The sequence below is a fragment of the Tinamus guttatus genome, unplaced genomic scaffold (assembly GCF_059628265.1).
Source record: "Tinamus guttatus ecotype Peru unplaced genomic scaffold, ASM5962826v1 Tinamus_guttatus_pri_ptg000488l, whole genome shotgun sequence".
Lineage (NCBI taxonomy): Eukaryota > Metazoa > Chordata > Aves > Tinamiformes > Tinamidae > Tinamus > Tinamus guttatus.
The window spans coordinates 303,595-447,773 of NW_028289022.1; the positions used below are offsets into that span (position 1 = coordinate 303,595).

At 42.4% G+C, this 144,179-nt stretch overlaps 1 protein-coding gene across 1 annotated transcript; it reads left to right on the forward strand.

Moving 5' to 3' along the window:
- Positions 1-250: 250 nt before the first annotated feature.
- Positions 251-105,441, forward strand: ZSWIM6 (zinc finger SWIM-type containing 6). Its single transcript, XM_088533160.1, has 14 exons — positions 251-781; positions 56,804-57,160; positions 65,264-65,412; positions 65,899-66,049; positions 79,614-79,793; positions 81,343-81,519; positions 81,803-81,949; positions 84,831-84,977; positions 86,846-87,106; positions 90,264-90,399; positions 95,102-95,259; positions 95,778-95,941; positions 100,287-100,368; positions 102,826-105,441. The coding sequence occupies exons 1-14, from the start codon at positions 295-297 to the stop codon at positions 103,686-103,688; spliced, it is 3,459 nt and encodes a 1,152-aa protein (XP_088389286.1). The 5' UTR covers positions 251-294; the 3' UTR covers positions 103,689-105,441.
- The last annotated feature ends 38,738 nt before the right edge of the window (positions 105,442-144,179 follow it).

The following is a 144,179-nucleotide window of genomic DNA, read 5'->3' on the forward strand; positions in this document are numbered from 1 at the left end:
TCCAGTCCCTACATGGCCAATGGGGGGAGGGCGGAGACACCGCCCCCTTTTCCCACCACGCGCGTGACGTCATGGGGGAAATAGACACCCCCCCCCGCGTTGGCCGCTCTATTTATGTTTGTGGGGCGATTTGCATAGAGCCCCCGCCCCGTCCCGTGGGCGAGGCGCGGGGGCCCCGCCTCCATGCCCATATTAGGGCGCAGGGGGGCGTGCCGCCGCCGGGCTCTCGCCCGCTTCCTGGTGCCGTTTATAGGGTACGGGCACTTCCGCCAGGCGCGTAGAAGCGGCGCGATCATGGCGGAGCGCGGTCATCTCCCTCCCGCCGCCAAGCGCCTCTGCTGCAGAGCCGGCTACGGCGCCGCGTGCAGGCCGGGACAGCGCGCGGGCGGCGCCGGGCCCGGCGGCGGCGCGCTCGGCGCCGGACCCTCCTCGGCCGCCGCTGCCGCGGCCGCCCTGGCGCTGCTGCCGCTCGGCAAGACGCAGAGCCCCGAGTCGCTGCTGGACATCGCGGCGCGGCGCGTGGCGGAGAAGTGGCCCTTCCAGCGCGTGGAGGAGCGTTTCGAGCGCATCCCCGAGCCCGTGCAGCGCCGCATCGTCTACTGGTCCTTCCCGCGCAGCGAGCGCGAGATCTGCATGTATTCCTCGTTCAACACGGGCGCCGAGGAGACCCCCGTCGCCGCCGCGCCCGACGCGGCCGCGGCCGCCGACGAGCCCCGCCTGCCCTTCCGCAGGGGCATCGCGCTGCTCGACGGCGGCTGCGTCGATAACGTCCTGCAAGTGGGTGAGTCACCGCGCTCCGCTCCGCGCCGCGGCCCGAGCGGCTTCCCCCGCCGGCTCCACCCCCGCCCTGCCCGCTGCGGCGCCGCCGGCCCCGCGCACGTAGCGCGGCTGCCCCGGGTCACCGCGGCCGTCCCCCGCCTTCCCCCCCGCGCCGCGGTGCGGGTCATCCCCGCGCCGGGCGGCCACAATGGAGCGGCGGCGCCGCCGCCTCCCCGCGGGACCGCGGCCGCGGGTGGAAATGAATCAGCAGAAGGCGGCGCGGGGGGAAGGGGCGGGCAGCGGCGCTCGGGGCAGCGGCGGCTCCGCCGCGAACAAAGGCGGCAGCGGCGGGACCGGGCGCGGCGCGGGGACGCCCGTGACAGCGCCGGCGGGGAGCGGGGGGGGGTCACGGGCACGGACTGGCCGCCGCTCCCCGCTTCGCCGCCGGGCGAACAAAGCTGCCGCCGCCGCTCCGCACCGAGGCGGGCGCCCCCCTCGCCCCCGGGGCACGGGGTTGGGCGCGCGCGGCGCCCCCGCTCCCCCCGCCGCTTCCCGGGGAGTCGCTGAGACCCCGCGGCGGGGCCCGGGGGTGTCGGTGCGCGGCGCTTTGTGCGCGGGGAGGGGGCGCGCTGCCCCGCGGAGCGCGCGGGGGGGGCGGGCACTTTGTTCCCGTTTCCATGTTTATTTGCGTCCTTTCCAGTTTTGCGGCGCTCCCCATCCCCCCGCGCCGAAAGGGGAAGCGAGACAAAAGAGCCTCTTTATTCGTCCCCAGCGCCGGCGGAGCGACGCGCCCGTGACAAAGGGCGGGCGCGGGGCCCGGCCCGCGGAGCGGCCCGAGCGGCGGCGCCGCCGCGCGCAGCGGCCCCGGCGCCCGCAGCCCGCCCGGCACGGCACGGCCCGGCCCGGCCCGGCCGCGCTTTTATTCATCAGCTCAAGTTTGCTGCGAGTTTCCTCGCTCGGAAGGTGCGCGCAGAGCTGCGGCTCCCGCGCCCCGGCTGAGCCGCTTTGGCCGCACTGCGGGCTTCCTTGTCTTTTTTATTATCATTTTATTTGATTCCTCCCCCTTGCTCGCCCTTGATCCTGTTTGCAAGCGATGAGGAATGACAGGAGCGCACACAGGGAGGGTTTCTTGGCTGATTGCGTCTGAGGCAGGAATTCGCTGTGAAAATACAGCCGAGGGGCGATAAATAAAAGATGCTGCCTCCTCCGGGAGGAAGGGACCCAGCTTGGGCTCTGCTCTGCCAGCCCCTGGCACAGGGATAGGCCTCCCTGAGCACTTTGGAGATGGAAAGTAACTTTTCGTATGGCCTCAGAGGCGAGGACGCTGAGTAATGTTGGCAGGGGTCAATGTGAAGAAAGAAAATAGGCACGAATGTGCCTCGAGTGCTGCCTGCTGCTCCCAGAGCCCTTGAACACCTTCCAAACAAGTGCTATACGTGCTGCCGAAAATGTCCAAGAGCCTCTTCTGCAAAGCTGTGCAGAAAGAATGGGACCTGGTGATTCCCAGCGTGTCTGTGTCCCTGATGGAGGCTCCTGGCTTGGCCGGAGGGAGCAGCAGGACGAGCGCTCCGGGTAGGCTGGCTTCCCGGGGGCAGCTCGGGCCGTCCCTGGGGTACGGCCCGGCCTAGCTGCGTGCGGGGGGCTGCGAGGGCTGTCACCAGCCAGGTGGACACCCCTGGGGAAGGGGAAGGTGCGAGTGTGAGAGCAGACTCAGCTGCAGTGCCCTGGGCTGGGTGGGGAGCGGAACTGGTGCTGTATAATGTGGCTCATTGTGGAGCATTGAGAGGAACCGAGCGCTGAGTTCCTATAAGTGCATGTTTAGCAACCATGTAAATGTGAACTTATGTTCTTTGCAGTATGAGTAATGGAAACTCTTGTCAATGTTTACTGTTGTGCTATGGAAAAGTGCAGTTATTGGACCAAGTACACTTTATTACATATCAATCCTAACAGTCCTACTTGTTACATTGAGTATTGCGGTAAGTAGGGAATGCAGGATTTGATGTCTGAGGGGGATGCATAAATTTCATTTTTGGAGCTAGTTAATGGGGCCATTTGCTTCTGGAATTTACGTTTTGCAATCTAGCTGTATAAAACTTCAGTTGGATTTATCATAGCAACTCTTTTCAAGCAGCAGAATTCTTAAAACCTGGATTTTCTGCTCTTTTTCTAGAACTCTTCATCTCAGGTTGTTTTATGCTCCCTTTAACTTTGGTCTCCCATCTGAAATTAACAGGAAATCCTAAGTAAAAGCAAGGTAGCGTATTAGTCATACATGTAAGTTTTAATAATGAGGCAGAGAAGCTGTCCGCTAGTGCATTTTGAAGTTAAATGATATTGCGCCAGCATAATTAGCGTCGCTTTATTTTGAAAGATTTTTCTCAAAAGAAGTTGGTTTAAAAACTCTATTTGCATTAGACTTATTGATGACCTTTTTCGCTTCTTTTTTCAGTGGTATGTTTGAACCAAAGGATTCTTTTTTTCCTTAACCTATTTAAAAAAGATTCAGAATTCAGGCTTCTAAAACAACCCTTTTCAACTATATAGAACAAAGCTGTTCTCCTCTACTTGTTTTCCACCTATTTCAAACTCAATATTTTTGGTGAGAATTGCCGTCTAAAACAGAAGCGCATTGAGCAAATACAGCAATGTGGGAGGAAAACTAGGGATCTCCCACGCTCGGTTCGGCTGCGTTTCCGCGGGCGCCTGGAGCGCGTGGCCCGTTCCGGCCGACGCGGGCTGTGTTTGGCCTCCGCGGTTATTCCCGTGTCAGGGTACAGCGCGCTGCTGGCGGTACCGCGAGCGCGCGGGAAGACGCGCCATCCTCCACGGCGCAGCTGACCTGGCTGGGGTCTGAATGCACCTATTCTGGGAGGAAATCACCGTGTGTGCTGGCACGGGCCTGGCTGGGGAGACGGTGCTGACCGTTCTTGACATGGTTTGTCTGATACGTCACATAAGTCCTCGTAGGGTCTCCTCTCTGGTGGGAGGTCGGCTCCTCTCTGCCGCATAGACCTCACTCGTGCCGGACGGCCTGGAAGGCGTCAGAGCCCTTCACGGGGCAGCACGGGGCTTCACCGTCCCGGCAGTCGTGTCCCTCGGGTAGGGATGGCAAGGCAGGGAATGGAGAGCAGGACTTGCTTGGGAAGGAAAACAGTGTGAAGAATTAATTACACGAGTGCTTACCACAGCTCTAGATTTTAATGTTAATATTGGGAGATAGGGAAAAACCCCACCTTGCCTCTGGAAGAGGATTCAGCTGAGCAGATTTGTCAGCGTGGAACTGTGGGGTTCATCTTCCTCAGCCTATAGGTGGGATGTGATTGGGGGATGTAACTAAAAAGAAAAATTTCTCAGGTGTTAAGTAATTGTTTGAACTCTCTGGATATTTCCTTAGTTGATTCTTAAATGAAGTTAAAACACTTGTGATTTTTTTGTTTCAATTTTCTTTTAATGAGAAGTATTTATCTTCCTATTCAGGTCTTTTTATCATCTAGTGTTATAACTAATTATTCCTTCTTTTTTTTTTTTCCTTCAAATATGAGCTAAAACTTGATAACATCTTTCAGAACCAGGAGAAGCCCCCCTTTACTTATTATTTTTTACCAGGAACTGGAATCTTTAGAGGACTATGCTGGTTACCGTTCTCTGTCTTTCTGGTTGAACGCAGTCTGTGTCTGTTGTGATCAGCAACTTTCAGATCCTTTCCAAAGATGATGATTCAAGTAATTTTTTTTTGTTGTTCTTTATAGCCATCTTTGCTCACCTGAAATTGTAGAGCAAGCAAGGCAAATGGAATTTGTTTCATAAATGTAATGCTTGATTGTTCTTGTGCCAACGGTATTGCATGAAACACCTTTCCGTTGATAAAATGACACTGTGTATTTTAGTGGAGGTGGCTTGAACACCCGTGTGCTATGAATGGAAATGCTCCTTTTGGCAGACATCATGTTCTCCACTAAAGCATGCACCTGACTGTTGATGAAACCTATACATTATGCAGATACAGTAAAAGAGTTTTTTAATATAAGTAGTGCTAAATGGCATGACTCAACCAAGACTGCCATTCCGGGAGCTGTTTTGCGTTAACTTGTTGGTCTCCCGTGGTTCTGAACGTCAGTGGAAGGGGTGGTGGCTTTTCCAAGGGGAGAGGTTGTGTTGACCTTCTTGTCCTCCTCAAATAGGCTGAGCTGGTGGTGTGTGCTGACTTGCCGAAGAAACAACCAGGGTTTCTTCAGCAGTTGGCCTGATGTTGGGGTTTGGTTAGGAATGTATGACTAAAACAAGTAATCCAGAATTTGTTAATACAATATTGTGGTAGGGGAGTAAACAAATGATGTCTGACTTCTTGCTGGGCTTTTTTTTGAATAGCTTCCAGGATGATTACAGTCTTGCAAAAATGTCTGCAGTGATTCCAGTTTCAGTTCACTTTAAGTAATATTTCCCAATATATCTGAGTTCCAGAACAGAAATCAGTGAACTCATTTTAAAATAAATCTCTTCCTGAAGGAGAGGCATCTGAGTGCATTCCAGTTTCCTTGTTAGATTTGGAATGCAATGCATTAATTAGGGGACACACAAGCTATTTTCAGTGTGTATGCATGTGTGCTCTAATGTACTATCCTTGACCTTGAATAATTTCTTTGGAAACCTAAAAAGTTTTCTTTCAAGATCAGGCTACTTAACTTGGAAAACTAATAAATCAGTTCATGCTTTTAAAAATCTTTCCCAAAGTATCAAATCTGAATTTCAAGAGAAAGTATTTTAGAAACATTCCAAAAGGTGAAAATTGAACTTTCTACTTTCTTTGTGACTGTTAGTGTGGACTGAGTCTTTAAAAGATTAGTGTTGTTTCTTCTCTGAAGTAACTCTAGAACGGAAGTAGTAATGATCTGCAAATCATTTTCCATTAAAATATTTAAAACACAAGCACCTTTTATAGAAACATTTATATTGACCTAAAAAAGTCATTATTTGTTTTACATCCATTTTTGGGTTTCTTATTTCATTTCCTCCCTAATTTCAAGGCTTTCTTCACTTCAGAGTAAACAATTTTCACTTCCAAATCTTGCTTTCTTTTTAGGAAAGTGATTGCATCTCTGCATAGGGTCAGATGTTTTGGTATGAACAGGAGCCAGTTGTCATGTCAGCAGCTGAGGCTTTTTTCCTCCCTTCTCTCCTTCCTTCCTTTTCCCACCCCCTGTCTGACTTTCAGAGATGCACAATTAATTAAAGGCAAATCCCTACGTCAGGATAGGCTGAAAGCTCTTTGAAAGTCAGCACCGGATAAATTGGTTCCTTTAAAAATCCCTGCTTATTCCTGGATACTGTGATTTCTCATAGTGCTTGCTATTTTTCTTATAAACCTGTTAAAATGAATCTTTCTATAGGATTAAGTGACAGCTCCTAACATAAAATTAATCTGTTTATTATGGGAGGAAGTGTATGTTTACTGGTGAAAGGTGTAGTGTGCTGGATTGCACACACATCACTATGGATTCAATTCTAGTGCAACCTCCCATCTAGGCACTAGTTACGTCAAAAAAATACCCAGAGTTTTTAGTAACAAAATACTGCTGGTCATTCAGGAATGCAGTTGACACCCTTTAACTTTTCCTCTTTAGCAGATTTTCTCCTGGGACTAGGTGGGAGAATTCAATGCAGTTTAAAAACAAAAATAAAAGCTATTTAACCTGACAAAAGCTATCCTAATTTTTGAATATGCTGCCAGTGACAGGAACTAATTTGAAATTTTGAAGAGCTTTCATCTGTAACAAGGGCACAGATTTAATGTGAATTCTGATTGCCTGGAATGCAGTCAGCCTGAGAGCATGTGAATACTTGAGCACTGTCCAACGGCTACACTTGTTGTTCTGGGAGATCCGTCTCCTCGAACTTCCAGTTTTTCCTCTTGCTTTGCTATCCAAACGGCCTCTGTAAAACGCCGCTCTGTGCTGGCTGTGTAGGTAGCTCTTGCCATGGCTCCATACCCCGCGGTGACCTGCATGCCCGGAGCTGTGGGCCGTGGGCGCCGAGCGCCGCTTTGCCCCCTGCCCTCCGCCGTGACTCCCGCCATGGCCCCTGAGGCGGCGCCGCGCGGCCTTCGCCGCGGTGGCCGCACGCGCCGAGTCTGTCCTGGCGTTCGCCCCTCCATTGAGGGCCAGGATGTTGTCTAAGTCACTGTCTGGAAATAGCTTTTTCCTGAGTTAATGCTGCAGATGTGTAAGCAGAGCAGGGGAGTGGAGCCTGCTAATAGGAACTGAGGAGCAGAGGATTCCTGTGTGGTTAAGTCAGAAGTGATAAAAGGCCTCTGGTAGGAACTTAGTGCTTCTGCTAAAGGCCTCTCTGATTCGGCACAATTGGGCAGACTGGAGTGTCTCTTGTTGTAGACTTTTTACCTACATTTGATTAAACTCTTCTGAAAACTGAAAAAAAATCCAAGGTGTGGAGGAAAAGTCGAGTCCATCCAAAATAACCAATGTGCTCTATCACCTACTTTAGAAAGGCAAGCTTTTTTCTTTTTTCATTCTAACCCTGTATTCCTTGTTGCAGGCGAGTGCATATGACAATTTTTGAAATATCTGGAAGACTTTTGCTTTGCAAATGCATGGGCAATGGCTGCGAAGGCCTGACGTTAATTGGAAGAATGCTGTAAGACCTGTCAGTGAGCTTAAATGCACACTAGTAGAGCTAGCTGATCAGATAAATCGGAAGCTCATTTACTGAATTAATGTGCTAAAAATTCAGGTGACTTACCTTTTGTCCTGCTTTATTTAACAATCTGCCTGTTTACATAAGTCATCTTTCATTATTAATTGGTGTCAGACTTCTAATACGTTATGTCTGAAAAATATGTGGGGGGAAAACACATAATAGGAAAAAACTCGCAGAAGTAGGCGTTAATATATCTTTATTGTGACTTTCTCTTTTTTGGGCCAAAAGTTAATTACATCCAAGCAATCATTTTAAAGACTGAGAAAATCAAATGTTGTGGAGCTGTATGACTTCTAAGAAACGAGACACTTTGTTGTATGTGTGCCAAGCTGAACTGCTAACTGGTTACTGACAGCCGGTGGTAATGCAAATACTGTGCAGGAACTGGGCAGGAGTGGTGCAGCTGACTACAATGTTTAATTTATACTGACTCATGATAGAAAGAACACTTGACCATTGAGGCACTTAAAATTGGATAAACAGTTATAGAGTGTGAGATGAATTTACAATTTTTAATATACTAGATAGATCAAGTTCACATGTGGTGCAATTATGTTCTTTTAATATTAAACATGTGTTAAAAGCAAGACTTTTGATAAAGGTTTTTACTGGCTTTGGCTCTTCTGGATTTCTTTACTTTTGCTTAAGCTTACTTTCCCTGTTTCATGCTAGTGGCTCGTCTTTCTGCATGCTGAGCATAGAGACAGGACTAACTCTTTTCAGCTCACCTTCTGGTTTACCCTTGTCAGGAGCAGCTGGTGAGTCTTTTTGACTTTTAATTTTTAGCTTCAATATTTTGACCTGTCTAAAGTTCATGGAGCATCAATCCACATTTGGTGATTAGTGATGAGCTTGAGAGTGCGTCTGTGGAGGGTGTAAGTGCGTGCAAGTAGTGTCACCAAGCTTTCACGTGCTTGTAGCTGATCATCTTTGTCAGCTTGGATTTGGGCATAATATAATAGTGGATAGAATGCTTGCGTTGAGAATAAATTAGTGAAATGTTCACTGATACTATTCCTGGTATCTTCTGGAAAGCAGGAGTTTTAGTGAGGTTGCATGGAGCATCTCGCAGGAAGCTCTGAATGACTTGCACTGCAGTAGCCTCTGTGAAGTGCTGCTTTTCCCCCTTATTTTTGTGGAATACATTGTATTGCTTTGGGTGCCTGGGAAGTCGTCTTGGAAAACCTCTCACTTGAGTCCTTGCCAAGTTGGCCTCGGTGACCACACCAAGTGTGACACATGATGCTTCACATTATTTCTGCTGCCCACCAGCTTTACCAGTCGAAGAACAGGGCAGAATTGACAGTCAGAATGGATTGTTTAATACCCTGACTAAGGAAGGAATCCTGCAATGCTTTTATTATGAGAGACTATGGTATGACCCGTGACAACTGGGACAACTGGCTATACTGCTGCTTCTGTGAATGCAAACTGAGACTCAGTTCCTCCATTGATTTAGGTTGTAACCCAAAACCTTGCAGGCTGACTACAATTAGTGTCTTGGGGATAAAATATCAAGTCCACTATATTCTGTATCTGTGTCCAGATTTAGTGTAGCTGCATTACACAGAAGCTTGATGCTTCAGTTTTGCTTCCTGTAGTGCAGAGGAATGAGGACAATACAAAATGTGTAACTGTGTTTTTAAGCTCTTCATTCTTGCAAGATACGTGAGAGTCATCATGCAGTTCTAGTTGAATCCAAATGCAGGAATGAACAGAGATGGCTTCACATGATGATGGTGCTACTTGGAAATGAGGGACAGGGACTAGAAATGGCACTAGATGCAGCAGATGCCTTGGTAGTCCGGTGCGATAAGGAAGCTGGCAATAAATTGATTAGTGCTAGTTAGAAATTTTAGAAGCTATATAGTGCTTAGCTTTACTGACATTTATTTCAGTGATCAAACTTTACATTATTGGTCATGTACCCTGACAATAACTCACAGGCATTAATTTCTAGTGATCTAGATGGTAAGTGTAAGTGATTGTTTGGCAGGAATGAGGAAGCATTTTGGAGTAAAGAAGAGTTTGGCACATCTTTTTGAAGAGAAGAAAGATAGTAAAATGCTGGGCTGACCTTTATGGATGGAGGGCTAGGAGAAGTGGGGAAGTAATGATGTCTGTAGGAAGGGAGAGCTCAAGGAGAGCTCCCTAGATCCTGGAAGAGGTGTATTTAGTGAGGATACTGTCCAAAGCCTGCTCTATCTGATCTCCTGGCAGTGGGTATTGGCAAAGGCTTGGAAGCTGATGAATTCTTTCCTACAAAATGAAACGGAGCCTTGAAAATGGACAGCAAACAGGCAAGCTTGACTGTCATGTAGCATTTGAAGCCATAAAAGGTGCTTAGGGTTATGAATTGGGTTTTCTGTATGTTTTCTTCTTCCATTTGATTTATGAAACTGAAATTGGGATGTAAGGTGTCTGGCACTGAGGAAATATTCTTTCTTAGGAAGTGCCAACTTTCTGTTCTGTCTGCAGGGCACTTGTCAGGCATTGCTTCCAGTTTAGCACAAGTGGAAACTGCTTCTCTTGGGTCACAGAGGCTCTGTAGTTACAACAGTAACACAGAGCCATTGGCTTAGTTTTGTGTAACCGCTTGAAACAGATTTATTCATAGAGTTATGTGTATATTGATAGGATCCCATATAGAATAAAACTAGATTTGTTTTAGTAAAAAGTAGAGTTAAACTGTTGTAGTTTCAGTTAAGCAATAAGTGGCTTAGGCTTAAGGCATTCTTGACAGTTCTTTTCATTTTAGGATTATATGTATTCCACAAGTTTGAAAGAAAAGGCTTATGTTTGCACAGGAGAAGGAGGGACGGGAAAGGGTGCTGATGTAGCCAGAAAACTGAGCACTGTCAATACAGAGCAACCCTGCAAGGAGCAAGATGGCAGTAAGATCCAAGTTGCTACTTCCTGATTACTCACACATGTGAAACGATAGCTAGTGAAATGTTAGCCTGGATAAATGGAGGGAGATGTGAATCATGGGCGAGCGCTTTAGTGAATCCCTGGCTTTAATGAGGTCTGACTTCCTCTCCCTTCTTGAATAACAAACGGAAGTTAAGAGGTAGGGACAACTGTTGAGAAACATCTATTGAAAGGAGGAAGCAGAGGAGGGTGACTGTGCAGTGAGACATTAAGCTGTGATTTTTAGGAAGTACAGAGAGAACCACAAAAGCCAGTAAAAGTCAAAAGTTCAGAACTCTTCTCATCAGTCTATAGAAGCGCTAAAAGGCAGAAGCATCCAAATCCTGAAACGTCACATCCAGAAGGATGGTTGCTGGAGACCTCAGTGAGGGTAGCCGCAGTGGGTGCCCTTGCATCAGGACCAGGTGATGATCAGTGGTGGAAACTCATCCCCGACAGAGCTCTGTGTCCTTGGCTACTGGGCAGTGAGATGGCAGAGTGTTGGGAGGAAGCTGGTGTGACATGAGCCCCTCTGACGGGAGGTACCTGGAGGATGGTGGGGGTGAGTGATGGGTCAAGGCCATGGCAGCAGTGCAAAAAGGCTGTGCTAACAACATATGTAGTTTAGTGGTGGGAAGTCCCTGTGTAAGTGCAGTGTTGGGGGTATCTGCAGTGTGGCCTGGAGGTGATGTGCCCTGAGCTGGACTTCTGCGACTTAATCTTCAGCGGGTGGCTTGGGTAGCACAAGTCAGCAGGAGGCTGCTGAGCACAGGCTGGAGGCATCTGGTGCTGTCCCCTGCAGAGCTCGCTGCCGCCCGCGCCGCTGGCAGCGCCTGAGCAGCCCCCTTCACAGGCAGGAGCGCTGCCCGGCTTGGGGTCAGCCTGCTTTCCTAGGGAACCATGTGCATTTTGAGCAAGTGGCTGTCGTGGAGCTTGTCAGAGGCGGCTCTCCGTGCACGTGGCGGCGGTGGCCGCGCGTGCGGCAGAGCGGTGGTCGCGGCCGGCTCATCCCGGCGCGCGCTCGGGCAGGCCTGCGGAGGCACCTCGCGGGAAGGGGCGTCTGCCGGCGCCGAGGGAGCGTGGGAGCTGCTGGGAGCCTGCGGAGATGGACTGATCAAGGGCTGAGACCGGCGGTCTAAGCATTCTGTAAATACAGGTTTAAAATATAAGCCTGATGTCTCTGTTCTGAGTCGGGTAACCGTAGGTTTCTTTACAAAGATTATAAATGACAAAGGCCATAAACCTTTACTCTGAGGCAAGCTGCAAGTGTATTTCCAGTTACAGTTTAGCAATGTTACCGCTCCTCCCCTCCCTGTTCCGGGGTTTGGGCACGTTCCTCCTTGCGGAGGCTGCTGCCGCAGGGAGCGTGCCGGAGCCGCGCTGCCGCCGCCGGAGCCGCACTGCCGCTGCTGCCGCCAGAGCCGCGCCGCCGCCGCTTCCTCGCACTCCGCGCTCGCTGCTCTCCGGGAGCCGCCTCTAGCCAACGTGCTCCCTGCTGTCACTAGGTGAACCCTTCTGAGGACGGGCTCCGAAACAGGCCCATCAAAATAAACGTGTCCCATTGTGAAATACTCCAGTCATGAATATGGTAAATGAAATAACTGACTCATGTACTGTGCTCTGACTCACGACTCTGTGCCTCATTGTGTAACCTTGGAACAGAGAAGGCATTGCTGTGTTTATAAGTGTGTATTCTGAAAAGGTTTCATGATTCTCATTTTCCGGCCTCACTCATCGTGTGCACTTCATTCTAAGGTTTCATGTTTTCTGTAGCTGTCTTCGAGGCAGGCCCCTACCAAAGGGACACTGCCCTTATCCAGCTCTCATGGTGTTGCCAAGGTTCACATAGCTCCATGGAGAGCCAGGGAGAACTGGCTGGTTGAGGGCTCAGATTTCACTAGGTGAGTTTTACCTTGTAGATTGGCCATGTAAATGCTACTGTTCATTCAAGAGAGAGGAAATGGGAAGAGGGGGTGGTGCAGGAAAGTGTGAGAGGATCATGAAGCCCTGGCTGCTGCCTGGGAAGGAGATGGCTGTCATGCTTGGGAATTTGCTCCTGGCAAAAGGTGACCTGATTGTTCCAGAGACTGGAATGGATGTGATGTGTGTTGGGCTTGTAGCAGTTGGGGGTAAGGGAGATCCGTCTTCCACACCTATTCATTCATAGTATTTTTTCCCTGTTAAACTTTGACTTGAAAGGTGAACGTGTGAGTGTGTCTTTCTGTAGTCTTCCCTGCTTTTTTCCTTTCTTACCACAGTGGGTTAAAAAGCCAGACAAATGTTTACCTGAAGAGTACAAGAAAAGGGAAAGACAATAGTGATGTACTCACTTAGTTGCTTATTTCTGCATCTGCTTTTGCAACAGCTGCTGCCTTTTCCCCCTTTCCCTGCCTCCAAGTTCAAATGTTGCTTATGCTGGTGAGACGGAACTGCATTTCAGCATACCTGTGTGTGAGAGACTTTCAAAGCAATTTTGTCCCCCTATTATTCCCTAGTTGTTAAAGGGTGACCAGGTTGCGTGTTTCTTATTTTTCATTCATAGCTGTTGACTTAAGTTGCTAAAATAAGTGTTAGAAGCTTTTTGTTCTGTTAGCCCTGCCCAACCCACATGGCTCAGAGGGAGCTGGATTCCCCTCTTGGCTCCTTAGGGCGCCTCTGCAGCCTCACCGAAGCCTGTAGGCTTATTCCAGGTAGGGATGCCAGTAATGGTAGGAAATGGTAGTGTGACTTAAATCTCAGGCTGAGCTTGTAGGGCTGGTATTGGGGGCAATGCTACTGCTTCTAAACTGAGATGTTTTGATATGGACCTCACTGAGAATCTAAAATAGATTATTTTGGGGGAGGAGTCACTTTCCTTGTGACTTCCCATGTGAACTAGCAGTTAAGCAGGATGTTGCTGCTTCTGTGCTAGGATGGAGAGCTGTTCCTAGAAGGGAGTCCCGTTACATGAAGACATGACCTGTCTTCAGGACTGAAGCAGATGTGTGATATATTCCAGATGGATGTGACCCAGGACAGAGCAACCCTATGGCTGATGGGGGGCAGGAAGGGCACTGAAAGCCCTATTGGAATGGCCTCCCTTCCCTGTGAAGGGAAGAGGTGAGGTGGGGCTGTGCGTGTCTGCTTGGTTGGGATGGGATGGGATGCTGGGGCTTTCCTAACTGCCTGGGCTGGGGGAGATGAAAGGTGATGCCTGGCTCTTCCTGTTCCAGTGGGAACAGACTGATCCAGGTTACTTGCTTCCTAGAGCCTTCCTATAGCTCTGCCTAGGGGATGGGGGGGTCTGCCTGTGGTCGTAAGGCTGCCTAGGTGAGAACCTGGCCCTTAAACTGTGCTCTCCTTGGAGTACTCTGCCCTTCCTAGTTGCCTGCTGCGGGAAAGCAGCCTATGTGACCTCCAGTCCTGACTGAAGTGTCTAGTTTCCTTCCTAGCCTCTGCAGATGGTGTTTATTGTCATTAATGTATGTGTTTATCTAAGCATGTAAACCAAATATATTCTCATTGGGGAATGTGGAGTTTATTCAGTCTTATCTTTCCTGCTCCATCACTGCACTGCTGACTTGCATGCTGAATTAGATGGTGATTCTCTAGCAAATCATTTCAGGCTGATCACAGGTGTTTAATGTCTCACTTGTGAGACCACCATGATTTCTGCAGGCCAGGTTCCCTAAAGGGATGTTAGCTTGAACCTTCCTCCACTTAGAGCTGTGTATACTGAGTCCATGTCCCAATTAGGATGGTTTCACAACTGTCTTCCTTCGAACTCATCCTCTTCTACCCCCACTTCCTCTTTGCTGTTTTGAAGACAAATACAATGGGGGGAAACTCTGTTTAAAAGAGTGAACTGAACTATGTGTGAGTGTCATTGCTCGCATAAAGCTAGCAGAGGAGAAGGAGCAATTCTATGTAATACAAGAAGTTCTTCAAGGCAATCAGATGAAACAAAAATGTTCCATTTTGAAGCTTGGTTAAGATGTAACCAATGTCAGAAGTGCTCTCCCAGGAGGGGTAGATGGCTTGCAGGGTTTGGATGGGGGAGGAGGGGAAGAATGATGTTTGTGGGATTCATTTCTCTTGGTGAAACTCTTAAATTTTCCATTTTCTATGGGTGAATTTGAACTTCTACTATATTTACCCAAATAAAAGATCGTGATAGAAGTTAGGATGGTTTAAGGAAAGTATTGTGTTTTGTACATAACTAGGAATATTTCATTCTTCATTTTGAGTACTTTTTTCCTCAGTGAAAAAACATTATGTTGTTGGAAAAACATTTAAATGGGTTAAAAACCTGGAACTCTGTGTTCTATAAATGAACAAGCCTCCACAAATCTCCAAAGCTTAAAAATCAGTGGGTTTGACTCTCGGTGGAACGGATGTTGCTCACAATAGATGTTCTCATCAATGCTTTGGACTGAGTGAAAAATGTCACTCACCAAAAAAAACCCAAACCTGAAAATGTAGTTCTTTGTGCACAAATTTACTCAGACGTTTAGAATTTCACACAGCTGGATCAGTGAGTGTGACTTGCTTGTGCCCTGCTTCCCGAAGCCTTCCCGCGTCACCACCCGTGTGCCAGCTGGAGGTGGGAACGCTGCTGTGGCGCAGGCTCGGAAGCTGCTCCATGTCAGCTGCTCACTGCAGTTTCCTTCCCTCAGAACTTTGTCTCACACCTTCCTGGAAGCCAGTGGACCCCTTGCCACCAAGGAGTGAAGTGCCCTGGATTAGACTCCAGTCTGAGCTGGGAGACCGTCCACAGGGCAGTTTCCCCAGAGCAGTGAACCTGTGACCAGCTGTGCCCCTGCCTAGTTTTTGTTCCTGCAGTCAAGGGGAAGTTGTGCAAACTTGTTTGGCCTAGTAGACAAGTTTAAGACAAGTCTAACATCTCTCTGATTTTAAAATATGAAGATAGGAGAAAGGTTGTATTGGCTTTGGTGACAGATACTGCCGACTTTTTCCTTGTAGTTCTATCCACTTTGATGCTGTGTGAGTTCAGACCACACGGTTGCCGTCATTCATGCTGTGCAGGTGGCAGGTCTGGTTCATCCAGCAGCTTCTTTAAAGATGGATACATTTAAAGATAGTTGTGCACAGACTAGGGTCTGGGGCTCATGAAATTGCCTTCACCACAGATTTTCTGTTAAACACATCCCAGAAGATTGTAAAAGTGTGTAAAATCATTTGAAAGGCTTCCATAGTGTTGAATTTGTTATGGATTCAGGATTCCTGAATCCTGTTTCTTTTTAGCTCAGTACTTAAAATTGACTAGCCTGGAACACTGAGATGCTCTTTAAGAGGTAGGGTCTTCCCCAGAATTCCCCAGGTGATAAAGCAAATAAGGATGTGTTTTGTGTAAACTCATGGATACCTTAGCTGTTGGGATACTTCAGAACATTTTTCACTCAAATGAAGTGTATGAAACTTGCATTTAGATAGGAATGACTAGTCTTGATTTAAGACAGTTGCAAATGATTAGTAAATCAAGACACTAAAAGCAATGTGCCAATTCTGGAAATTATAGTTTTCTCAGAAGAAAGAAGATCTATTTTAACTGATGACTTATGGTGAGTATACAGGTCCACGCTGTACTTACCACGAGCCTTGGATACTCAAGCGTCATGAGCTTCATGGTGCTTTCCTTCTGTCTTTTCCTTCTCTCTTTTCCTTCACCATATAGAAATGACAAGAGGAAGAAGCAAAGCTGAACAACCCCATGCTGTTTTTATCATGATGACGCTGCTAAGCACAGATGGTTCAGATCTAGACCTCCTGATTTTGTAAGCAGAATGTGACATTGACCTCATTAGATGCAATAAAGTTGTGAATGTTTTGAGGTCCTTTAACTCTTAATTAATAAAACTTGAAATACATTCCTGATGATTGCGAGCTTTATATGTTGTGCTCTGATTATTCTGAATACAGCTCGGCACATCTTGACAAGCCCTGCTGCAAGCTGATGCATGCAGACAGAATGAACGGAACTCAAATGACAAATCTGAGTTCTCTCAATTGGCAGTTGAAATAGCTGGACTTCCCTCAGCCTGGTCATTTAGGAAAGAATGTTTCCTCAGAAAATGGAATAAAGTATGCGTGTGCTGTGTCTTGGTCATCATTTGAAGCTTGATGTTATGCCTAAAAAAATCTCAAAGCAGAAACTGTAGCATAATTGACAGGTTATTTTAGAGTGAAAAATATACCAAGCAAAAGGAATCTGTGGCTTTTTAACTGTTCACTGAAAGTTGTGTAATTTTTGAGTTTGCATGTAAAAGCAGGAAGGGCTTTTTCAGCTGTCACAGAATTCAGAGTGTATGTACATCTGCCCTATGTTTAGATTTGTATCAGCCCACCTAGCATTTTACATAAAACAGGAATGCAATTCTAGGAAAGGCTTCATTAACCCTATGGGCTGACGACAATTCTGATGCTTCCCTTGCTAAGGTTTTTGCATTTCATGTTAGCACTTAGCAGGGGAATATCCTATTTTTGGCACTCTGAGGTTATTTAAGTTTATCATGCTGTTTGCACAGAGTAATTTTGAGGGCTTTCACAAACAGATGCGGGAATGAAGGAGGGGAAAAGGATCTTTGCGAATATATTGAAATGCTCAGGTGTTTGGGAGACTTTTCTTTGGTTATACGTACGGTAACTGCCTGCCAGCTTTCATTTTTCAGGCAGCACTAATAGGTTTTCCATGCCCCCACAGCTGTTTATTGTGTGAACAGCTGAGAAAAGCTCTGAGGGCCTTCAGGGGTAAGGTGAGCTGGCCTCTGGGCCCAGCAAAGACCTTTGGGGAAGGGGGGAAGGCTTCTTCCCCTCAAGAAGCACAAGTGTAAGGGCAGCTGGCAGCGTGAGTGCAAATCAAACATAGCTGGAAACTTAAGCTCCCCAAATAGCGTGTTACTGCAATGCAGGGATTTATTTTTACATTATTGTCTGAACAATGTTAATATTTAGCAAATAAAGTTGGTGCTGCTTTTTGGATTGAAAAAAAACATGCTATAATGAACAAAATGATTCCTTTGAAATAAAGGCAAGGAACTGGTGGCACAAATGGTGTGATTTGTCATGTGGTGGGGAATGGGGCAGGGAGGGGGGTCACAAGGGTGAAACTAGATTAAATAAATAAACCCTGTAGGTCTCAGAGCTGTTGAGTTTTCCTGAATTTGGCATTGCGTGGGAGTGTTTTGGAAATACTCATTCAAAAAAAGCAACCCCTGATGTTTGTAAACCACTATCTTGATGTGCTTGCTTTTGTAATGCTCCTTCCCGCAGCCACAGTACCTCTTACTTTGCATATGTATCATTACTTAGATAACCTTGGAGGAATGCTGCTCGGCTCCCCCTATTTTTTCTACATATCTAAATCATTCCTACTAACCCTTGATCTGCTGCGTGACTGGTTTAACTCTTAAGCTGTTTGTTTACTCTGTCATTTAACCATGCAGCGTGGCAGCCCTGCTTGGAGCAGTTGCTCCAGAAGTGCATGTGCCGCTTTGAAGCGGCGTGTGACGGGGCTGGGGGAGGCCGTGCGGGGAGGAATCCCATCCAGTTCTCCAGGCAGGGGCAGAGCTGGAGCGCAGGGCCCTGCGGAGCGGCGCAGCTGCGCAGGCTCCGTGACGTACGGACAGCAAGTGCACGAACGCAGCCGGGCAGCCTTGTATAATCCAGCTTGCTCATTTCCTCAGCACAAATTGCTTTGTCGTGATAATAAAAAGAAATTACAACCTTCATGATTATCGAGCAGATATTTTTGTATTACTGTTTGTAAATTATGTCACTAACTCTACCACCTTAAAACCAAAAGTGCAGGCTACTTGTGCAATTTAAAGAGTATTTCTAACATGACCTGCTTTTAAAATGTGAACTATTGAAGACCTGGAAAAGAACTGTCAACCTAGCTGAACTGTGATCTGAAAGTAAAATTTGAGTTTAATATTTTGTTGGGAACTTAGCAGATACTGAATATGGAATGTGAAAATAATTAACCAATTAGAATCAGTCATTTTAGTATTACTTGTTGAAGTGGATTTAATCTTATTCTGTCCCATATCACTCAATCTCCCCAAAAATGGCACAGGCCTAAATTCCATGTTTTGCAGGCAGTAGGCATTGAGCCTGCTTACAGCAGACTTGAGTGCTCAAGCTGCTTTTACAGGGGATAAGATGCAGTGTGTTCATCGAACAATAGAAAACAATTTAAAATTGGTTACAGCCACCTTTTTCCCCCAGCTCTTTTGCTGCTTTTAGATTACTCTGCTTTGCAATTATTCAACTATATTGTCCATGAAGAGCAAGAGATTGTCACATTTTAGGATTCTTTTCTTAAAGGGCATAGTGCATATTTGAAAAGCTGTTGAGTTAGAACAGTTCACTGACTTATTATGTATAGGACTATCAAAACACAGCATGCTCCACGGAAAAGATACAGCGAATTATACCATTCAAAATGCCCTTCTGTATGGGAGATAGAGTTGAACTGTCTCTGATAGAACAAGATCACAGATGGCAATCGTTCTGTACCCAGGCCAAGACCTCACCAGGCCAAGGTTTCTGTTGCTGAGGCAACACACTCTTCCTATCTTGCTCATGGCAAACTCTGTTACCTACTGAAGGCACTGTCTAGATTGCAGAGAGCAGCATTACTTGAGCTCAGAAAGTCATCGTCTCCTCAGGGATCCCTTTAGTTGGATGGTGGTATCACCAGTCTTCCTCCTCTGGAGTTCTCCTCTAATTTTTCAGTACCGTGTTCATCTGTATCAAATGGAAGGTAAAGTCTGTTGTCAACGACTCTCATCACAGTATTTTCTTACGTCATCCACAAGATTTTGTAGTTTGTATTACTTGAGTAGAACAAATGATTGTTGACAGGAAAGAACTGATCCCTTGTGCATTGTATGTCTGAAGTTTTACCTTCTTCAGGGGCTACTTTCAGTTCTTGAAATGAAACATCCTGTGAAGAAATGCAAAGTTTAAGGTTAGTTAAAATAGAACTAAAATAGAACTTTCATTGTCAGTTTATAATGTGATTGCCTTTATAGAGATGGGGCTGTGCAGTATCAAGAGGATGTATGTGTTTGTGCTGTGTGTAATAGCTAGAAATGGTAGAAACATGGGTTTAAGGCAGCTTTGGCTACATCTGCAGCTAAAGAACATGGACTCTGGCAGTGTTGATGGGCCTTAAATTGAATTTACAGGATTTGCATGTGCTCTGAGGCCTACAATGCCAATATGAGACTTACTGAAATTTGATAAGTTATTGAAGAACTTGAAACTACTTTTCACTGAAAATGGAAACCCTTGTAGTCCTATGCTAAGAGTGTTTTATGCCTAGCTGTGTGGACAAGTGTGTAATTCAACAGTAGTTATGTAGCTAATCACTTGGTTCATGTTTGTATTTGTTGGCACTAAAACCTCTTTAAAAAAAAACAGGCCCTTGCTGGTTTCTTTCATGAAATAACTGCTCCATGAAGAATGAGCTTTAACAAGAGATTTTTTAAACAAAAACAACTCTACCCCTTCTTCTTTTGAACCTTTCAGATCTTTCAGCAGGCATTAACCACATTTGATGGCGTCTTTGCTGGCAGCTGAATTTAAGCTTTAGAAATTTTTTGGATAGTTATCAATATAGTTCAGGCCTATTGTCTCCTTAAAAGAGAAAAAAAAAAAAAGTGAGTAGTTGAGGGTTGAAACTCTTGAGTCGAGTTTTTGGCAGAGTTAATCCTGGGAGAGTTCTGGGAGAATCCTGGGCTAGCAGTTTTGTTTCTGAGATTTTGAACTCTCCATGAAGATTGAAGAGTATTGGCAGGCATACATGGCAAACTGATCAGGCAATCCATGCAAACTACTTAGGAATCAAGTATTTTATCAGATTCCTTCCTGAGATTTCCTATTAGTTTAAAGCCAGTGCCTGAAAATGCCTTTTTTTTTTTTTTCCTAAAAAGCTATTTAGGGTTTCTCCCTAAGTAGATTCCTTGGGTCTGCGCCTGTGGTAACTTAGGGTCCTGGATCTCTGTAACGCACCCAGTGATCTGGCACAGTTGAGTTCAGAGCAACCTGACTGCTGGGACTGACAAATTGTCCTGCCCTCAGTAAGAGCATCTGTTAAACTGACCAAATCCCAAGGTAGCTTTGAGAAATATTCTTGGTATCTCAACTACATTTGGTTAGCAGAGAGCCTTATAAAACATCCTACATTCCTTTATTCCTCTGACATACTTAGATTTTGCCTGAAAAGGAGGATAACTGTTAGGCAGGAAGAAAAATCATGTTTTTAAACTGGGATGCAGATACCATGGAGATTGCTGTAAATAGTGATCATGTTTTGAAGTTTAATTTTTTTTTTCCTGCTCTATTCTGGAGCACGAGTCCCACTCACTGTAGATCTTGGTGGGGTACAGCCTAGTGGAAGTCATTTGCTTTCTTCAGTCTGGAAGTTCAGAGGCTCTGGCTGCAAACAGAATACAAATTATCTCCTTATCTGACCCCGCAAAATATATTGAGCAGAGCAATATCTGAGTAAGGAGGAGTTAAAGATCATCTCTTGGAGAAGTTTTTGTTTGATGACATCTTCTCTTTTGCATGCTATAGTTAACTACTACATTTTAGGTGGTCTAAAAGCTCTCATTTTTTAAAGTCTAAACGTGACTTTTCTGTGTACAGTAAAGCTTATAGAAGAAGCGTTTCTATACAAGTGAATGGATAACAATATATGACTGCTAAACTAGATGTACCTATACTTGAGATACCATCTTGAGATGGATAGTATAGGAAGGAGTTCTTTCTTTAATGTAATAAGAAAAGATTAGCACATTTTGCAATGTGTTTTATTTTCCAAAACTTACATGTAGAGTCTGTTATTGTTTTTGTTGTCATTGTAAAAAACACCTTTAAATTACTCATGGTCACTTTATTTTTGGATTGCAATTGAGAAGTACATGTAGCTGTGGTTTAAGGAGAAGGGTGACATATGAATGGATGACTGGCGTGTTGATTGTGTGTGTGTGTGTATATATATATGTGTGTATATATATATGTATGTATTTATAGCCTTGCAGTTGAAGTTTTAGCCTTTGTTTATGCTCAGTGAAGTTGTTTTTTCCCCACTTATGAATTTATTTCTTGTCATGTGGTTGAAACAACAATAATATCATATGTTCAGTCTTTTGTCTTGTGACCTTTAGTGTAATCAGTAGTTCAGATTTGATGTAATGAACAACTGTATCATCCTTGTTCACATTGACATGCTTCTTGAGTACCGTGCAGCTTACCCCTGCAAAGGCTGAGCAAGTTAACCTTGCACGTGACTGCATTAACATCAAAGTATTTGCCACGTAACCACAGTTTCTTAGATGCCAGGATTACCTATCAATTTTCAGCTGAGCATTGTTCAAACCGCCCCCCAAAATTTTGCCAGTGTGTCTTTGACTTGACACTGGTTTTGTTTGTGTGCTGGCCTTCTGTCTCAGCAGAACTGTGGTAATGTTTTCTTTGCAAAGTCTCATGTTTCGGAATTGCCATCCTTTGGAGCAGTTTAAGCAAAATTTCTGAAACCTCCTTTTTCCCTGTGAAGATGAGCTCATGTTTTTGAACACTTGGTGGAAAACAAACATTTTCAACCATTTCCTCTAGCTGTGTAAGGCTGGTGTAGCTACGGCCTGATTGTCAATGCTTGTTTCTTGTCAGGTGTGTTGCTATGGGTCGACCTAAGCTGACCTGGGAGCTTTTATACTTGTTTCTTACATACACTTGAGGAAAAGTTCATGGTAGAGATAATTTGGCTAATTCCAAGCATTTTACTTAGGATTCATTGCAGGAGCATTACTGTTGCTGTTAAGTGGATGTTTGAAAAAATTTAAGTGGTAGACAGATCTTTAAGTTCTGTCTTGAGTGGAAGACAGAAGAATTTATAATTTAGGGTCACTTCATATATGCTGTAACGGATTGGTGAATATATAACACCTAGTAAAACCTCAGGTGTTTAAGGTCTTGCCAGGTACAGGGAACTCTCCCAAATAGAGCTAGAGGATTCATAATTATTACAGGAATGGCAGGTGACCTACTAGATGCTCTCTCATTTGTATTCTCTCTGAGCCATGAACACATGGCCTTGGCTAAACCTGTTTTTTTTGCCAGTCACCAAAAAGGTTATAGGAATGTTTAGTTTGAGTGCAAGGGCGCTGTATAAATTAGTCTTCTAGAAACATGAGTGAATTTGGGAGAATTCCAACACAGTAGCTGCCCGTAGGGGCTGAATGGCACGATGATGGCTGTATCCACGTAACTCACGGAAGGAGGCGGATGGCTACTTTAAGTCGAAAAAAAAAGCAAGGATATTTGGGGTTAAGCAGCTTGGTTTTGCAAGGCTGTTGGCGCAAACACGTGAATAGTTTTTGTTGTTCTGACAAGGAAACCAGCAGTTAATAAAATTTGTCTTTGGCTCTTTCTGTTGGTCCTGTTTGTGTCCTCTGCACCGCAGAGCTCCCCATCTCCCTCGCTGGAGAGTAGCACGTCCGAGACAGTGGTGTTGGCTGTGGGGTCCTTGGCAGAATTTTGACACGTTCTTTTCACTTTTCTGGCCTGTTCGGCCACGGCAGCAGTGACTGGAGATCTCCCATCGGCAGAGGATGCAGGCGGCGGGTGGTGGCTCTGGCACGTCGTGCTTTGAATCCATGCTTTTGGCAGAAATTGGAGCAGCAGGTTGGGCTAACCTGTCCTGCCTAGAATGTTTGTAACACAAAACAGAGCTTCAAGAAGTTCAGTGACTTTTAAATTAAGGAGTTATCACTTGGCTCTGTCATGAGGCCATCAATATGTTTGTGAGGGAACTAGGATGAGCTGTATTTCCTTTCCGGTTCTCTCAGTCCAGGGCCAGTGAGGCAACAGCAGAAAAATAACCTGCAAATGCCTTAGCAGAGCCTACCTGGGACTCTGCAGAGCAAGGACTTGTTTAAGACTGTTCCATCGATTCACATCTCCTTTTTCATCAGCCCATTTCAGTCTGCAGCAAGGGAAGCAGTGCTCTTCTCGCCGGCACCATCTCAGAGGAGAAGATAATGTAACTTTATGTTTCGGGTAGAGAAATGTTTTCTCCCTCCGAAGCAGATGTTGCTGAAACAAAGTCTGTGGCAGCAGTTAACTAAACATTCTCCTCTGTGAAGCATTAATGTCTTCACCTTCTGGAGTGACTTCCAAGCTCCTCGGTCTATCAAAAGGCAGCGCTTCCTCAGAGCTTGAGACATGGGGGATTTCTCAGCAGGGGTTTTGTGCCCTAGGCACTGTAATTTATGCCCCCTGCACTGTGACCAAGTGGGGCATCAGGTTTTCAGAGAAAATCTCAGGTAATCACCAACAGTCAGCTGCCTAATTGGGAGGCTTGCAACGCTGTGTTTTGAGAAGATAATTTTTAAAAGTTGTATTCCTCGAAATAACATCATTGAAATAAAACGGTTTGAATTGAAGGGTTTTATTGATGATTTGGCCCTTGAGAAATAGCATAGTATAGGGGGAACATGGAAAAAAAAAACGCATTTAACTGTTTGTGCTTGATATTGGTAGCTGTTTATATTCAATCTTCAGGGGACTTGAAGAGGACCCTTCTGAAGAAACAGATGGCCCTTGGGGACCATTTTTTCCTAAAGAACTTTGTAGGAGAGGACGCAAAAGCCTGGGGCTCCCTAACTAGCTGTTAATATCGCCCTTGTAGGCGGTGTTGTTGCTATGTTCCTTAAACATCCTGCAAAGCAGTGGCTTTGGCATTTTACTGCTCTCTCAACTTTTTTTTTTCTGTAACAGTAGCTTTTCTTGGATGATAAATGTGATATTACCCTTTTTTTTTTTGGCATTTCTTGGGGTAGCTTTGAGTCATTAATGCCTCTTAATTTTGCCCGTTAGCAGTGGCACTGCAATGTTTTAATGCACTTGGTAATCCTGTTTGTTCATTTAATTTTATATTTTGCCTCAGCAATATCACAATTCTAACAACTGGCTTTTTTGGTGAAGGACAGGATATTTTTTTTTCTGATCCATTAAGAAGTCAATAATAAGGGTGACTGCTCAGAAGAATCCACGTTGAGCAGATAACTGGCTAGCAGGTTACGAACTTGCATTTAACTTCCTCCTTTGCCTGCCCTTTTCTTTCGCCCTATGTGTTCCTCTAGCTGCTCCAGTGCTGGAGCACGCTGGCAGGCCGCCCTTTCTTGCTTTGCTTTCGCACCCTGTGCTGACACTCTTTCAAACCACAGACTTGCAGTTCTACCTTTGCTGCTGTTGAAACCATCTGATGGTGAGTGTTAATGTTGTAGGCAGGAAATACAACACAGGACCTAATTTGAACTAGAGCAGCTCTCTCCAAAGGTTGGAAAATACCGGGGTAAACTCCAGGATGTTATATAAGCAGGATTAACACTTGTTAAAAGTTTGCAGGATTGTTCTGAAGGAGAGAAACAAGCAATATATTCCCTGAACGAAGTCGTAATGAAACACAGAAGTTGGAACGTGGAAGTCTTTAAGTTGCAGGGGGGCGGGTATGTCTGCTCCGAGTGCTTGGGAAAGTTTCAGACTGTTTTGGGAGTGTTTATGCTATGGTGGTTTATTAGCTGAAGTAACGCTCAGAGGAGAAGTGTTCGGGAACTGATGTTTTCATGTGAGACCAGCAACTTCACCAACAAATATGTGGCTTGTGGGTTTTCGAGAATTTGACACTTCTCCAAAGTACAGTAGGGTGAGAAGTTACTGCTCTGAGGTGCACATGCACAGTCCCTTGGTAGGAAGCTCTTTCATTTTTGGTTCAGCCAGTTTTGTTTTGGAATGCATGTGTTAAGCTGGTGAAAACGTATTAAAATAATTCCTAAGATAGGTTAAAGATTTGCAAGTATGTTTTACCATGTGCCAGTTGGGGAACTTGATGTATATTTCAGCAGGATTTAGGCCCTAGTTCCACACACATTTCCTGCAGCGTCAGTGTGAGCTCAAGTTGCCCTAGAAGTGTGTGTGTGGCCTTGTGGTGATGTGGATCAGGGAACTTGTCCCGTGACAGATCAGTTCTTATGGCTTTTTCTTTTTTTTTTTTCTCTCCTGGCTGGGTCCCTTCTTTGATTTAAGTCAGAACATAAAACTGTAGGGGTGACCATCCTGTGTAACCTAAAACTAAAGTGAGGAAGAAAAATCCCTGACAACAGAACCTCCATTTCCACAAAGTGGTTCTTCCGAGGGTTTGACTTATCCAATGTAGCTGTTTGTGTAGAACAGCCCATATGATTTGGCCTTGGTGGGCTGGCTTCTCCCTATATCTCTCTCTGTTGATTGGAAAAAGGGAATATATGTGGCCCTGCTTTCTGAGATGTGTCCAGGTTGGCTGAGCAAATCAAAGGAGTGTTTTTCTGACTGTCAATGTGGGACTGTTTGCTCTGCATCATTCGCCCCTTCGTAGGTCTTTGCTGTAGAGCTCTTGAAACATCCTGGCCCACAGCACTCTGTTTTTAGCCTTAAGGAAGCAGTCAATCTGCCGCGCTGCATCCTGATGAAAACTGTTTGGAAACGCGCAGGATCTCTGCTCGTAACTATCCCTTGCAGTGCAGGGAAGGAAGGGGCAAATAAGGTCACTGAAACTTCCTTTTTCTGTCCTGCTGTGAGTGAAATATGGGAGTGCAGAGATGAGCATCGACCAAGAACTGGATGTTTAGAGAGTGCAGCCCGCGCATGAGAAATCCATGCCTCAGTCTGCAAAAATAAAATCTCAGAGGTCAGTTTGTTCCTAAATAGAGCCTGTGATGAGTTGCCAGCTTTTAAAAGGTGCAGTTTAGCATTGAAAAGATCTTTAAATATAATTGCAAGACTAGTAATTTATATGCAACTGCAATAAAAATAAAGATGCTTATTGGTTATAAGAACGACCTTAGCTTTTCTCTTGAAATGGAAATTTTAGCTATATGATCTTCTTGCTGAACTGTCCTTTTGTTTCTCTTCACTTCCTTGTTCGCTAAGTTTTCCTCCCTGGATTTTCTGGTTTGAACTGTTCATGTTGAGAAGCTATTTTATGTCATATTCATCCACCTTACAAAGTGTGGATACTTTGTTCAGAGTTCATGAGGCTGTCTTTAGTTGATTTGATAGGGGAGCTGACACTACATGACTGAAGGATGGGTTTCTTCAGGGTGTGTTTAGGCAGTTTCCACAGAGCTTTCCCATTGCCTCTGCCCATTCGCTCTGTCTGCTCCTGCACACTGTGTATTATTTTATCCTGTCGGTTTTGCTAGATCCTGTACAAACTCCTGTTACTGGCCAGTCTTAAAATGCACAAAAGTGTAGCCAAAAAAAAAAAGAGGAATAGTGTATGAAAACAAACATGTGCATGTGTGGTTTCACAGCCTAAATAGGTACATAATTACACAGTATTGCATAATTGTCGACTACAGTGTTTAGAAATCATGATCGATTTCCTCTGAAATCAAAAGGCTTAAAAAAACTGAAGAACCCCAGGAGATATTTTTGAAGTTCCATGGTTATTTGCCTTTTGTAATGCTTTATGGGTTTGCAGTTTTCAAATTGTTCTTTGCTGCTAAAAAGAGAAGTTTAAAAACAATCCAAAGGCCAACAAAAGGGACACAAATAAAACTTAAATGAGAGAAGCCCAAAGGCAAACAGAAAACCGTAAGCAATTTAACACTGGGATTATTTTAAGAAAACTGTCAGGCAACAGTGAGAATTGCCTGTGCTGGTATTGAGATGAATTTTTTCAAATGGGAAGCCAGTAATGAAGCATAAATTTGGTAGCACTAAATGCTGCTAGAATTGGAGTGGTCTGTAGCCCATCAGTCATTTTCCATCAGTCATCCCCAGGAAAATCCAGAAACAACACTTACTGTCCTTGGTTTCTGTGCTGATGATCGTTTTTTTCCCCCTCATTTTCTCTGTAGTCAAAAAACTATAGAGGTAATTGTGATGGTGATACAGCAAAACCATCAAAATAACGTTATTTTTCATTAGTTAGTGCCTTTATTAGTCTTCAGGAAGTATTATAAATAAGGCATAAAGCTAAGTGCAAAATTAAATATACCTTTCTACTTCTACATCTGTAAATAATTCTTAATTCAAGTTTTTTAATGCTCTGAGTATCTAGAAATGAGATGTGCTAAATATCTCTCAACTAGTGTTGTATCCAAAAAAAGTGATTTAGGAGCAAAACTGGAACAAAAAGAGGAGGGAAGATGATGCAAGGGGAGTTATTTTTAATAGTTCATGCAAGTGTTGCAAAAGAAAAACTAAAATTAGGAAAATGGAAACTCAGTAACTGAAATCTCTTTAACACCACTGTCAGGTACTCGGTGGAACACTTTAGTTAGTTTGTGGAGCTGACATCATTAGGGTATTTCAGGAAGATTTTATAAATCTGTGAATCCTGTTTTGTAATGATAGAATAGATCCGATAAAACAACAGATCCTTTCCCACCCAATTATCTAGTAAATACAAGATAAATACAGAGCTGGCTTGTTTAAAGCAAAGACCAAATTTGTAAATGTCAAGGAAACTAAAAGTTATGGCCCTCACAGCAAATATTAAATCATTCCCTAGTGCATTTGAGTTTTTGGTGTTGCTATATATACTGATAAAATCTTGCTTTAAAATATGTATGTTATGGCAGTTATGGTAGCTATGGGGAACTTTTATTCAAATAAGTGCCCTGGTGCTTGCAAAACATTGAACTGATTCATTCCATGCATTTAGATACTGGTGTCAGTTAGGCACTCAGATAAAAATGCTTTTGCTTGTAGTAGTTAAGTGTTCAATTTGTCCAGTTTTCCAACAAATGTAATCTATGAAAGATTTAGAAAACTTTAGATGAAAGAAGCGGTAGAAATGCTTGGTATTTGTTATGTTTGGAATCCTTTGTACTATCAGTTGAAGTAATACGTGGCATATGTTTTGCAGTCTTCAAACGTTGTAAGCCTTCAGCGCTGGCGAGTATTGACAGCTACAGCTTCTGTGCTCCCCCAGGTGGGGGCTGCAGGAGGCTGGGAAGGGAATTTCTCTCAGTCCATGTTGCAGATTGCGCGTGCAGCGTGGAGAGGTGCGGGGAACTGGCGGCCTTTTTCTGCTTCGTGCTGGCTGCTCAAACGACGGGTACGAGGCGGGAGCGCTGTTATGGGGAAGCTGAACTGGTCTTCTATAACGTCTCTTTCAAATTGCACTGTGGCTTGGAAATTATGATTTCAGAGGAGAATGCTTTCATTGCGCTTTGACTATCCCTGAGCACTGTCCAGTTCTGAGGAGTGCTGGATTTTTTTTTTAAGTGGGAAATTTATATTTTTCCGATTAAAGCATGAACACCCATTTTAAAACCGGGAGTCTGTAATGTTAGGAGGCTTTGCCAACACTGTGTTTGCACCTGTTCAGGAAACACATAGATGTTTTTTCCTTTGGGCTTGCATAAGCCGTCATGGTTGCAACAAGGTGTCTTGGGTTGCGAATGAGCATTGCCAACAACTTGTTTTCTAGCTGAGTTAAAACTGCAGCGCCAAGTTTGCTCTGGTGGAGCTCAGAGATGATCCGATTCAGGTTGCGGCACTCAGCTGGTGGTAGCAATCAGAAAGGAGGGACTGGATATGAATACCTCCTAGGGTGACCATTAATGACGAGCAATGTGTCGTGCCTGGTGTTAACCTTGGCGCAGCGGGTGTGTGTTGCTGCAGCGTGGGTGTCCGGGGGCTCCTGAGCGGTGGTGGTTCCAGCACCGGAGCGCAGCCATCGGGGCTGCTCCGGGGGCTGGCGGCAGTGTGACCAGGAATGTGCTGCATGACGCCGTCCTAGCAGCTTGTGAATAGGAAATGTGTGGTCTCGACTGCATGAATGAAATGTGGAAATCAAGGTTATGTGACCTTCAGGAAGCTTCCATTGGCTTTTCAGATTGGCAGAGATTATTGGACGTTATCTGCGTAGTGTGGGTCTGTAGCGGACGGTCACCGCGGCTGCTCTTAGCCTCACACTCACCCCTAGCTTCAGATCTGCTTGTCATCAAAGTGGCATCATTTTCATGATTCAGGAGGGTAAGCATCATATAGTGTGTGCATATATATACATATATATGCGTACATATATATATAAATGATTAAAATCCGAGCTGCAGAAGATGCAGTGTTTGCACCTGGCCGGGTGTCTCTGTCAGGGCACGGCCGTCCCGGGCCGGATCAAACTGAGCTTGGCTGTGTCTGGCCCTGCTGCATCTGCACGTGCCCCGTGGCGCTCCGGATTAGTTCCCCTTTTTCCTTTTCAGGCATTTACTTCTGAGGAGTAAACGTGCAGCTCGCCCCCCCTGCCCTGGGTACTGCAGCCTCTCCATTTGTTTTTGCTGTTCCTCTGGAAGCAGCCGGACGCGCGCGGCAGGAGCTGGCGGCGTGAAAGCGGCGCCTTGTAAGCGCCATTCAGAGGTGAACAGGGGTGACGAAAGGGTTAAAGGTGGAACTGGCGAGGCATTATGCAAGCTGTTAAGTAAAAAGGAAGTGCATTACAAAATGCTGAGCTCAGTAGCCTGGCTTCCAGCCAAGCCTGTGCTTTCTTCACTACAGCTGAGGGCTTTCTAAGCTTCCCACCAGTGGGTTTGTCTGCACTGTTCAGGAATGCTGCCTCCGTCGCCAGCTGACGTCAGCGCGGGCGGTTCAGCCGAGGGCCAGGCGGGATGACAGCGCCGGAGGGGCCGCCACGGCCGCCGCCGTGGGTGGCTGTGGGTGGCTGTGGGGCCGCGCGCCCAGCGCCCCGCTCCCCGCAGAGCTCTCGCCCCCGCCTCAGCCCTGCGCCCTCGCGGCTGGGAGCCGTTAGGAACGTCCGCCCCCGCCGCCTGGCCTGCACTTCCATCTTCCCCCCGCCGCCTGGCCTGCACTTCCATCTTCCCCCCGCCGCCCGGCCTGCGCTTCCATCTTCCCTCCTCAGGGCTCAGCGTGTGGCGTGGGGAGGTGAGGGGGTGGCTGCTGCCTGCCTCCCGCCCCGGCGAGGGAGTCCCGCTCGCAGGAGCCTGGGGAAGGGCTGGGGAGGGCCCAGCCCGGCGGCTGAGCTGCCTGTGCTGCCCTGCCGAGACGGAGCTCCTCTCTCGCCGCCTCCGCGGCTCGTTGCGTCCAGCAAGGCTTTGGAAGCAGGAGGTGGCAGCGTGTGCGGGGGCTGCGTGCCCCGCGCGGGGAAGTGACGTGTCCGGTGCGGACACAGCCCGGAGCGGCGCCACCACGGGCCCTGCTGTGAGCTGAGCGGAAACTGCCCTGGGCCGGCGTCCCTCGCACGGAAAGGTGCAAAGTTCCCTGCTCATACTGAACGAAAACAGCTGTTTTTTGGATTTGGATTATGTTCTCTTCAGCTCTGTAGTGCAGATTCATAGCTTTGGATATTAGGAAAAGAAGAATATAAACTACGTTTGTATCAGAATGGATCCTGAGATATTAGTAGAGTTTTAGGTTGGAGAAGGGGAGACAGAAGAAACCAAGGAAAGACGTGTGTTTTCTGCTCTTCCGCCTCCCATCCCATGAATGACAATGCAGATGTGGGCGGCATCGGTGTGGTTTACCTGTCCATAGTAATAAAGAAGACAAATGAGAGAGCAGTCAGCAGAACGGAGAGAACAAATTTTGAAACTAATAAAAGGAAGAACTTGTTTGTGCAAGGCAGGACTAGTCCATGAAATTCATTGTCAGATGGTATTGGGGCCAAGTTTTAAGCAGAGCCAAAAAAGACCAGATATACTAGTATGGAAAACACCTTTTAAAATCTGTGTTTCAGACAGAGCCTAGTCAGTGGCGGGGCTTTAAGAGTCAGAAGAGATGTATTTTTTCTATACCACTGCGATGCGGTATGAGTGTGGGTGAGTCACGCTGCTCCTGTGTGTGTGTTCCTTTCCCCTCCGTCCTTTTCCTGTCTGGTCTCTTGGAGAGTATTATTAAATTTTGTGACTGCTACTGGGCGATGCATACCACAGCGGTGCCTCAGGGTTTCTCTGGGGCATCCAGGCCAGGCAGTAGTGATCTGGTAACTTGACTACGTTGAAGCCTCTGGGCTTGCCGCATGAATCAGGCTGACTTTGTACCTCTCACTCCAGTGAGTGCAATCTGGGATTTCCTCTTCAATTGGGAGATGACTAAGGCCAGTTAAATGCAGTGCCGGACATACAGAACAGAACTTGGGAGCTTTCAAGCAACCTAAACGTTGCTGTAAAATTGTGTAGAAATTGGATTTGAAGTTAGATGTTTCTGCAAAGAGCCATGTAAAGCTTAACATCTCATAACTATTGCTGAAATTCACTTTCAGTAGTTTAATGTGTGAAAATGGATTAAATTTCATTGTTTTGGATTTTACTAAAATGTCTACCCAAGTGTAGACAACACCCAAGTGTTTCTTTCCATTCGTTCTGTTTGTTTGTTAAATCTGTGAATTTAAGTGGCAGAAGTGATCTTTACTGTGTAGCTGGCTTTCATTGATGTTAGGGTATATAGTGTTCCTCATAGTTGTTATTTCACTTCTCTATTTTGTAGCCTGGTTTGAAAGGTGCAGCAGCCCTTGCACTTGTGCCTTGAAGTCCCACATTATGGGGACTCATAATGAAAGAAATCCAGAAGCAATGCAGGAGAGAAATATTCTTCCCCTGTAAACTGAAGGGAAATGCATCCAGAAATGTCTCCACTAAGAAATCCTATGTATGTGGCGAATTATTTATGGGGATTTTGGAGGGCCCAGGAGAAGTGCAGATGAGTGCTACAGTGCGGGTATTGAGTGATATTCTGTTTTCCCTTTGTGCGCTGCCGGCTCGTGGTCCTGTCTCGATGGGTCCTGCCTGTCCTGGTGCAGAGGTAGCGATTCAGCTGCATGTCAGTGTCAGTAGGTAGGAAGAGCCCACCTGAACGCTTCTGAAAAACTGGAACAAAACAGCAGCAACCCCTTGTAATTTCAGATACTGTTTCCCCGTTAGCAGGCTGAGGGTAACAGTCAAAAAGATGAGAGCTCTCGTAAAGGCCGTGTGGGTGCTATCTACCTGCAGTGTGTGATCTGCCTTTCCCTCACTGCGTATTAAGTATGGTGTTGTTTTTTTACCCTGTATTGGCTACTTGGATCGAGGGGTGCTGGTGCTAAAATTGCTCCCTTGCCTGAGTGGTAATAACCAGAGAAGTTTGGAGCAAATCGTGTCATCGTCTTGGTTGCTTTCTAGAGTTAGTAACTAAAAGGCAACCTCATGTGCAGCTCTACAGAAACTACTCCAGCAGGGCTGGCTGAACCCCATGGCCCCGCATCTTCCCTTCCCTTCTCCCGCTAGGTTTGGGGGCTGCCTGTCTGGAGAGCTGCCTGGAGCCAGAGCGCTCCCTCACAGCTGCCACATAATTTAGGAAGAATAAATTAGGCGGCTATTTGATTAGGTAAGGAAAGAATGCTCAACAGAACGAATTTCCTGAGCATTATGCACAGCTAAAAGTGCAGCAGAAGGTGTTTCTAGTCATTCTGAGCAGAACTGTTTTTGCAGAAAGCGAATTTGGAGATTTACCCAGTGCCACACTCCCCTCTCCTTCCAAATGCGCCATGGCAAGTGAAGGGCTCTGTTCTGCAGCTGTTACTTAATTTCCATGGGATGTGGGGATGGAGGTGCCCCTCTGGCTACAAAAAAACCCGTGCAGAGTCTTTCTGTGGCCCTCCCTCTGGCTTGCTGAATGAGGAGGAAGAAAATCTTTCTTGCTGATCATCACTTGCCTTGCTGGGTTTTGGACATGGTGGTGGCCGTGACAACAAACAAACCAACCTTCCTGTCCTATCCCATTTACTGCACATCACTTCCTTTTCCATCTCTCCTTCCCCAGACACTTGGCAGCTTCTGCTCCACGTCTGTCTGCCCCGCATCCCATGCTGTTAGTGCACCAGGATATGAGACACGGCCGTGTAGCAGGAGGTCCCGTGGGGCGGCCGGGTCTCGGGAGCGCAGCGGGGTGGAGGAGCGAATACGCTGCCCTGCAGAACCCCGCGCCAGATGCAGGGGGTAGCTCAAGAGGATGTTATGGGCAATGCAGACTTGACCATCGTAATAGTTATTTAAACTCTCCCTTAATGCTTTTGATAATAAAATAACTGTATCCCCAGGGGACTGTAGCTAAATAAGTGAGTGGAGCCTTTCTTAGAAACTGCCAAGACATCTTTTAGTCCCTGAGAAAGTATTTTATTAACTTTGAACTCAGTTGTGACCTTCTGATTTGACCTTTTTGATGCCAACCTTATTCCATTTTTCACTTTTAAAAAAACACTCTATTTCACAGACTGTAGAATATAAATGGCACAGTTCATTGTGCTGACTCCATCTCTCGTTTGCCTCCCAAAGGAAAAACACTGGCTGGCTGGCATGCTCTGTCTGTGTTTATGTTTTTTCCTGTCTTAGTAGGAGGCCCAGAATTAGGAAAAACTGGATCTTGCTCAGTCACAATTTGCTGAAGAGATTTTTGAACAGTCTTTGCTGTTAACTGCTTCTCATGGTTCAAGTGTGCATGAATAATTTCTGTAAAACATGGTGTACCCTAGCTCCATCCTTGAAATGTATTACAGACCGCTTTTGTATTGGCTGACAAATTCTCGTGTCACAGTGTGGTACTTATGTCACCGAGGTGCTGGAGCAGCCCTCACAGCCCAGCGTCATGTGTATTCCCCAGTGCTCTGGGATCCTCCATGTCCACAGCAGCAGACCGAAAGAACACCGCCTTATTTGTGGCCAAACTCATGTATTTTTTTGTTTGTTTGTTTTTGCTCTGAAATGTTACTTCAGATTACGCTCTTTAAAGTCAAAAGTTGCTGCACAACTGCTTTTATATGGGCAGCTTACTGTAGTGCTAGCTAAAATGAAAAAAAAGGGGGGGGTACACATAACATTTCCATTTGTTGCTCCTTCCTGGCTGGAATTACTTTGCTGCTTGCAGGATGGATAATGTAAAAGTATTGTATCTGGCTTTTCATGATGATAACTGCACACAACAAAAGAAAGGAAGGATAATTCTGCAGTGTTCGGAAGTAACGTCCATGGGTAACTCTGTACTAATACTTTTTCCTTTCCGTGCATTGAAGTTTCAACGAAAAACACAAATAACAATTGCAGGAAAGTGACAAAGCAGCATTTTATAAGCAGATTTATGCCACATTTATACATATTTTTTTACTCACTGCTTTTTCCCCCCGATTTGGCATAAAGCAGTGAGATAATTTTCCTATATCAACAGGTGGAAACATGAAGAAGATTTTGACTTCACTTGCCTTGTGTTAGAATCTGTTGTCTGACATTTTCCGCTGTCTTCAAAATAACAGCTGTTTTTGTACCAGCAATTTACAATTGTATTTACTACGAACTAGCGCCTAGCAACATCTAGGCAATGTTTTTGTCGCTGCAGATTACTCTGTCACAGGGCTTAGACTCGCTATTTGATTTTTAGGTGAACAGTGTCTGCTTAAAATGTGGTGCAGTGCCCGAGCTGGAGCGCCTTGCCCTGGCTAGAGCCGAGCCATGAGCGCTGTGTGGAAATGTTTATGCTTGTGAAGGGGCATAGAGGTTGTTTTTGGGAAAAAGATTCAGACAATTATTTATTTATTTATTTATTTATTTGACCATGCATGTGACAGTCACATGCCACAAGAAACTCTTCCACCAGCAGGACCTGTGCATGGAAGGGAGCTCAGATTGTACCTGTTGGGAATAATTTATGAGGTCATCAACATGATTACTTTTGAAAATTATTTGAGAATGTTTTATAAAACTTATGAGGCTTTCACTGAGAGGCATTTTTTCATTGAGGTGATGTGATGCTAGTTGTGAAGCGTAGCTGAAAACCTCAGGTGATTTTAGATATGGGGAGCGCAGGGTCTAATGTTTGGAGCACTTGCTCCCAAATATTTATGATTATCTAGATTAAAAGCGCATAGGCTTGTTTGCTTCTTAAAAAAATAGCACTTATAAATAATTGTGTTTGTGTTATGAGTAGAGACTTAGTTTATTAAAAGCAGGGCCAGCAAGAGCAGAGCTGTGTGAAAGACTGCAAGTCAGTGCAAGGGAGCTGCGGTTCTCAGGGGGGATTTCACGTCCGAGCTTTTGGAGCTTGGGCAGGGAGGGAGGAAGCTGAGCATGATATGCCAAAAAGTACTTCTGTGGTAATTAAACACTGTTTTTTGACATCATTTCAACTACCTGCTTAATTTGTGAGGTTTAATTAAGATATAGTCAGCTTGTGCTGACATGGATGTAAAACCAATGCCTAGTTTGCCTGAAGAAAGGCTCTCTTTCCTTTTGGGGTCTGACCGAATCTTTTTTTTCTTTTTCTTTCTTTCCTTTTTTTTTTCTTTCTTTCTATTTTTTTAAGCATTAGCAATTCAGAGAGCAGAAGCAAATAGCCGTTTTTAAAATTCATGTCCTCAAATGTTAATTTGATGCTTTGAGGCATAAATGACCTTTCTAACCAGCCCAAACTTGTCAAACAAAGGAACGATAGAAACAAGCTGCTTTGTTCTAATACAACAGGCTGCTTTTCAGGGAGAATTTCAAAACAATTCTGCCTCCCTCTTCTCAACAACATTAAATTAAACTTTGGCCTGTGCCGCATTTGAATTTAGATGCGTGTGCATCTTTGGAGGGATGGTGATGGAATCTAGACAACCTGTGCAGATGGAGCCATAGACTTGGGCTTCTGCAGCCCAGGGCAAATGCTTAATGTTTCCAGCCAGGGCTGCCCGCAGAAACAGAGGGCAGAATTAAAAGGGGTTTTCTTCTTATCTCAAACCTTGGTGGAGGAGGAAAGGATATATATGCTATACAATCTGGGAAAACGCTCTGTGCATCAGTGCCAACTCTGTGTCATTGTAAGATCTGCCAGATAAAAGAAACATGTAACAGGTTGGGGTGGAAGACACAAGCCTAAATTAAAAACGAATATATGCTTTTTTCCTATCTCTTTCCAAAAAGAAGGCTATTCGAGTAACAAATTCATTTTAATTTCTTTCCTGCCAGCTTTGCTTGTAAAAATCTGAAAATAAGCTCTTGAACGTGTGATGTGTTTTTGAAGCATGCAATGCAGTAAACTTCGCTGGAAGATAAGAGTATATTCCAGAGGCAAGGAGTAGTAACCTGGCACTGTACCTTTTGTATCTTGTAATTTTTTTTGACTTGGTGAGCGTTCAGCCATTGATCCACATCCAAAAAAAGAAATATCTAATTTCTAAATTTGTTAAAATATTTTTTTAAATGAAGGTCTTCCAATCGTTGACATTTTGTCACCCATTTCATCTGATCAGAACTTTTCATGGCATGTTCTGCTGTATAATGTATTACTTTGTTTACCAAAAGTGCAGACATTCCAAAAGCTTCTTAACTGGTTGGGAGAAGGCAGCATTTATCATTCTCAAATACCCAACTAAGCAGTATCTTAAAAATCCCCAAATCACCTTGTTACTGTTCATTAGTGTTTGATTAGCTGAATTTTTAATATTATACTTTATTTTATTTTAAAGATGCGATATGGGGTACATTATGGAAATACTTGCAGCCAGCTGATGTGGTCTCCTCCACTTTTCTCTTTTTCTAAAAGATGATTCACATGGTAAAACCTCCAGTGCTTATTTTTCTGATAATTGAGACTTTGTCTATTCATTAAGATATTTTATACTGATAGACCTTTTGATTTCCAAATTTATTGCATGATTTTCTTACATAATTGTGTTTTTTTTTAGTTGTTTATAAATCAGATGTGTTTTGTTTTAAATCTTTCTTTTCATTTGATCACTGTTTTATTTGATCAAAACTCTTATTATTTCCTAGCAAAGATAAACTGTCCTTAAATGTTAGAAAAAGCCCTCCTGTCCACTCAGACTTGAACTTGGCCAAATGCTCTACCGGTGTCAGTCCTGGTGGACTAGGACATGTGATTGGCTCTAAGGACAGGAGAAACAAGAGTAAAAACTAATTACTGCTTCCATGAATGCTGCACTCTCTCTGAAACATCAACATGTGAACAAACTGTAGCATACAAAATTCTGCTTTCTGCATGAGAACAAAGAGACTCTTCTTGTCTCCTACAGTGTCTGCAAAATCTGTCTGCAGAGCTGTTCTGGTCTGCAAGGTGCCTTATCAGTCTGGAGCCTCTGTTCAGATCCAGGAACTAGCTGTGACTGCTGCAAGGAATCCATATGCACGTACCGAACTTGTACCAAGTTGCTGGTGTAAAACTTGGGCCAACAGCACATAGCTCAACATACTCACATAAGTATGAACTACACTTGTTAATTATCCCATAGCTTATTAAGTTTGCAGTTGATTCTGGTAGTTGATCCAAATTGCTGTCAGACTGTATTTCATTACACACAAACACATGTGCTTTTGCCTTAAATTGGTACAACTAGTTTCAAACCTAGTTGTGCATATTTTAAGCAACTGTTAGGTTATTTTATATTTGGTTATTGGACTACTGAAATGAATAGGGATCTGGATGGAGCTTTAGATGAAGTTTAAACACCACAAAACTTTTTTAAAAATAGTCAGTTGTAATTACATTAGCATTGGCCTTTATCCAGTCAAGGATGTCTGCCCTCCGAGGCTGTGAACCTTTTTTTTTTAATCATCACAATTCTTCTGTATGCTGGATATCTGCAGCATATCCAAGGAATAAGCTGCGGAAAATGCTTCTTCACCTGTTTGGCCTTGAGAGTGTTTTGTGCTGCCATGACAACTTGGTCACAAAGTGCCTTGGGCTTGTGGTTTCCAGCCCTGATTAATACAATGAGCTGTAATTAGGAATAGGAAAAACCCCCACAGGCTTTTTTCCAATTTAAATATTCCCACTGCTCCCAAGACTTCCCCAGTTTTCATTGTGCATTGTTTCAGATTAGTCATAATTGAAATATTTATTTTGTTTTGTGTGGCCTAGACGTTGGGAAGAATCCCTGGAAATTATCAGGGCTTTCAGCCTCAGAATAGCTCTGTACTGAGGTCTCTGGGAGAGATTTGTACAATTTGAAGCACTAGTACTACAACAGTTCTACCTTCATAGCACCAGTACTCATCCAGCAGGGAATTACGTGTAATACAAGCAAAACAGCTTGTTTAACTCTTGACAAATTCTCCAGTTGCAGTTACTTTGTTCTTGTGTCAGTATAGATGGGAAGTAAGTTGGTGAAGAACATTAAAAAGAACATTAAGGTACCAAAATGGGAAAGAAAACATAACATACAAAACTGTAAAGCTGCCTTTCATTTTTCTAGGTACAATGGTGACTGATTTGACAAAACATTTTTAGAGTGTGTTTTTTTTTTTAATGTGACTTGTAACTTAACCAAATGGTATCACTTAAAATTTTTGACTACAGCTGCTGCAGAAATGTGTGCACAGCTACTGTTTTGGTAAACAAAGCCTAGTTACCAGATGGCAGTAATATTTAAAAAGTTGAGCGATATGATTTGGGAAGCATCCAACTGGAATATGCTGTGCTTTGCCTAGGTACCTTAGATTTAGTACACACTGGAAGACTTTAAATGCGTTATCACTGCAGTGGCTTGAAAGAACAAATAGACTATTATGTAGAATACAAATAATGCTTATTAAGCTTGCAGTTGATTCTTTCTGATAGATGATCCAAATTGCTGTCAGACTGTATTTACTTACACATAAACAGATGTGCTCCTGCTCTAAATCAGGGTAACTCTTCCAAACCGAGTTATGCATATTTTAAACAACTGTTAAATACTGCGTTTCACATAATTTCTGGCTTCATGAAAACTTTATTTTTATAATAGGCTCTCTCCTCACCCTGACTCTATCCTATCCTATCCTTCCTCAAAGGGTGAATCCTGACGTGTCTGCTTGGCTGCTGTCGGGTAGCAAACCTGTGGCTGAGGAGGGTAGTTGTTCTGCAGACAATGGCTGTCCAGAGTGGGCTGTCCAGAGTGCGCTGTTCATTTTTGGCCCTTTTTAGTGTGTCAGGTAGTTGTTTCTCATGTACATTGCAACAATCAGCTTAGTTTTGATGTGGAAAGTCTGTGAAGCGGCTGAAGCAAACGAGTTGCCATCTCAGCTGTCTGTTCCTCCTGCCAAGGTCTTCCTTGGCCTGGATGCTGCTTGCATCTCAGGCTGTTTTTGTTGTGAGGTCTCCTCTCCTTTCTCCTCCACTTCACCCACCTCCTGCAGCAGTTCTGCAACCAGGCCCTGGCAGTACTCGTTTTCCCCAGAAAGCATTTAGATGGAACTTGTGTTTCTTGAGGCGGCTGCAGCAGGAGGCACTCGTTGGTGGCGGCCATCTCGTGGCACCTGTGCGGGCGGTGGTGGCGGCCCACGCGGTGAGCGCCTCCCTCATGGTTGGAGGTCAGCGCTTCGTGGCGCGGCCCCATCTGCCGCGGCTCCATCCCGCAGCTCCAACCAGTAATACGGGGAGAAACGCGGCTCCCCCAACACACACATCATCACCGACCGCTTCTGCGGGTTAGGAGCTTGCTCTGCAGCAAGCGCCTCAGTGCTAGGCAGCTGCCGGCTGCTGGAAGTGGTTGGGCAGTGGATCAGTGGCGTGTGACTCTCCAAGGGCTGCGCTCACAGCAAGGCCTTCGGGGTCCTGGGAGGGGGGAACTTCATTAGGGCGTTGGAGACACAGGTACTTAGGAAGATTGCCCTCAGTTTCTTCCTGTCCATTGCCCTTAAAGAGCACCAAGAAGGGAGGTCTTCCAGATAGGAAGAAAGGAGTTTTCTTTTTGGAAACTACCAGGCTCTGAATCCAAGCGAATCTTGTCATCATTTTATTGAACCTTTTTTTTCCCCCTTTTGTTTAGCAGTATAATTAAGAAAAAAAAAAAGTGTAGTTTCTGTGTGTTTTACTTCTGAATGCAGAATTAACTCTTCAAAGAATAAATACAAGTGGTAGTTGTTTTGATCTGGTCAGAATCTAGAAACTGTTTAAGGTAATTGCTCCTTCTCCTACCACCATGCCCTTGCAGCAATGCTGCCAGTACTACCAGTGTCCTCAGAAAAACTTTGCATGTTTGGCTATAAAAACTAACTCCTATAAAAATCTCCTGTCCAAATGTTGTAAATGGTTAAGTTTTCAGGGGACAAATAGGCTAAAAACAAGATCCTTGAAACTCAGTTAAAATATAAATAATTCTTGTGGCTTTTTTGAGAAAATATCAGGGTTACTTCTCTTATTATCTGGGAAAACTTTTCCCTTTTTTTTTGGTCTCTTTTTGCGTTTTTCAGAAAGATGTATTATCATGCTTTAATGAACAGTCTCTTCAGTCATGTTTTGTTCTTCATAGTCTAGAAGGTTTGGGATTTGCATTGCCCTCTCATGCAAAAAGCAAACATCACCTTTCAAAACAAAATGTTTGAACTGTGACATCCCTGCCCTTAAAAAGAAAATAAATGCCTTTTTTTCTGGAGCTGGTTTTATCTCTGGCAGGAATATGTTACAGATCTACTAAATTTGCAAGACCTGAATGTAGCAGTCCCATTTTCTACTTCATGAATTTTATACAGATGATGAATAATAACAAAAAAGTTAACCTTTTTTAGAAGAGACTTAATTCAGCTGTATGATTTGGATATTGGGGCGGTTTCTCTGTGCAGGGACTGACAGTGGTTGTTCTTGCTAAATCTGCCCGTGATGGAAGGAAGAATCGGATTCTGCTCCGATCCCGGCCTGGTTTGTATGGGCAGCGGCTCCAGCTGATCCTCCTCTGCGTTGCAGATTTCAGTAGCTGTGTCTGTCCTTCCTCATGATCGGGTCACCATTGCTCCAGTGTTTTGTCTAGGCAAGTCCGTGTTCTCATCATTGGGAGAGGTATTTGCTGTTTGACCAGCTCACTGCTTTAAAAAGAAAGACCTTGTATAGCCGAGTAACAGCACAAAAGAGGATTAAGATATCCTTGTTGTTCCTTAACAGAATGCCTTAACCAGACCCAAGGTGGAAGAGTAACTGATAATTTTCTTGTTGTTCTTGCTGCACACGCATAGTGCCTGTGTGTGTGCGTGGGGTGGTGGTAGGTGTTTCCTTTTAGGAGTCCTCCCTGGTACAGTCTTCTCAGTGCCTGCAGTCCGTGCTGCGTGACAGGCACCAGCTCATTTCAGCCTGTTGCTTTCTCCAGGCTGTCAGTGCAGCTTCTGCTTTACCTCAGCCTCAGTGCAGCCTTCGGGTCGCATGTCGGAGCAGCCTACACACGTGCTTTGGAAAGGGAAAGGCCCCATCCACTGGAATCTCTTGGTCTTCAGGAATGAGGCCTGTGTACTGCATATATATAAAAAAGGGAGGGATAGGATAGTCTTGGGCATCCTTTCATATCACAACAAAGGGCTGTTTGACTGTCACGTGCTAATATCCCATAAGAGGAGCCTGGGTCTGTCTGTCCAACAAGTGGTGGCTCTGTTTCGGGTCTCTCCTATCTATTTGCAGTTTGGGACAAGAGGAATGCAGCAGTTGGAATTTTATTTGTAGTATCTTCAAGTAGCCTGTGGGGTACTTCCCTGTTGCCATAGTTCCCAAGTCTTTACATCAAAATTATCTGAAAACTAACTGGAGAGCAAACATCTGAATGCACAGTCTGGAACTTTTAGCTTAGATAAAGCTTTTTTTTTTTTTTTTTTTTTTTTTTTTAAGCGAAGTGTAGTTGGAATCTCCTGCCTTACATCACATTGTCCAACAGAAAGCAGATTAGCAGATTATCGCTTGCTCCAAAGCAGGTTTAAATGAGAGCATCACTTTAGTAATGCAGAGTAGATTGATTGCACTGACTTGGGCTGCTTTGGAGGCATGTGATTAAGGGCCAAATCTGCAGTGGGAACCATGCATACCAAATGCTCCAACCATGCTCCAACCAAATGGCCAATCATTTTGTCATCGGTATTAAACATTTTAATAATTTGATTTTCCTGCCTTAAAAAAGTAGTTGACTTTCCAGTGTAAAAATGATTAGTGACACTGCCTTAAAAGGAGGACATTTGCTTTAGGGACATATCGAGGTCTTCCCTGAAAGATACAAAACATTTTATGTGCAGTGGTTCAAGACTAGTTTCCCGAAAACATGTTTCTCTGGTTGAAAACTCCCCTTTCCTTCTAGTTGTTTACTTTTGTGAATAAAATGATAAATAAAAGAATGTAATAGACTTTAATGTATTGAGTTTAATAGAGAAAATCTGTTGCAAAGATTCCTGCTGTGAGTATTGATATTTGCAGTGACAAGAATGGAGCGGGTTTGCCACCAGTTGTTGAGCTATGATTCCCTTCCTGCTTCCCTGCATCCCACAGCAAAACACTGGGGAGTGAGACCTAGGATATAAATGGAATTACATCAGTAGTTGCTGGCCAGAAACTTGTCACATTTGGTTATCTCACCTGGATATCTCACATTTTTTTGGGATTCAATAGTCCACAAGCCACAAGCACATTTGGGAATCCGTTACAAAGAACACTAGGGAGAAGGCCTAATAAAATGTACAGTGTTTTTCAAAGGGAATAATGCTACCTAAGAGTACATAATATCTGAACAAACAGGCAATGAACAGCACATAATTCTGCACATTATGGAGCAGGATTAAATATACATATTAGTAAGGCAGCAGATGCTGTAGTTCGGAAATTGCTGTGTAAAGTGGCAGTCTTTCGCGGCAGGGTGCTGCTCTATGTGAGGCTCCTTCACATGTAATGAATAGCTAATTTCGGCTCTATAGTCCATGAGAGACCAAAGGGGAGCGGGGAGGGCGAGAGCATTCCGGCAACCAGACCCAGCAGGATGTGGCGAGATGCGCTTTTGATGGAGCAACATTTCAGAGCTCTTGGGGGTAAATTCATAAAGAGGGCTGCTCATCTGTTACTTTGTATTCAAACCGAGGAGTTATTACTGCAAACAGACAAGCAGGCATGTGAAGTGCACGCTTACTGTGAGTCAAAGGTGATGGGTTTCTGTGCCCGTCCTGACTTGATGGATCCCTTGCTTTTGTTCTGTTTTTTCTTTTTTAAGGAACCAAAAAGTGAAATAAAAGCAAACAAAGAGCATCCACAAGAACTGGCACTGAAACGGTGAGCAATGTTTTCTCTCAGCCCTCTTTCAGAGCCTCTGAGGGTGTTTGTTGATCCAATTAAATTATGTCACAGATTGGAAGACCCAGCTAGCAACCAGATCTGACACCCATGCATCTTATGGGCATTCTCTTGCTCAAGTTAAGAAACAGGGCTTCCTTGCTGAGTAAGCACAGGTCAACAAGCGTTGGGTGCTCCAGGCTTATTCTTGTTGCTCTCTAAGAGTTTTGAAAGCAGCTGGTCTAATGTTCAAATATTTGTGTAGGAAAGTGACCTCATTTTACTTTAAAACAGCATTTTTGCTGGTTAGGAGTAAGGTAGCTCAATGAATCTGAACTTCTAAGAGTTGCTTGGAGAGGAAAAGAAGGGTGACAGAGGGTGACAGACATCAGATGGACATCTGTCACAGCTCTGATCCAGAGACTTAAACAGCAGAGGAAAGGCAGTTTTTTAAGGAAATGGCTAATCATGTTTGCAGATCCTGATATCTGCCTCACTCCTTATCAGAAGACGAAGCTTCCTGTTTGGTTAAGTAAACAGGAAGAAACGGATGTAGGGAATAGTAATCCTTGCTGCATAGTCTAACTACCTTGCTATAGTGAATGGTCTATTTAAACCTACTATCAAAAGATTAAAAAAAAAAAAAAAAACTAATCATAGAGTAACCAACCTTTTGGAAGCATACTGCTGATTAAGCAGTCCCTTTCCTTTCCAGCTGACTGAAGAAGATAGGAGATTGAGTTAGGGACAGGGAGTTGTTTTGATGTGGAAAGTGGCCAACTGTGGTAGAGTCCCCAGCTGCTTCCTTGCTCTGCCCAAGTGAGACAGCAGTGGAGACATGGGAAGAATATTAGTAGGGATGTTGTAGGGTGTAAGACTGATGGTGCCTTTTCTAGATATTTCAAATTTCTTTTAAATAATTTAAAATATGAAGTGAATCAATAAGCAGTCTTCGGTTTCACGGACCTCACTTTGAAATGCTTCCTCCTGTTTTGATGACAGCTGGGATACTGGCATTGTAAAAAGTTAAACGCCCAGTTCTCAGTTTACTGACCCTCCGCCTCAGGCTAGATATAGAATTGAACTCTGTTCTGTCTCTGCCTTTCTCACTGCAATATAGAGAATTAATTGAAATTCTAGCAAATTTCTCAATCTGAGTATCTTGAACAACGCTTGAAAACTAATTAATAGGCAATCTTTTCTCAATCTTGCAAGCACACTATGAGAAAATGTTGGGCAAGTGATAGTGCAATGTAATAATGTAAGATACTAATGTAATATCCAGTATGACAATTCCAGTACCTTAAGGAGTTCTGTCTTTATTTAATCTGACCTAGAAAACAAATTTTAACCAACAGTAACAATATCACAATGGTGACCATAGTGGAATGGTTCCCATTTAGCTTTCCTCCAAAAGGAGGGGTGTCCTTTTTCCCTTTCCCTGTATTTCAAAGGTCATATAAACATCTGCATAGGTGTTTTTCCTTTAAGAACTTCTGTCTGTTCTTCTTCCCCTCCGTTTCTTACTAAGGCAGGCTATGATGAGAGATAAGAGAATATACAAGAGAACCTACTCCTATAGCAACAGATGGACCTGTAGACCCAAGACCTGGATCATTTTGATACAGGACTAGAACTAGGTATTTGAACAAGATGTATGTGTAGTGTGAGATAAGTAAAAGAGACGAACAGTGTTGACTCACAGAATTAGTCAGCTTAGTCTTGTGGGTTGGGTTTCATGTTCATCAAGCCTAACCCTTGGCTGTTTTAGTACATAACCAAAACTAACAAAATGAAGTCTTAACCACATTCCCACAAGTACAACACGTAACAACTTACCACAAAGGCTAATAGTTGTAAAATAGGTAGGTTATCAAAAGCCAAAACCCAAAAAATAAACGCAAGGAAATACAAGACTCTAAAAGTGAGAGAAAATCTTTCTGGTATGAAGATGAATTATTCCGCACTGCATAGACGAAGCCCTCTGGCCAGCATCCTGCCAGCCCTGGGTTTGCGCTCTGTCTCCTTGCCGGGGTGTCTCCCTGCAGCGGATGAAGCGGAATATGGGACTAGACGATCTCCAGGAGTCCCTTCAACCTCAATCGCTTTATGATTCTGTGAAATAAGTGATGATGTTTTTGCAACTGTCTCTGTATCCTTGTCAAGGGATATCTGTGAGGTGTTTCTTGGCTTTTCAGTGGGAGATGTGCATAAAAATGTTATCAGGAGTGCTTTTTGTGGGGTCTGCTAATTCATATGCTGTAAAACCTGGTCTGCAGACATAACCACAGCGTGCTGCACTCCAGTAAGTGGAAAAAGGATAAAAATATAAATGAAAAAATAGATCAAGTTTAGTTGCAGAGCATGTGCACTTGATAGTAAAGTTCTGTTTTTTTCCTATTCCCCCTCCTAACTTCCCAAACTAATTCACTATCTTTCTGTTTGTTGTTGTCTGAGAAATTTTGATTTTTTTGATGAGGCACTGCTTTAAAAAAGTATTTTAAAAAGAACACCCATAATGCATTTTATTTTTCAGCACTAATAGAGACTTGGAGAGCATGTTAAGATGCTAAAATATTGTCTAGAATCTGATTAACTGTGAGAGTAACGATGGTTTGTTAAACTTTGGGGAGCTGCAGGGTAGAAGTAAATGTTCCAAGGAATTCCCTGGCTCTGGCGCCTGAGAGCAGTGTGCTTTGCTCATTCAATGGCAATTAATGTGTGAGGGTAGAGGAAGGCACGGGCTCCTAAATCACCTCTGTCAGAAAGTGAGTATTAACCTTACTGGTGCTGTGTGAGGAGCAGGTCTTGCGCTCCGAAGGCGCTGCTGGGGTTCGGAGGACCCACGTCGTCGCTCCCCCACGCGAGGGCTGCCTGTGCGTGGGGCATCCACAAGGCAGAGAAACCAGGAAATTAGGGCTGGGTAAGCATACGTGATGTGCAGTTGAAGTAACTGGTACTTTTCTGTTGTAAATACAAAAAGGTTTGTAAGCAAATGAGGCTCTGCATTTTCAGCCCCTTTGGAAAAAGCATCTTCTCCTGAGAAAACTATTCCCATGTCTGCGTTCATGTCTGAATGGAGGAGTAAGCCTGTGGCAGGTCATACCAGCCTGTTTGGAAGATGGGGTGCACTAGCCACACTTCTAACTTTATTCCATGGAAAAATAATCGGAATGCTGTGCTGTGACTTAGTTTCTAGCCTAGCAACACTATGGAAAAGCTGTGAGTAGCAAGAACCTGTTTCCTACAATGTGCCCGCTTGTTGCCATTGTGCAGGTTCAGGCTGTGTGCCAGTGTCATCAAGGACATTCTGAGTTATGATACAGGTGACCTTTGCATGCACCCTTTTTTTCTCCTTCCTTCCTTTCTTTCTTTCTTTCTTTCTCTTTCTTTCTTTATTTTTACTTTTATTTTCATTCCAGTAGTGCTCCAAGATTCCAACGAGGATTTGGGGCCGCACCGCGCCTGGCAGTGTGCAGCTGGAGCAGGAGCGATGCTTTCCCCTAAAGCCAGCGCGAGGGTGACTCATCTGCCATGCTGCTGGTTTTATAGACTTTCGGCCTGGAACTCTTTCAACACGATGGTTTCGGTGGCCTTTTCTGTACTGCTTTGTCAGGAAATACTACGTCGTACTTCATTATTTTTGCTGGAATCCCTTGTAATGCTCTGGTGACCGCAGGAAGTTACTGAAAACATTTGTGCTATGAAATCTGCAGCCCAGACTGAGCCTCTCCTAAAGTCCTACATGATGACTGTGCTTTTTCGCTTAAAACCCTCTTTTCCTCTTTTTTTATCCGTTTTGATTATAAATAAACAGGAATTAATCCAGTTGCAGTAATATGCTATACACAAATGCTTGTTTAAATAAAATAATTTTGTAAATATGCAAGTTAGAATGAGAATGTAGCCCTAAGGAAAGGTCCCAGACTTTCTGGCAATCTGAATGCTATGTTTCATTTGTTATAAATGCACCGTTGATTCCTCTTTTTTTTTTTTTTTTCTTTTCCTTTTTTGACCCCTCCTTGTTTTTAAACAAAAGGGAATGATTTACTCCACTACTAGCAAAGGGAATGGGAGTGGCAGTTTCTTCTTTTAGGCCAAATGTAACATTTCCTGATGGAACCTCAGTATAGCAGGTTCAGGATCGAATTGGCTTGTACTTTTCCAGGGTTTTAACTGGGGCTCGTTGAGTGCAGTCTTACATTGCTCTCCCAGTTAAATGGTTTCTGTTGTTGGAATGGCCTAAAGACCGTTTACTGCAGGATGCCTGTGCTCCAAATATCCTCTACTAGATTTTGCTAAACCTTAAGTATCCTTGTGGAAATCCAGACACACTTTTTGCAGGAAGTAGTCATTTTCTAATCATTTTTAAAATCTCTTCTGAGGTTTGTATCAGTGATTACTGTGTGCTTCCTTTTTGGAGTTTGATCTACATGGCACTAAATATAGGGGGAATTTGATCAAGTCTTATCAGGAGGATGAAAAGGCATTTTTTTTCCTGATTAAGCAGTGCTGTGTGTCAAGCAGGGTGTAATTTTTAAAGCGTTTTCATTCTTGGCCTTGCTTGCAGTCATGCCTTCTCGTGAAACTGCATGCTCTTCTGTAGTACACATTAATTCAATTCATTTTGTCTTTGAAAAATCATATAGAAAGTTGCTCTCCAGTTTGGATTTTGAGCTTTAAGGAATAGCTGCTAAATGATGGTTTTCATTTTAAGACTTACTGCTGTTAATCATTCTCATTTTGTAAAAATCAAGGAGTGTTGTGTTCTTACAGCAGCCTTATACAAATTATATGAAAGATGAACTCTACATTCTGATGGTAAAGTTTTGTTGATACAGCCTGTATGCCATAAGCAAAATAAATGTGACAGCAAACACGAATAAAATAAGTGCTGATATGGGGAGAGATAAAGAGTGGGAAAGCATGTGAAAAGTGAGTGTTTGAGCCAAGCCAAGGTGAATAGAGCAGAGATGAGGTTGGACTGGTAGAGGGAGTTTGCGAAGCAAATTCAGTTAAACCTGGCATCTTCCCCTCTCCACTCCCTTCAAAACAAACAGATCTTGTTGGAGGTTTTCTTCAGTCACAGATGAATTAATTTCTTTTATTTCCTTTTGGTGGAGGAGAAATGGTTCTTAGATGAGGGTAAACTGTAAAGTGTAGGCACATAATATGGAAAATTTCTCCTCTTAGCAGTAAGAATGTAAATAGCGACTCTTAAAAATGATGATCATATTATATCTGTTTGACAGGCAAGGCATCTTCTGAGTTTCTTAAAACAGTTGATGGTCTCTAAATATTTACTTTAATGAATGTAAGGGCAGCCTATTTCTTGTTCTAGTGCTTTAAGGCTATTTTATTGAAAGGTGAGTTTGTCTGAGTTTGTTTGGCCTTGTTGCTCCTCATTTGCAGTCAGTTTCCCATTTGCAATATTTATATTTTTGCTGTAGCAACCAAGCATAATTTCTCTCTGCAAATTGTCATGATGTGAAAACTAAGTGGCAGTAAAAGCTAAAATGACGTCACCTTGGGAGATACCCTGGGTTTGTGGGATGAATCTCTGCTTCCTGCAGGAGGGATGGCAGCTTCTGCCCACTGTAGTAGAGCAAAGTCCTCCTCAAAAGCTAGCAGCAAATGTCTTCACTGTGATCCTCTGAAAGCTGGTGGTGTTCAGCCCTTGTTCCTGGGACACTACACTGTTCCCAAAGTGTATTCCCGGGATGGAGATCCTTGCAGACTGTTTGCACATGCTGCTGTCTCAATCTGTTCCCTTTGCAAAACAGCCGGGCCTGCTAAGTTCGCCGGCTTGATGCTAGTTTGCTTTGTTTCCCCAAACTGCATGGGTTTATGGTGAAGAGGAGAGAAGGTTTGCTTAGCAAAATTTGACTGAGGATTGCTACACTGTCTTAGCCTTTTGTTTCCAGCTTTTGTTATGATCAAATTTAAACTTGAGCCTGCTGCTTTGCCTGTGTTTATATTGCATTACAACTCACCCATAAACATTTACGTGCATATTAGCTGGTAAAACTAGCTGGCCTGGTTAGTGAAAAGCTCAATTATTTTAGAGCAGCTCTACCACTAGCAGCTTTCGAGCACTAATTATCCTTCTTTTTTTTTTTCCCTTGCTCTTCCTTCTGAATTTACTTTTAGTTTCTCTTCGGTGCTGGTAGCAGTTTTGATGGCTCCCAGTGCACGCGTCTGCTATTGCAGCGCCGTTCCAGGCGGCTTCCCCCAGCTCAGATATAGCCCATTACGTCCCCCTCCAAGGTTTGAGGCTGACCATATTCCATGCATCGTAAATCACAACTTACATTAATTTGCACACATTCTATGAAGCTTGTGATTTCCTGGGCATCCTTAATTTCTAATAGCTGTCCCATGTTCTCTGGGGGAGTGGTATTTTATTAGAAAAATTGTAGAATGTGTTGATAAATCTCCTGTCTGCTCATGTCTTGCAGCAAATTGTACCTTTCTGTATCAGCCTGAGAGCTGTACCAAACTGTATCAGCTTCAGAGTTTCCAGGGTCACACCTGAGAGTTTGGGGTTTGCTTTCTTTTACTCTCATACTGAGAAAGGATGTTAAACTCTTAGCGGAGAGAAGCATTTTTTGTTTTCATCTGATATCCCTTTTAAAAAAGGCTTGGTTTATGTACGTGGTGTGGTGGCCTGCAGCCACTGCTGGCTACCTGCCTTTATCCGAAAGACATCTGTCAGCATTCATGCTTCTGGGGAGCATCCTGCACCATTCTGAACTTCTAACTGAAGAGACATTTACTGCTTCTGCTCTGCTTGTGGTCCGTGGGCCTTCAGTATCGTTTGTCATGGGGCTGTAGACCACAGCTAGAGCATCGCTGAGCTGGAGCTCTGATACTGCGATCAAGAAGTGTTCCAGATGGGCTCGGGATTTGGCAATAATCACGCAGAACAAGGTGACTGCATCGAGCATTTATTCAGGTGAAAGCACATATCCAGCAAAGTATGGATAACTACTCACGAGGTGATGCCTGTTGGCAGGATACTGGACCTGAACATCCTCTGGAGCTGGCAAATCAGAGCGAGAGAGTTGCTGATGGGCTCCCGCGGAGACACTGCAGGCCACAGAGTTTGGAGTTTCTCCTCCCCCTGCTCTCCTGCACTGTCCTCTCTATGCCCGGTGCATCCTGGCACGTAGGGTCAGTCCGACCCAGGAGGCAGCCCGAGGGTGGACAAACTGCCCTCAGCTGCGCAACTCTCCACCCTGGGTGCACAGGCGCTCACACCACTTGGAGGTCCCAGCCCTCAATTCGAGGGTCCTGCCTTCCTCCTCTTCTTCCTCCCTCTCAGCTGTTTGACCTCCAAAGCTAGTTTGGAGGACGTCTCCAGTTAAGCTGGCTACAAGCCCGGTCAAGCAGCCACCTTCAACAGGTTTTTGGAGGAGGCTGCCTGTGAACCAGGCTGAGCAGCTGCATCCCTGCTCCTTATCGCTCAGCCTAGGCCGGCAAACATCTTCTTTCTCAAGGTCTGGCCTCTGCTTCCCACGGGACATTTTTATGACTACAGATCATAGAAATTTCCATCTCCAATACAAGAAACCACTTCTTTTTTAATTATTATTTTTATTTGCCTATACCAAGACATAGCTGCTTCACTCTGCTGGCTCAGCTGGTGCTTACAACCACTGGAACAGCTGGATTATATCCGTATTGAATGGCTGGAGTGCGGAGTCTTCTCAGGTTTTTGCAGAGATGTGATCTGAGGATGAGCGCCGTGCAGACAGGAATGTCGTTCTTTAGTATATTTCTTGCTTCGTATGGGTAGGTTGGAAGTTGTGTAGCTGGAGGGATAGGACCAAACTTTCCTCTTCCCTTGGGAACACGGCAGGTAGATGCATCCCGTACGCAGGCAGGCAGGGGCCCTGCTCGCACAGCGTTGGTCACAGGCCGCACCAGAGCGGTGGTGGTGCCATACGGAGGCGTCGCTGGCTCTGCTCCGCGCCCGGTGAAGGCCTTTGGCACACGAGAACAGCTCAGCAGCTCCTGGGCTGCTGAAGAAAGCCCTGGTCCCAGCGCCGATGTCAATCCCGGCACGGCCGGAGCGAGGGGAGCCGCGCGGCCTGGCGCCTGCGCTCCGGGCACTCCACGTGCTCGGCCGCCTGGCCGACGCGGAGCTGCTTGCTCGAGGTGGCCACGCTCTCCACGCGGAGCTGTGCTGCCTCCTCCGTGCACGCACTGCCTGCAGAAAACATCTGATGTGCTGCCCACCTTAATTACTCTTTTTTTCCACTCCTTCTTACCTTTTGTGCCAGCATGTTTAGGGTACTACAGGTAGGTGTGTTCCATTTTAAATCACTATTTTCTCTGGTTTATAAATAGGCTCTTAGCATTAGCTCCAGGCTGAGTGGTGGCATGCAAAGTTTTGACTTAAAAATAACATCCAAGTGTATTGTTGATCTGTTGTTGATCTGTTCTTAGATCGGTGGTTGCATTTTTTTTCCCAAGACAAGCAAAAGTCTTAACCATGTTTACCTCATTTAAATTTTCGTTTTTTAAGAAGTGGTTTTCCTTTCAGACAGCGAAGTAGCATCCTAAATTCAATCCTGTCTGAACTTTGGAACACTCTAAGTTATGAAAAAATAGCTAATGGGCACAGTTGGGAACTACTTTCCATAAGGGTTTCTTGTTGTTGTTGTTGTTTGGTAGGCAAGATGAAGCAAAGTGGATTTTTTTTTTTAATTTAAAGAGTGATTATACGTTTGCCAAGTAATATTGTAGTCTGAATAAATTTTAGCTGGCAGGCCTGTAAGGGAATTTGAATGACTGTTAAGATAGAGGGTATGATGCTGCTGTTAACATACGTAGGAGGAGGTTGTCCTTCTCGAGCTCCTTCACTGGAAACTCTCCGGTGCTCACACCAAGTTCCTCAAGATTTTTTTGCATTTCACTTTCTTATTAGGAAGGAAAGATCTTCTGTAAGTAAACCTCATCTATTAATCTGTTCCATTCTCTGTGAATATTGACAACCTGGTTTATCTGCATAGGAGTATAAACATGGATCTTGTCAACTACTTGAAAAAAATTAAGGGTTAGTGGGTGAGTAATTAAGGAAATCTGATTTCCAGCCTCAGTTGGTTGCGCATTTCCTAATTTTATGCTCATCTATGCCTAGTGGCTGAGGCAGTTTGTGTTCTCACAGGGCATGTGACAGGAAGTTTTCCAAAGTTCTTTTTAAATTTTACAATATTTCTGTAAGACAATTCATTCAGACATTTTACATTTTTCATAAGATGATATATGGTTGATTTTCAATTACAACTTTTAAGCTGGAGATGCAAAGCTTAGAGCTTGTTTGGTGTTTTTTTTCTTTTTTTTTAATCGCCAGAAATCTCAACAAAGTTTTGTTGTTGTTTATAATTTTAATATATGCAGTCCATGTTTGGATTTTTTTGTATGAATTATGCTAAAGAAGTACGCTTGTGTTCATAAGAAAAGGCTGCTGTTTTTTAATGTTATTGTACTTTGATGTCATGTTATCGGTGTTTTTGAATAGAGGCTAAAAAGTTTAGCAAAATCTCAGCATAAACTTCAAAGTATCGTATTTCAGCATTTTTCATAGCCTGCCATTCTGAGTTTTGTGTGTGTGTGTTGGTAAGCATGTCTTAAAATACTTCTTTGAACTTGAGTTGTTGAATTACTGGAACTTTTTTTTTGAGTTTCCGTGACTTGGTTAACTGAAAACGAACCTGTGATGCTTCTCCACATATCACCATCATCTCCTTCCTTAATTCTTATAATATGAAGTTTCTTTTATTTCTGTTTTATTCTGAAGTACTTCTTTTCTGTGACAAAACTCAAAAGTACATCTGAAGAATATGTGACTGTTCCAGTAAGACATACACTGTAGTAATATGAATGTACATTTATTAAACTGTTTTACAGCCCCAGAATGCTCTAAGGTAACACATGGGATGCTGTCAGACGGGCTGTGACAAAAATGACTTTGTAAAATTCAGTGACTTCCTAACATTTTCCTGCTGAGGGCACTTTGGCACAGTCCCCTTCAGGAAGCACAGCAGCTGAACACCCCGCTATTTTTCATCTGTTAAGTAATTTTTGCAGCGCTTTTGTCTCTGAGGTGTGTGTTCAGCAACAGAAGCAAAGAGGGGGCTTCATTGGATACCGTGTCTTACTGCTCTAACTGCTTTTCCAAACGCATTTTTTCCAGAATGCAAGCCCTCCGCACCTTGAAAATGTCAGTGGAGCTTGAATTACTGGTCACATGCTGTTTTGAAAATATTAAAATGTTTGGAACTGCAGCAGCTGAAGGGAAAAGGTGAAACGCTTTCGCTCCATAAATAGCTTCAGGAGTGAACACCCACTTTGCTGCTTGCAACCCTTTTGTTGTCTTTAGATAAAAATGAATGAGCTATTTGTTTTAAAGGCGAAATGCTAGAGGTATGGGGGATTTTCTTTGGAAAGGATAAATGCTTTCAGTAAATGTTTATAACTTTGGGGAGAAGATGGATTTTCTCTTTGAAGGGAAATGCCTGTGAGGAGGGAAGGTTTAGAGCTTTTAGCCAACGAGACTTCTGGCTCCTTTGGATCTGGCAGTGAAATGTCGCTGTCCTCGTGTCCCAGTGCGTAACATCTCTCCTCTTGTTGCGCTGTGGTGAATTCACTGTTTCTTTTTAATAAAGTACAGCGAGACTTCTTAGACTTCTTCTTTTTTTTTTTTTTTTTTTTCCCCGTACAAAATTTTGCTACTTTTAGCTTGGAGAATTTTGGATGGTCAGAAAAAAAAAAAAAAGGATATGTCTATACAGGGGGAACTGTCTTCCCTGTACAGTTTTCTGTGTTGCTGTAGGCTAGTGCCAAAGGTGGTGTTTGCTGCCTGCTATAAGATATTCTAACAGCCTTGCCAGGACCTTCGAAAGGGTCACAGTGGCAAACAATGGTCTATTTCTTTAAATACAGAGCCAGAAAAAAAAGGCCAGGAAAATGATGTTTAGTAATTACGGGGCATAGTGTATCATTGCAACATCGCTAATGAAGAGCTGCTGCTTTTTAGGCTGCAGGGGCAGCTGATCTTTTTGTTTAAATCCTCTGTAACCTAAGGAGGGCAGGTTAGGTAACCCTGCTGTATGAGCAGCGATGTTGTTTAGAGCAGGGCCTCAGTTTGTAAATGTTACTGCTGTAACGTGAATTCCCCGAAATCTCTGCCAGGAGCAGGGAGCTCTACTGGTGCTCGAGCCTGAGTAGGGCTTCAAGGGAGGCGGTACCTCCAAATATTTCTGGAGATGTTTGTCCTTCCAGCAAGGCGGTAGCCTTTTGGTGGCTTGACAAATTAAAACCCATAATAGGATTGGAGTGGCTGGTTGTCAACCTCCCCCCTCCCCCCTTTTTTTCTTCCCTCAATCCATTTCGTGAAAAATGTTTTTTTGTGCGTTTTTCTGTCAGAATTAATGGGACTTTACCTATTTACTGCGAGTAGGAAGGAAGTGGGATCGGGTCATGTCAGCGCCGCTATTCAAGTGCCGTCTCTTCCTCAGCTCCCAGCGGAGAGGCCGTTCCACGTCTGCTTCACAGGAAACTGCTATTAAAAAGAAAGCGTCCCGCACAATGCGGCGTTGCAGCATGCTCCCATGCGGATTTCTGGGAGACCACCAATCCAGCTTTCATTTCCCAGGAAGCGGCTGGAAATAAATAGAGCTGACTCAGTTTTAACAAAGACCCTATTTTTGGCTTTTTGACTTTGGAGAGAGCCCTCCCAGGGGCACGTCATGGCTATTAAACAAAAATGGAGGCCGCAGGGAGGAGCTCATGACTTGAAGGGCCTTCCCGCTCCCCTTCGGTGCTTGAGTGTTGAGTGGAGCCAAGAGCAACCACCACATGCTCTGCGCTTGCTCCTCCTGCCTCCTCTTCCTCTCCGCGCGCTTTCCAGCTTGCTGCCTCTGGAGTTTGAACCCGAACCAGCTGGTAAACATCCTCCTGCAAGGGCTAGGCTAGCGCGTGCCTGTGACCTTCTCCAGAGGAGTGTATCAGATACTGCAGTTGAGTGTGATCCAAACAGTGGTGCTGGCCACACAACCTGCTCTGAAATGTACAGTGTAAACACACTTCGGAAAAAATGAGGCACTTTCCTCTAGGTTTCCTGTAACTGAGCAGGCTTTTCTGAAAAAGTGGAGGTCTAACGTATTGGCCTGGATATGCGTATATGTTCTTTTTTTTCCACCTAACTCTGATGTAATGCCTTTTCCTACAACATTTTTCTTGTGCTTTAAGAATACTAAATCAGTTTGCGACTTCAAAGGAGTGTGGTTTTTGTTATTTCCATTATAAATAGTTAACGACTTCTTAGGGTCTGTTCCAAATTATTTCTGTTTTATATGCACTGTTTACTGATACAGCATATGAAATTTGGTTGTATTGCTCTGCATTATGTCTCTGACTCAATGCCTGACTCAAAATCAGTGTCAGGCTTGCGTAAAATCTAAAAAGAACCACCCAAATACTGCTGTTCCAAGACAAAGTATTGAGAGCAGAAGTTGGGCCTTCATATTGGGAAGAACAGGTAGATTTAGGTCCGAACTTCAGAGCCTAGTGCCTGAGACTCCAATTTGGGGCTCTCCTTGGAGCCTTGAAGACTTGGATGAGGTGGATTTTTTTTTGCTATGTAACTTGTCATTTTACAATATAAGAAAGCCCTGCTCTTCTGCCATATCCTTTGCCATGCTGAATGGAAAGCAGGCTCATCACACAGACTTCTCAAAAGGTGCATGTGGGCCTGATTCAGTTCTGTGACTTTGGTTTCCCGTAAGACGGTAGCTGCAGCAGTTTCCATTTCCAAAGAGCTTTACAGATGTAGCTCTCAGTGCGTCGCTTGTGTGAGGGCGAGCTCACGGGTGGTGAGGTGACAGCCAAGGGGTTCAGTGACTTGTGCAAGCGAATCAGTGGCAGAGTTGCTATCAATCCAGGCCTGGGTTCATGCCACTAGAGTGCACTACTTCCCTCCTGCTTCTTGCAGGAATGTTTAAACTTTCTCCTAGGTGCGTTCTTTTTGGTGAGGGGTTTGGAAAAATACTCCAAACTTGCTGGACTACTGGGAGTTTCACTTTGGCTTTGTTAGGTAAAACTCTGCTTTTGCAGCCATCTTTTACCGAATACTAACTACCAGGCTCTTAGGCATGTTATGGAATGGCAGAAAGCTCATAAACCAGCTTTTTACCTCTAATAGTAATTATTGGAGATGAAAGGGGTACTTTGGAAAGAAAGGGTACCTTGTAGGTGAGTGTAATTAAAGCAAATGCTTTAAAATATTATCGTAAAGACTTTTGTTTCACTCTCTTAAAGAGAGGTAATTGACAGTGAGATTATAGTATTTTACCCAATAATGAAAGCATTTTTGTTTTTTTCTGCACAGGTTTCCACTTGAGTGGCACAGTGACAGAGCCTGCAATGCAATCGGAGCCAGAAACTGTTTGCAATGTAGCTATCAGTTTTGATCGTTGCAAGATTACCTCAGTGACCTGTAGCTGTGGAAACAAGGACATATTTTACTGTGCCCACGTTGTGGCACTGTCTTTATACCGGATCCGCAAGCCAGATCAGGTCAAACTGCATCTTCCCATTTCAGAGACACTCTTTCAAATGAACAGAGACCAACTACAAAAATTTGTACAGTATTTGATCACAGTACACCACACAGAAGTTTTGCCAACTGCTCAAAAATTGGCAGATGAAATTCTTTCTCAGAATTCAGAAATCAATCAAGTCCATGGTAAGTTTGATACCTGTTCTTTGCTTTTCCTCATTCCTTGGTTTTAACTTTTTGTGGCGTTCACAAGGAGCGTGACCTCTTGAGGTCCCTTCCAACCTGAATTGCTCTGCAATTGTGTGATATTTTCAAAAGAGGAATCAGCTGTTGAAACTTTGCTTTAAGATGGTCTGGAAAAGAGAAAAGAATTAATAAGCAAGGAGATTGGTGCCTGCATTTCTGTTAATACGTCATCTGATCTACTTCACAACTGTGTTGTCCTGACAGGAAAGCTCAGTCTTTGTCTCTGTGTAGCTGCATAGCTCAAAGAAACTATCTTGCAGTCAACTTACGAACTGCATCTTTTTGTTTTGTTCTTTCTAAGCTAATCTTTTGACAATTTGTGTAATTTTGTTTAACGGCAAAGTATAAAAGCAAGCGGTGTTACTTTTTTTTTTTTTCATTCATTAAATATGCATTTATTATCCTTTGGGGTTTCTTTTCAATACAAAGTCAGGAGAAATGCAAATCCCGTATTTCAGTATTGTTTTCCTATTTCTTTTGAAGCAGTCTCAAAGCATCAGCCAAGGTCTTGATCTTTCTGCTCTTTCTGCAGCACATAATTTTAATGGCCTTCAGCTTCTTGTGCTGAACATCTAAAGGTGCTGACTGATTTGAGGCTTCTGAGGTGGCTGTTCATGTTGGACTAAAAGTGGGTAATTGAGTTGACCCAGCCAGTTTCTTCAAATCCTGTGTTCCTGAAATGTCAGCTGATAGAAGTGTCCCCTAATGTGACCAGTGCTGTAAATGCAATTTAGAGGGAAAGAGTTAGGAATCTAAACGCAGTTGTTTGTTTGCTCATTTACAGCAAGAGTTTGTCACATGTTAAATTTTTGAGAGGGATGGCCACTATTCCACAGAGTTTGCAATATAAACACAATCAAACTGCCTAACAATAACATAAGAAAAACACATGTGTTCATGAGGTACAGTGTGAATAGAACAAAAAAAGCAAGTCGTTCCCATAGCAGGGCTGATCAGCAAGCTAGCACATCTTTCTATGGTTGGGTGACCTCTATGCTTGATGATAGCAGGGAGAGGCTGTACAGATGTTGCAAAGCCTTGTAGTGGTGACAGGAAACAGTGTTTGAGTGTGATTTGGAAGGAAGCAGATAAAGGGGATAAAAATAATCACTACATGGCGGAATTTGGGTCAAGAGGAAGCCAAGAAGCTGAGTTTCAGGAGCCCTGGTCTTTTACCAGCTCTGAAGAGGTGGCCAGAGGGAAGGCTCTGTCTTGTCTTGTTGCAGAACGTAATGAGAAGGTGGATGCAGAGCTGTCTGGGAGCGGAAGGAAGGAGAAGATAAATCAGATGGAAGACGTGAAGCAACAGAGGAAGGTGCTTCAGATGAGAATGCTGAAGGAATGTGTAGTGTGAGAATTGTAATAGCCTGAACATAAGGAATTAAGGGAAAGGAATAACAGTGACAGTGTGTTTGTGAGGGGTGCAGAGAAGATGGGTAGTTGGGAGTGATTAGAAAGAGTGATGGGGGGAGGAGGGAAGGCAAATGTGGAGAAGAAAGGCTGATGGCTGCATATATAATGTTTTGTTACATGTATATGATATTTCATTATAAAATAAATAAGAAAAATAAGAAAAAATACTTTACTCATTAGTATATTTGAAAGATATTTAATGCATATAACACAACCTGAGTAGTAAAAAGACTAAGAAAAAAAATAATTTGATGGTTAATTATGAACTTTTGTGGTACGTTTGAGTGGGGTGGTTTAAAAAATTCCACCAAATTTAAACTTTTGTCTTATGCTTCGTCATGCTTTCCTAGTAAAATGAGATGATTCTGTGTCTTTGTTGACTGCTTCTGAGTAAAATAACCAAAAACTGAAGGCATAAAAATAAGCTGCTGTTACCAAAAAAAAAAAAGAAAAGCTGAGTTACAAAAAGAAGTCTATTTCTATTCCTCCTCTTGAACTCGCGTAATACTATTGTTTTATTTTTAAATATGTTTGCTGTTCTAAAAAAATGCTGGATTCTTTTAAGGGAAAAGTAAGTTCCTCTGATTGCATAAGAAGTAAGTATTCTTTTGGGATGCATACTGCAATTAGTTATTTTGATCTATATTCAATTTTCTTGAATAATAATAATGAAAAAAATCCTACTCAAATCCACTCTTGGTTCCAGTAGCGTATATTGATAAACACCAGATCACCATTCATTTTGTCATATCTCTTGTACTGCATGTGTTTGTCTGTAATACAAAGCTGTCTCGTAGACCTCTCTTCCTTTGAACAGTTTAACCTCGGTAAACCATTGATTGAAGAGAATTTATATTGTACTCTGCCTGAAGGCACAGGTAAGTAAGAGGAAAGGTTTACTTAGAAAAACTTACTTACTGAAGAAAGAGGAGACCTGGCACTGAAATGCCAAAAATAGCTTTAATCAAAGGGAAGTCCTGAATCAGGAGCTGTATGAGAAAATCACCTTCAGTGTTACCTAGAGGGTTTTGTGATTCTTCTTCATCTATGTTATATATAACTTCTATTTTTTTTTGCAGTTCTGGTGAATGTACTAGTTCTAATAGTTTCAGTAATAAGCAAAAGAAATGAGGTGTCTTGAATACTTTTTCGTTGTTTAAGAGTGATGATGGCTTTCAAGAGATTTGATCACAGCATTTTTGACTTGCTTGTGAACTGGCTAGGGAGATGGAATAACTGTGCAAGTACTTTCCTTTCACAAAAGGTATGTTGAGTAATTGTTCATTTGCTCCAATTTTTGTCTTATGCAGCATTTGATGACTGGTTTTGGCCGCCTCGCTGTGAGAGAGGTTACTGGGAGAGCTAGTGAAGTGTGACTTACACCGATGACATGGGTTTTGAGATGACAGATCCCTTTGAGTTCTTTGGTGGATACAAGTGATGTAATATTCATCCCTTCTTGTTTCCTGAGGCCCATTCCAGGAAAAAATAAGGGGATGCTGCTAGAAGCACAGGAATTACATGGTCTGCTCACAGACTCCTTCAGAGAAGCTGAGTCAGAAACTCTCTTCTGTCTTTGCCATGTTAATTTGCACTCACTGGTCATTTTCCTGCAAGTGTCTTCTTCACAGAATTTTGGAACTTCATAATCGATGATTTTTGAATGCCTTCAGTATGTAAAATCACTTTCTGTGTTTGAGAAGAAACGTTGGGTCTGATTTTCTCGTGTAATGCTCTGGATGCTACGACTGGGCTTGTTCCTAATGGTCTGAAAGCTGGAGAGCTGCAGGGCTGTAGTCACCTTGAAGACCCTCCAGCCCTCACAGCTGGAGGGAGCATCTGCATCACCCACAGATGAAGGTGGCTTTTTCTAGACTAGTGTCATTTAATTGAAGTGACAGGGGGTTTTCATGGGAGATTATAGTGATGAAAAAATGACTGGTAAATAACTCTGTATTTGGAATATACTGGAATTCTTCAACAGTGTAAAAGGGAGTTGATTGCCATCAAATCATTTAAATTATATAAAGGATTGATATTCCTTCTTATTGTCCTGCTTAAGCCAGCAAAATTGATTGAGAAGCAAGTTGCCAGAGATGCATGTGGGAAATGGCAGCCAGTTTTCCTTTCAAGAGGATAACTGTTATGTGCTGCAATACTTGACATTAGACTTGTTCGATCTGGGTTCAGGAAGGAAGGAAGGGACAAGAGGTGAATTTGCATGAATTTCATGAGAATGAAAACTAGTCAAAATTAGAAGTATTTCAGAAGTTTAAGTAGAGGTAAATTAGTAAAGCGTAAAATGAAATCAAGGGTTGATAACTGCAAGATAGTACGAAAAAAAACCTAGATTAATCTGTATTTTTAGGAAAGGGTTTCAGATACATTAAACATTAAAATTAACTTGTTTTATTAAAAATAAATCATGATGTTTTATTTTGAAACATGCAGCATAAGATAAGGGGTCCCACTGAAAATGCTGCTTTGTACTGGTAAGGAAATTCTTCTGTCCATCCCACATGGATGAACTTTGAAACTTAATGCTGGTAATGTGTGTGAGACTAGGATTTTTGCAGGAGAGATTAGATGCTTTTGGGAGATAAATGTATGCATTTTGCTGTACATGCAGATGAAGAGGAAAGGAGAAGGATTTGAAAGTTAAAAGCATGTTGAGGATTTGTTAGCCTTCCTCGCCAGCTCACTGCAGCCTATCCTGCATTTACATGTTCTGGTATTAACACTAGTTGCTTCCCAGCAATCGCCGCTTTTCTTTAGTGGGGTAGCAGGTGCTGTGTTCCACCCAAGAGTTCTGAAATTAAGTGCAAGATGAAGTGACTTCTGTATAAACTTCGAAGCATTTTGGGAATCAAAGGCATAATAATATTTTTGAATCATTAATTTTATGATCTTTGTTTTTAATTATTGTTTAGAATAATTCTGAGTACACCAGGTTTATAAAATCAATTATCATCCCGTCGTGAGTCAGTGGGCAGCAGCCTTGCTCGCTAGCTGTGACCATTCGATCTCTGCATAGCACTCGGTCAGTCATGCTTTCTTTGTAATCTTTTTCCACGTTCTCTCCTTACTGCTGACACAGGATGACATTTAATAAAACTTAACTGATCTACAGTTCATTTGTATACTTAAGCTCACAAGATTTTCATAAAATGAAGTTAAAAAGTGCAGTATGAACACTATGAGCAAGTAATTTTATCCAATTTCATTTGAAGATGAAAGTAAGTGTTGGGATACTTCACAAATGGGGATCAGGGAAGCAGTTTGTCTTGAAGACTCTGCGTTCCAGTGGCATTTTATCCAAATTACACTGTTGATCTGCTCCAGAGTAGATTGCAGCTTAGGCTATTTTTAGGTCATATTCTGCTCATTCTTGATATAGATTTAAAAGAAAAGTCAATGACCCATGCTTTGCTTCTGTTTACTTTTCTTTTAGAAGTGAAGTTTTCCATATACAGCACAACTTATTGAGTGCAGTTACTTATTTTAAAAGCAGTTGCTCTTAGAATTGCTATGTAAATGATGAAAGTGTCCTTTTTAATGCTTGTACAGATCAGAACTTGGGAGTGGATTCTTTTTTACTTGTAAAATGTTAGGACCATTAATAGAAAGGTCCTTTTAAAAATGGCATTCAGGTGTAGATTTTTACAAATAATTGTGCAACTTGGTGTTTTGCTTTGATTGCTAAGATTGTGTGGGTGTTTTAATTTTCCATCATCAAGCGTGGGTGAAAATGTATGGCCATGTCTATAGACTGAGTATAAAGATTTCATTTAGTGTATTTGCCTATCTCTAGGTTCATAATATAAAACCTTTTTCAGAGACCAGTCATGACGGGAATTAACAAAGCCAGAGGTTGAGGGGAGGGAGATTAATATGTGAGTGTCTATAAACTGACACCATTTAATTACAGGTTTTAATATTTAGTATAATTATACACTGCTTTTCACTTGCATAGTGCAAGTGTGAACTAATCATCTTCGCCAAGCATATAGGTAGTATTTATATCCAGTTTAGAAGTGGAGAAAGGGAGTTGATCTTGGTACCAACCAGGGCTGTAGATACTAATTTCAGACATGCCCAAGTCAAGTCCAGTTGGATATCACCGAAATTTCCTTATGCATCCTGACTTTCCTGATGAAGAAATTTGATCATACAGAGTGTAGCCTGTGTACAATCTTGTGAAAAAAAATGACTTGGAATGAGAGGTGTCTGTAGTACTGTGCTGAGCAGCGTTTTGAAGTTCAGGTCCTTGGCTTGGTATCCTCAGACCCTTCACTTGGTATCCCTTCTTCTGGTGTGAGAGTCGTACTGGTGCTAGTGCAGTGATGCTGAGGCCTGAGGATGGTGTTTTGGGGATCATGGCAGCAATGTTAAAGATGGTGGCAAAGAGGGCAAAGCAACTGGCCTGGCGTGATGGGCGCCCTTGTTCCGGTGTGGGAACACTGCTGCTAGAGCCTGCGGGAGCTATGTGGAAATTGAACCTTGTAGCACAAACTTGCCAGTGAGCTTTTGATAAAATGTAAACAGTTATGGAAAGAATTTTGTTTTTTTCCCTAAATAGGGAAGCTTAGCAGAGGAATCTTAGACTATTTTTAGTACAATTTAGAAGTAGCCATGCTGACATTATTTAAAGGTAAATTTCCATTGAAATAAGGAATAAAGTATACTAAGTTTATTTTGTGTGTGTGTGTATATATATATTTAAATAATTCATTTTCACAAGTCTTTGTGTTTTAGAGCAATGAAATATTTAAACTATTTGCAAGGTGATACTACAGACCTGGGTTTGTGCAACAGCTGCACTGCTTGTGCCCGTGTGGCTTGATCTCCCCTTTTGTCTGGATCCCTGCAGCTGAAGCCTTCTCAGCGTGTGTCCTGCGGGGCTGGCTGGGCTGAGAGCCCCCTAAAACTGCCATGTGACCGAGGGAAGCGCGCGCACCGTGAGGAAGTTCTTCATTCCATAGTTTTTGCACTGTCTGGGGCTCATGTTCTGCCTTAAGAGACACTCTTACGGTTCCCGTGGAAGGCTTGAGAGCACTTTCACATCCTCAAAGACACAATTTCTTATTAATCTAAAAATATATGTAAGGACAGCACTAGTGCAGCATTCCCAGTTGGAGACTCTTAAGTTGGAGGCAGGTTAGGAAGTTGCTGAGCTGTATGCTTTTTTTGTCTTTCTCAGCAACAAGCTGCATACAAGATATCTCCTTCATCCTTTAAATCTTCCAGTTGTACTTTCACAGAATAAAGAATCCATCATTCCTTGCAAAAGCTTTACCTGTGTGGCAGAGCTGCAATTGTTAAATGAATGATTAAATCCATAGAATCAATGTTTAATACCTGCTGAAGAGCAGTCTTTTCATATTCTCAGGACTTGCTTGGATGCAGGTTTTTGGAAACCTGTCTATGTAGTTTCCTTTGCCCATCAGTAGCCTTCTTTTAATATTGATTGTACAGGTAATGTGGCCTGCGATTTAAAGGTAGTATATTGTGTAGGGTGGTTCTGTTTCTAACATCTAGAAACATGCTGGAGGCAGAGATTATATCTTAGAAGGAGCTCAAACAATTCAGCAAAAGCAGAAGCTTTGTCCTGATTAGAGTTTTGGGAAGATTGTCTTGATTACATTTAATTTATACACCCAAAATTTTACCTTAAAATCCAGGCCTAACAAAGTTCCATAAAGTGCAATTGTGACAAGCCCCAAACCCTAAATGCCAAGTTACCTTGAGTCTAGGGCATACTTGAAATACCTGACGCCTGCTACAGTGGTGCATTAAACTGAGTTTCTCTGGCAGTCTAGAGAAGTGCTCTTCAGCGATTTCAGTTTGATGCCTCTAAAAAATATCCAGTGGAAGTGCTGGCTGCTTCAGGAAGGTGTAGATTACTGGATGGTGCCAAAACTCGTTTCAATTATTTTGGTCAGTCCTTTAGAAGAGGGCCTTTTGGTTCATACTGGGCCGATAATCAAGGAAGAGTTAAGTAGACTTAACTCACTGCTAATAATATCACCTATGCAAAAATCTTCCATGCTCTTGCACAATTGTGATTTTTATTTATGGTAGGAAATGTTTTTAGTGCTTTTAAGACATTGGATTTGTTTGGGGGTTTCTTTCTAGCTGTTTGTTCAGCTTAGCAGAGCTATCAGGTGGAGCTCAGAGGCTCCACCAGACCGATGGTTTTCCTCAGGCTCAGCAGTAGCAGTGCTCACTGTCAGTCACATGTCCTCGAGCAGGATGGCTGAAGGAACAGGAATTGCACAGGAATTGTTATGGGGAGAGTGGTTTTAATATCACAGTTATAAAAAAGGAAAATGTCATGTAAAATTTTCTCCTTACTCAACAGCTATATTAGAAAATATATATTTTTAATTTTAATATTGTTATTATAAAAAGATGTTTATTTAAATGCCATTTCCTAGGTTGTCATTTCTTCATAGGCTACTCCAAATAAATTTAAGTTTGTTATAAAGACTGTTTAGATGAAAGCCAGGACATTCATAATGGGACTGACCACAAATCCAAAAAGCTCTTAATTGCTCCTCTTGCTTGGACCCATGAAATGCTGATCTTTGTAAAGAAAATAATGTTGTTTTCTTTTCTTGCTCTTTGCAGGTGCTCCAGATCCAACAGCAGGTGCTAGCATAGATGATGAAAACTGCTGGCATTTAGACGAGGAACAGGTCCAAGAACAGGTTAAACTCTTCCTCTCGCAAGGTGGATACCATGGATCAGGGAAACAGCTCAATTTGCTTTTTGCAAAGGTTTGTTGAGTATTCTAAACCTTTCATGCTTGTTAGCCATGTTACTAAGTCCTGGGAACATGGAATTAAGTTAATGAGTTGTTCTGCAGCAATGGAACACGATCTGATGTGTTTTGAGATGAGTTTAACGAAATGAAGTAACATTTCTACCATCTTCAACTTTGCCATTTTCTTCTTCCTCACCTACAAAACATGAGAGAAACCTGTCTGATAATCTTGCAGCAGCTTGCATAATACACAAATCACAAATGGGTTGCTTGTGGAAGTGGTGTGTTTGAAGAGTTGCCATGACATACTGAAATCCACAGTCATTGTTAAATTGGGAAGGCAGACTACTTTTTTTTCTACTTCAAAAATTCACCTCAGTTAGTTACATTAATTGTACTTAGTTAGGAGAGAGGTAGAATGCTTAACACTGCAGGAAATTATTTATGCTATGTGTGTGTTCTTTTCCTCCAAGTTTGTATTAAAAGACTCATTTTCTAGGTGCGAGAGATGCTAAAGATGAGAGATTCGAATGGAGCTCGCATGTTGACGTTGATAACAGAACAGTTCATGGCTGACCCTCGCCTGTCACTTTGGAGACAACAAGGAACTGCAATGACTGACAAGTATAGGCAGCTCTGGGATGAACTGGGTAAATGCACAGACTTCGCAATCATCTAGAGGTTCATGTGTATAATGCAGAAACAATTAAATGTTTGGGGGAGGGGGTGAAGCTTTATCGTGCTACTAGATCGAACAGATTGCAGGGTTTTGCATGAGAAAGTAGCAGTGGAAGGAGAAGCAGCATGGTAAGAAAAACATTCAATTGCAGCAGGCTGTAAATCACTTGGGGAACTAAAACGAATCAAACAAAATGAGAAACATATCCATACAACTAAGGGTAAGTATATAGACCAAAAAAAAACAAGAAAGGCTAAAGAAGTCTGTTCACCACTAGAGAGGGATAGAAGACGGAATATTTGTTGAAAGTATGAAAAGATACTCCTCACAGAAGAAGATGTAGCAAAGGAGAGAAGCCCATTATTGAGCAGGGAATGAGATCAAATAAGGGGACTAAAACAATTCCTGTTTTCCAGCAAGTGTTAATTATTACAGAATACACAACTAAGTTGTAGAAGAGTTAGAAGAACACAAGCAGTAATGGGAAAAGACTATTTAAACTGGTAGAGTCTGATGCTTGCTCTACAGTATCCAGAAACTAGCTGACACAGTTTAAACTATTTGTGACTGCTTCAGAAGTTCTGAAAAACCTATGAGAATTTGGGGCAGTGAGGGGAAACTGAATGCTGCTGAAAGGTAAATGTCATTGATCTTTTAAAGAAGGGTGGGTGGCAGGAAGTATCGACAGACCACCAGCATTGCTCTTGTAGCGTGTATGGTACTGGAACAAACCACTAACCTGCTGGTGTGTAAGCATGCAGAGGATAACAATGATAAAAGACAACCTCAGTTATTGAAAATATAATGGTAAATCTAATTTGTTTCTCTAAAAGATAACTCATTAAGTGTATAAGGGAAGAAATTAATGTAGTATGTGTTAGCTGTAGTAAGGTTTCGGATGCGATTGTGGAGATTCTCAAATTGAAGACATATTGCCTAAACAGAATTGTCTTGTCCAGGAGGAACTTGGAGTAGTTGCCTATGTCCCTCCTCAGTTTGGAAAAACACTTGAAATCTAGTCTTACAGCAATTTGTGTTCAGCTGTATTCTGGTCAATACTGTATGTAATGAAATATGTATATAAAATGCATAGGCAGTATCCATGGGTAAGTTCTAAACACTGAAAGAGCCAAAATCAAAATCAATAAATTTTAAAAGGTTCAGAATAAAGCTAAATGAAATTAAATAAAAACAAGAGTAAAAATCTTCATTTAGAACAGAAAAGTCAAAAGTAGGACTTCCGTTTTCCACTTGCATAGGATAAAGACAACCCTGATTTATTCTCTGATGTCTAGTGGGCTTAAGACCAAATGGAGTCTGTTTAGCATAAACTGTGCTTACTCACGGTGAAGCATTAGGTCAGTAAAGCACTGGTCACCTGGCTGAAGTTGTGAACTTCAGTGGAGGAAGATTTCAAATCAGAGCAGACAAGGCTCTGTCAGAAAGTGTGGGTATAACCATTCTATTTCAAATTTAATAACCCTTTTAGCATGTCATTTTTCTGGTCTGGTCTTGACTTGAAGCAGGACAGGGGGAGAGGGAAATTTGCAGCCATGCCTCATGCTTAGATGGACATACACACGGCAAAATTTCATTGTTCGGAAAACTGGAGGGTCTCATGCTTCGTTGCTTATGTGGGTTGAGCTGGTAGGTGGTGGGAGAGACAGAAATGTGTTCTCCATCTGTTACCTGTAGCAGTCTTACCACATGCTGCCAATAAACATGAAAGGTTTTGATAAATTGTCTTAGTGGCTCCTCTTCTTGTTTCATCAGTTTCATATTAACATCATCTCCTTGACAGCATCCACCTGAAGGGGGAGAAATTGGAATCTCTCTGCCTGCAGCATCAAATAACCAATATTTCACATTAATTGAATTGAGTAGTTTACCTTGTTTCATCAGAATTATATTTGCCACCCTCAAAGAGCTGTAGTGCAAATTCCTAGCCTCACTACTACCCCAGCTATTGTATTTGTAATCTTAAGTTCCTGCCATAGCAGTCCTGAACTGCTCTGTCGCCTGCAACACTATCACAATATTTTGATCCCGTACCAGTTTCTATTACAAATACGTAGCAGCCCACTTCAAGCATGCACTAGAGTAAAGGCAGAACAACAACTGGGTAACGTAACCTCTAGCTGTAGGTCTTGTGGTTACGTTGCTAAGCTGTCCACTTCTTTCCTGCATTGGTGGGATTCCTTCCACTGGTGCTTAGTAAGTTCTGTAAAAATTACAGTTAACTTGATTAGTCTTTCTGGGTTGACTCCCACCTTGTGTGAAAAGTACAAGCTGCTGCCACGTTTTTGCTATAATTTCATCTCAAATTTCACTCAAGGTAAAAAGTAATCCTTTTCCAAGGTGAACATGCTTCTCTAAATAAACATGAATGTTCAAAAGGCCGAGGAGGTGTTAGGGCAGACCGGAGTTACAGTAACAACCTGCAGAGGTAGGAGCAGACTGTCCCTGCAGACCTGAGACCTGCGCCAGTAGTGGCAGAGATAGCTCAGACGTGGGCTAAGGGGGTGATGGTATCATCGTGTTCTTAAAATGTCTAGTTCCTGCCTTGTTGTATTCCTCTAGGGTGGGACTAAAATATCAGTCTAGGGATTGGGACAGGCCTTTGCCTGCTTACCTTTTGGTATCTGTTCAGAGTAACCTGAGATTGGGGTTTATCTGTGTCCTTAAGAAAAAGCCTTAGCTCTGATCTCATTTATTTCACAGGTAGGTAAGAATTTAACATTGCAGCTATGAAGGATTTTAGCACACAACAAAAAAATATATGAGTCTAGAGTCCACTTAATCAAGGCCAGTTTGCTCGCTTTGGGGTGCTGCCTGCCAACCGTTAGGCCTGCAGCTGGTTGAGGCTGCCCTCGGATTTTCAGCCTACTTGAATACTTCAAGCTTTGCTCCTCACTTGGCTCGCTGGAGCCAGAGCTTAACTGACACTTCCTCTCTGGCACTGTGTGTTGGCACGGGCGCGCTGGACTCTCACCAGCATTCCTGCTGAAGTTCTGGTAACGTCTGTTAGCTTCAGGAGAGGTCAGGTTGAGTTTGAATGTTTGAAGGTGCTGATTTAAATAAAAATAAATAAGTAAAGATACCAACCCCCATCGCACTGCCTTTCTTCCCCCAGAAGCTTCCTGGCTAGTGTGAGCCTCGCCATTTTCTAGGAAGTCAATACAAAATACTAAATTCTTAACCAATTTGCAGTTTAAGAACCTCAAGTCAGGTGGCTATATGTTTTTGTTGTTGTTTTTAAAGGTTTTAGATCAGAAAAATACTGTAATTATGTTGATTCTTCTATGGTACCTCAAAAGAATGTATTGAGCTAAAAGCTACTTTCTAGATTCCAGATTGGTTGGCAAGATCAAGCTTGTAGGTTGAAGCTATAAGACTAGCTTATTTAATTCTCAAGCCGGAAGGATTTAGGGGTGACTTCAGTGATGCATTGGTGATCGCTTCCAACTTGGAACAGTAATATATGAATGCACTTTGCGGAGTTTGTCGCTGAGCAGGATTTGTCCATGCTGTTGCTGTTTAAGGGGTATCTCAGTAGGTAAATTTCACATGCTGATCTTTAGATGTTAACTCTATAGATGGTTCAGCACTTAAATGATTAATTAAATGAAACCCCTTGGTCTATCTATTTAATTAAATTGCATTGATAAGATGGAGGAATATGGAAATGCACAGTAAATATCTGCTGATGGCTGAGATCAGAGATCTCTGATTTCAAGAAAAGGTCAGTTAACCTTCTTTATACTCTTGAGGAAAAAAGTCTATATAGTCTTAGTTCAGCAATAATTTTTGAATATTCATCCATCAAAAACTAAGTTAAAATTGCTTGTGGTCTACAAAAGTGGGGAAAAATCCTTAATAAAAGGGGAAAATTTGACTTAGTGCCCTAGCACAGGGATCATGATGGCTACAAGGCTCTGCTTTGGAATTAAATGTTGAGAACTGCCAGATGCCAGACATCGAGAAGAGGCTGAGTTTTGTCGGCAAATGGGATCTGCAAGTTAATTGGTGTTTTCTGCAGGCTTCTGGCTGTGAAATGAAATTGGAAGCCCTTTAGCCACATGGATAATACAGGACCTGAATACAAATGTCACATGTCACCATCAGGGCCCACTGTGAAACAATAGTGTTCCCACTCGAACGCTGCGCCATTACAGATCATTTAAATATGGGGATTACATTTAAACTAAAAGCCCCATTTGCCTTTTACTGCAATTTAAATGTCCTCTTAGCAAAAGCTAAGTGACAAATTAAATGAAAAAAGTGCCCACATTTTTAAAGCTGTAATGCAAAACAACCTTTTATTGCTTCTCATGTGCCACGAATGAATCATTATACTTGTCAACCCTAAACCAAGCCATAATTGGAGCAGCTACTGTTATCAAAGCGGGGCTGCTCTTGTGACAGCTTAATAAAGCTGAAACTGTTAAATTAAATCCCAGATGCTTAATCTGATGAAAGCAGTCAAGTAGAAGAATCTAAGACAAGTATCTACTGCTTGGTGGAGTGATGGAGCCCAACAGCTTGTCAACACGTAGATTACAGGATCAGATATATTTTTTTTTGTGAACTACCATTTTCAGTATCTTTATATCCTCTTGCCTGCCTTTGCGGTGAAGCAACTTCACAAAATTTACATGTTTCAAAACAAACATTTCTAATAGATTTCCTCCATTTTGATATTTAAGAGTCATTTAATGGGGAGGGGAGCTGTTTTTTAAGTCAAGGGATATCTTCTTATGGAACAAAAATAAGATGGCTGTATCCCAGGGAAGTGGGTGTATCCCAAAAGCTCTTTCAAGGCAGGGCAGTGGATAACTGGCCAATGTATTCTGGCCTTTGCTCGTTCCGATCTCTGATTCTCATATTTCAGAGTTGAGGAGAACTTGAAGGTAATCTGTTCTTCCAGGTGGGTGCTCTCTACATCCTAATGCATAAGCTTGTTCTGTCTACCCCAACCACTTGTTGGTATCTAATGTTTTTGAGTGTAGGAGCCTTCCGTGATACTGCTGTGAGCCTTATTCATGGCATGAAGCTTTTATGGGTGACACTTTGAAAATCCTTTGTTATGCACAGTAAATAAGTTGTTCTTGTAAAGGCATTTCTTCAGTGTGTCATGCGTCTTTGCTTAATGCATTGTCTTAGCAGCTTTTCTACTACAACTGTGCTTTACTGCAGGTTGCTTTTTCAGTGTAGAAATATTCTGGTGGTCTAATTAGGAGTCTTTGCTGATATTTGTGGGGTTTTTTTTCACCTTTTTTCCTGAAGGATCGTGTCTAAACTCTTTGCTCCTCATCTAAACTTAATCTAAAATACTGAATTTAAGGAAGGAGTGAGAATAGAATAGTTTAAAAAGATGCAGTTAATATTTTACCATGACCAAGCTAATGCTTGAGTGTTAAATAATGTGGGGCTTTTGGTTCAAAAAACACCGCTTTTTTTCCGATAGATATTTGTATTCATTTTTAGAAAATACTACCTTAGTTTCTTCTAGTCTTAACTAAATGAAGCTATTCTCCACCTATATTTCTGTCAGTCTCAGGCATTCCTTCCCTTTGCAATTAGAGAGACAAACTTGTATGAATGGGATGTGCCAGCTGTCCTAAACACATCATCTCTGCCTACTACTTAAGGGAAGGGAAAAAAGGGTGAAAGCACCTAGGCTTGTTGCTGGTCTGCCCCTAGAGAAATTCCTTCCTGCTGCCAGATTTGGTGACTACTTCAAGTGTTGCCATGAAAAGGTATCACAGAAGTTAGGCATTCATTACGCTTTTTGCACCCCAATAGCATTTTTTTCTGGAGCTGCATAAAATAGTACAATTCCTTTTCAGAATCATTTCTGCAATAGAATCATTTGGTTTTTCCCGTGTGTGTGTGTTTTTTTTTCTAAAATGGTACAGTGAGGCTGTAATTCTCAAATCTGAGTGCCAAGCTTATAGCCTCATTTAGAATAATCTCTTTGGATAATTGAGGTTCTAATTAAGAACTGAGGTTCTTAATATTGACAAGGGTACAAATGCCCTCCACTTTTAGAAAATGAATTTACTTGAAATTGGCTTTGTTAGCTTAGATTAGTCAATTGCACTTTATCTTAAACTCTTGATTTTGAGGTGAAAGCTATAGGAACATGCATGTTCCAGAGGAGGTGCGATGCAACGTGCGTTGCGATTTCCCTTGGCCTCTCATCATGGGGCTTCTCGGTATAGTGGTATCCTATGCATGTTTTTGGATGCAACTATATAATTTTCTGTAGGCTACTCTTGCTTAAGAGATAATCCTCTTCTTAAGGTTAGTTTGTTGAGTCTTTGATGTATGGTTGCTATACAGTTATGAAATACATATATCTTTGGTTCACTCGCATACTATTCCATCTCCTTTTTCACTGAATATGCTGTTAATATATGCCAGTATATTCGAATGACTTATGCTGTTGGAGGCACTAAATTAGCAGTGTATTTGAGCTAGCATCACAGGACAGTTTTGCTGCTATGAGGCCTGAGTTGTGGCTGACAACTTAAAGAAATTGCTGTCATGGCCCTACAGTGTCTCAATTGTTGCTGTCACCTTCATTACCCCTGGGACTGAGGCCCGGCTGCGATGCTGCAGAAATGGGTTCTGTCCATCTTTTCTGTGGATGATTTCCCTCCTCTGCTGTTGGGAGCAGCAGCAGATTATTGGCATGTGTCGTAACACATACCTGAGTGGAGAATACTTGTGGCTGTAGTGTGATAGTCAGTGACTGCTTGTTTCAAAGAGGGTAGTCTTTCCTCTGGAAAAACTTCATTTACAAGGTTTGAAAAATAGTGGTAGAAATAATTACCTTTAGTCTCTAAGCACAGTCTTAGGGTCTATTTTTGTTGCTGTACAGAAAAATTCCATTCTTTTGAATGGAAACTGACAATAGGAGATAAATTTCTTCAAGAATCTACTTTAAAACATTTTTTACAGTTTTTGTTTGTAAGATGCTGAACTGATTTTATTACAAATGCTCTGAAAAAAATCTTTTTGTTTTAGAGCTGGCACGAATCTAATTGTGGCCGTATCTGAGGAATCCCGATTTCTGAGCTTGAGATCAGACTTTTACTCCAACCCCAACCAGTACTTATCATTCCTTTTTCCTTTTCCTCTACAAACGTAGGAGAAATTATTTTAATATGATTTTAATATATCGGGAAGATTAAACTCTCACTTAATTTTGTGATACCATGTCTAGTAAATATCAGAACTAAGAAGAAGCAATGAGCTTCACTGTAGTCCACCAATCTGTCTTTGTGATATTTTCCAGTTTGTTTTCTTGAATGAATAGTGGGAAAATAACTGAAAAATCAGAAAAGTAGTTGAAAGTGAAAGGTGCCAGAATCCCAGTGTGCTTGTGTCCATCAAATGAGATGAAGAAGAATGGTCTCCTTCGTGATTTAAAAGAAAAGCTACATAGAAAAATTACTTAAGACTAAGACTAAAAAGTCTTAGTGTGGAACACTTTTGTGCCATGCAAAAAAAGGATGGTGAAAGTTGGAATTGAAGATAGATAAATTCAACCAGAAACAGGCTTAGAATTTGGAATCATGGAAACCAGCCAGCAGAACTGCCTACCAAAAACTGTGATAGATTTTCTTAATGCAAATTTTTAAAATTGAAATTTGATATGGATTTTTTTTTCTTTTTAAAAGCTTAATCATCACTTTTGAAATTAAAGCAACAGTAAATTTAGGGAATCTTAGACTATGAACAAGGTCAGACTAGATATCAGAATGTGTTCTGGCCATTTATAGTGTTTTTGTTGCTGTTCCTTGTCTTTTTTAAAGTTCTGAGAGCATAATAGAGGTGATCATATTTATTTTTTTCTGTCTTTTTCCCACTATGTAGTAGAATGTTTGAACTTACCATACCTTTTTATTAAATGAGAGACATTTTCCTTCCTTTCTTTTATGTGGATTTTGTTTTGTTGATGAACTTCTAACTTTTCAACTCTGCATCTTCCTAAGAAAGTCAGAGGAGAGGAATTGCTTCTTCTCTGTGAAAAAAAAAAAAAGAATAGAAGTCTGGTTATTATTTGTACTTAATGATCATGATAACTTTTCTCTGAAAAGAGACTAATTATTGGGAATATATTTGTATATTTGTAGCACTTACAACATTTGGTAAAAATGTTTAGATTGTGTCTTGGGCAAGAGCACACACTGAATTTGCTACCTCCCTTGGTAGCTGCTTAAAAAACTTGTGGAGAATCATCTGAAGATACTCATAAAGGAGTATTTTTGTACTATTTGTGATAGTACTGCTTTTATTTATTACAAATGAGTGAATAACCAGGGCTGTGGATGTTAGGGAAGTAAATCCATGAGTTTGATTGGCAGCTGCTCCATACATTCCTCTGTGTTTGTGGACAAGCCCTTGCCTTGCTGTGATGACTATAATGGGTTATAGGGTACAGCGAGTGAGAGGGGCAACCGATGGGCTTGTGGCAGACCCCAGGGTGCTCTTGAGGAGAGATGGTAGTCACCAGCAATGGTGCAGTAAACGGTGCCTTTGGAGTCCGTTTCTGTGCTTGTGGTCGAGTGGCAGGGAGGGTCTGTAAAGGTCCAGCACTTTGTAAAGCCAAATAAAATGGTCATAACCTGGAACAAAGGGCTCATGCAGAATGGCAGAGGTACTTGGTTAGTTGCTATTTCCCTTGTGATAAAAGGTGACAGAATGGGAAGTATGGGAAAACTCAAGCCACAGTTTTCATTACCTGATTCGCATAGTTCAGGGCATGTAGCTGATAACAGCTTACAGCAAAATCTCAAAATGCAAATACCTCTTTCTTTTCATCAGGAGACATGTATGCCCTTAGCCTTTGGAACACAGATACGCAGGGAGAGAGAAGGGGAAGCTTACGGAACTCAATATTTTTGTCTCTGTGTTACACCTACGCTCCCTCTAACACACATTCAGAGTTCACTGTGCAGAAGGGCAATGATTCCCTCTTGCCATCAGTGCTGCAGGTAATCTATTGCATTAATCAGCCAGCTAGTGTGAAATGCATGGGGAGTGATTATACTATCATACACAATACAATCAGCATGAAGCACTTGTCAAGACCAATACATCAAAGTTTAATTCAGTAATAGAATGAATTAGAGCAAAATGAAACATTCTGTTCTCCAAGAAACACAGCACCCATAGCAGGCTTCTTTTTTTTTCTTTTTCTTAAGACTGCATAGAAAAAACAGAGTGCATTAAGGAATTGTTTTTATGAATAAAATTGCAACTTAGATCCAACTGAAAACCAAGAGTACTTTTCCTTGGGGTTCTTGTCGAGGAGAGAGCAGCACTGAAGTGCTTTGCCTATCTTCACTGTTCCATAAAAACAACTGCTTAATTGGCCCGTTCTCCAGGGGAACTCCTGATTATGCTTTGTTCTAATGGAGACCTCGTGGTGCCTGGAGAAGGGAGGTGGTTTTGCCAGTCATTCTGAAGACACTTGTCCTTCTTCCTGAGAAGCAATAAGTATCATATACTGCTGCCTTTGAGGCTTCCAAGTGGCTGGCCCAGTGAAAGTGGGACTGTGTTTAAGCAACAGATGTAAAGCACTTTAAAATGCTTTGCTGACACTTCTATTTAAAGGGGTCATAGGTTCCATCTCCTATTATTGTTCCTATTCTGGCACTTCCAATGCTGTAAAATGATGCTTTTGTAATAGAATTGATTAGGCTCAAATGGGGCACAGTGGCAAGTGTGCAGCAGCGCTAAAGCTGATTTGTCTGCTGCATAAAGGGAATGATCTTGATTACCTGGCTCCGTCTTCTTTGAATGGATAGAATGCTACTAATTTGGTGATTTATGGGATTTTATTTTGTAAATAGCAGACTTGGATTAATGGGAAGAGCAAAGGGATATGAAAGTAGAGGTTAATCTATAACTTGCGTATTTTAATTTTGCAAATGAACATATTGATCTTAAGTATATTAAATGTAAAATTCCAAGGCAAAGGCCAAGTTTCAGCCCATGATTACTGAGGTGCTGTAAATGAGGATATGCAGACTCCAGCTAAACTGCATATACCATAATATTTCTAGGAAAAACAGATTTCTTGAGAGGACTCTAATTGATCAAGCCGAATTGTAGGCTGAATCTATACATAGCTCAGTGTCCTAACCCACTATTAAAGCTAGTGGTTTGGGATTGTTTTTCTTTCCCTCCACATTTACTGAGGCAAGAAGAAAATATAATAGGATTTATGGAAACTGAACAATGCTTAATCTCTAAGGAGAGTCTGTATATATTCACTGCGCTTCCTTTAGGTTCATGAATACATGCATACACTGACCATGTAATTATTGCTACACCTACTTTTACAGTGACTGAATACTTTTTAATGTTTTTCAATATGCATGTTTAAATTTTGATCAGTATAAAGGCATGCTGTCTCTCTCCTGAATGAATCCAGAGGTATGGATGTCTACGGAGAAAAGCAAACGTACTCATGTCCACCCGTACACACTGCAGAGAGCTATAAGAGAACCTATTTTTTGTGGTATGAGGTGGACTGAAGATGAATTACTGCAGTGCGGTTCCAAAAAGAGGGCTGTTGTAACCAAAGGCCTGTTTTGGCAAAGCTGACTTTTCCAGGTCAAGAGGATTATTGTTGAACCAAAATAGGCAATGCCTCCCTGCAATGTGACAGTTTTAATATTCATTCCCTTGTGAAATTAATATCAAATTGCAGTCACAGCATGACTTATCTTCCAATTGTCTTGTGGGTAAAAATTTTTGCATATTGGTCGGTGATATTTTGCCTCTCTGCTGTGAACACTTGTACTGGGTCATGCTCTAAGGATCCAAACGAGAATGTTGCTTTTGTTTTGGTAGCAAGTAGTTGTGTATGGGCTGGGGGGGGAGTGTTTCTGTCTTATTGGCTTCTGCTATGAAAGGATCTCTGATGCCTGCGGGGAAGGGGAGACAGGAGAAAGAGAGAAAAATGTCTGAGAGCTAAAAATACAATATGTAAACACAAACATATTCATACTATATTTTTTCCTTTAATGAGGTGGTTGCTCATACTGTGAGTGGCATTGGTGAAATCATTAAATCTAGCCAGACAAGTCAACTTATTTGAGAATACCAGGAATGTATTTTGGGGAGCTTCTTTGAATGTAGTTTCTTGTGATCAGCAATTTACCGGCTGAAGTCCCTAGAAATTGATTTAAATGTGTTTCCCTGCAATTTGCAAGTAGCTGCCCTTGGCTTTTCCATGACCCTTATCTGTAATAAGGGATAAGCATGTTCAGCAGTTTCCCCGTATAGCAGCCATTAGGCAGAAAGAAAATCTCTGGTCTGAGGCCAGTAGAAGCCTTCAGGTCAGTGGTGACATTTAAGGGACAGCTCCAGGGGGCTTCCAGTGAAGCAGTATCGGAGCTAAATAGAAAGATGTCCTCCAGGCTCTTTCTAGTTGGCATGTGGTAAAATCTGGGCACAAGTGAGCATTTTCCTGAGACTCCTCAGTGCTAGAAGCAGGACAGGAACCAGTGAATTGAAAGAGCCAGAATGGAGCAGATGTCAGGGCTCAAGCAAAGGCACTTGGGGAGCAGGAGGCAAGAAATATGAATACAGGCGAATACACACAAAAAGAAAGAAAGAAAAAAAACACAGAACAGCAACCCAAAGAGGCCGAGGAGTGTGGGGTCGTTGGCATTAAGCTTCTCCTCCCAGATGGCTGCCTTTGGAGCGCTACGGGGCGAAGCCCCAGGCTTTTTCTGTTCCCCTCTCTCCTAGACGGGGAGTTTTGCCTGGCCTGCTTTTCCTGCAGGAATGGGGAGCCTGCAAAGCCCCCAGGAGCCTCCTGGAGCCCAATGCCACTGGAGACACCGGAGCAGGGGGCAGTTGGCCTCTATTGAGATTGGCATGAGGTTTATTAGAAATACACTTATCCCTGTGCTTCATTTGCATCAAAATAGCCAGGATTTCCGAGACAGTAGCTGCTAGCGGTGTGGTTATCCTTGGCAGGGCTTTCCTCTTGAAACGAAAGCAATCCCCAAAGGGTTGGCATACGCTGGGATGCCTCTTCCACGTGCCGCCCTTTCGGTGCTCCGCAGGCGTGGTGGGCCTGCTGGAGACAGCAAGGGAAGCCCTTGGCCTCTGGTGGCCTCCCTGAGAGGCCAAGGAATGAAAGAGGAGGCACTGTGTAATCAGGAGTGCGTGCTCTGCCTTGCTCAAATAGTCAGAGCAAGTCTTCTGTCAGTCTTCTGTGTTTAAAATACTCCATTTCTCCTTTGCTTCAGCCCAGAAACACTGAGCAGTAATCTGTGATAGTGTAGCATCCCTCTTTGGTGTTCCACACGTCTTTTTTTGAGGTGGTTTTTAGATTTATTTGGTGTTGCTTCCCCATTCTGTGTCACTCTGAGTATCTGGAGACTTACAGCCTTAAGGATCAGGGTCAGTTCCCCCTGGCTCCGGTGTTGTGGCATATCAACACGCTGAGTTACTCGAGGAATGAGTGCAATGTGATGGCCTGTGCTAGGGGTATCCATTTTGGATTCTTACTGAGCAAAGTGATATCTGAGTGTGAGAATTTCACTGTCTTGTATAAACCAGCTGCATTGTCATTTTATTTTATTTAGCCTGTCATGAAGATTGCATAGTTTAGGCATATTCTCTAAATCTCTTGTAGTGTATAAAATACATTCTTAATGAGCAAATGAACTGTTGCTAAATAGCACTTTCAGACGTCTTCATGCTTCTGTCAGAGTTCAAGAAACAGCTGATTTAGAGAAAAATCTTTCCATTTGAAAATTGTTCCTAGAAACCCTTATGTATTTATGCCTGCCCTGTTATGCGGTGTCAGGGAGCAGGTTTCTAAAGTGATGATATGTGTGAAATGCCAGCATGAATTAGCTTTCCCTTAGAGCTCTGTAAAGAGAAAATGTAAAACAAATTTTTCAGTGTAACCAAATTACTGAAGTAATTGCAGTAAAAATGTCTGTCGCTATTAGACCTCACAGAAACAGTACTGAGTAGGTCTCCGAGATCCAGATGTGATTGAAAATGTATTATATGATGAGCAGTACTGCTGCTGGGTTTTGCACATGTATATATGTGTACAAAATACATGTTTTACTAACGCACTTATTTGGTTTCTGTAAAGCAAAGCTGGGAAATATTTATTTCTTTTTCTTAGAAAACAAGATTTACTTTGGGTACAAAACTAAAATAAAAGCTAGGGTAATTTCCTGCCCTTACTGTATGCAAGTTCTTGTTTGCTCTTGACTGATATTCCTCTCTGATGAGCTATACACTGTGAAGACCTACTTAATGTCTTTTGGTTAAGAAAGTTGGCTTGGTGCAGCCTTCCAACTGGCCACATTGTCTCCATGATTCAGAGTCAAGAATTCAGTCTATCTGCAATTAGGTTTATGTGGGAAGCAAAGTGTAGCTTCTGAGGGGAGAAAACATATTACAGTATAGAAGTTTGAAGTTAGTCATTGGCTGCTGCGTTTTTAATAGAAAACATAATTTAGCAATTTTTTTAAAATCAGGTGCTCTGTGGATGTGTATAGTCTTAAATCCCCACTGCAAGTTGGAGCAGAAGGCCAGTTGGCTAAAACAGCTGAAAAAATGGAACAGTGTGGATGTTTGTCCCTGGGAAGATGGAAACCATGGAAACGAGCTGCCCAATTTAACCAATGCTTTGCCTCAGGGTGCAAATGCTAACCAAGGTGAGCCTAAACATATGCACTGACTGCAACATATACTATAACCTCTATCTTATGTACCCTAGCCTTGCAGAATTCAACACACTTTCCTGGGATGAGTGACTTTCTCGTTGAAGATTGACCAGTCAAGTGTCAGTTTATTTTCACTAATGCTGGGGTTGCAGTGTTTTCAAAGCAAGTATTTGTGTTTAGTTAGATCTTCTAACTTTTCACTTAGTCCTTCTAAATATTTGTTACATTAAAATCAGATGTCCTTGAAGTATGTCATGTAAAACCCTGTTGTTCCTTTGCTTGAGCTATAATCTTATATCCCTTCCGGTGTCGGGGTTTTCATTGTTTGTAGTTACAAAGCCTTTGATTCTTATTTAAAGAGAGATCCTGTGCAACTGAATTAAATTGGGTATGCGAGAAACTAAAGCAGCTATTTGTGGTCTGCAGTGTGTGGCTTGCAGCCTGCGCTGCCAGGTGAGTGGCGCATGCGGAGGCAGTGCCCGGCCTTCGTGGAGGAGGTGTCTCTACTTGCTCAATATCAGGCTCTGTCTAATCTAAAATGCAGTTACCAAATCTGACGGAAGCCCTGTCCACTACTTGGCAAGCAACAGCTGCTGCTTTGCTAGTTGGGCGAGATGCAGAATATTTAACTGTGAAAAAAAACCCTTCTTATAGCAATAAGATTTTGGTACATATTTCATACAATTATGATAAAGTTAAAATTAAGTGCTTGTTTCCTATGGCAGAGTTGGGCTTTCAAGGGTTTTTCCTTATTTCTTTTTCTTGGAAAATTACCGTGGAAGGACATAGTTAGATTTCGTTCCTTTTTAAATCTCACAGCTAGTTGGGGACAGAGTTCATTCAACATGTAACTCCCTGCAGAGGTGCTTTTCTGTCTGGATCTGTTTGTGTTCAGCCCAACCTGGGCATCCTGGCAGCAGCTCTGATACGGGGTCTCAATGCTCATAGACAGGGCCATGTCAAGAGACTGCTTTTGCCATAGGAATATTTCCAATGGGCATTGTGCTAGCTCCATGGTTTCAGTGCATCCTTTACAGTATTATGTATGTTTATGACACAAAATTATATCCATGGTGTTAGAAAAGTTCATGTCACTTCTCAAAGAAAGCAAGTAGAAGTCCCTTGAATGATGCTTGTCCATCCCTCATTCTCGCAGCTGTGGGAGAAGCAGAGAGGTTGGGAGCGCTTACGTTGCTGTGTGCTGTACAATTCCTAGTTTATAGTTAGGGGTGTTCTGTACACGCTTTTGAATGCCCTTCATCTTTAGCTGTTCCCTTGGCAAAGTCCTATGTAGTGTTAGTCTTGCTGTCTTGTAGCCGTGTCTTTCTGAACGCAGAGCGGATGGCGCAGCCTGCGTCCAGTCCGCTCGGCGATGGGATGTGAAATGTCATCTGCAGCCTGCGCCTTGCGGAGGGGGGCCAGGCTGGCCACCACGGGCTGCGGGCGGAGAATAGGCAGCCGACAAGAATACTGTGAATGACTTATTCGTATGTGAATGAGTAAGAGCTGATGCAGCTTTCTGAACTTGTGAAAATGACAGATTCATCGAACAGGCCGCATCGGACGGTGTTCACGCGAGCCATTGAGGCATGCGACCTTCACTGGCAGGACAGCCACTTGCAGCACATTATCAGCAGTGACCTATACACCAACTACTGTTACCATGACGACACTGAAAACTCGCTCTTTGACTCTCACGGGTGGCCCCTCTGGCATGGTAAGTGGCTAAACCGGAAAGACGTTTCCATGACTTGCTGCTTTGTTCTGTTTCTATGGCATTATTTTGGGGGGATGGTGGGGACATGAATGAAAAGCCTGGCAAAAAGAACAGAGGCTCCCTTCAACTGCTGCTTCAGAAGTAGTCTTTTAAGTCTCTTTTGCATAATTTTAAAAACAAAACAAAAAAACACAAACAAAAAAGCCCTTTTGAGTAACCCAGCAAAACAGGCCACAGCAGACATGGAAGCGTTGCTATTCCCCAATTATTTTTTCCATTTCAGAACATGTTCCTACAGCCTGCGCGAGGGTGGATGCATTACGATCTCACGGATACCCAAGAGAAGCACTGAGACTAGCAATAGCTATTGTTAACACACTAAGAAGGCAGCAGCAGAAACAGCTGGAAATGTTCCGGGCACAGAAGAAAGGTAAATGTGAGCAAGAGGCACGGGCAGAGCGCAGCACACCGTGTCGGGACACTCGAGCAGACCTTTGTGGGAGAAAACTGGTTTTGAAACTAAGGAAAAGAGTTGATTCTAACTCTTCATTGCAAATGATTGTGGTGGTAATGTAACTTTCTGGATGTCAGGTTGTCAGGTCTCCAGAGCCAGGACTGTGTTCTGCTGCTTGTGGTACATCCAACATGACTAGACCTTTATCCCAATCAGGGTGTTTTGTTACACAGTGTAAATATGCCTCTGTGTAATTTGTAAGCTGTTAAATAGAGCCTTGTATTCAGTGTGTCAGGTATTTTAAGTCATTTTTTCCCTCTCTATCATAGTGGAGAGCTGAGCTGTGTGTTTCTGAAATGGAAGCATAGGCTGACAGGTGATACCGAAGCAAAGTCTGTGCTACAGAAATGCATCAAATTCAACAGTTTGTTCCAAAAGAGTCTCTTATTATACTAAGAATTTTACTGTTTATGAACAGAATTCGATTGATGCCACTGAAAAGGAGGTTTGGAATGACCGTTGTTTTATAAGATCCCCCGTGTTCTTCCTTTGGATATCGTTTCTATGCCATGTGGCCCTTCCTGTTCAAAATAATCACGCATTGAACTGCATTGTAAATTTGAGGTAGCAGGGGGAGGAAGGTTTGGCTTTGTGTTAAAGAAAGACCATAGAAAATGATCAATGATCTCAACTACTGTAAGAACATGTTAATTCTAATTTTATTTTCCATCCTAGTTGCTACTCTTAACCATAAATATCCTCTGCAGTGGGCAGTCATGTGTGTAATTTTTTTTAAGTGCAAGTGAAGGTATTTACATAGGAAAAACACATCTAGAAGTATGAATGAAGACAAGGTAGGCACCTGATGAAAAAGAAAGTAGCTGGCAGTTCCTCTACGCTTCAGGTTTTGTTTGCCATCGCCCAAAGTGCAGGCAGAAATGTTGTGCTTTCCCAGATTTAAACAAAACTTAAAAACAGTTGCAAAAACTTTTCTGTATGATTTCATCACATAACTTGTCTTCCCTTAGCACCCCATAGCTTCTCAGCTTTCTGAGCTAATCAGTTTGGGGACCGGGGAAGGAGGGTGTGTGTATGCAGGCGCTACTGACACGTGTGAAGGGTCTGCTGGTGTCCGTAGGAGGTATGCTGGTGACAGGACTTCTCCTTTCTACTCCCAGTAACTGCGTGTCTGGGCATTTAGTATTTCTGTTAAGTTCCTCTTCCATGTGAACAATTTCCATAACTATCAAATAATATTATCATATTGCAAATAAAAATGGAGTATGTGGAATGTGTGGTCCAACCTACCGTGAAACAAAAAGGTTTGTCATTTTTATGTTGTCAATCTGCTTTTTTATTTTTTCCCCTCTCTCATGTTTGGAATTTTTAAATACTCTTTTAGTATTCTGAAATGTGTTGGTCATCTCAAAGCAGATGAATTCTACAGGTTATCTGCAGCCTAGCTTTAGGTTTCAGTTCAGCAAACACCACATGCTTCTACTTAACTTTTATTTGTGTGGCTGATTTGACCTCCATAGAACCACTTGAATGATTTGAAGCCAAACGTGTACATGTGACTGAAGCCTCTCTTTGGCATGACACAAGTGAAGCTCATAAGCCAACACAGACTCTAAGGGAGTTAGTAACAAGAGAATGTGATTATTTTTTTCTATTAATATTACTTGCTTCTGCCTGTAAGCTTTAGCACATGCTATTTATTAGCAAGATGATGATTCACTTTTTTTTTCTTATTCCGTATCAATTCTCCCCCCAAAAAAAAAAAAAAAAAAAAAAACAACTTCCCTTCAATTCTCAGTTCAACAGCTCACTAGCTGTATTTCATCATGTAGCTCCACACATTTAAATAGAGAGGAAACAGACTCTCTAGTGTCTTAAAACTGTAGTATTAAACATCAGAAAGATGAGTAAGAGAGCAGAGGCAGATACATGTTAGTCTGTGGTAAGTAGAGAAACGTGACATCCATAAGGGCTTGTACACCGTTTTTAAATGGTCGTCCTTAATGCATCTGATCTGTCATAATTCAGTAGTGAATAGAGGAAACAAGAATTGGAATCAAAGGGAAGTTACAGTCATAAGAGTGTTCATAAAAGGGGATTTGGGAGACCTATTAATTCTTTTAGCACCATCATACTTCCTTCAGTTCATGGTGTTGAACAGTAACTTTTTTATGTTCTCAGTGATTGGTGAAGCCTACAAAGCAAAGTAGCTTATGAGGTGTTTTTTTGACTGAAATTTTAGATTGATAAAAACGCACTTGATCAATTTAAAGGGCAAATTCTTGTATACCTCATTTAAACTTCTTATCTTTTTTGTAAAGGAGCTGTCATTCTGAATTTATTGCCTCAATAAATACTTAGATTCAAGATCAGTTTGTGTGCTATTTATGGAAATAGAACATACTTTAAAGTATTTTCATTTATTTCTCTCAGGGCCATCAAATTAACTGAAAACGTATAAATGGTACTGTAACTTTTGAGTGAGGAGATAGTGGTAGAGTTTTACAAAAAATGAAAATTTTTTTAGCAGACATTTTCAGAAATCTTAGTAGCGTCTAGTAAAAGGTGGCTTTGCCATTGAGATTTTTGACCCATAGTGGACTTTGATAGTGCTTAAATGATGTTTGGCCTTCATTCTTTTGTTTTGTTTTGTTTTTAACATAATCACAAAGGGCAGTATATTTGACGTAAAGCACATCATTGTTTTCTCCTTCTAAGCAGAGACTACTGAGAATACTTGGAATGTTGTACTGAAAGCATTTTAATAAGTTTTACATTGTTTTGAATGGCTGAAATTCACTCTCTCCCCTGATGCCTCCTCCTTTTTTTCTGAATACAGAACTTCTGCACAAAGGAGTAACCTCAATAACGAACCTGGAAGGTTGGGTGGGACACCCCTTGGACCCGATCGGCACCCTCTTCAGTAGCCTGATGGAAGCGTGCCGGGTTGATGATGAGAGCTTCCATGGATTTGCAGACTTCACGGGTAAGGGTGTGCCAAGGGGGCTGTCTCACATAGGTCTTGAGTAACCAAGGACATTTTACTTCTCCATTCAGAATTAACTTTGAAAACAGTGTTTTCGAACTTTCGGAACTCAAATTCTCCTTCCCTAGGGAAGCAGGAGGGACAGAAAGTGTTTGAAGTTTTGTTTTAAATTAAGTGAAAACACTTCAAAAATCACCACTATTCATTCTTGAAAAAAATTCTCTATTGCACACTTCATAGAATCACAGAATGCTTAAGGTTGGAGGGGACCTCTAGAGATCATCTAGTCCAACCCCCCTGCACACGCAGGGTCACCTAGAGCACGTGGCACAGGACTGCGTCCAAGCGGGTTTGGAAGATCTCCAGAGAAGGAGACTCCACAACCTCTCTGGGCAGCCTGTTCCAGTGCTCTGTCACCCTCATTGTTAAGAAAGTTTTCCTTGAAATAAAACCAAATAAACTTTGTAGCAGCCACTCTTGCCACTTCCACTTCTCTGCTATGTTTCTTAGAAATTATAGAAAATATTTGAAGTAGATGGTCTATTTGGTCTTTAAAGAATATGAATTGGAAGGGAGTGCTTCAGAATGAGGACATGATTTAGGATGCATATGCCCATTTTAATCAATATTTGCCTCCCAGGAGCCTGACTGATTCATACCTTATCCACTATCTCTTTCTATCTCTGCAGTAGTTTTATTGTCTTCTCTGTGGACAAAAACAGGATTCGACCATCTCCCTACAGCTCTTCTAAATGTGTATCCCACTCTCTTTGGGCTTTGGCTCAAATTTCATTTTATTCAGTTAGGTTTCCTTCAATTAGATTTTCTTCACTAAGCTTCTACTTTTCATCTCCACCACTTCTGGAAGAGCTTTTAAGTAAAGTTTCAGAAATCAGATTGCTTGCAATTAGGAAAAAAACGAATGAAAATAAAATAGTGTGTGTTGAAAAGTAACCTTCCTCTGCACACACAGTCTACTGAATGCAGGACGCCTTCTTGTTTGCTGCACTTGCCCATTTCCTTACATCTGTCCGTAATAACTCTTTTGTTCCTAAATTAGACTGTAAACTGGTAGAAGTTGGAATAAAGTTTTGTCATGTGTTAGATCTATACAATCTGCTGAAGCAATGGTACTCCTTAAAACAATTTATGTCTAGATCTGTATGGAATTTGCAAGTAATCTTTACTATTTACTTTAATAAAAGTCTCTTAAGCCTTTTATTGGAAATAACATCTAGAAACATACACGTTTATCATAAATATACCTGTAACATTAAAAAAAACCCCACACTTAACAGAGCTCTGATATGCTTAAAAGGCCTATTGTATTTGCAAAATCATAATAACTTCAGAGTTAAATCTGTGCTGATATATGAGCAGCCATCCCTTTCTACTTTATGCCACAACGAGGCTTTAAGTACATACAGAAACTAGTGGAGAAAAAAAAAAGAAATGGATTTTCTAAATTCGGTCTCATTAAAATAGAATTAATAAAATTGCCTTACTCTATATGATGCATCTTAATTATGAAAGCTTTTATTTTGGTGTCCCTGCTTGAGCAGGGGGGTTGGACTAGATGATCTCTGCAGATCCCTTCCAACCTCAACCATTCTGTGATTATGTGATTCGGTGTGATTTTTTTTTAATTATTTTGTATATTTCCTCCTTGTAGAATTGAATTGGGTAGTTTACATTGAATCATTGGATTTTCAGATTTATATAATTAATTATATTATTAAAAAAAGAATACTGACAAAGGAAGCATTTGTAAATGTGGGATTAGGCAGATTAGACAGATCTGTGTATAGACAGATTATGGATTGGAGGCATTTTTTGATGTGTTATTCTTTTTGTGTCACCCTTTACAGAGAACATGGGGCAATGCAAATCTCTGGAGTACCAGCACCTGCCTGCACATAAGTTCTTAGAAGAAGGGGAATCTTATTTAACGCTGGCTGTGGAAGTAGCATTGATAGGGCTGGGACAGCAACGAATAATGCCAGATGGCTTGTATGCACAAGAGAAGGTTTGTCGAAATGAGGAGCAGCTCATTTCTAAGCTACAGGAAATTGAATTGGATGATACTCTCGTGAAGATTTTTCGAAAACAAGCAGTCTTCCTATTAGAAGGTAGCTCAATATAGATGCTAACTACTTCTTTAAACTGTCTTCATTTACAAAACCCCACAGAACGCTTCCTCTGGAAGATGACTTCCAAATAAGCTGTTTTTCCAGCAAAATCTCCTTCCCAGTCAATACAACTCAAGTATCACATGACTGTAGAGATAAGGCATTTACTAACGCCCCTTAATTTTAATTTTTATTGCATTTTGTTCTTTAGATTTGATGCTCGTCATCAACTCAGTGTCCTAATTATACAACCCAGGCCCATAATTAGATAATAAAGTCATTGATTATCATCAATAATTCTCAGGTAGCCAAATTCTTAATTCACTTTTAGTCTGGAAAGGGACGGGTGACCTCGTAAAAGATGAAGATTTTTATCTCACCTAAATTTACAGCTGATGGTACAGAAAAACAGCAACTTTTTTTTTTGTAAGAATTAGAAAAAAAAGTGTATCATACATGAAAATCTAAATGCGTGGTGAAATATTGAGAGTTGGGTCCTGATTTGGTGACTAAATTTTGGCTGAGGCAAGCAATTCATGTTTGGGAGTGATCATAATGGATTGCTTTAAAATGAGTAGAAAAAAATGTATGTTTTGCCTCAGCTTTAAAAAGGTCTTAATATGTAGTACTTAAATCTCCTCTTCAGAGGGTTCTGAGGTTCTCTTCCTAATTTTTGTTTTTTAAATGGAAGAAAATACTTCAAAGCAGTCAAATAGTCCAAGGCATGGTCCAAGTTTTTGATTGCTTGCTTAAGGGACAGTGGAGAATGTAACGGTGCACTAGCGGGTTTTGAACAGTTATACAGGTCAAAGAATTTTTGATTGCTTTCTGTAAGAAATGTGTCTTTTAAAACTTCTTCCTTATTAGAAGTGATGCTGTATGTTGGTTAGGCCTAAGGCTTTGAGTCTATTATTGCTCAAAAGACTTTGGCCCCTACTGATGGTGCCATTTGAAACTGCAGAGAAGCTGCATCACAGTGAGAGTTCCCATTATGGTGCAGGTCTGCTGCTGTTTTATGGCCTTTGGACAAGGGCAGCTACACTCTCAATTCAGCTATTACCAACCCCCATATCCTACGGCTTATTGAATCAATTTGCTGCATTTATTTACTGTCAAGGATATTTCATAAAGGAAAAGCAAGGTTTATCTCAAGTGTTCCCTGATACTTCCAGTTCACTATTTCGATCACTGATACTCTTTTCATGATTGCCAAGAGTAGTAAATGAATGATCATAGTGGGGAATCTGCTGAAGTAACTGCCTAGGAAATTGCTGTAGTGAGAAACATGTGACGGGTTCAAGTATTGTTTTACTGTGCACTAGGAAATCTGGCTTTCCTGCAGTAGCTTAGGTTTACTCCAGGTTAGACAGAAACTGTCAGCTCCCATGGAGGAAAAACTATGCAGCGATTTAAGATCCTAATCATAGCAATTGTATTTTTATAGTTAAAGACCTGTAGATGTAATAAAGAAAGCTTAATCCAATATTAAGCTGATTTCTAGCCTGTTAATATAGATTAATGTGTACTGCGTGTAGTTACCATTTGAATGCGTGGGAAAGCAGAAGATAGACTCTATTGCAAGAACTGCTCTGTTTTATTTTTTGCTTGACTGCTATGTTAACGATGGGACATATTTACATATAGATGCTTTGACATGCGTTACTTATGTCATAATTTACCTCTCTTGGCTGGACCTCCAATTGGCAAACGTGTATGAAATGGCTCCCTACACTGAAGCCATGTGAGATGGTTTTGAATGGCTTTGAACTTCATTTCCAGTGACTATCCAGTGGCTAAAATCTTCAGTGACATTATTTTGTAATCTGCCCCAGTCTTCAGAGACATCCACGTGTAGAGTTGAGATTTTTATCTTTGTATATTCTGCTAAGACATCAGTAAGAATAATATTGCTGAATCCATGGTGCTGATCTAAGTTGTTACTGCCTCTCATGAAGTTCCTCAACCTGTGCAGCAGACATGGCTAAGTGAGCTGCATGAGTTCTCCTCATCTGCTCCAGTGCAGGGTTGTGCACATCAGTCTGAACGGCCCCTGGAGCCCATTCAAAAGGCCTGTGTGACTGCAGTGAAGGAGTGGTGCGCTCACACAGTCATTCATCTAACCAAGTGTGATGGGCTGAGATCTCTAGAAGAGGAAATTCTCCTCCTGTAGTAAATTTTGTAACTCCTGGCTGCTATCTGTGCAATAATTATCCTATAATACTTAGTTGAAGATTCTTATCCTGTATCTTGCAACATTTAATGCTTCAACCTGTAACTGCTGACATAAAAAAACCTTCATGACACAATTTTCCTATTAACAGAAACAACAGCCTTAATATTTCAGGAAAATATATGAAAATGGGATTCACAGGCATTGTGAAGTTTAGAATGCAATAAGGCAACAGCTGGATTTACTTCTTTTTAAAATCATCTCCTCCCTTGCTAGTCCTAGAATTACTGTTGGGAGGTTGAAGTAGTGCGCTGATTGCACTGAGCGTGAGCAAAATTGGCAGCTATGGGTATACAATGGGCTTTCTCAAGGGCAAATATAAACTCCAAGACAATGTGGCTGTAAGGGACTAAAACTGGCTTCAGCGGAAGATCTGATCCAGTCTTCTCTGGGGACCGAGGCACAGAGTTATTTAAATGTCTAATATCAGATTAAATTAATAGGAATTAGGTGCTGCAGTAGTGATTGGTTACATAATTACTATGGAAGAGATGTGCTTTTCCAGTGCAAACATTTTCTGGTGGAGTTGTGATCAACTATTCATGCACCATTGGACAGTGCGCGGGGATTTATGCATACAATATAACTGTGCAGAGGCAAAGCAGGGATTATCACCTTCCACTTTTGCATGCCATAAACTTGTTGGATAAGCCCCACGGAGCACTAGAACCATTCAGTCATTTGTATTGGCACTGGTCGTGCGCTTGCTACTGTGCAGTTTGCAGGCTGTTGTTTCTTTGTCTCAAAGAATATACGGCATGTAATATATATAAGCATTTCCCCCAAAATACCAATATAGTTTTAACTCTTGTGCAGCAGTCTCTGTCTCTGAGCACCAATTACAATTCCAAGGCATAGTGTTTTTAAAGGTCTGGTAGTTTGCAGGGGGTTAACACTCTGTAAAGGTTGTCATTCTCTTTCACACAGCTGGACCCTATAGTGGTTTAGGCGAAGTCATCCATCGAGAGAGCGTTCCAATGCACACATTTGCCAAGTATCTCTTCACCTCTCTCCTACCTCATGATGCTGAATTGGCATACAAAACTGCACTCAGAGCCATGCGGTACGTATTCACAGCTTGTGTGGGGACAGAAAAAAAAAAGTGTTTGGAAGAGGGTATGGAAATCACACTGGGTCTTTTGTTCGAAAAGAAGCATTGTTCCAATTAAGGAAAAATTACTTTAGTTCTGTCATCTATAAAAGCAGCAGAAGTGTGTGGAAAGTACAGTATAAATGTACAATTAAGTGTTTATTTCCTATTATAAAACAGAACTCTGTTCTAAATCCTTCCTTCCAGGACTGCAACCTTGAGGAATGAAACTTCCTGTTAGACAACAACGGTGTTAGCACATGTGTTCTCTCTTGTATGTGTGGTGGTAACAGTGGGCAAATGAGGAAGGGGGTATCTCACCAGCGGCATGACTCTTCTTTATAGATGGAGATGTCAGGTCTGAGGATCTCCTGCTGCATAGCCTGTTCCGCAGGACTCTCTGTTTCACCAGCCTCCGTTATAAATTAACTCTACATAGTAGACCGCACCATATTGTGTGGTCTGAACCAGTAAATTTTGTGTGTGCTTCATCACTAAGCAGTCTTGCACACGTGGATTTTAAATGGAATGTATCGTATGACAACAAAATGTCTGACTTATCTCATTTGTCTTTGGTAGTTAGGAGAAAGTAGCTTCTTAGGGAGAGATCAGTGAGTGCTGGCCTTAACTCAGGGAAGGCTGAATTGTTAATGGTGACTAAGAAAGCCACCTGAAGGAAGTTTCAGCGGCTTAAATGATAAATGGTAAATCCATGCTGTCTGTACACAGTGCAGGGAAGTAACTAGTCCCAACTGGATTGCCTTAGATTTGGATGCTGTCAAGAACTTGGAGTAAATGGTGGTTGACAAAGAAGAGCCAGAACTGATTACTAGGAGCATATCAAGTTCCAGAATAAAAACGACTACTGAGTTTTCTCAGGTCATTGTTATGAAGAGTGACTGCATTGTGGTTGAAGGACATACTATCCACATAAGTGCTTTTTAAATTACATGCATATTAATCAAGTTATATTTTGGTGATTTGTAGATCCATAGTCTCTCCAGAAAGCAAAATAGAAGGAGAAATAGTTTTATATTCAAAGGACTAAAATGGAAGGCATGCTTACCAAACATAGCTATTAGCGGGTCAAGACAAAGGTCTCTTTAGCCTGATAATTGTTGTGATGAATGCCCAGTAATAGATGTTAGGGAAGGTGTCTAGATGTGTGGAGAGTACACTTGTATGCTTGCTGCTTATGATCAGCAATTTAAGCATTATATTAAGAAAAAATAACTGCATTATTGATGAACTGTGACAACATTTTTATGTAAGATCAGAAAGTTGACTAGGCCATTTAAGTACAAGTAAATGTATCTACAACCCTGATCATATCAGGCCAGCAAGATAATACAAAATGTGCATTTAAAAAAAAAAGACAGGTCTGTTTTTTATGTGTGAGATAAGGTGTGTATGGAGACTAAGATGCTAAACCGTGCTGAAGAGGTGGAATAGACATCTCTGCCCTCAGCAGTTCCACACAGTGCACTGAACGCTTCAGTGGAAGTGAGACCAATGTGCCATTCCTCTCCAACAGGGACTTGGGATTTCCCCAGAAACAAATCATAATGGAAAACAAATTTTGTGACAAAACAAATGTAAAAAAAAAAAGTTCCCGAAAGATTCAAGACGATGAAATCTCCAGTTAGTCTTGGAGAGTTCCAGCCATCTTTTGGCATGAAGATATCATCTCATCCTCAGAAGTTAATTCTCAAACAGGCCAGAATCAGGAGGAGACATCTGTTCTGTTCTATCTGATAGAACCACAGGAGACACCAGCATAATTGGGGCCGTTTTCCTTAACCCCTTTTGCCACCACTTTGTAAAGCATGTGAGACTTAATCTCTAGACAGTGATCAGTCTCTATAGTTTGGTATTTGGCACTCTTCAGATATGAGGACTTGCTGCCTTGAATTGCAGTGATGGCCAGTGCAGACACTTGCTAATCCATGTCTTAGCACTGCTCAAAAATTCTCTTAAAGAAGATTATACTTTCCATTGACACCTAGGAGAGCTCAGTGGTTCAAAGGAAGGAAAGAAAAAAAAGAAAAAATGAACTTCTCATATAAACAAATAAGAAGCTAATTTCATGTTGATTTAAGTGAGAAAGAAGAAAACGAACATGAAGATTGAATAGATATTCAATGGTTGTAAGGTGGGACTGCTCATAAGAATAAAATTGGCTCAGCTCTTCCTCCCTGACAGGGTGGAAGTTGTTATGGTATGGATGAAAATCTTAACGGGAAGTTTCATACAGAGATCTTTTTGCACAGCTACTTGCTTTTAGGAATATAGCATCTTTCTTTCTTCCTTCAACATATTTCAAAAAAGTTAACTTCCGAGGACCATGTCATAGCTAGCTGCTCTTAACGGATAGAAGTTGGTCTAAATATGAGAGGGTCAGCTCTGAATTTTTTGTCTTTCTGCAATAAAATCTGTTACCTCATTTTTTGGAGTTGTTTTTTGAGTGTGGAAAATTCAGTATGATGTCCGTGGAAGCTGAGACCCTACTGCCTTTCATACACCTCAGCTCGGAAAGGACAATGTGTGCATCTTTGGTGGTCACTTCTATCTGGAGCTGTCTGCTTGCAGCACTGAAACATATGGAGTGGAGGTTTGGAGAATGTGGATCTACTGTGACCTAGTTGACTGCTCACTTGGAATCTGAACTTGAATATTTGGCTTAGTTTGGCTGGTCCCATGTCAAACCTGAATTTCGTCTGGGCTTTACAAGCCAGTCTTTAATGACGTTTAATCATGAGGTAGCTTTGCTAAACTATCAAAATAATTGATGTTTGAAAGAAAAAGAAAGTGAAGAATGCTCAATCTCCTGCAGCCTGTGCTTGTTCTGATGCTCCCTAATCTTGCCAAAATTACATGAAAGCCACCAATTCACAACAGCATTTCTTTTCACAGCAAAGGAACATAGAAGGCTGGCAGTGGAATTCAAACTGACAAAGGATTTCCCCAAAACAGCCTCTTCCTTTCATGCTCTTTGTGTATTTAGTGTTACACCTAACCTAATAATCCCTTTTGCTCTGTTTTTGAAACCATTTAATAATACATTTTTTCCTTCTCTCTATTCTTGGAAAATATCAACTGAAGAATTTATATGTATTTTATTTTTACCTATGTAAAGCTAAAGAAGTTTCTTTGTGATACTAGGGAACTGATTTGACTTCTAATACAAATCAAAAGTGAAGTTAGTTGAGTTTTTTTTCATACTACTGTGCATCATATGCTTCAGAAAATGTTAGCACAATCTGCTGATGGCTGTTTACAAGGTGCGTTATATTTATATCTGCCTGCTAGATTCCTGAGCTTATGTTCAAAATGATATTTCTCTGCAGATTCTTAAAGGTATACTTGTATGCCTCAGGGACCTACACAAAACCGATGGACTTTCTTCTGCATCTTAAATCTGTCTTAAAAGTCTCCATTCTTGCTGTGAAAAAACCTCAGGCATTCCGGTTACTTAAAGCACTTAGGTATTTATTTATGTGAAAAGAAAATAGTACAACTTATTTAAATCTGCTCATTCCATAAGAAAAATACTATTACAAAGCATCGCAATGAAGTAGATTTTTAATATTATTCAGTATTTTTGATATTATTGACAAATAGATCCAGCTTCCTTTGTCCTCCTAGGTGATTTCTGGTAAGAAGTCACTTGGATATGAAAACTGGTAGAAACGGAAGGCTGGATCACAATCAGATTTTAGAGGTTCAAGGCCAATGCATCCATAAAGCAATACGACTGCATCGAGTTTGCTCACGTGGACTTTTGAGATAGGGTGTGAGCATGTAAGAGATCATCTTGATGTGATGAGTGCGAGGGAGTTATGTTGAATACACCTAGACTGAGACAATCTACAGTATATCTGTTCTGAAGATACACCTTTATCTGCGGCTCCTGCAGAAGTAAGCTAGCTTTGCTCCTGATGATGATATAGCTGGCTCAGCTGAGAGGTTCAGAATGGTCTTCAGAAAACTTCTGAGAATTCAAACGTATCTATGGTTCACTTGCACTAGGTTTGCACTAGTTACTTTAGACCTAGCCTGGGTTGTGTCCACATGAACGGTGGATTGGATTATATTACATTATAATATTTGGAAGGCTAGAATTTAAGGACTTTGAACATAGTTCATAGTTGTAGAATAAAATGTACCTTTTTGTGTCTGAATTTATTGCAAAATCAAAATCAAAACAGCTTATTGAATAATCCTGCCCAGTTTCTCTGCTACGCAATTTTCAAGTGAAGAAAGTTGCACTTGCATATGGAGTAGTATTGAAAAATATTTACATGTTCTGAGTACGAATGAGAACTTCTCCGCTTCCCTGGAAGGGTTGTGATTCAAAGCCGAAACAACAACAACAAAAAGGCAATAGCACTATAGATCATGAAAAAGTCTTTGTTGTCTTGGCTAACAAATAGCTTAATTGTCTGGTCAGTTCCTATAGGTGCCCACTTCTATAGCCAGGTTTGGATAATAGCCTTTTAAGCTTCCCCCCAAAAGTAGTAAATTGCGCTATATCCCTTTTTGTACCAAAAAGAAGCACATTTCTTTCTTTCTTTCTTTCTTTTTTTTTTTTTTAAGAGTATATTTGTGGCTGCAGTTTGCTCTTGGATAACCAAATGTAATGACGATTGAAGAGGGTTTCTTCTTTTTTTTTCAGTTTGCTAGTATTGGAATCTACGGCTTCGTCAGGAGACCTGTCCCGCCCACACCACATTGCATCAGTTGTTCCTAACCGGTATCCCCGCTGGTTCACCCTAAGTCACATTGAATCCCAGCAGTGTGAGCTGGCATCAACCATGCTAACAGCAGCCAAAGGTACAGTGCTGTCAGTTACGTACTCAACTAAATGTATGTTTTTAATAATATATAGAACAAAGAGATTTAAAACCTGTGTTGAGGAATCCAAATTGTAGTCTGACAGTAGTGTGAAATTGCAACAAAAAACTGAACTAACTTAAGCCTGTCAATTTCCTAGCAAAGCAGTTAACTTAGCTTTGTGAGAGCCAGATCGACTTGATCTGAGGCTGATGAGACAGCTGTTTGTTCTTCTGACATGGTGTAGACTCTGAGATCCAGGAGTGGACAAATCACTTCCAGAAATCAGAAATCAAGATGACTTTCTGGCCTGTACTGAACTGGCACCACTAGGTTATAGTGCAATTTGTGCTGTCCTGTGCCTTTTGTTCATATATGATTTAATTACGGAGGGCTTATAAAAACAAAATGTGTGTAACTGAAACACCATGCTGTAGTAGTGACAGGCTCAGTTTTAATGCAGCTCTGGATATTTTGGACAGTTATTCCATTTTGGTGAATCTGTTTACACCTTGCAGGTGATGTTCGGAGGCTGGAAACAGTGTTAGAATCCATCCAGAAAAATATCCACTCCTCATCACACATCTTCAAGCTTGCCCAGGATGCATTTAAAATAGCAACACTCATGGACAGCTTGCCAGACATCACTCTTCTGAAAGTTTCTCTGGAGTTGGGCCTTCAGGTATTTCCATTGCTCATTATTGCTATAGTAGAAGACAGGAATTTGACCCTGCCTTGATGGGTCAGCTCTTTTGAAGTCACTGAGGACCATATGTGCTTGGGCTGTGTCCGGAGCGTTTGCTGGTGCTGACTTCAGTGCAGCTGGCTGGTGAACACAAAGCGAGGGCGCCCGGGCCCTGCGGGCGGGACAGGCCTGTGAGCGGCCTGCGGGCGGCTGGTGGCGCTGGCCTGCGCGGTGCTCACTGGAGAACAACGCAAATGCCCTCAGCAGTGTATTCAGCGGGGCTAGGGAGCACGGTTGCTTTGCATGCCAGAAAAGTGAATATGAAGAAATGCACCATATCACTTTCAGGTCCTGGGGGGTGTTTCTTAGCCTTCCTTTCTATTTTCCCCCCTTCCTTGCCTTGCCTTCCCTCCCCACTCCCCAGACAAAATTTGGAAGACGCTTCCTGAATTACTAAAGAAAGTCAAGGTCAGCCCTATGTCATGTTTCTAAAGGAGACTGTGTTAGCAGTAGCCTCCCTCTTCCTTCATCAGAGGAAATCAAATCATACACTCCACAGGCTGTGGGATGGTCATCTGCATCAGACTGCTTGAGGTGTGCAAGAACTTCAGATGAGTTTTAAGCCTCTTAGCTTATAATACAAGCTAAGTTTTAGATACCTGGAGTAATGTTGCCTTACATTGATGAATCTTGGAGTTTACACAGTTCATTTCAACAAAAATAAATCTCTTCATCCCTCCTTAGGGAGTTCTTCAAAAAAACATGCAAAGATCAGAAAACCATTTATTACTTTACTTCAGTAAACAAAGCTCCAAAGACTTCTGGGGAAAGGATTTTATCCCAGTTACTTCTCATGCCAAAGAGAAAGGTACTATTTGCCTATTCTAGACTTTTAGAACCTAAAATCTTTAATCAGAAAGCTGAGATTCTCTGTGCTTTGCTAGCCTTTCTTATTCCCTCTGCTGTGGAAATCTGCTGCTTTTTTTTGCATCTCAGTACGTTTGTGCCTTAAATGTTTGCTTTCTTGAGAAAGCTCCTTATGTTTAACTTATGTGCCATCTCAAGTATTCACCAAGTGTCATTCAATGGTAACAGCACATTTTTGAACATCACTGTATTGATACACACCCGGGTGTGACTGATGGGCTCATCAGAATGTCCTCAGTGAGTTCTAAAGAAAGAAATGCTGTAAGCCGTGACTCTCTCTTAAACTGTAGTTGTTGGAATGGACTGGTAGGATTTGTCCACTCTTTTGCCCCAAGTTGACTAAGGTAACATGTAAAGGTGTGTAACAGTTTGCTGATAGGAACTTACTGTTGTGTACTTCTGCACAGTTACATTTTTCCCACAAAGGCACCATTCTTAATGGTCTATGGATGCTTGCACCAGGAAATCTAATACAGTTAGATTGTCTATATTCCCAATCTAGTATCTGACCACCTATGACGTTTTTGTGCCCTAGAAAGCTCTGTTTAATGCCTCACAATGTAAAGTGAGCAGCAGTGACCTTGCAGGTACTCAGTTTTGCCTCTGAGCTGTGACACTGAGAAGTTTGCCCATTTAGGCAGAGAAGATAATGCCAACGTTTTCACAGCTCAGTCACTGGGATTTCTGTGAAAAAAAAACCTCTTCCATTATTTCAAATTTGGGAGTAGTGTATGGGCTCCTGTGTCCTTTCTCCCTCTTCTCCACCTTCTCCTGGTGGCTCAGGACTATTATCATGTTTCAACTGAATGAGCTAAAGGAAGACATTAAAGCTAGCCTTGAAAAGAGGTCATCAGTGTGGCAAGGAGGCATAAAGCATCTCAGGTATATTCTGTCCTGTAGTACCTTACAGTCATGGAAGTTGTACCTTTCCCAGGTACAGGCAGGACTTCCATTCCTCCTCCTGTTGTATGCTACATCTGTAGCACCCATGAAGAGTTGTACTGCTGGCAGAACTGCTGAGCACATTAGTGGAGATGATCATTTAATATGTATTTGGCAAATAGTGTCTTTTTCCTGAAAGTGTATTAAAAAAAATCTCATTCCAATGTGCATGATTCAGAGGTTTTGTATTGGTTAGTTGTCTGTTGCTGTATTTCTTACATTGTGAGATCTCCTGTTCTTCTAGACAAGAAAACATTTTTTAAAATCCAGCACAGCAGGCAGGTTATTCTCTGTGGGGGAGAACGTGACTTTCAGATAAGCTGCATAATTCACAGGGATGTGTCTGTCTCTGCATTTTCAGACTTATTGACCTATTCAGAAGTTCTCTTCACTTGACATCCATGGATCTTGGATAGGTCAGTTCTTTGCCTTCATAGTTATGCTGTAAATTCACTTAGTTCCTTCCTGGTCCAGATGTCAATACATGCTTTATATTAAAACATTAGAGCTTATTATTGTTATTATTATTATTATTATTGCATCAGGAAAGAGCTCTTTTTTGGTATGCTCAGTTTTCCACAGTTTAATGAAATCAAATAATATAAAATACTGTGCAAAAGACTTTACTCTAGAACAATTTGAGTCATGAAATTTCTTGAAACCCGGTTTGGTGGGGCTTTTTGCTTTCAAGCTAGTACAGCCATTATAGCCACTACATTTGCTGAAGGCTTTTGTGACGGATCATTGTTTTACAGCCACCACAGGAAGGAAAATCATCAAAGACGACTTCCAGAGAAGTCATTTTTCCCACAAAAAAATTTTTTTTTTTGTTTTCTTCTGCCACCAGTAGCAGAATTCAATCTTTATCAGTCCATAACCTTTTTTACATTCTCTTGCATTCATTCCCTCTCAGGTAAAGCTAAAAAATTCATCTCAGATCCTGTGAGAGTGTCAGCCTTCGATTTGCATGCCTAAACTCCTCAAGTGTCCATCAAAGGACAGAGTGAGTCAGTTATGCTCCAGGGCATTTTAACTGGAGGATGCCTGTTTTTCTTCCAGGAAGGTTTCAAGAAAAAACTGATTCCATGTTCTGCCTTAGACATACTTCCATAATTTAAAAGGTGTAGTGTTGTTCCTTAGAAACCAGTTGCTTTCTTTCGAAATTCTCTTCTTGATCTGGTACTTAGACTACTGTTTAGTAGAAATGATACCATAATCTCTGAAGCTAAGAAGGCCAGTGGATTTCTTGTCCTGATATTTTGAGTGGAGAAAAGCATTTATCAAGCTCTTCAAGGAGGCCAGTGTGCAGTCCCTGATGTTTGCCTATAATGAGACTTTTCAAAGATCCTCTGTGCATTCATACTCCTCAACACTTGTTCAGTCTTCTCAATTACCCTATCTACAGCTAATGACAAAAGGAGACAACAGGAATAACTAGAATGACAAAGAGGGCTACAGGTCACTTTGAAGTCGCCTTAGGATTGGAAAGGGATTGGGAGTAAGAACCCTCTTGTAAGTGCTGGTAACTAACTCCAAGGTGTTTCATGAATGCATTTTGTGAGGTTGATATGGAGAGAACATCTTGGAGAGCTCTGTGACTGACCTGTAGTAATGACCAAATAGTAATGTGTAGTAACGAGTGTAGTAATGTGGTATTGTGAGGGGAAAACCACTTGCTTACTTCATTGAGGTGTCTATGAGGTCTGTTTAATTAGCTGAATCAAGCTTTCCATGCAGTTTCAGCTACTGAAAACCATGTGCTTGTTGTTTGTTCAGATTTTGAGAAATAAGAGGAACTAACTGTAAGTAATACAAAATGAGCATTATAATCAAAGCTTGAAAAAATATCCTAGGATTCTTATGGTCTTAAGATAAGACTTATTTGCATAGAGTCTTTGCTCAAATGAGAGAAACTATTGCCCCGGGCTTTTCAGTAATGTGTGGATATATCTTGAAGTGTGTATGCATGTCTTTGCAGAATAAACAGCCAGTCAAATCACAGTACACAGTAGCTGTTGTCTGTATTGTTTAAGTCAATGAAAAGATCTACAGATGTGGGGAAAAAGTGAACGGGTTAGTTTGCTCAACATGAATGGACACATTTCCACTTTAGAGACTACCATTCATGGAGAGGGGAGTCAGGGTATAATTTAATTTGAATAGTTCGCTATTCGGTTGGTTTGGTGGGTTTGTTCTGTGTTTTGTTTTGTTTTGTTTCTGGAGAAAACAGTCTCTCCTCTGGTCTTGAAAGATTTGCAATTGGAATTAGTATCTGTGTGCTCTTGTAAGATAAATGAGCCATATTTTTCAAACCTTTTGGCATGTCAGCTTAAAAAGAGTTGACAGAATGGAGACAGCAGAGATGACCATTTGGAGTCTCACTGTATCGGAATAACTTAAGAGCCTTATTGTTTGTATATTGCCTTGGTTTTGCATTTTTTGGATTAATTTGTGTTTTGTATTGTTTTAATAGGTGATGCGGATGACGCTGTCAACGCTTAACTGGCGGCGTCGAGAAATGGTGAGGTGGTTGGTAACATGTGCAACAGAAGTAGGTATGTTCTGGGATACTGCTCAAGAACTCCTGTCCTTTCATCAGCTAATCTTAAAGAATTTGATCTTGTTTATCAATGCTCAGACTTGCAAGTGTCACATGCTTTCTGTTGTAAAAATGTTGTAAAATTCCTTCGATTAGAAGACAATTACGGTAATGACATAAGATTTTCTTGAGCATATGATAAAATAAGCACAGGTTGGGTTAGACTTAGTTGAAGAACACAGTGAGCATGACCTTAATAAGTTGGGGGGAGTTGTGCTGTTGTGCTTTCACATGACTCTGTGATGTGGGGTATCCCAAACTTCCCCGCTCCACTCCCTGAGGGGTCTGGGTTGGTGTTGCAGCAGAGAAAAGGCATGTTCTACAACTTTGCTTGCCCAGGTTCAGGTACAGGTGCGACAGCAGCTGGGTCAGCTCTGTGCTGCTCAGAGTAGGAGGAACCAGAACACGTCTGAACAAACTACAGAGAATATCTGAGTAGCCAGCACTGGTGCTAGAAACAGGATCCCCTGGGGCGTGTGGGAGGCAGTCTCATTTTTTTTTAAGTCACGGGGTAAATCCAGGCTTAGAATGTAGTTCATCTTTGCAATGTGCCTATGACATTGTGTAGGCTGCTCCTCGGCCACTGAAATGCAGACCAAATACTACTGTACCCATCATCAAGTCCCACCGGGGAAGAAGAATAGGTGGGAGCAGAATCCAGCCTTATGCTTAGAGGGCAGCAGTGGGAGGATAGTGCGTTTAGCAGGGCATCCTCTGGCGAAGTGTAGAAATGAACAGATGTCCTGCGTGTCCTAGTGAGGAGATCTTCAGCTTGTGTACTCCCAATTGCTACCTTGCAAGATGAGGATGGAGTATCTGAAAGTGAAGGGCATTAAAAACTATGTAACTAACCATACAGCAGCTCTGGTGGTGGGTATAATGAAGTACTATGACAAGGGAGCAAGTTTAATTGTCACTAGAGATACTTCTGGAAAACATGCTTCTCTTTGCGTTTATTCCTTTCTCTTTCATACATTTGAGTTGGATTGTGTCTCAGTGATGGGTCTTGAGTTTCAGAACTTCAGAAGATTGCTGGTGCTTATTCTCTGGATCATATTATCCTTTGCTTTGTGCTTAACTGGGAAATTAGTGTTGTCAGTAGCTTGGGGAAATGCAGCTTGCCTTTGCATGCCCTCAGCCAGAAAGCAGTTTGTCTGCAAATTTTCAAGCCATGCTCTCGTTTTATTGCTTTTATATCTTTTCTAAGATAGTTATTACTGAGGCTATCTTACAGATATTAGTGCCTGGGTATTATATTTTGCAGTTTTATATTGGCAAATAAAATGCAGGTTTTAATACTGCTTGCAATTAGTTTACATATTCTAATAGAAGTACCCCATAAAGAACCTATAATGTCATGCAAAGTACTCTTGAGACTTAATCAAGTTGGTAAAGCAAGAAATCTGTTTATTAAAATGAAGACCTTGTGTTCTCTGGCCGTGCTGCATTTCTGAACGTGAGCGCACAGGAAGCATCAAGAGTCCTACAGGAAAATTAGGACCTCTGGATGTGGTTTAGGTGGACTCAACAGATGTGTGTAAACTACCTCTAGCAATAACCAGGCACTCTAGTTGCCTATAAGATGCAATTTATGGAAACCATCCATCACCCTTTCCCCCTTCATCCCCCTGCCGTGCAGACACACATGCGTGCGCGCGCACACAAACACACCCCAACAATAAGGTGATGCCAAGGAAAATTCCGCATTTCAAATATAAGCCGGTAGTGTGTGTTGCTTAGCATATTTCCATAATAAGGAGCTTGGTGTTCAGATGCACATCAATTTAGTGCAAGACCTATCTGAAAACCCTATTTGGGCAGTGTGGGGAAGCAGAGGGGTTGAAGCTTTTTGTGTCGTTCCTCCTCCCACCCCCCCCCCCAGCTTTTTTTAAGGTATGCTTATTATTAAATGGCATAATGTTTTATTAAGTGAGTCATTTATAGTACTTGAATGCTGTTTTGTGCATGTGCTGTACTTTGAGATGCACTTGGAAAAGAAAAAAGTCCTTTTTAAATGTTAAATGTGAGGGCTGGTTTTGAGTAACGTGATGACATGTTGAATTTTTGAGCTCTGTAACTCCACCCAAATGGGTCCAAACTCATTATTGAAATTATCTTAAATAACAAGTAAAACAACTCAGCTATCAAACCAGAAGACTAAAGCAGATTCTTGCAGACCTTTTTGTTTTTGTTACTGTTCTCAGTGTCTCCGTAATTGCTGTAGAGATTGCACAGTGGCCTGTATTTTCATAGCCTTTTCCAGACACGTTGTCTGCTTTAACCTTTGCTGCTGGGGTAGCTGCCCCTTCGTGGTACTGCTAACGTCTTAGACTTTGTTCAGCTCTTGTGCTGAATATTGTTATCTGGTCAGTCTTATCAGTTGTGGCTAATCCTTTCTCTCTCTCTCTCTCAGGTGTTTATGCACTGGATAGCATCATGCAAAGCTGGTTTACACTTTTCACTCCAACAGAAGCCACTAGTATTGTTGCTACAACAGTGATGTCCAACAGCACCATTGTCCGTCTGCATCTGGACTGCCATCAGCAGGAGAAGCTGGCTGGCAGTGCAAGGACGCTTGCTCTACAGTGTGCCATGAAGGATCCTCAAAACTGTGCCCTCTCTGCACTGACCTTATGTGAAAAGGATCACATAGCTTTTGAGACTGCTTACCAAATTGTTCTCGATGCTGCTACAACCGGCATGAGCTACTCGCAGCTTTTCACCATAGCACGATACATGGAGCACCGCGGTTACCCCATGCGGGCCTACAAGCTGGCCACTTTGGCCATGACGCATCTCAACCTGAGTTACAATCAGGACACGCACCCTGCCATTAACGACGTTCTCTGGGCCTGCGCGCTCAGCCACTCTCTTGGGAAGAATGAGCTAGCAGCTATAATACCTCTGGTGGTCAAAAGTGTCAAATGTGCAACAGTACTGTCAGACATTTTGCGTAGGTGTACTTTGACCACTCCTGGCATGGTGGGACTTCACGGAAGGAGGAACTCTGGTAAGCTCATGTCACTGGACAAAGCGCCTTTGAGGCAACTCTTGGATGCCACGATCGGAGCCTACATTAACACAACGCACTCGCGTCTCACTCACATCAGCCCGCGACACTATAGTGAGTTCATAGAGTTCCTCAGCAAGGCCCGAGAGACCTTCCTAATGGCTCACGATGGACACATCCAGTTTACACAGTTCATTGACAACCTAAAACAAATCTACAAAGGCAAAAAGAAACTGATGATGTTGGTTCGTGAGCGGTTTGGTTGACGAAAATGTGTGAATGGGGGGGTGGGGGGAGGTGGGAGGGGTGGTTTGTTTTTACTTGAGCCTGCCTTTGTATCCTTTTTAACTTAAAGAAACAGAGCCACACCGGTATTATATGTGTATAGTTATATTGAGTTTGCAAACTAAACTGTCATGTTGTGAAAGTTTGTGTGTTTATTTTTTTTTCCTTTTTTTTTCCTGTTTTGTATGAGAGAGAGGTTAAAAAAGGTTTGGTTTACACTGAGTATATGTTGTCAAGTGGCAAAAGCCCACATTGCTCTCCTGTTCTTTCTGTATACGTTCACAGCCTCAAAAAACAAACATATATTGCAATGGCTTTAAAAACCAAACAAAACACCTCCATCCTGTGATAAGTACCTCGAATGGATTCAGCTTTACTCCTTTGTAACTCATCCTTACATTTCAGCATATTTAAACAAACCAACAAATGAAATACTAATAGTTAAAAGGCTGACCACGTGGCTTTGCAGTGCTGTTCATCCAGAAGCATGGCACACAATGCTTGTGCATGTGGAAACTTAGCAACTGTCAACATACATTCTCAGGGATTTATCAAAAAAAATAAAAAAAGAATGAGAGCATTTATTGTACTGTATATATATTATAGTATATGTCTGAATATTGAAAAATATAACATTAACTAATTTATAAAAAAATCTATGTAATGCAAAATACTTGAAGCTGCAGTAGCTTGGTTTTAAACAAAAAAGAAAACCTACCAGAAGGACTAAAGTGCGCCTTGCTTCAGGGTTGGCTCAGGTGGTGAACTATATGCTGGGCATCTATGCAGAGCCACCTTTTGGATTGCATGGTTGGACTGATACCTATTGGGGGAAATTTTATATATATATATTTATACAACCTGTGTATACATATATATGTATGCACACATACACACATGCTTGTAACAGGCACTATAGTAAAGAGGGACAACAAAAAATTACACAGCCAGAGCAGCAAGCCTTAGCATTAAGAATACAGTATGCCAGAATCGGGGTTTGTGCCTCCTAGCCTAGAAAACTTAAAGAATTATCCTTTTTGACACAAAACGCAAATTGTTTTCCAAAATGATTGACATGATACATTACGCCTTTGCAGTGAGCTAATAATAAGCTAACCTTTGTGCACAAATAGCATATATATATTATATATATATATATTCTGCATAGGTATTTTGACTTTGTGCAGGACAGAAAGTTGTGTAGGTATGACTGTTCTACTTTTCAGTTTGTTTTTTTAATATATTTTATTTTCTCTAGAATTACTCAAACAAAAGCAGCCTTCTATCTTGCCTTGTCTTAATGCTTTAAAATAACCAAACTGGAGATCTAACTACCAAACTGTTCATTATATTATTAAATACCAACTTTGGTTACAGTATAGTGTCTTTACTTTAGCTGATGGTTCTGTATCCTTGTGCTTTTTAAAGCAGTTTTTATGTTTTGGTGCAAAAGTTGTCCAGTGTCTCTTGTTCCCTTCATTAGAGAACATGCTAGAGGTATGTTTGTAGGTATTTTTGTTTAGAAAAACTATTTCATGCTCTCCATTTTATTTATTATAATAGATAAAAAGGTTGTACTTCATCACCCATGTAAACATGCTCATGAAGTTGAAAGTAATTCAGATTTGATACACTGATATCAATTTATTTATGTAACTAAATCACTGTTTTATAAACTTGTTAATGATCAACAATTTTTTTTGTTTTGATTAAAATTAGTTTTTTGAAAGTTGATTCTGCCTCCTTTATAGTGTCTGTTACTGAAATGGAATTGTGCATGGGTATTTCACAGACCTTAAATACGCAGGTTTGCACTTCGCGTGTTATGATAGTGAATAATGTGACCACCAAGACCAGGAAAGAAATGTCGTTGTTTTTGTTTGTTTTTCTTAGAAATCTGCTGAGCACTGACAGTGTTCAAAATGGTACCACTCCTATACCAAAGACGGAAGAAGACGCAGCAGTTCAGAGGAAGGACCAAATGCTGTTTGTGACTGAAAGTGCCTGGTCAGTAAAATGAACCGTAAGCCTTGACCTACTGTGGGGACGCACAGTAGAACTTGTGGAGGCACTGCTGTCACTGGTTAGGTGGGCAGGGGAATCGAGATGTTCTGCAATTATATGTAAGGATTGTCCTTGCAGTTCTTTGGATTTTTAAGGTATTCTGTGTATTCCGAACTGTGCAACCCAGTCCACCTGGCCTGGAAGTTCTTGCTCACCTGCTGACATTTCTGCTTTTTTGGAGTTTTTGTTCTGTAGGAATTGTGACTATTTTTCCAGTCTTCTGTGAATACTGGGATATGGCATGACTGAAAATTGTAGTGGAGCTCTCCTGTGTCTTGGGGAACTTTGTCCTCTGAGGAATGTTACATGATGCCCATATGACTCTGTGACCTCAACTCTTTCACTTTCATTTTGAGTAGGGTCAGCTGAAAGCAGACTTAGCCTTCAGCGCTTAGCAAGCAGCTGTCGGAGGTGCCAGCGTAGCCTTGATTTTTGACAGGGAGGCTTGTGTTACCACAAAATGAAGGAAGAGATCTGAGCCTTTGTACAACTTCTGGTATAAACGTGAACCGTTTGTAAGCCCTGCTAATGGATGAGTTGACTTGGATGTCATGACTTGGTAGTGCTAAGATTCTGAAACCTCCGCAACTTCTCTCCCTTCCAAGCATTCAGTTCTCACTGTTTTACCTTGGTGATATTCTCCTAGATGAGTGACCTACTACAAGCAATAAGGAACAAGAGGGAGACCATATGCTCTAAGAGGGATTGCCTCCTTTTCCCATCTTACGTGTAGCACCCTATGATGATAGTTCCGGTTGCACTGAAACCTATTTTAAAAACAGGGCTTTGAATCAAAGAGAGTCCCGGTGATTGCTTCTTGCTTTTAATGAGCATGATGGCCTGTTTTTTTTCCAGAGCTGATGGAAGTTTGGCTTCTTTCTATGACTGATTTAAGTCTTTTTATGTGTCCTCAATGACACTGCACAGTGCAGTTTGCACCATTTTAAAAGTCTTCATGGATCAACATATGTTTGGTCAATGTCTACAGCAAACATGTCCGGATGTGTACTGCTCTTGCTTTGTAGAGGTGGGAAGAGTCCAGGGAAAAAGACTTGAGGGAAAAATCTGAAGTCTCTTTGGTGAAAGCTCTCAATTGGCTATGATTGAATAGTTCTAATGTCATTTCTAAATCTACACTTCCAGATGAATTTTGGAGCCTGGATAGGCTTATAGAGACTTTGTTAAAATATAATGTCTTCAAATTCCCTTATCTCTTCAGTGCAACATATTTGAGATATCTCACTATCATTGTCTCAGAATGTGCTTTGCAACTCATCCTTAAATGAAAACTTCCTTGATTTGTTTTAAATCCAGGATCTCTCAGGCTATTTAGTAAAGAAGAGAACTGAGCATGGCCCTCCCATATCATAGACCGCAATGGAGTCTTCATTTTTTTTGGTCAGTTGAATGAAATCCTAAAGGACGTGGCTTTCCTTCCATGCTATGAGACTGTCCTGTGGCCAAAGAAACTCACTTTTCCCATATAATTTTTTCAGATTTTCTCTACAGTCTACTGATTTTTCCAGAAACAAAAGCCAGCAGGTTTTTCCCTACCCACTTTACATTGCATTTATTTAGCCTTCTAGTAGTTCAACATTTAATTCCCTTAACCATTTTTTTCTTTAGAAAGAGGCTCATATTACCTGGGTTGAGAGATTAATATTGCAGATTAGTGGAAAAAAGGAATAATTTCTTTTTTTTTAAGCTTTTGCACAACTTTTTTATCATGGAAAAAGAAAGACGGGCACAGAGCCTTAGAATTTGGATATTAGGCTACAGATGAATTCCAAGATAGTTTTTCTCTGAGTACTTGCTGTCTTTTTCTCTGAATCTTTTGCTCTTAATGCTGTGACAGTGGATCTGAGCATAGATTGCATGTACATGACAGAGAATTTACTAGATTGTCTGAGAGAAATTGTAGGTAGTATTCTGAGGCCAGAACAGCAAGTAGAAGGCTGGGACTGCAGATTGCCATGGGCCTCCAGTAGAACAGATGGAACTTGTTCAGGACTGCGAAGCTGCCAGGATGTGCAATCAGTGCCTTCGATGACTGATCAGCAACTTTTGCAGTACAGACAAAATTCTGAAGGACTTTTTTCTTGAATATCAAAAAGGAAGAATGGCTTCCTAGTATATTTAGGCATAGAAGATACTCTGAGTGCTTTGCGTTAACAAATTTTCAGTTCTGTAGACCCATATACCATTGTTTTCTTTGTATCCATTGTCTCTTTTGATTCCACTGCTAATGCAAGTCTGATGCCAGGCTTTTGAAAGTCACTTTTCAGTAATGTTTTAGTGTTCTGTCAAATCAGTCTGAGCTACAATTTTCTTTTAAAGTTTGTCTAGTAGCAATTAACTTTTCATATAAGTGGGTATAAGTTACATAAATGCATGCAAACTGGGGGTGCAGTTTGCATTCAGGGAAACTTCGCTATATAAGTTGTACCAATTTAGACTTGTAGTTGCTTAGAGTGGATTTGCACCAGAATTAAATTTATTTTACTGAGACACCTTCAATTTGGATTAAAATACCATAGTTTTTCGCTGAATCCAGCCTTCCAATTCTGATTTAAAAACAAAAGCCCTGATAATTTGCTTTTAATGCAGGTTATAACTTGAAAAATAGCTATATAGATGGTATCTTTACAGGGCTGGGAGATGTAATACCCTCTTGTTCTGTACATTCACAGGCAAATATTGGCCTGTCCTTTTAATTCCCCATCTCTTGAAAGTCTGCCTTCTGCACGGGTGCGTGGAAAGGATGAAGCACAAACCATAGCCTTATGTCTGACCTTTGCCTCGTGACAAAGCAACAGGTAGTGTGGATTTAGGGGATATTTCAGCATGGTAGGAGCTATGCTGAATGGTAGCAGAGGAGCTTTGTAATATGTTTAACTGGAGTAATGACAGTTTTCTGGAGCGGCTTTACTAAGGAAAGAGGCTGCCGGAGTTCGCCTCACCTTGCTGAGATGTCCGCTCCATGCCATGCACAGTAAGACGAGAGTTGCTCCACTAGCATCTGGGTTGCCAGCTTTCAGTGGCACCCAAATCCTAATTTGAAAAGTTTTTCAAATGTGTGATCAATCTCTAAAAGTAGCCCAAAAGGGAATAAAAGTAGAGCATTGTAGGCTCTGAAGAAAAGAGCCTGTCTTAACAAGAAAATTATGTCAGGTGCTATATTTGCAGACATCTGCAAGGTCATAGGATCAAAGATGTCTCTTAACATATATTGGCTGCAAAATTATTTTTAAAACTTTTTCTTATCTGATCCAACCATTTAATGCTTTTGTTCTTGTGGTCTTGTTTTCTCTCTTCTGTTGTTTGCTGTTAAGCCTGGAATTCTGAAGACTGAAAAGGACAAGTTTTCATAAATATTACAACCTCTGTTTCCAATTGTTCATATTGTAGGTGGGCTCTAGCGTATCCTTGAAGTTCAAAGGCAGAGGAGGAAGGGCTGATGCTGCAGCCTTTATTTAACTGTTTGGGTCACAACCTTTAAGTTTTGAGCTGTCTCCTCAGCCCAGGAGCCATCTAGTGAGTAGTGTCCTGCTGATTTCTGTACCAATTGCACTTCTTTTCTATAGCTTTCATTGTCTTCCACTTTAGCCTTTGTCACCTTGTGTTATTTTAAGAGCTTTCTCTCAGGAAAAATGATTACTGGCAGATGAAGTTTGTGGTGTTTCCCACATGGGGTCTGATGACATAAAAAGAGAGATGGAGCCATTGCTTGATAATGGCAGTCCAAGGACAAGCTCTACTTGGTCTATTCTGGAGATATTCATGGAGCAGTGAATGAGAAGGGTGAACTGCTCAGTCGCTTATTTTAGGGACCCAGTGAACTGAGACCTAAGCATCAGACACAAATAGCACAAGGAATGGGCACTGTCTGCCTTTCCAACCCACCACTTTGACAGCAGAATTGCCTGTCTGACCTCAAGTCTCAATTTGCTGTCCTAGGAATCAGAGGCAAGTCACTGTTCAGAGAGGATTCTGAAAAGTTAAAAATGGGTGAGGGCGATTAAGGATAGAGCTAAATATCCCTCTGCTGAAGTTGCTGGAATTACATCAAGGCTCAACTTGGCACAGACGTTTGGGAGGTCTGTTAGTTATAAGAGTAACAGTGGTGAGAGAAGTAGTGCCAAATTCTGCCCAGTCAGTGGGCAGGAAGAATCATTTGGGGTTTGTGGCCTCCAATTCCAGATGACCTGAATCTAGTTAAATGGCAGAATCACAGAATCATAGAATGCTTAAGGTTGGAAGGGACCGCTAGAGGTCATCTAGTCCAACCCCCCTGCACACGCAGGGTCACCTAGAGCACGTGGCACAGGACTGCGTCCAAGCGGGTTTGGAAGATCTCCAGGGAAGGAGACTCCACAACCTCTCTGGGCAGCTGTTCCAGTGCTCTGTCACCCTCACTGTCAAGAAATAGCTATCTATAATGCTTTTGTTATTGCTTGGCTGTTTCTCTGTGCAAGGAAACAAGTCAGGTAGATGGACTGCGACTCATCTATTAGATGAACTGCATATGGAACAACCAGAGCCCTCTCTCATTGCTGAAAATAAGGAGTCTGGCCTCATTTAGGCCACCTTGCCTGTGCGTGAAGGGACCTTTAACAGCACAGCCAAACCAATTCAACAGGCTAAAGCTACTGCAGGAAAAATCAGATGAAAGGTTTTCCCTGAAAGATCCTATTTGTCTAATGCTAAACAGCAGTTGTTCACTTAAATGATTGAAAATCATGTTTTGTGATGAAAACGTGACTTCTTTTGTGCATCTAATCGACATTTGGAACATGTTTAATAGATTAGTATGGTAACTAAAAATGTTCCAAGTAACAACCAAAGTGAAGGCGTCATTGTCCCGTTAACTTGTTGCTGAAAGGAACAAACATGCTTGAAGAAGAATTTCTTCACAAACATCCTCTGTTCACCTCATCTTAAAGACGGAGCTGTGAAAGGCAACTGCTGTCAACAGTGCTATAAGCATTAGCCCTCTCTGGCTGGATTTTGGGAGGGGGAAGGAAAGGAGATATTTTTGGAAGGTATTTTGTTTCCTTTGTTTAAATGCCTTTTTCCTCTAGATATGGCTGACTTCTATTGGCAGACTTCTATTCTTCCTGCAACAGTGGCTCTACTACAGGATATTAGCCAACTAGTATGTTCTAGATATAGCAGTAGCCATGGGAATACTCTGCCCAATTATTTAGCACATCTTTGCCGTCTGAGTCCTCTCTATCAATGCAGATGTTGACACAATGCACACTGTGGTCTTGAGCTCCCCAGTACTTCGGAGCTGTTACATCCTGGTGGAGGCTGTCTCCACTCTTCCTACTGTATTGTGAGATCTGGAGACTTTTGCTTTCGAAAACTGAGTCTTCCCAATCATTTTCAAGAATCCGGGGTCCCAAATAAAAACATTTAGCAGCACAATACTTTGTGATAAATCCCTACAAGTAGTATCCCTAAAGGGAGTGGAAAAAAGGGCATTGTATGATCTGAGAAGAAAACGTCAGTTACAGCAAGCACTCTTGCTTACTTGCCTGCTCATTGGGGAGGTCTTCTGTATCCCATGTCTAAATTACATAATCAGTAACTAAGAAGTCTACTAGGCATGTGGGGAGACTTAATATGAGATCTTGAAGACCTAGATCTTGAAGAAGAAACTTTAGCATTGGCTGAAGACAAGGTGATTGTAGAGGGAGACCATATTCTTGCCTTTTAAGGCCCTCTGAAAACCTTATGCTTCTGAAGGGAATGCTTTATGAAAATCCCTAAATGTTATACTAGTAGAGTACCTTCTTTTTAATAGATTTCATTTTCCTACCTGCCACTGTATGTTCCATCAAGAATGATCTAGGACTTTTGTATACCTTAGCAATTCTATTTTTCTCTCTGTATTTCACTACTTACTATATAGTGTTATTCCATGTTCTTCATCTCGGACTAACATATATGGCAATTACAGTGTCTCTAGTTTTGTTTTGCTTGGTCTTTTATCCCCGCTGGAAACGCTGGGCTTTACACTGGTTGGTTCTTGTCTTTCTAAGATAATTAAGGACCATATACATTGTGGAAGAAATAGCCATGGCTCATGAGGAAGCTTGATGTCATTCAATTGATGAGCATATAGACTTCCTCAAGCAGCAAATGAAAGCTGCAAAGTCAGTGGCTAAAAATAAGGTTTTTGTTTTGGTTTGGTTTGGTTTTGTAAAAGACAAGTATTTTTCAGCTTTTGCTGTATCATCACAAGGGAATCAGGTCAGGACAAGAGTAGTTATTGATAAGAGTTTAGAGTGCGTCACTGCCAAACTATAACTTGCCCATTCCTAGGAAAGTCTACAAACAAATTAGATGATGTTTTACTCTCTTAGCTGTCTGTTTTTTGGTACCCAGATGGCCTGTTTATTTTGTGGCAGGGGGATGATCTAATGGGATGCACTCAAGTGGCACCAACTCTACTAGGCTCCGTGTGAAAATGCTGGTTCATGGACCTGTTTGTCCTGCTGAATCGGAGAAGAGCAGCTTGTGTTTCTGCTGTGCTTGCCTCATTGGCACTGTCCTGTGCTATTGTATTGCTCACTCTGTGTTACTTAGAATACATCCAGGTTATCTGGTCCTGGGTCTCTGTTTTCTAGTGATAGGAAACAAAATAAAGACATTTCTTGCATGTGGACTGCTGCTTGCGAAGTGCAGCTGAATTAAGAGCAGGGAGCAGAAGCCTGGGCATTAGGCTGAGCCCTGGGCTCATTTGCCAGTAATCGGGCCATTACTGGCCCATTTGCCAGTAGTTCACAGGGGGTTTGTCCTTGCTGCTAGTCAGGTACAAGCCATTGATGTCGCTTATAGGCGAGCGTGTGCAGTTGGAGCCCAAGCCCCAATGCAGCCTTTAACCATGGGCCCAAACTTGGTCTTTCCTAGCAGCACATAAAGGACCTGCTACAGCAGAGACCAAGGACAGCAAGGAGTGGGTGTAAAACAAGCAGGTAGTGCATTTGGTTTTCTGTCCACAACTACACATCTTGATAAACCATGGACATAGGTAGCCCTGGAGAAACTGCTGGTTTCTTCTTTCCCAAATACAGAATGCTCTTTTACTGGACAAATGAGAATGAGGATTATGGCAACAGGGTGAGGCCTGTGCAGGACAGGTGACGGAGAGTTTTCAGAGACCTTCTGCATAGCCTCTCTGTGTTGGTTCTCCCCATCCCATCCATCCCAGAGGTGAGCCTGAGCGGCCACTGCCCTTTTGCTTGGAGTGAACACCTTTCTGTGCAGCTCTTGGCTTTCTGCAGATGTTTTAACTTGCTATGAATTCTGGTGATTTTCTGTAGGTAAGAAATGTGAGGAATTTGTGATTAAACTCAGCAATGACAGTTTTGGAAAACAGTTATAAAATCTTGTCTCGTTCAGTGGGTCCTTGATGTCTGGGTTTTCCAAACAGTGCTGGCTTTTAGCATGCAGTATTTACTGTGCTATCAGCAGCACAACTGCAGAACTCTCTCAGCATTGCAAAATGCAAATACAAGACACCAGTCTCCCAAAGCCACACTTTCTGAAAGACTAAACACATCTGGCTTTTGTTTTTTTACCACAAATTCTTGTGCTACATGCTAGGCCCATATCAGACCTCTGAAAACCCTGACATGAAGACCAGACATAAATCTAGGACAGTCCTACTGATTTAGGCCGCTGGATTGCCATGGGTGAGTTCCTGCTTGTGAATAGTCCTTTTGAGGTCAGTGGCACTTCTGACTTTTTTGAAGTACTTTACTAAAATGAGGACAGTCTAGTGAAGTCTTTCCCTTCGGAAGCTGTGGGAAGTGATGCCTTCTGCACAAAGTACATGGTCCTTGGTGGAGATTTGCGTAGTGCTCTCTGGGAATGACTCCCTTTTCTACCTAAGGCAAGCTCCACCATCAGCCCCCAAAGGAAGCCTGTCCTGCCCTGCCTGGAAAGACGTGCAGCCTTCATAGCAAGAGGCACAGGGCTCCCCAGAGATGCAGATAGAGGCACGAGGTGTAGGCTAGGGAGACTGGAGAGAGAACAGACAGGTTCCCCTAATCGAAGAAGCTTTTCATTTAATTTTGTTTGTTTTCTTTTTAACGGTTTAAAATAAAGAGCAGGGCAAAAGTGAGAGATAAAACTTGAGCAAATTGCTTTTTGGCAGCTCTGTTTCACTCGCTGGTATTCTGCAAATGTATCAAAGCTCTTTGCAGCCTAACATTTACAAAAACCCTCTTATTTACAGGTAAAGGTGGTATCCAGACTGCTGCTTGTTCACCAAATAACTTACTTTAGGACTATGCTGCAGAAATGTTCATGGAGAGGATGAGGGAGGCTCCCTCCTTGAGTAAAAAAACTCCTATTGCAGTAACACCATAACCTTCAAGAGAAGTGGGTACTGTAGAAGAGCAGTTACTTTTAAAGTTTGAAAAACAAGTTTCAATTGGCTACAACAGGAGAGTAGTGACAGCAGAGGGCTATGTCACAGGCTAAAGACTTTTTTTTTGATTTAGAGCCTTGTGTGTTACACAAGTGCATCAAAGACTAAGATCTCACTTTTTTAATATATATGTATACGTGTGTGCCTGTGTACACACACTTTTTAAAGTCCTTGTATAGAAATGGAGGAATTGAGTCTAACTATGCCAAGGGCCATATGTTTACAGCTGAGCTGGAAAATACTTTAAAATATTTAAAATAGGGGTTTATAATGGAAACACTGACACATCCTTAAATATGTTGATGCTAATAGGCACCACTATAATAAATCCCATAGAGGATTTAAAAGATATATCTGCTATTCTGGAAGAGAATATACTGGCTTCTGGCTGAGGTAAAGCTTGTCATTTCTTTTTTTCAAACCATTTGAATCTTGAATGGCATGTAAGTAGCCCTGGATTATATCTAACACTTCAGATGGTACCAGTATGTAGCAAAATAATGCGTTTGATATCTAAAAGTTTCCCAGATGCAGTATGGGAACCACAGTGCTATTCAGAATATGTAATTCCACCTGTATATATCTGACATAGTGCACGAAGACATTCCAGCTTTTTCTCAGTTTTTTTTATTTCCTGAAATAGGTCCTTCTATTGAACAACTCTACATTATTTTTATGCTGACTGAAATAACTAAATTCCTGCACTTATTAGAATTCATCCCAGGAGAAACCTACCTTCTTCATGTTAACTTTATTCCTAATTATTTTCATACTATTTTTAATAGGCTTCAGTCTTTCCTATATGCGGCAGTAGAGAAGCACACTCTAGCATTTATATGTGCTAGTATCTTTCACGTAAGCTCTGGTGAGTGCACTAAGAGGAGATCTTGTCTCTGCAATGGTGGGGAAAGCCAGCTCCGGGCTAGCTGCAGCAGCTGTGTAGCACGGTGTAAAGCACCATACGCTAGCTCAAGGGCAGGAAGTTGTGCTGCCATTCAGACAACGGCAAGGGAAGGAAAGGAAACTCAATGCAATGACAGGATCTGGGCTTCAGCCGGGCTACCTAGGTCAACATCCTTGTTCTTAAAAGCAGTGCAAGTAAGAAGCAGGGAAATAAAATTATACCAGAATGCTGCTGTTTTGGTGAAAATCATCCTTCCCTTTCTCTTTTTAAATACAGCCTCTTCCAGGTAGTTAACAGAAAGATTTTGATGTGGTTTTATCAATAGATGTCCTCTTATCCTTTGCTTCTCCCCACATATACATCGCCTTTCCTAAAATTGCACTGGGGATTGGCAGGTGCAGCCACATACTGAAGAGAGAGAGGGGGAGTTGCTGGGGATTTGGATATTTAAGTGATTGCTATCACCATGATGCTTCAGCATCTATTTGCATCCACGGGATGTGAGCAGAAAACCAAAAATAGTGCTTTCCATGCCGCTCTTGCCATAGAAATGTAATCTTAGCTTGGGAGGAGGGTGCTGGGCTGTGGGATTGCTGCCTCGTGTCACATCCCTGCTCCTCGCAGCAAAGCCTGACCTCTGGGGTCCTGCTCAGAGCACAGCTTGGTGAGCCACGGCGAGCAACCCAACTAGCACTGCTCACACAGGCAATGGGCAAGGCATGGGCAGCCATGGCCTCTCAGGCTGTCTTTCCAGCAGGTAAGACTGAGGCCAAGGCGGGAGGACGCTGCTCCACCAAGCTAGCTGCTTGCTGTACGGGGAAGGTTGGCAGTGGTGCCAGCTCCATGTCTTGTCACAAAACATGACCTTGGCTAGGTTTTCTTACATCCACTGCTCCTGCAGGGAGGTAGTAGTCTAGGAGCCATGGTTTACCTTGGGGAGAGGAGAAGGTCTTGTGGCTGGTGTAGCTTGCCACCTCCCTGATCTTGCAAAGTCTGTAAACAACCAAAGAGCAATGGTGCCAGGGAGGTTTCCTGGGGGAAAACGGCAGGCAGCTCCCCTGGAGTCTGGCTATGCATGTGGGATGGGCTCCGGCTGTCCCAGGGGTCCTGCCTCCTTACCCCTCACAGCCAGGCAGTCGCACTGCCCAGCTCTTCTGATGACACCCCTGCCCAAATCCTATGTTTTCTAAAAGGTTGTGGTGTTTTGGAGTTTTTTTGACCAATGCCCCTGTTTGTGAGTGCCAGCAACCAGCAGCGCTGCAGGCGTCACTGAGGTGGCTGCCACGGCTGTCAGAGCTCTGGCCTGGTGCTATCGCATGGCCTGTGAGCTCCTGCTTGGCACTGACGAGCAGCTGACCTGACCCCAGGGCTTTTGCCATGACGCCACGGGCTTGCCACCTCAGCCTGTTTTCCTCCGGATTATTTCAGGGCTCGGATTTCTCTGGCGTGGGGCGGAGTTTTTGGCTGCAGTCAAGGCTCAGTCACAAGACCCAAATGGGAGACTGCGAGGCCAAGCTGGGGGAGGCCCCACGTCAGCGCTGCCCGTGGGGGTGGTTCTGTGCGAGGGTAGGGAGCGCCTGAGGTTACTGGCTCCAAACCTCCAGTTTGGCCGCTGGCGAGCTTCAGTCTGACATGGGATCCATGCATGTGCTTCTAAGCACGTTTTCTTGCCCAGGGATCAGTCTTTGCTAGGCCAAAACTAAAACAAATGTCCTCACAGTGGCAAGCAGGAGAAGGCAGAGCCCGGCACTTCGGTTGGCTCTGGGCTGTCTTAGTTTCCCCTCAAATATCTTTGAGAGCAGGTGGTAACAGTACGGAAATGGGCACAGGGGAATCCCTCATCTTCTAACTGCAGCACGACTCTAGCTTTTTGCTCATAGACAGCCAGAGGCAATGGAGAGGTCCTTTTTCCTTCTCTGCCATCTTGAAAATTAGCAGCAGAGAAAAACATCGCCTTCTGACTGACTCAGCCTGCAGTGATGGGTAAACTTTATCCCATTAACTTGATCCAAGCAGAGGCTAGTTTGATCCCTTTTCCCCCTTCAGTGTAGCTCTTGGGGAGCACGTGTTGGGGACCAAGGCCTGCTGAAGGTGAAGGTGAAACTAAAATCCCTGTTACTGCCTTCACAGGAGCAGCAGCAAGGCCTGAGTTTTTGCAGTTGCCATCAGAAAACCCCAGAGCTTGCTGCCATGATCTTCCTATTTTCTTCATCAAGGTTTAGTGACAGCATACTTAGTCTTTTTTTGTTGCTGCTAGATTTCCTTGCTGTTCATCATGGAACAAAATGTTCCCTGGCCAGTGGCTTTCCTGGTATGTGCCAGGAGCCTGCTTCCCTTGGAGAAAAGCCTCGTGCCCCGAGTGAACTATGTGGGAAGAAACTATGTTGATCGTAGGGTGAAAAATTGTGCAGTATGTCTGAGGAGGCTTAAAGACAAGGCTGAGAGTGTTGCAAGGTCAGGCTTCAGGGCTGTGCAAAGAGGAGCTTTCACGGGAAAGTGGAAAGGGGGTCAGGTTGCTTTGGGGTGAAACACTGAGCTGTGTACTGATGGAAATAAAAAATGGAAAAAAATCACTGGAAAATCTCAGTGAGACAAAAGAGACTTTGAGAGGGGGACTAGGAACATCCTTGCTGTTCTCTGAGCTATGGTGGCTGGCGGTTATCATAAGTAGGAGTGACAGAAAACAGGCAGTTTGATAGAAATAGATGATTGACTGCTGTCCCCTGCCATTGTGCCACAGGCGCAATAGCATATAATTTCTCTTGTATACTGAGCAAGGTCCTCCTGGAAGCCTCCTAAAAGCCTCCTTATTTCCAGTGTGCAGGAGGAGGCCCAAAGAAGCGAGTTAAAGCATTTATTCAATGTGAGGAGTGTGGGTGAGGCATGGCTCTGGAAAGCTCCAGGCCTGAGAGCAGAGCTGAGGGCAGGGAGCGAGGAGGACAGAGCTGCAGACACGTTTCTGGCCCTCGTGGTTACTGTGGGTGGCTGAGGGGGGCGGCAGAGACACCCTGCAGTTCTGCTTGCACGTGTGTACAGCTCGATGCACAGCGCCGCAGCGCAAGTGCTGGAGAGCCCTCAACTCACAAGTGTGGCAGCTCCATCCCTGCAAGAGGCCCAACAGGCACCAAGTGCAGCATCGCCAGGTAAGATTCATATGTGCGTGCACAGAAAAAAACCTGGTGAAATGTAGCCTTCTAAACAGCTTATGGAGCCCTTAGAAAGATATCAGCTTCTTGAAAGCCTAGAGTTCCCACAAATGGGATTTAATATAATTTCTTCTGCAAAAGACTAACAAAACCTTTAATATTTTGAATTTCCATGAGTTTTTTTTTTTTTTGTCTTTTAATCCTGCCTTCCTTCTGAATCAATCCCAGAGATATGGCTTTCTTGGGTTAAGGTCTTATACTTAAGTAAAATGATCTCCATTACATGTTAGCAGGTGGTCCCACATCACGTGACTCAGGTGACCAATTGAGTCTGAGCAAGGATGAGCTTCCTGCAAATAATGAATAGAAACTATCGTTTGTATTAGATGATTTACAGATACAGTAGTGGCTTTGTTACCTGAATAAACAACTCATTATGACCACGTTTTCATGCTTCCTGCGATAATTAACAATTCCTGAATTGAAATAGTAAGACAGCAGTAAATGTTTATATTATGCTAGTGTCTAAAGACCCCAGCATGGGTCCGTGTCTCTTGCACAGACTGCTCGAGCAGAGGCATGAGAATCATCAGACAGACAGAATCCTTCCATTCAAACCATATGGCATTTCCCTGGCAGCTCCCTCCACCCCTACTCTGGGGCCTTTCCAAGAAAGGAGAATGGCTACTGCTGTGCACCATCTTCTGACTAATCAATCTGTCTTCACTGCTCAAATAATATCAGTGTGGTAGCATATGAACCTCAGATATAAATCACAATAACATAATTTATACAGTAATTAGGAGGAAAATTAAATTAAGTTACAAGTTGGTAATACTTTTGGGATTGTTTACAGTTTCCATCAAGCAGAACAAAATTTGAGGGATCAGGATCAGCAGGCTGCCTAGCTTTCTGACACAGCTGGGTAAGAACAGCTTTATCAGAGCAGTGCTGCCAGTAAGACTAGACTTTTCCTCTGTGCATTTTGGTTCCCCAACAATGGAGCTGTGGATTAGTTGGATCCTATTATTAACTTGTCTCAAAGTATTATGCGAAATTAATAAGCACAAGGAAGGCGTGCTTTCATATCTTCAGCAAATTGAGAATGTCAGAGAGACCATGGACTTAATATGTAATGGGAGGTATTGGGAAGCTGCAGAGATTTCATAGAATCATTAAGGTTGGATGAGACCTTTTAGAGATCATCTAGTCCAACCCTCCTGCACACGCAGGGTCACCTAGAGCGTGTGGCGGGTTTGGAAGATCTGCAGAGAAGAAGGTTTCAAAACCTCTTTTGGCAACCTGTACCATTTCTGTAATAAAGGTAACAGAACCCTTAAATGAAAGATTGTGAACAAACTCTTGTCTTGATCTTATCTGCTATGTAAGAACTACCTTAATATTGGATTTAAAAACCTCTACTATCCCATTACATTTGTAACATGCTTTGGGTAGTGTGGGTACCTACACATGAACCACATACTCAGACTGTGCTGTTTGGGAATCTGGTTTAGGCACAGTTTGGACTCAGCAGATCTAAGTGATACTTCAAGTGAAGCGATACTGAATTACTAGATGCTCTTCTCAGTAGTTCCATTGGATTGTATTAAAATCAGTTGCCTCAGATGTGGGTTACTTAGCCGAGGTAATTTCTTCAGCCAGTCTAGACTAGTCTTTCCTCTCCTATGTACCTTTTCAGAAACCTAAGTTTAATTCCACTTCCTATGGCATGGCAAGTTGTACATTCCTCTTGTCTCATACAAGAACTTTTCACTGCAACTGGGCAGCCTCTTCTGAAAATGATGTTAATCAAAAGCTATGGCTTGCATGGCAGGGCCAGTTTAATTAGCCAAAAGTAATAACATGAGCACAATAACAAGAGCCAGTGCAAGTACCTGCTCAGGTTTAATCTTGGAGAAGTTCTCAGGCCTGGCTGCTGACGGGTGGCATGAAAAAAATTGCAGTATGTGAGAAAAGTATCTCAAAACGACTCTTCAACAGATTTGCTGGCAAGGATCATTTCCTTCATTGTAGGATCACTTGGCAGATTTATAACAAGTAAAGCAGAAGAATCTTGATTTGATTCAGTACTTAATATGACATTGTAAATAAGAAATCAAAGAGGAGGTAAGGAATCCTAACCGTTGGCTAAAAATGTTTCAAAGTCTGTTGTTGTGAAATGTGTTGTCCTTCCTTATTGAAAAGACTGGCTGGTTAGAGAGGGTCACACACACATAAGGTTGTTTCCACTGGTTATTTTTGCAGGTGCCTTCATTCCTCCCCAAAAAGCCCTCAAAGACTGTGCTACAAGTACCTCCACTACAGTGGATTTTAACGATACCTAGATGTCAAAAGCCTAAACCTTAATTCATCTCTGACTTGTCATTCATGTGACTTGTCATTTTTCAATTAAAACCTTTCCCCCTTACCCTTTTCTTTTTTAATCTTACTTCAGTGATATTGAAATTTGATCCTTTTATATTGGATAGCAGCCAAGCATCTGAATTTGTGAATACTAAACTGTGGGAGACACTGGCAACCTGTAATGTCTACTGTGCCATCCTTGTAGTGCAAACTAATAGGTGTTTGGAAAAGCCAAGGCAGCAGGTAAGAAGGCATCTTTCCTTCATGGTCTGAGCACAGGGCTGCACTGAGGGCTGGTGACACAAGAAAGTAGGTACAAAAAGCCTTGTGCCACGGTGGTGGGAGGATCTGGAATTTCAGTCCTTGCTTAAATTTCGGTCTATTATGTAAAGAATGTTTCACACTTCTGGCCAGGACAATTTTGAGGGTTTTTTTGAGTCTCATGTCTTTCTTTACTGACTTCCTGTCAGTTTTTCTTCTAAAGTTTGGAGCAACTATTGTCTCTTAAAGTAGAGTGTTCTGCAAAGAGCTGTTCCCTGTTATTCCCACAGTCACTCCACGGAAAACCCCAGAGCTCTCTGCCAGTTTTCCTCCCCATTCCACCACATACCCATTAAAATAGCTAGAATATTCTTTTTTCTTCCTTTTTTTTTAATTTTGTTTTGTTTTTGTTTTGTACTTGAAGAGCTTTTCCTCAGGAGAGGAGCTTTCTGTCTGCTTCTGCAAAGTATTATCTCCGTATCTGCTAGTATTTCCCAGGCTGCCATGGCTCAGTATGTTTGGATTGAACACATTTGCTTTGCGGAAGCTGTAGCTATGGCTGTAGGCATCAGCAACAGAAATGGATGTCAGCATGGCTCACTTGCATTGCCCAGATTGCACTGGATCCCTCTTTACTCCTAGAATAAATTAATAGAGAAAGACACATCTGAGCTTGAGAGCTAGCTGCTGCTGAGAGCCCACCAAAAAGGAATGCCTGGCAGCAACAATGTGTCTATGAAGAGTGAGCATGAAGTGAGCTCAGTTACTGCACGAGTCCTGCAAAGCCTTCACGAGTGCTGGCCAACCACAGTTCAGATCTCACTGTGTTCAGGTGGACATATATAGGCCAAACATTAAGCCATCTTCTAAAGGTTCACAACACTTTCTGAAGAACGATGCCATGTCAGATCAGAGCGTGTCTGTGAGTTATATTATGCCTTTTTTTTTTTTTTCCTGATTTGGGCTGAGTTGTTGGGTGATACTTTAGAAACAGAGTTTTGTTACTGTGGTATTCAGGTTGTAGGTTTTCAGGAATGGGACAGAGTGCTGTTTTTCTCCAGTCCTAGCTGCTGTATGTGCCCCCTGCATGACACCACAGCCAAGGGTCCTGCAGTATGAGAATGGTGATTCCACCAGAGAGACTTCTGCCATGTTGAAAGTCGACAGGGCCATCAGCCAAGACAACCACAGTTGTGTGACTGCAAGAGCCACATAGGTGGGTTTGGTTGTAATCAGTGGCAATTTATATAAAAAGCACCCAGAAAGACTAAGGCCAGAAAGAATAAGTTTACTGAAACCTATACTAGGATTAGGGCAGTTTAACTGGCTTTCTAACTCATTTTGCATTAGGCACTGTTGAGTGCAATTGAGTGTACAACTCCTCTCTGGTCTGCTGATATTTTTTGTCTGCTGTTATTCTGGTCAATTCTCCACAAAATGCAAGTACCTCTTCTTTTAAAATGCGGAATGTGCAAAAACACGCAATTTACAGCTACCACTAAGATAGGTTATAACTTTTGTGGAATGTGTGACTGCAACTTTTTAAGGCATATTTGCCTAAATATGCCAAGTATTTGACTTTCAGCTAGCTTGGATAGCAAGAGTGAAGTCATGCTCTTCAGTAAAGACTGCACGAGATTGGCTTGTTATATGCTTACTTGAAGAATTATTTTGGTGCCTCAGTCCAACAAAACAGTAATTCTTTCCAGGACCCCATATAGTCAAATGGAAAAATGGAATCACTAAATTCACACCTATAAAAAATGAGCTGGACATAATACATATATATGTATAGCAACTAATTACTCTGCACTATAAGAGAATGATCTTCATATATGAAATCTGAGAAATTCGTAGTCAGTATGTGTGACATCTACAAAAACAGAGTCTACACACAACACTTGGAGTCACTGGAGATCTAAATGAGAATTTGTGGGGGACGGAAAGTCAGCAGTGTGTATTATTCATCATTTGTCATTTGCAGTTGAGGAAATGGAATGCCCTCTGACACATCTGAAGAAGTTCATGATTTATTGGAAGTAGTGAAAGAAGTATAAAGCCAAATAGTAATAAAATCCCCTGGGCATAGCTTACTACGGTCTTTTACATAGCGATAGAGCCACTGTAAATAGTTGGACTCTGATAAAAATCCTGGCAAACGTTCAGCATGAAATGTTTGAGATATGAAAATATTCATTCTTTGAAGTCAAGAGATTTTAGCCTTGTCCAGCATCATAACACTAAAACCCCATTACATTTGTTGAAAAATCATTCAAGCTCTCAAAAATCAAACACATTAAGATGAGACTTCTACCCTTTCTCATCTGACAGCAATCCTCCTGCTACAGCTGCAGAGCCTTGGCTTGTTGGACCTGTTGTTGCAGCAGCAGAACCCTGTTAATTCACAGTGAACAGAGCGGGCATTCTAGGAGTTTTGCATTTGGCCTGGGACTGTTTTACCATCATCTATTTTCAATAACCGATACAATTAGAATCATTCCATAGAAAACGGACGGATGGAACAAAGTACTCATTGCCTTAAAAAGTGGCTATATAGTGATTATGGAAATTTAATGAGCTAATTAAGTTAGCTGTTTTCTGACTATTACCTATAAACATCATTTCTGCACACATGCCCAAATGCAAAAGCAGTACAACATCACAAACTGGAAATCAGTATGTACTCCTGAGGAGCAACATTGTTTTAACAAATGATATGTGGCAAATGATTGTGACATGACCACACACTGATTTCTTCCTGTTGTTGCACTGCAAGTTAGTTAGTTTGCTTTGTGAACTGGGAATTCCATGCACTAGTGTGTGGATGGAAGCAAGGGGAAGAGGATATAGACAAAACCAAATCAAGAATTCACCTGTCATGAGGCCAAGCAGGAGAAAACACATGCTACTGAGGTATGCTTGCTATGGTCTTTTAAAAAGCACCCAGCCTACTGTAAATAGTTGCACTCAGGCAAAAATAAATGGTGTTGGAATGGGTTTGTGGCTGTATGTTATGTAACATCTCCAAAGTCCACCTGTATTCTTGAGTTTTGTCCTTGGCCTTTTCTCTAAATTACCACAAGTGTACAATAGTCATGGAATAATTAGCAATATGTACTCAAAAGGCAGCAGATCCAAATTTGTGCAGAGTAATCAGGGGAAAAATCAAAAGTTACCAGTGCAAGTGTAAGTTAGTTCAGTGATTCATATGTCAATGAAGTTCACATAGCAAATCATATGGAATAGTGCTGTAAGTGATATGCTAAGGCAGGAGAACAAGAACCACATGTCAGTGTCAAATAGCTCCATGCAGTTATAAAATGATTGTGTCAAACAGAGCAGAGTTAAATTCAACTTTTTTGAGTTGTGGTTACACACAGTCCTCTTGCTACTCAAACAGACACAGTTCCTTTTTCTTGCTTTTTTTTAATTTTTGCATGGGCAAGAAGGAATTAATAACATCGGGCTTTACCATCACGCATCACTATTTCCTTGTTTTTTTTTCTCCCTATGTCAGATAATTTTAGAAGGCAGTTTCACAAATGAAAATGCACACTCCATTCAGCTTTGGATACAAATGTTCCATATTTGTAGCCAGTGTTTGATAGTGAATTCGTGCTCTGGCAGTTTGGCCATCGAAATTGTCAGCCATTTAAACAGAGTTCAAACACAGCTTGGAAATACTGCTTATAGCCTGGAGTAGGCACAGCTGAAGATGCAGAAATGCCTAGTGAGATTTTCCTAAGCGTGCTGCAGGGCAGACACATCTGTGTTTCACAATATGTACAGCTGCCTAGCACAACCATTTGACAAAATGTTCCCCTTTTGTCTGTCACCATTGAAGTCTCTGGCACCCCTAATAGGTACCTCAGCACGTCCTGACATCTCTTTTCTGAGAGAATGTTATAATGATTTGGCCTGTCTTGTGTAGTCGCATTTTCTTCTATGATTTTTTTTTCTCCCCAAATTATAGGCACTTGTGGTGCAGCATGATGGCTTCCCAGCTGCACATTGCATTTGGACGGTCTCTTGCACGGTCTACGTGAAGCTCTGTTGTCCATTAGAGTCTTCACAGTCCCTGAACAGTCAAGGTACCTTTCATTCTGTGTTGCTGTCAGCTCGGCTAGCCCTCAGCCTTCATGCAAAAGGAGATAATGTTCCTAAATAAGCCCAAGCTTCCTCCTTCCTGCCCAGCTGGTTTTCCTGCTGATGACCGAGTTAGCAATTGCGAGGCAGTTGCCCACAGACTCCATTATCCTGGGCCCTCACAGGGCTATGTGCCATGTACATTGTCTTTCAGTGCATGTGTGCTAAAGATTTCCTAGGACAGAAAAGCACTCGAAGGGTTCTGCAAACTCTGTAAGTGGATACACAGATAGAAGTGCAAAAGCAGCATTGAAAGCACTAGTTTAATCTCATTGAAATAAACATTTACAGCTTTTTTGACCTTTTCCTGTAGATCATGTCAAGCCCTTCATCAAGTTTGGTGTGATTTAAAATTTAGAGCAACAGTCCCTTTAGGCTGTTATATTAAAGTCCAGATGCAAGTGAATGTTCAGACTCAGTCTGAAATTTTCCACCAATTTCCAAATTCATAACCTGCAGGCAATTGCAAGAAGGTTGGCTGCACATGCCTATTCATTGATCCCAAAGAGGGACTCTTCGTGCGCAATGGCAGAGGGATGATGTAGTTTCCCCCTTATTGCTTTGAAATAAAGATAATTTAGTAACATGGCAGGTTTTTTTGAGAACCTGCATTTTCTAATCTTCAGTTCACAGGCTATTTTCTTATTTACTCTACTGAAGCATTGTCAACATCTAGGATAAAGAAATATTTCTTATTACCTATTACCTTATTCTACAATATCAAATATTCTGAAGCTGCTCTAGCCTTCACTTAAGGCCATAGATCTGTATCATGTTAAAAAGATGATGACATGCACAGAATCTCTTAACTAGGGTAATGCAAATAGGATTCTGGGAAACCGGCTTTGACTTTGGTCAAGGAGGTAGGACAGAATTAAGGAATATGTTTGGAGGAATACCTCATATCGCTGCAGGCCCAGGGACAGGAGCTAACATGTTGCAGCCACCTACCTGCCACACTCCTCCTCGTTAGTGCTGGCAGGGAAGGCGTCTCCCTCAGCCTGAATTGCAGTTGCCTGGCCCTGGACACCTCTCATCACTGTCTGGCACTGCTACTTGTCTGTAGCCCCAGCTCCAACTGTATCCACCACATCTATCCTACAGATTACTGGAGGTCTTAAATGAGACCAGGCCCTTATGCTGGGCTCAGAGGACACTTTTTGCCTGCTCAGGATTGGCCTTTTCCAGCTGCCTTGTGTTGCTAAAACATTTTTTGAAGGGCTGGAAGTTAGAAACGCTCTCTACCTAGATGCAGCTATTCAGCCCTATGCTGAAACTTTGCCCAAGCGCTGACATTAGTCACACCCCATGGTGTAATTTTTGTCTTTATAGTGTCATTTGTAGCTTAGACAGCCACAGTGAGTCTTCACTGGTGTGTCTGCCACCTCCGCTGATTTGTCTGAGTCAGTGAACCCAAGTCACTGCTGCTGCTGCTCCTAACTTGTGTCTAGGTGAGAGGCAAATAGGGCTGCTCATTCCCTTTTGGGGTATGCCAATGAAAGGAATGCAATAATGTGGTGCTTTGATTATTGTTAATCTTCTTTTAGGACAGGTTTAGATTTTTTTTAGCCTATGCTTTCTTTATGATGGGTCTAGAAACACATAAGATTGAACATCTCTCCTTAAAAGGGAAGAGGTAAGGATGTTCAGGACAGTATGGCAAGAAGAAGAGTGCAGGGACTGCTCAGATGTGGCTGAAGGTGAGCAGCAGTCTCAAATCCCTGGGTTGAGTCTCATCACCCATCCCCTGCCTTGAGGCTTACAGGAGGTCGGTGCTTGCATGTGGGTGTTGCAGCTTGGCCCCTCCTGTAATTTCATGGGTACAGGAAAATCACTCTGATTCACACTGCTGGTGCCTCTTAAGCTTCTTGTGTTTCTCGGGACTTCCCCATTCTCTCTTCTCCCTTTTCCATGTGCCAACCTCTCTCCAGTATTGCCCTCCCTCTGTACTCTCTCTTTCCTGTCACCAGGCCACTCTATGCAATGGGTTTTCTCTGCTTGCCCATGGTCAGAGACCTTTGTAGGAATTGGGATTTCTTATGGAACACCTTACCTAATCTATAAAGCTAGCTGGCAACATAGGAATCTGTCCAAAATCAGGCACATTTTTAAACCCTATGAATTTCATGTGAGAATGAATCATAGAAAGAGTCATTTTCTTCTCATGATGAATAAGGAACTGTATTAAAATTGGGAAATAAAATGATTTGTAAAGCAACTTTTTTTGTTCCATTAAATATCTGCCCTATGTTCTCAACTCCCCTCTTTTTTTTCCCTAAATTTTTTTAGAGAAAAAGATACAGTTCTCCTCACCATCCAAGACATAAAATAAAACATCTTGTTTTGGATCAAATTCAGTATTTTGACCTGCAATGAATCTTCCCCTACAAAAAAAAAAAAAGAAAAAAGAGAAAGAGTAGATAAACTACTTTTGTTTGACTCATGACAAAAAAAAAAAAAAAAGTGTTTTGGTGTCAACACCAAACCAAATAAACCCATTATTCACATGGCTTGAGGGAAAGGTCTGCTTTGAGTTGAGTGCTGGAAGATGAACTTAATGTTGCATTTGACCTTGCTGATCCCCAGGAAAGGAAGACACTTGAGTCAGCTGCAGATCAGGGAGGTCCTGAAGCACCAATTAAACACGGCCGGGGCATGAAGTGTGATGAGGCAGCGTTAGACAGCGTTGGGCCTGGCATGGGCAGCAGCACTGAGGTGCCTTTTGATGCTGCTGTCCTAAGGCTTGCCCCAGCAACGTCCAGTTTGGTGACACATTTCACATGGGAGGCCATGACTGTCTCCTTAGCCTAGTCCTGACACTGGACTTAGTTAGGCTGGAGAGAGAGAGAGAGAGAGAGAGAGAGAAAGAAAGGAAGAGAGAGGGGTGGGGAGGGGGAAGAGGGAAAGAAAGAGAAAGGGAAAAGGAAGGAAGGGAGGAAGTGATGGAGGGAAAGATAGAGGGATGGAGGGATTGCCTGCCTAATACTGATTTGCCCCAAAACTCAGGTGCATGCCTGTTTTGTTGGGAGGACATCCATGCTGTGGGGTCTCCAGTCCCTCCTGCTCCCCGTGCTTCCCTCCCTGCCTCCCGGTGCAGCGCACAGGCTCTTGGCCCAGGCCAGGCTGGTGCTGCTCTCACTCCTTGGCCGGAGCTGGGGTGCGGAGGCACCGCAGGTGGCGCTCCGACCCGAAGGAAAAAATCACGGCCTCTGCGATGCTCCCAGCTCCACTATTTCCTGGAGCAAATGATCCAAGGTAGCTAATCTGAATCCAGTCTCCCATTTGACAGCACGTTGCTTCCAGTGATTAGGCTGGAGCCTGCTGCTTTGCTTTCCAAGTTTTATTAATTTCACTGTGCATTGCTGTTGGCTGTGCTTCCCAATAGCTAGTGTTTTTTTCTGCTACAGATGGAAAATAGGCACATACAAAGAACTGTCTTCGAATTCAAACCTTGCGGGGCCTGAACTTGAGAACATTGGTGCACAGTTGTCGTGTGCCACCAAGTGCAGGCAGTAATTTAAAAGCATCTGCACTCGTGTTTACATGGGCTATGTTTACGGACTTTCCTAAAAGTGATGTGAAATAAAGTAGAAATGGCAGGGAGTGATGCTGCTTGAGCAGCTCCTCTGCCCACATGTCCCCCGCCGAGTATCCAGGCCCTCTAATTGCCTTGGTACAACTTGCAGCTTCATGCTGACGTGCAGGACATGTCACTGTCAGCACATTCAAACATCCCACAAGGCCAGGAGCTGGCTGGCTGGGGTTTCTCCAGCTCAGAGGAGACTGGGGTGATGTATTCTCCATATATTTCCCCTCAAATTAAAAGGGCTTGGAATACATTGTACCAGTCACTGCAATTTAACAAGCAGAAGCTGTAACTGGCTGCTGTGTGCAGCCAGTGGGGAAGGGATTCCTTCCTCCCGTCCCCACCACAGGGTGAGCAGCATTCACAGCTGCCTCTTGGGTCATCACCCAGCTGGGGCTCTGGGCCTGCAGGCTGCTCTCCAGCAGCTCTTCCCACTGCTGCCTCCGGCACCAGTAGAGAAAAGGATCAGCTGTTCCCACCCTCCCTGACACAGCTGGAGAACAACAGGAGAAGCAAAACTGAAAGGCCATGAGGAAGGGGTAAAAACAAGAGGAAGCAGAAAAAAAAGGAAGTAAGAAAGACTGTCAGAAAGAAAAACAGAATGTCTTAGTGCAAAGATGTGGCTATGAAAATAAACCTACCAAATGGTACAGAGAAGTACACTGAGACACCTCTGAGGAGGTGGATTTGCTGTTAACCTGGGCTTAGACACCAGCTCCTGAAGAAAGAGATCTTACCTGTAACACAAGCAGACAAAAAGCACCACACAGCTGAAGTTACTGATCTCTCTTTGAGTTCTCTGCAGCTGCAGCTTTGCTATCATGATGTTAAGGGTGGTTCACTGCAGAGCTCTGCTCCTCTGACAGCATCTTTTGCTGCATAGTATGGTGCTCATGTTTAGTACTTTTTCATTCATTTGACAGTGCAGGTGTGTGCAAGAAATGGAAAATGTGTATGAATTTAATATTCAAGACATAAAATCTTATACCATGTTGTACCTTATAATTTGAGTGAGCAGAGCATAGTGAGTGAAAATATGCAGACAGGTTTTTCAGTCTCTCTCCCTGTTGCTGTCTCCTACAGTGGGCTGTTTTGGATAACAAAACACTGGAGATATTACAGAAACTACCATATTTTTTTCTGATGCTAGTGTTCTGGCACCTAGAAAATCAATAACATTTATTAGAAGAACAGGGTCTTGTACAGGGCTTGCTTTTTGGCCCATTTCACTGGTTTGTTGCTTCTATATTAAAAATATGCCCATCAAATATTGTTTATACCTTTTTTTCCCCATAAAACTTCCACCTTCACAGCTTCTCCCTAGCCTTTCCTCACCTCTGGCATTTTATTTCTGCTGCAGCTCCAGAAGACTTCCCCTTCTGGAAAAAGTATCTTTTAAAAAGTTAACCTTGCTTTTTCATTTGAAATATTAAGGACTGTTTCATGACCTTCAGTAATAATGCTAAGGAGAGGGACACGCAGACCGAGAAGTCATGGTTGAAGAACGTGACGAGTGGTTGGAAGAAGCACCATGAGAAGTGACTGTGAGCAGTGTTGTGTGTGAGCAGATGACAGGGCAGGTGGCTCCCTGGCTCCATGCTGGCTCTTCCTTGGTCCCTTGCAGACTTCTCCTTTCATTTCCCTGCAGAAATACCAAGACATGCACAACTCCTGCCTGACTTCTGTAGAAATGTAAATGTGTGAAGAGCTTCAGCAAACCTTTACTCCATATTTCTGCTTCTATTCCTACTACTTTAGACTTTGTTTGCCTCCAGGTCACTGTTTTTCCAGCACATTTGTCTCTGTGTTGCTCTGCTTTCAGCCTGGTGCACAGTGCCCCAGGGCAGCGTCTGTGTCTCTGGCCTAGCTACCAGCTGGCCTCCTTGTCCTCCTCCCTCCATAGCCATCCCAGTGCAGGCACCCAAACCCCGCAGGATGGTTCAGAAGATAAGGTAGGTAAGCTGGGGCATTCAGTGAGGAGGGCAACACAGCTCCAAAGGGAAGTCCCCAGATTCCTTGTACTGGGTGGGCAGCAGCCTGGAGCCAGTCAGTAGGAAACATGAAGGGAGATGTTTTCCTCTGCTCCCATTCCTCCCTCTTGCCTCTCAGAGCTGTGGCTCAGGTGCCCTCTGGCCCCTCAGCCCCAGATTGCAGAGACTGTCCTGAGGCTGTGCAGGTAAGTGGGTGGGAAAGCCTTGCTTCTTCGGAGATGTTTTCTGTCACTATGGTGTTACTCTTTGTCATTGTTTTTACTAATATTTAGAGGGTTTGTCCAGAAAAGGGCCTCAGGACAGGACTACCTAGTTCCACAGAATTCCCAGGCCACTAGGTTACAAAACCGGGTGCTCTCGATATGTATTCCCCTCTCCCCAGCTTCACTTATCGTGTGGCAGCACTCATGGAGCAGAGGGGTTTCAACAAGGCTGAGGGGCATCTACCTCTGGTGGACTCTTAGCTGGGTAAGGACAGCCCTGTGGTAACTAAGAGCATTGTGAGTACATGCATTTGGCTGGAAGGGAAGCCAAACATACCAATTTTTGAGGTAAATACTCTCCCCACCAAACTGAAGGCTGACTTATTCTATTTTTACTTTTACATTTTCAGTTATTCTTTCCACATTTTATTAACTGCACATGTGGACACACAAAATTTATTCTCTTAGGAATGTTCAAAGGAATTGAAAATGTTATAGGCATTGGTGAAAAAAATGTATTTGACTGATTGTTCTCATTTTTAAAATATGCAATTTGAAAATTCTTCTTGGCCTGGGAAATTACAAGAACAGAAAAAATATTGGAAGACTTCTGTGACCAATCACACTAGCCCAACTAGTGAGCACTCAATAACTGCGGCAAGTAAATACACAGTCTGCAAGATGTTCCAATGCATTATTCAGTGAATAATTCTAAATAATGAAAACACTGAAATCTGTGCATAGATATAATACAAGGGACCAAATTAAATGCATTGTTCAATAGGAGAAGCTGACCCAGCTCTCATGAAGAACAGCAGCAACTCTTTAGAAAAATTGTAAGAGTGTGTAATAGGAATTTATTGTGTGTTAGCAACAGTAATCCAAGTCCAGCAATCTGTAGTGGCTGGTAGGTATCATTCAGAGTGATGAACCTGTTGCTAGGCTCGGTAAGCTTCAGTCAAGAGGCTGGAGCTTCACTGCAAAGTCACTTTCTGATTCACTTTTGTTTTCTGCATTGGGTCCTCTTGAGATTTCCATGGTGAGAGGAGAACAAGTGTGGTGCTAGATTACACCCATGTGGCAGAGCTCAGCCATTTGCAGCCCATGGTGATCCCAGGAGCAGCTCACAAGCTGTTGCTGTGCAGATTATAGCCAAAATCCTCAGCATAACAGCCATGTCTCATTACTTGTAAGTTAAGAGATCTTTGTATACAGATTAGCCTTGAATTAATGACAACATGAACGTTATGGGCTCATAGACATTTGTTTATATAAATTTGGTGATACTACAACTTCTTCATATGTTTGATTGTTTTATTTTGAGCTCTAGCATTTATTAAAATAAATCAGAACAAGAGCTTTTTCTGCATAAGGTACCCATCAAAACCATCATAAACATAAAAAAAAAAAGAAAAAAAAAACCTTGAAGCAAAAATGGTGAATGATCAACATCATCTTGGTGGTGGTGATCATAGCTGATTTCCTTAGCTATGATCTAGGGGCAAGGGCTTAAGCTCATAGAAAATTTCTCTTTTGTTTTCAAAATGATGCAAGAAAAAAGCATTTGGAAAGTTACTGAAGGGCAGTGGGGAATAACACAGGCTTTAGATTTAAACAAGAAAACTAGATTAAGGTAAGATGTTTTGCAAAGCCATAGCTTGTCATAAAGCCAGATATGGTTGAGTAAATTCTAGTAAAAAGTTGCACATGCTTTTATTGATTTTTGATTTTATTTTTAATTTTGTCCGCACAAGCAATGTGTTGCTGCTATGCAATTAAGACTTCACACTTGGAGAAAGAATAGCTACAAGGAATTGTATCAGTCGTTTGTTTGAAACAAAGCCAAAAACAACAATATGGAGGGATAGGAAGGAACTTGTGAAATATCTACTTACTGTTATATTTCCAACTTTCAACGCTTTAGCTTTAATGATGCTTAAAATACCAGTCATAATTCGTGGTTGTGAAGGGAAATATATAGTGTTTGGTGATGATTGAGTGGTTTATTCTAAAGGCACCACGGGAGAAGAATGTCTTGGGGCTTCGGCAGATTTTAAATGTTGTACAAGGAGTCAGAAAGAAATTGATCTAAAAGATGCAGTAAATGGATTTTACAAGTCTTATTGACTAGCATGCTGAGTTACTGCTTCCAAAAAAGCTCTGAAGACCAGGCCTATACTAAAGCCTTTTCCTTTCAGGTGTTCATTCTGCACAGCCTGCTGGTATTCAGCATTAATACACACTTCCATTGTCACGGAAAAAATACAAGAGGCAGGCTGATTAAGTTTTGTTTTGCTCAGACTTTGGCTATCAGAAGTGACAAGCACTCTGAAATATCTGGATTTATTTTTATCCAAACTGTTGAAGATTGGGGATTTTGTAATAGAGTATGAGCCAACCTTTATTTTATTCTAGTTGGTGCAGAAAGTCAAAATAGTGCAGCTCTAAGGATATTGCCCACATAGCTTTTTTGTGCTTTTTTACAAAACGATGAAGTTGGATGTCTGACAGTAAGACATGGTGTGCTAAGCAGGTCTGGCAATCCATGCTTGGAGTGGTTCTTCCTGGGACTGAACAAAAATATGCTAACAGCAATGTCCAAGAAAGCTGTGGAAAACCAGAAACTGCCCATGAGGACCTTCTAGAAATTCCAACCAAAATGCTACATTTTGCAAAACCTTAGCATTAAGCGCCTCCTTGGAAGAGGTGAGTATGCTTTGGAAAAAAGTACAAGGTTTTTCTTGTTTAGTTAAGAAAATTATGAAGGCATAGGCGATTCTTTAGTTTACACCTTCAACACAGAAAGGGATTGGCAGGGTTCAAGCCTAAGAATGTTATCTACATTTTAGCTTGCGGAAAGACATTCATTGTCTTGGTGTCAACAATCATGTTGGAAATGTTGGACTTGATATGGAATCCTCAATATTATCCCCTCAAAGTCTACTTTCACTTTGAAACATTCTTTGTTAATCAAATACAGATCAAAACAAGATGTGTAAAGAAGGGTTTTTTTTTTTTTTTGCCTGTGTTGTTTCATGTCATTCTAAGATGCTCTTGGCTATATCTAAGTGAAGCTACCGTGGCTGCTCTCAGCACTACTTACAGTGCTTATGCACCCACTGCGGAGATGCACGACTAAGGCAGGATCTTTCCATCACCATGCTCCAGGCCTGCAGTCTGGTGGGGGAAATCTGTGAAGCAGCTACCACAGAGAACTGGTTTCCAAAGATTTGTTATCAGCAGTGTGGGAACAGCAGCTTGAGTAAATTTAGATGAAGATTAGAAAAATATTTCCTGCCTGTGAAACTAGAACAACATGCCAAGAACGCATATGAAACCCCATAACTCACTACATTTAAGCTCCAAGCTCTGAGGAACAACCCTACAATGGCAGGAAAGGGGGTAACTATTCTAGGTGATTTTTCTTCATCTCTACTTTTTAAAATTGTATTTACCTTAGATTGTAAGGGATATGCCAGTTAACCTAACTCTGTATGTGACAAGATGGTGAAGGCATGTGTGTTAAATGATGCCAGCACACCATGTTTTGAGTGATGTAATTGGGGCACCTTTGCATGATGTGTGACATGAGGGGAAAGGCTGGTGGCAGACATGGTTGGCAGGAGGAGGCAACTGCGCTCTCGCCTCCCGTCTCTGCGTCTCCTGCGACTGCGCTGCCCTTTCCTGCAGTTCCTTCTGCGTGCTGGGAGGAGCTGGGACGCAGTCCCACAGCAGAAACACCAGCACAGGGCGGGAGGAAGAGGGAAGGAGGGGTGGTAGGCAGGGACCATGCGAAGAAATTAAATCCCTCGTGACACCAAAGTAAGTCTCTGCTTGGAATACAGTTCCACTGCCATGTTCTTATGAAGTTCACCAGTAATTTGGGGCTTGCAGATGGGCCACCTCTGCAGGTTCTTGGCTACCGACTAGGAGGAACAGACTCTTGCCTGTAGTATGTGTGGAGAACCTTTTCCCTGAGGGAAGAGAGAGGCACTGCAGTATGTCTGCCCTGGAGTGAGAGCACCTCCGTGCGTGGTGGCCTGAGCAGCCAGCATCCCGGTTGCTCCCATCTCTGCTTAGCTTGTGACAAGTTGCTTGTGGGCATGGATGTAAAGATTTTAAGGAGAAAACAGTCTTTTTAAGACCTAAATATCACCTTCCTTTTTCTAAAGGAGAGAGAGTTTCCTGGCACATTTTGTTATGGAATTTATTGATACTATTTACATATGAATTTAGTAAAAAGTTATCAACACTGAAAATGAAAAGCTCAGTAGCTGTACAGTAGTGTCACAAATGATGCCAGCAGGGCATACAGCATCACGTGATATGATTAATATGAAATTCTCTGCTGCTGCAGTAAATCACTACAGTGTTTAACATCTTTTTCTCAATGGATGCTGAAGGTGAGCAGAGGTATTTTATGCTAGGAGACAATTCATTATTCCAGGCACAAAATCCTCTGCTATGAAGCACAATGCACTATCATTCAAATGCGCCACACACAATAGGAGAAAAATATCGAGGCAGATCTTTTCCTCTTTCCTCTGCAGTCTTTTTTCTCCAATCACTGTAATTACAAGCAGGCAAATAGTTTGGATATTGGAGCATATGGGATACAGGGGTATCCTCTATATCATTTTGTGCACAACTACTCAGCAATTATTATAGAAATAGGAGCTCCAGTGAGGCCTTGCTTGAACAACATGTTTTTATCATTCATTCCTTCAGGTTTGCAGGTTAAAAAATATACCAAGGGGATATAGTTTGTCTGCATTTTTTGTAGGCTTTTACTTTCAGAATTTTGTTTTGGCTAGTATTGGTCCCTGACATTTCGTGTGCTGAGCTCAGCAGCCTTCTTTTTGTTCATTTTTCTTTTCTATGCCATTATCTTTCATTTCACTCAACATACCATGGGAATACATTTTCCTCTAGTATTTTCAGAGGAACATGTAATGGAATACACCGTGCTTCATGTCCTTTTTGTCAAGCCATTTGTTGTGCCTGTGTATGTGTGGATATGGAGATAATATATACATTTTAGTGGTTAATTATAGACTAAGCCATTTTTGTCTGATAGAAATCTAATCTATTCTATGAAGATAACCATTGTGTAACAGGAGAAAATAGTGGAGTGGGTTCTTTGTCTCTGGACAAAGAACTCTAAACAATTAAACCTTGATTGTACCAATCTCATTACTAGATTCCTTTTGTGTTGGACCTGTTATATTCTCTTTTACTGTCAGCGGCTGGGGTTCCCACTGATCCGGCTAGCACGTAATTATGAAAAACAGGACATGCATAACAATACCTACAAGGGCCCAGAAAGGAAATCACAGCGTCACGACCATTTGCTGCGTACACAAAGGCTTGCTCCAAGATGACAGATGTGCAGCCGTCTGAGGGGAGGCCAGCGCCACAGTGAGACGAGGAGGATTCCAGCCGGTGCCTCCTAAGACTGGCCCACAAGCTCAGGTTCACCCTGACTGCAAGATTTAGAGGAAAAATGCCCTTGGCGGAGAGCCTGGAACGTGGTTTTTATGCAGAGAGCAGCTCGGTGCAGCGGCTCCCGGGTGCCGGGCACAGCTGTCCCAGGCCTGGCGTGTTTGCAACATGGACTGACCCCTCGTGAAGCATCATGAGACCGCTTTTGAGATGTGCTGCTGCGTATGGCGGGAGTGCAGCTACCTGCAGAGGCGCCCACAGCCTGCCCCAGTGCCTGCCCGGCAGCAGCAAGGCACAGCAGCCAAGGCTCCCCGCGGCCCGAGCCGGCCGTCCCCAGTGGCCTGTTTGGTGAAGAAGCAGCCAGTATCGCTCACCTCCTTCATCCGGAGGGAGAAAGAGATCCTGCGGGAGGACCAAGATTAGCCAGGCATGTGTGGAGCGGCCAAGCCCGCTGCAGCGGGTGTAGGTGCGCAAGGAGCCTCACCTCTTTGTGGCTCGGCTCTGCCATGCCATGGGCTTGGACATGTGGCCTCAGCAATGGAGCTGTCAAGAGCTGTGGTGGCCTGTGGAGAGCGCCTGTGCCTCCAGGGCGTGCTGGTTGGACATCAGGCCGTGCCTGTAAGGCCCTGCAGGCTGAAAGGCATAAACCCAAATCTCTGGGGGCTCCCTGTTTGGCTCATGGGGCTGTCGTGCTCTCACAAGGCCTGGGCTCTCTTGGCAGAGGCAGGACATGCAGGCAAGAGATTTGAAAGCAGGTAATGGCAGCCCAGTCTGTGCCAACAAGGAAAAGGTTTGCCCAGAAGAAGGCCCTAATGCAGGCTGGTCCTGGAATTACTTTTATGCTACCCGTAAAAATTTCCAATGTCTATCTCGCTAACCTCCACCTCTGTTTTACCATGGAGAGGAGCTGAATCCCTCTCTTCTCTGCTGTGCTCTGACTGGTCAGGATTGCTTCAGTGGTCGAGGAAGGGAGAAATGTCTCCTGTAGGTGAGATCCTAACCTTGCCTTCTCCAGGGTACTTGATTCTTACAGGGCTTGCAGCCTTTTGGGAACTTGACTTCATGGCTGAGTGTGACTCAATGTATTTAGCAGCAAGCATTCTTCTTCTTTTTTTAATACATATTTAAAATATAAATCTGAGAAGGCAGAGAGTCTGGGTATAGATTTTTGGCATTTTTCTTTCTGCTGCATAGGAGAAAGATGTTTTTCCCTACATCTTGTATATGCTAAATGGTTTCTGTGAGATTGCTTATGAACTTTGATTACACAGTAAAAATATAAATTCCAAGCTGTGATAATAGCCATCACTTTGGTGACAAAAGTCTGCTCGGCTGGGGGACGTGGGGAGAAAAGGAATGCATGCTAATATGGCAGAGGAGGGATATGGGAGCTATGTGATTGTGGAAATGCTCAAAACTGGAATGAAAAGGAGTGTAGAAATGCAATCAGCCATCTAGGCTTACTCATGCTCTCTTGTCATTTTGTGAAGACATTCTTTGTCCAAATGAGGAATGAAAAATTACAGTGGGCTGAAGGGTGGCTGCTGGAAGGGGCACTGAATTGGCACAGAAGGGGATCAGGGCATCTCAGGGGAAAGACCAGAACAAATAGGTGAGACTAGCAAATGTGCTGCGGGATTTGCTACTGCATACACAGGGTTACCACTCGCTGTTGACCAACGTTTCTGCTATAAGGTCATCAGCTGGAAAGAGAAGAGCAAGACCTGAGACAATCTGCAGGACCTAAGGTAGTCATAAGTACAGTGCACCTGTGAGAAAATGGCATGAGATGGCATAATTAGAGAGAGTGGAAGTAGGATTAGAAATACCTCAATTTTGTTCATGCTAGAGGGTGCAATAGTGAGGAGAACCTACCTGGAAATGTGTACCTAGGTCTGCTCTCCTGTGTTAGTGCATACGTTCAGCTGGGAGTTGGTGGGAAAGAGGCTCCTAAGGCACCACAATGGCGGGAGCCAGTCTTACAAGAGAGGGTCTCCTGTGCCCACCTCCTGGCCCCCGAGAAAGGCCATTCCTTGTAACAGTCTGGGAGACAGAAAGGTTTAACTCCCCAGAAGAAAAAGAGATATTTACAGCTAAGAGAAAATATTGTCAGTAAAGCACCTGGATAATAACTGTCCATGAAAAAATATGGGCTAGAAATTAGCCGCTAATTTCTATTGACCAGAGGAGTGAGGTGTTTTAACAGCCTCTTGGTTGGGCTGCTGGGGATATAAACCTATTTTTATGTTTAGTTTAATGCATTTATAAAACAGTGTATTTTGATGCAGTTGCCTGGGGCACCAGTTCGGTCCTCCATCTCCCTTCTAGCCCTGTGCTCCACGGGAGCTGGATTCATAGGAAACTGCGGTGGTTGAGGTAATGCTTAGAGTAGACCTGGCATGGGGACAATTTCTGTAAGGACTTGTGCCAGAATCTTAAGCCGCTTCCTAGAAAGAGTGGAATATGTGTTCATCTGATAGTGTAAGAGACAAACCTAGTTAATGCCAGGGAGCGCATCAGTCATGCCAGGGGGTTGGCAGTGGAAGCAGACATTAAGGCAAATCTCTTTTTCAGCATGGTGGCAGAGCAGGTATTGGGGGAAATGTAAAGGGACAGGATCGAGCCTACACAGAAGGGAATAGCATATATTTCAAGACCTTATACACCAGTGATGTAAAGATCATGCGTGCTAGTGTACAGCCCTAAGTCACAAGAGAGACGAATCATTTGGGAATCCTCTGAGAAAAATCCAAATGTGACTCAAATGTAGGTTCAGAGACCAAGAGAGCTTGTACTTTTAAGAATGCTTCTTAAAGCCCAAGAATTTTCCTTTTGCCACAGATTATCTACTTGAAATTTTTGTAGGTCACGGGTCCAAATATGACTCAGACCCTTAGCAAACTGACCTGACAATTTGATCTCTTTTGAATATTTATAAAAGAAACCTCTTAATTTACTGTCTCAATCTAGTTATTAATAGCTCATATCTTGAAAGTTCCAGCACTGCATTTAAAACCTCTGTGACTGTCCCTGGAAAAGTATAATGTGCTGAAAAACTTCCCACAATTTCCTAAGTGGTGAAAAGACTACTCTCACCAGCACAAAATATTTTGAAAATTTTTGTAAAATCATATTCTTCCATAACACTTACATGACCTCCATCTCAATGTTTTTATATGGTATTTAAAAGAAATATCAGCAAGCCCATGCAATCCTGCAAGAAGCAGTGATTTCTCCTGAAAATTTTAGAAATGACTTGCCCTTAGGCTGTTGTAAATGGTTATAAGCTTTATCTTACTGCACTCATTCCTCTGGAAGACAGGGAGTAGTAGCTGTAGTCCGATGTTTTGTGTCACACATGAAAGAGAAATCTTTTTTATAGTGTGTATTAGGGTAAAGTTAGTGTCCCACAGTGTTGGCAAATAAGCAAAGTCCGACTCAGCTGAACCTCCAAAGGTTCACAATAGCTCCAGAAGCAATGCAAATTGAAGAGGGAAGCCCTTCAGGGTCTCTCCCAACAGCTCCCTCCTGCTGTCCTACAGATAAAGAAAAAAAAATGGCACTTTCCCTCCACAGCCTGTGACTGCTTCTCTGCCTGCAGGAAAGGAGCCCTCCTGGCCCTGTCCCCAGGCAGGGCCATCTCTGTGCCCTTCCCTGTGGGCCATGCCAAGCTTGTATCCATCTTCTGCTCCTGCAAGCATTGCTTTTAACTGATAGAACAGGGGAACAATAAAGGCAGCCACTTGAGTATCTGTATCTGTGACAGGGAACCGAGTGACGATCCCTTGTAGAGGAAAATGTGCACTCAGGCAGCCCAACTCCGCTGGGCAGCAGCCAAAACTTCTTTGCTCCTCTGTATTGCTCTGTAAGTAGAGGATGGTCAATGTTCAGTGACCCTCCACTGCTAATTTTGTGCCACCACTTGTTCAGTGGTCATCTCTGAGGAGACAAAAAGAGAAAGAAGGCAGTCAAGCTTCATGATTGTCAAGCTGATAAGCATATGCAGACGATCACACAAAATCAAATGAAATTTGATTTGTACAGATATGTACAAATCAATATGTACATATATCAATATGTACAAATATGTACAGATTCTCCTATTACTACTACCAAACTATTACTTTGTGCTGACATTCTGAAGAATATGTACAGAAAAGTGCTTTAGCATAAATATACAATGAAAACCTTTCCACGGTGTTTTTTTCTAACCATTGTGTAGAATGGAATAAAAATACATAGTGTAACTGCAGAATACTGTAGGATAGCTAACATATATAGAGGTTACTCTTTATGAAAGCTATTGGTTTTGAAATAAGTTCAATCATGGAACTTTTTCAGCACAGAAGCAGATTTCACATTTTCCACAGGCCCATAGCAGTGGTCTGCTGTAAAACTGGTGCTTAACCTATCTTGACATGCTTTTGAATGGTTTATTGTTTCACCATCGGATAACTGGTAAACGAGTGAAAAAGGTGCATTTTACCTTTTGCTGTAAATGCTAAAAAAAGAAATAGCATTAAATTTAATGTAACATTCTTAATGTAATAAGGCTTAGTACTTCATAGTACTTCATTCATTCACCACCATTCATTAGTTGGTCCTAAGATGTTGTGAAGAAGATAATATTCCCATAGTATTGTTGAAGAAACTTAAGAAATTGCCACGAGAATAATATTTGGAGAAGGGAATGGTTCCCAGTTCTTCTTTAACAGATTATTCTTCACACTAAAGGGAGTGCCTATACCTCAAATTGTCTATGAGGTGAGAAGGGTCCAGATCAATATGCCTTGGAAGTTCATACAAAATCAGAAAGTGTGCAGTGTTGCTCAAACACATCTGCACTTGATGTGGTTTAGAAAAGCTCTATTTGTCTTCAAAGCAATAATAGTTTGCTCTCTCATTTCTCACTAATGAGCCCTTCAGAAATGTAAAATATTTCCGGAGGGACTTGACTTCAGGAAACCTCTGTTCTCCCCGAGCTGGCTGCTTGCACCAATGTAGGCAGCATCATCATTCCCCACCTGCAGTGCTGGAGACATAGTTTTGTTGTATCGACAGACATACCGTGGAGCAGCGCTGGGCCCAGGTTAGTGCACAGTCATACCGTGAAGCAGCACGGATGCGGTGCTGTGTGTTGGCTCTGTCACCGTACCCAGCTCGCTGCCCTGCTCGTGGGGCTCCCTGCACAGAGCTGCGCTGGCGTCTTTGGGGTGATGGGTTCAACCTGGTGTGGGGCTCCTGCTCCAGCTAGGGACAGGCGCCTCTGCATCTTCCCTGAGCCCCGCTTTATAACACGCTTCGTGTCTTCCGGGACAGTCTAGAGTGGCAAGGGATGCAAGTCTTAATAAATATGGGCTATAAAGGATTTTGCCATCTTTACTGAAATTTATTAGGCAAGACTGTGCTGTAATTTAACTGCTGCAGCAGGGGGAAGTCAGTCAGCGGTTTGGCACAGCGATGAGGAGTGGTATTTATCTCCCTTAATTCCTTTTTTCCTAAATAATGAGAAAGAGGATGGGGGGACTAATTTAAAAGTTTATTCTGATTTAATTACACCATTTCTTGTTATCAGACCTTCTCTGAGAGTTTGTTGCTGCATTTGATCCCTTATATTCAATCCAGACTTGATCTGAGATTGCTGGTGAAATTCCTTTTGGCATCATAAAAAGGAGGATCAGACCATGGGCTCAGACTGCTACTATTAAGGCCTGAGCCTCTGGAAAGGAGTGCACAGGTGAAATCAGTCCCGTAGCACATACATGGATGCAGATATAACATGCGTTGGGAAGTGGGGTGGATGCAGTGGCCTTGGCTATCATGTCATATCATGGCACATAGACAAGCCTGAGCCTCAGATTCCCAGGCCCACATTAAAACCCCTCCTGCTAAAGCAGGTTTATCATTTCCAGTGTTTTAATCCCCATTTTCCCAGGTTTTTCTTCCCCTGATGTTTTCTATTCCAGAGCAGATGCATTCACCTGGGGTGCCACTATGCACCTGCAGTGCTTTTCTCTATATTTTCACCTAATCTGGCAGCACATCAAGTTGCACGCCACACAATGCAGTGATATGGAAAGGAGCAGAGGCTTCATTCATCTTGGTGAACTGATGCAAATTCCCACCTCTCTTCTCTGTGTATGTTCAGGGAGCGGGGAGCAAACTCAATAAATGCATAGAAAAATATAATGTAAAAGGAAAACCAATGAGATGCAAGGAAATACATATGTATAAAAAGCTCACCATGTATTCTCACATGGTAGCAGGATGATATTTAATATCAGCAAACTATTAAAGCAGTCAGAGGCTCAGGAACCTGTGGTTACATTGGTTTTCTTTTTCATGCTCTTGTCCAGGTTTCAGGCAGCACTCACTGCCTTCACAGCATAAGTAAAAATCAAACCAGGCAAAATCAGTAAATGGGCAAAGCTCAGCAGAGTAACAGGTGTTGCATCACCTTAGTTTGTGGCAATATATACTCTTGGTAAAGGGTGAGATATGGGCTGACTTCTCAGAGCTAGAAGGTGAGTGTGCAGTAGATTAAGGAGCACAGTGGGGCATGCAGACTGTGAGTGCTGCCTCTGCAGGTGTCTCCCCTAGCCTTACTCACTCTTTTGAGAAGTGTGCTTTTGAGTGTCTGCTTTTGAGAAAAAGTTTACTTTTTCAAAACTAGGTAAGACTAGGTTCCCTAGGTAAAATCTGGAAAATGCAAAACATTACTGGGAGGAACTGAGTTAGGTCTGAATTCCAACTTTTTTGACTTGAATGTGCAGAGGTAATTCACTGTTATAAATGCTCCGTAGGTCCACTATTGATGTAAACTGCTCATGTCCCACCCATGACAGAAGGCTTGTGTTCACTGATATTTGCATGGTTTCTACTCTCCTTCTTAAGTCCTTGAGATGAGATCTTCTCTCTGGTTAAGTTAATGAGCTCTGGTTAGCTTAAACTTTAGAGTGGTTATAGAAAAGCAGGTTTGGCTTGGTTTTAGGTCTAGATGTGGTTCCATCACTCATCTGAACAAAAGTGTAGGACTTGAGAGACCACGTTGGCTCCTGCTTCAGCTTTTTTGGAGCATTCCAGATTTTGCTTTCATCCTCCCATACCCACGAAAATCAAGCTTAAACACATCAAAGCAGGTACTAACAAATGAAAAGGAATAACATATACTTTCATATGCAATTACATGCCTTGTACATGAGGCATTACTCCCCAGTACAATTTTAAAACTATGGAAGCTTGCCAAATTCCAGTGTATACTGAAATGTTTTCTGGAACTGGAGAGCTAATTAGAATTTTTAGATCAGCCATCAGTGAGGATACATCAAGCTCAGGAAAGGTATAATTTATTTGTCTGTATAAAAGTGTCACCTATTATAATTAGAGCTGGTCTGATAACATAAACTCATAAGCACACAGAACTGGGAGGTACTTTCTGTGTCATCATGTCCAGTTCTCTAGTTTAGAAGTAACCTTCACACATAATGCCTGCTGTAAATTGTTGAAGTTGCATCTTCAACAGTGCTTTGTTTTCTTTTTTCTTTCTCTTCTCTGTAGTGTTGGAAGGCATAAGCTGGGGACAAAACGAAGTTTGTTAATGAATGTTTCACAAAAAACAAAACAGGGCTAGACTTGTTAAGCATCCAATTCTTGTAGCTAATTTGAGAACATCTACTAATGATGTTGATGAAATGCTGTCTGGACAATCACTGTACTTCTTAAGAAAAACAGCAGTCTGAAGACTTGCCACTCAGAAATACAGATCCCCCAGAAGTGTGGCATTCTCGTACTTTTGAAGTACTAAATCATGGAGCCTCTCTAATTGGAAGTGCTATCAAAGTAAGGCTCAGAGCAAACTCTTGGACATGTGTATGTTGCATTTTTTTCTCTTATTCTGTGCAATCCTCCAATCTCTATAAGAA

Coding starts and splice junctions, on each gene's coding strand:
- ZSWIM6 (XM_088533160.1), top strand. CDS start 295: ATGGCGGAGCGCGGTCATCTCCCTCCCGCCGCCAAGCGCCTCTGCTGC. Junction 57,161..65,263: donor AGAAATCAATCAAGTCCATG/GTAAGTTTGATA, acceptor TGCTCTTTGCAG/GTGCTCCAGATCCAACAGCA. Junction 95,260..95,777: donor CATGCTAACAGCAGCCAAAG/GTACAGTGCTGT, acceptor TACACCTTGCAG/GTGATGTTCGGAGGCTGGAA.